The sequence below is a fragment of the Xiphophorus couchianus genome, chromosome 5 (assembly GCF_001444195.1).
Source record: "Xiphophorus couchianus chromosome 5, X_couchianus-1.0, whole genome shotgun sequence".
NCBI lineage: Eukaryota > Metazoa > Chordata > Actinopteri > Cyprinodontiformes > Poeciliidae > Xiphophorus > Xiphophorus couchianus.
In genome coordinates, this window is record NC_040232.1 from 27,543,106 (window position 1) to 27,687,284 (window position 144,179).

The 144,179-nt window shown below is 40.2% G+C and overlaps 6 protein-coding genes across 11 annotated transcripts; 3 read left to right on the forward strand and 3 right to left on the reverse strand.

Annotated features, from left to right (window-relative positions):
• Nucleotides 1-58,256: 58,256 nt before the first annotated feature.
• On the forward strand, nt 58,257-87,026 carry zhx2a (zinc fingers and homeoboxes 2a). Of its 3 annotated transcripts, none has more exons than XM_028016638.1 (13): nt 58,260-59,112; nt 75,496-75,908; nt 76,091-76,810; nt 78,118-78,330; nt 79,068-79,319; nt 79,459-79,674; nt 79,834-79,918; nt 80,039-80,224; nt 81,168-81,574; nt 82,546-82,798; nt 82,891-83,047; nt 83,249-83,365; nt 84,806-87,026. In XM_028016638.1, the coding sequence occupies exons 2-12, from the start codon at nt 75,810-75,812 to the stop codon at nt 83,361-83,363; spliced, it is 2,703 nt and encodes a 900-aa protein (XP_027872439.1). In that variant the 5' UTR covers nt 58,260-59,112; nt 75,496-75,809; the 3' UTR covers nt 83,364-83,365; nt 84,806-87,026. The 3 variants fall into 3 exon arrangements, with proteins under 3 accessions (XP_027872441.1, XP_027872439.1, XP_027872440.1); XM_028016639.1 differs by having other exon boundaries at nt 58,260-58,887; XM_028016640.1 differs by lacking the exon at nt 84,806-87,026 and having other exon boundaries at nt 58,257-59,112; nt 83,249-83,366.
• Nucleotides 87,027-87,651: 625 nt separating this feature from the next.
• derl1 (derlin 1) lies at nt 87,652-95,245 on the reverse strand. The gene is made up of 8 exons (XM_028016642.1): nt 95,093-95,245; nt 93,068-93,179; nt 92,923-92,987; nt 92,319-92,345; nt 90,850-90,945; nt 90,675-90,727; nt 90,453-90,563; nt 87,652-89,563 (listed from the first exon to the last, which is right to left on the reverse strand). Exons 1-8 carry the CDS (start codon nt 95,243-95,245, stop codon nt 89,413-89,415), a joined length of 768 nt encoding a protein of 255 aa, XP_027872443.1. The 3' UTR covers nt 87,652-89,412.
• Nucleotides 95,246-96,845: 1,600 nt separating this feature from the next.
• Nucleotides 96,846-108,734, forward strand: tbc1d31 (TBC1 domain family, member 31). 3 transcript variants are annotated; one of them, XM_028019002.1, is made up of 23 exons: nt 96,846-97,256; nt 97,446-97,586; nt 98,055-98,170; nt 98,317-98,495; nt 99,143-99,294; nt 99,400-99,559; nt 100,558-100,758; nt 100,848-101,018; nt 101,961-102,040; nt 102,116-102,262; nt 102,362-102,495; nt 102,584-102,717; nt 103,128-103,307; nt 103,409-103,641; nt 104,524-104,596; nt 104,716-104,795; nt 104,881-105,016; nt 105,139-105,231; nt 105,991-106,119; nt 106,262-106,456; nt 106,637-106,706; nt 107,498-107,653; nt 107,775-108,734. In XM_028019002.1, exons 1-23 carry the CDS (start codon nt 97,186-97,188, stop codon nt 107,915-107,917), a joined length of 3,174 nt encoding a protein of 1,057 aa, XP_027874803.1. In that variant the 5' UTR covers nt 96,846-97,185; the 3' UTR covers nt 107,918-108,734. The 3 variants fall into 3 exon arrangements, with proteins under 3 accessions (XP_027874803.1, XP_027874804.1, XP_027874805.1); XM_028019003.1 differs by having other exon boundaries at nt 107,501-107,653; XM_028019004.1 differs by having other exon boundaries at nt 107,540-107,653.
• A 169-nt stretch (nt 108,735-108,903) lies between these two features.
• Nucleotides 108,904-114,292, forward strand: LOC114145439 (protein FAM83A). The gene is made up of 6 exons (XM_028019005.1): nt 108,904-110,903; nt 110,981-111,097; nt 111,679-111,773; nt 111,892-112,059; nt 112,180-112,304; nt 112,929-114,292. Exons 1-6 carry the CDS (start codon nt 110,528-110,530, stop codon nt 114,118-114,120), a joined length of 2,073 nt encoding a protein of 690 aa, XP_027874806.1. The 5' UTR covers nt 108,904-110,527; the 3' UTR covers nt 114,121-114,292.
• A 710-nt stretch (nt 114,293-115,002) lies between these two features.
• Nucleotides 115,003-118,571, reverse strand: c5h8orf76 (chromosome 5 C8orf76 homolog). Its single transcript, XM_028019303.1, has 8 exons — nt 118,326-118,571; nt 118,059-118,160; nt 117,479-117,622; nt 116,864-116,914; nt 116,643-116,787; nt 116,445-116,556; nt 115,723-115,855; nt 115,003-115,629 (listed from the first exon to the last, which is right to left on the reverse strand). Exons 1-8 carry the CDS (start codon nt 118,428-118,430, stop codon nt 115,471-115,473), a joined length of 951 nt encoding a protein of 316 aa, XP_027875104.1. The 5' UTR covers nt 118,431-118,571; the 3' UTR covers nt 115,003-115,470.
• Nucleotides 118,572-127,352: 8,781 nt separating this feature from the next.
• LOC114145622 (fucolectin-4-like) lies at nt 127,353-129,314 on the reverse strand. 2 transcript variants are annotated; one of them, XM_028019274.1, is made up of 6 exons: nt 129,215-129,314; nt 129,039-129,116; nt 128,814-128,843; nt 128,441-128,723; nt 127,875-128,020; nt 127,353-127,703 (listed from the first exon to the last, which is right to left on the reverse strand). In XM_028019274.1, exons 2-6 carry the CDS (start codon nt 129,070-129,072, stop codon nt 127,681-127,683), a joined length of 516 nt encoding a protein of 171 aa, XP_027875075.1. In that variant the 5' UTR covers nt 129,073-129,116; nt 129,215-129,314; the 3' UTR covers nt 127,353-127,680. The 2 variants fall into 2 exon arrangements, with proteins under 2 accessions (XP_027875075.1, XP_027875076.1); XM_028019275.1 differs by having other exon boundaries at nt 128,814-128,963.
• Between the last annotated feature and the right edge of the window lie 14,865 nt (nt 129,315-144,179).

The following is a 144,179-nucleotide window of genomic DNA, read 5'->3' on the forward strand; positions in this document are numbered from 1 at the left end:
ACGAGATGATAAACACCCAACGTGGCTTACCCACACAGGAGGACCCATCCCTGTCCTCATGGAAGATGAGCAGCACAGGAACACGAGGGGACAGGAGGAGGAGAAAGTACACCACTCCCCCCCTCAGGATCACGATGATCGATGAAAATGGAAAACGCAGATTCACAAATCCTAAGTGCCTAGCAACAGCCAGACATAAAAGTAAATAAAGCAAGAACAAAACACTTCAAAATCCCTAAACCACAAACATAAAACAATGACAGATGGAAGGAGCAGTTGACATAAAAAAAAAAATAAAGTCAAACCTGACACCGTCAGAGATAAAGCAAAGTCAAGGCTCTTGTTGAGGATAATATTTACGTTCACATTTCATTAGTTATGTTTTCTGATGTCCTCTACTACATATTGGGAGCCCCAACTACAGAACCCACTTCCCGAAGCCAAGATCCTCATCTCCCACATGGCTGGTGTGTGTTTCGGTGAAACTGTGTGAGGCGCAGAAACATATAGTGAGATGTGATGTGAGGCTGGGAACTTACTTGGAGAGCAGTGGAGAACTGTACAGAATAGTGAGCTGATTATTCTCCAGTTTTAAGGCTAGTTGGCGTGTGTGTGTGTTTTCTGCTCAAAATGTTTTCCAATCATACAAAATTCAGATGCCAACATCCTAAATGTCTCCCAGCTCAACAACTGACAAAATGCACAAGTAGTTCTGTAGACACAAAAGTTTGTTTTCACTTACCGCTGCGGGACAACTTACTTTGAGACAATTAGACACGGACACCAGTTTAAGGCTAAACGAATCAGATGATTTGTTTAACAATAAGGACCAAGAAACTGAAGGCAGGTTTTGCCAAACTATAACTGTCTCCAGAAGAGAACAGGAAAGGAAGAGAGAACACAAACAGCTTTTTGGGACTAGCGTGACTTCATTGTGAGTTGTAAACCCGCTTTTAGCTCAACAGCCAAAACGAGGCTCATGTCCCTTTCGCTGAGATTCCACTGACGGTCACTGCCCAGTCATAAATGAGTGGACATTACTATGGGACGTCGCTGACAGATGGATTGATGTTGTCGAAGCAACTGTGATCACATCGAGCTAAGCCTCAGCGACAGTCGGCTGCTCTGGGCCACACAAACGTGTTTGCGTTATAAAATTCACCCAACGAGGATTAAATGTCAGTCTGACCGGAAAGCCACGCGTCGAGGACTTAGTTGAGCAACGAACACATCGTAAACCACGTTTGTGACATCATCTTAAATCATGTTTTGCAATCTCTTTCAACTGTCATGACACCAGTGTGAGTGTGTGTGGGTGAGTCGTCCTTCAGAGAAGATCTCTGCTGGAGGGTGTGCCTGACACCTGGCTGGCTACACACCTGCCACTGATTCCCTCATCAGGCAGCTGCAGCAGGACAACTTACCCAGCACATAGATTCTACCTAGATTAATTTTGTTGCAAGTTCTTCTTCTTCTTCTTCTTCTTGGTTTTTATTGGCGGTTGGCAACAAACTTACAGTAGCATTACCGCCACTTACCGGTATGGAGTGTGGTTCGAGATGGTCTCTAAACTTGCACTTTCTACCTTTTCCCTCCATTAACTCCTGATTAAACATACCCCCACACATACACACCTGCTTATATTATCCAACTTGCTTATAGCTTTATATACCCCTCTTTGATATTCTTTACACATTCACACCCAACTTGCTCTACTCATATCCTATGAAATAGCTTTGTTTTTTTAAGATACCGAATAATTATTTGAATATGTCTACTCCCGAGATCTCTCCTCAAAAATTCTATTAAATTAAACCTTTCTTTAATACCTACACACTCTCTCAGCATGCATCTTCTCTCTTCTTCATACTTACAACACTCTAAAATAACATGTTCTATTGTTTCAGACTTCTCACAATAATCACACTTTCCAGTTTTATGCTTTTGTATTTTAAAAAGTGAATAATTAAGCCCTGTATGACCGAACCTTAACCTTGTTATTATTCTTTCCTCCTTCCTATTCCTTCTTCCTATTCTTTTCTTTCCTACAGCCACCTGAATTTTATAAAACCACCTTCCTGTTAACCCTTTATCCCACCTTCTCTGCCATATTTTCAACATCTCTTCTTTGACTTTACTTTTCCCTTCCGATTTACTCATCTTAACTGTAAAACTAATAGGATTATTTATTGCCTTCTTTGCCGTTATATCAGCCTTCTCGTTTCCTACTATCCCTATATGTGCTGGAACCCACACAAATGCAACTACTAATCCCAAATGTTGTATTCTAAATAGATTATGATATATTTCTAATAAAATGTCCATCCTACTGTCCGTATTATTATATTTTATGCTTAGCAAAGCTGAGCTCGAATCTGAACAAATTATTGCTTGTAAAGGCTTTACTTCCTCAATCCATTGTAAAGCCAAAAGTATTGCTAACATTTCTCCTGTATAAATTGATAGCCCGTCTGTGATTCTCTTCCCTATATACACTTTGAAATCTGGAATTGTACATGCTATTCCTATTTTTCTGTCGATTTTTGATGCATCTGTATAAATTTGGACATGTCTATAGTAATTATTTAAATGTGATTGCACTGCATACCTTTCTGCAACATTTGACTTATCATGTTTTTTTACCAATATTGTTAAATCAACTATAGCTTCTGGTAAAATCCACGGTGGTATAACTGATATTGGATCTGTTTGACTAATTTCCAGAGTGTCCACTTTAAGTTCCTTCACTTCCTTTTCAATTTTCCATCCATAACTCTTCATCTCTTTCTTTTCCTTTTCCCAACATGATTTTAAAATTTCCCGAGTTGGATGTCCACATTTATTGCCCATCAAATTTAGCCAATAATTTATTCCTAATGAAGTTCTCCTTAGATCTAGTGGCATTTCTCCCATTTCTACTTCTAATGTTGCTGTTGGTGTTGTTTTGAATGCTCCGGTACATACTCTCAGGGCTTGATGTTGAATCCTGTCTAATCTATCTAAGTGAGTTTTAGCTGCTGAACCGTACACTAAGCACCCATAATCAAGATCAGCTCTAATTATCCCCGTATAAATCTGCTTTAAGGTTTTTCTCCCTGCTCCCCAATCACTACCCGCCAAACATCTTAATATATTCAATTTTCTCTTACATTTATCAACAATCTTTTGGATGTGAATATTCCACTTTAATTTCTCATCAAACCACAAACCTAAAAATTTTATACTCTTTACCTGTTCAATTTTCTGATTATATAATTTTAATTCTATAACCTTATTTGTTTTTTTGGGTTTTTTTGAAAATATAATTACCTTCGTTTTGTCCACTGAGAATTTAAACCCCCATTTCAATGCCCACAACTCTATATCTATAATAACCTTTTGTAGTTTTTTAACTATAAACTCTATATTCTTCCCTCTTTTCCAAATAGCTCCATCATCTGCAAAGAGTGAACAGCCCATGTCTTTTCCAATATTTTCAAATATGTCATTTATCATAACAGAAAACAATAATGGACTAATAATACTTCCCTGTGGCGTACCATTTTCCACTACATATTTATCTGAAACAACCTCACCTATTCTTACCTGTAATTTTCTGTTTGTTAAAAAGTCTTTAATCCATTCATATATCTTTCCTTTGATCCCCAATTTGTATAATTTAATCAATAAACCCTCTACCCACATCATATCATATGCTTTTTCAATATCGAAAAACACAGCCACTACACTTTCCTTGTTTACTTGAGCTCTTCTGATTTCATGCTCAAGACATAATGTTGCATCATTAGTGCTCCTCCCTTTCCGAAAACCACTTTGATAATTAGAAATAAAACCCTTTTTATTCAAATAATACACTAACCTATTATTAATCATTTTTTCCATTATTTTGCATAAGTTTGAAGTTAATGCTATTGGCCTGTAACTATCTGTTTTTGAATGATCTTTTCCTGGTTTAGCTATTGGTACAATTATAGATTCCTTCCATAACTCTGGTAATTTCCCCTCCTCCCAGATTTTATTAAATAATTTCAATATTATCATTTTTGACGTATCACTTAGTTGATTTATCATTCTATACCAAATTTTATCTTTACCTGGCGCTGTATTTTTGGTCTTTTTAAGAACTCCGTTTAATTCCACTTTGGTAAACTCCACATTCAAAAAATTATTTGTATCTTCCTCATTCTCCATTAAAGTTTTATACTTAATAACAGTATTTTCTCTTCCCTTTCTTCCCTCTTCGCTAATGTTATTAGTACTATGTATCTTACTAAATACTCTTGCCAACACCTCAGCTTTATCCTCATCCCTAATTATATCTACATCCTCAATTTTTAATACAGGATAATCAAACTCTTTTTTAATTCCATTCATTTTTTTAATTACTTTCCAAATCTTCTCAATTTTTGTATCTCTTCCTATTGTACTACAAAAATTTCTCCAATAATCTCTCTTAGCTTTTTTAATAATCTTCCTTACTACTGCTTGCTTCCTTTTATAATCAATTAAGTTCAAATATATTGGGTTACATTTTAATACCTTTAAGGCTTTATTTCTTAATTTAATTGCGTCCTTACACTCACTTGTCCACCATGGCACCTTTTTCTTATCATTAATACTCCCTGACTTTTTAATAGAATTCTCTGCAGCTTCCATTATTATCTCTGTAATATTTGCATTTACTTCATTTATATGCTTATTAAAGTCTACCTTATCTAAATACATTTCACTCACATATCTAAACTTACTCCAATCAGCCTTATTAAAGTTAAATCTTTCCCCTCTGTTTTTAAAATTATTTCCAATTATTCCTACCCTTATAGTTATAGGATAATGATCACTACCTATTGTAGTTTCCTTGTCAACTGACCACTCACAGATACCCGCTATATCATTCGATACAATTGTTAGATCTATATCTGATTCCTTCCCCGTTTTAACATTGATTCTTGTACCCCTTCTCTCATTAATACATACCAAATTTTTCATTTCTATTACTTCTTCTATAATTTGCCCATTTTTATCATTACTATTACCCCACAGTGTACTTTTTGCATTGAAATCCCCACACCAGATTACTCTCCCCTCTAAATACTCTAATAATTCCACCATTATTTCAGCCATTAACGAGTTACATGGATTATAGAAATTTATTATTTTAAATTTACCTCCCTGCTCCCATGTTTCAATTATTATGAATTCTAGTTCTTTCCCTTTTCCTAAGACCCGATATTGTATCCCTCGTTTTATAAATATTCCGCAGCCACCTCCACCTCCCTCTTCTCGATCTCTTCTTATACTAACATAGCCCCTAATCACAAAATCTAATGTTGGCTTTAACCAAGTTTCCTGCACACATATTATATCTGGTTGGACTTCAAGTTCGTCTATATAACCTTTAAATTCCTGTCCATTAGCTATCAGGCTCCTAGCGTTCCATTGAAGTATTAGCATAAACTACTTTCACCTGCTGCTCCCGACTTCTTCTCCACCTCTAACTTTTTATTTATTTCTTCCCATGTTCCTTCCTTAAACCCCAAGAATTTTTCGGCTCCTTTCACTATTATTTTAATCTTCTCGGTTTTGTTCTTAGCTTGATCAGTACAGTTGATAACATATGCTATGAATAAAACTAGATTTTCCACTGAGTAAGTGATCTTAACTTCAGGTATTATTTTAGTTTGCTGTTTTGTTTGGCTTCTCATTTGCTCAATCCCTTTTTTTTCCTGTTCCCTCACACTTTTTACAGCTTCTGCATAGCTAATATTTTTAGTTGTTTTTATCTGCACAACTTCTTTAGCCCTCTTCCTAACCTCGCATCCTCCGTACGTGACCCTATGATTTCCCCCACAATTACAACATTTCTCTTCTACATCTTCCTTACATTCTTCAAATTTATGGTCTTCCCCACATTTTGGACATCTCTGCTTTCCTTTACATACTGCCGCAATGTGCCCGTACCTTTGGCATTTATAGCACCGAAGTGGTGGAGGTGTATAAGGTCTGACTTGGAAGCTTATATATCCTATTTTTATGTTCATTGGCAGCTCTTTTTCCTCAAACTCCACCAGAACTGACATACTCCCCACTCTCTCACCATCCACAGTTCTTGACAGCCTTTTCATATTGAACACCTTTGCTCCAACTACATTTTTCTTAAGTCTTTCTAGATCCTCATCTAGTGGGATGCCATATATCACTCCTCTAGTTTTTTTATTTTCTCCCAACATTTTTTTCTCCAGCACCGCTCTTTTACATATGTTTTCCACATTGAACGCCTTACTCTTTTGTTCTATATCTTTACATTCTATCAAAAGACTTCCGTCTCTCAAGATCTTCACCATTTCAACGTCTCCTATTTTCTTTTTAATTTCCCTTGACACCCCAATTGGGCTGAATTTTTCCTGACCTTCCTCACTCTTAAATTTCAGTATTACTTTAAATTTCTCATCCACAACTTTTCTCCTAACTACCCTCTCTTCCTCCGAACTGCTTTCTTCAAAATCCCGTTTACTTCCTTGACCATCTCTAATTCCCTTACCTTCACCTACTTTGAATCCTCCTCGTCCTCGTCCTCTCCCTCTTCCCACTGGCGTCCACCCTTCGCATTCCCCTTCTTCTTCATTACCTATCTCCAGTTCCATCCGAACCATTCACACACCAGTTTATGCCAATTACCGCCTTTTCCACACTCCAAGTTTGGTTTGACTCTTCTCTTCCTGCAGACAGCAGCCGGCCTCCGCCGCAGGTAGCCTGCCTGTCACGATTTGCTTCCGATCCCAAGGTCTGACCAATATCTTTTTCAACTTCGTATTTCCAACAAATACCAACAATTCTCTCCGTCTACCGGGTAGCTAGCACCATCGTCCGTTCAGCTTGTCGACACCGTCTCTGAATCCCTCCTAGCCCAAACCAAGCGCAATCTTTGTTGCAAGTTCAAAAACAAGTGATATTTTCTAATTGCTCTGTGCTAACTGCTATTAGCAAAAAGTGTGGTAAAAATGTATAATTTTATGCATTTATACACTCAACGAACATGCTTATAAAGTACCTTGAAGAGCAGCTAACGCTAGCTGTGGAAGTCATATTGGATTTTAAGGTTGGTGAGCAATTTTCAACTTTCAATTCATGTCATTTTAGTACATTGCCATTCATAATGAAATGCTAAAAGTTAAATCGTTGGATCACATGTAATATTAACTCAAAAAATGGAAACAATCTTGCGTGGCTGCTTAAAAGCATAATGAGTTAAAATGGGTTTGTGTTCCTTCACTCTAAGGAGGATGTATTGAAAGCTGAATCCTGGATCTGATTCCCAAGCCAACTAAGCCAATCAGGAAATTTAAAAGAAAAAATCTTACAAATGTATTAAGTGTTCACATTCAAAAACACTCAATAATGAGTAACATTTGATCCTTTAATCCTACATCAACGATACTCTCAATCAAAACACTTCAACCTCAGATGAAGCTGAGTTGCCTTCTTTTGTACACCAACTTTTGTATTCAGTCACTAATTCAAAACTGATTTGTGCCCAAAGAAACAAAATAAACCCAAGCAATAATACTCCGTCGTCCATTCTTCCAACTGTGAAAAATAAATGTCTTTGCAAAAATCCATGTTTCTTTAACTTTTAGCTAAAAGATTTCTATAATCTGATCACTTTATTCGTCGTTTCCTCATCTTTGCTTGTATATATACGTATATATATTTGTTTATTTCAGTATATTTGTACATATATCATTTATTTTCATTTGAATAAATGTTTTTTTTTTCTGGCAAAATATTCTAGGGGGACTCCAAAATCAAATAGCAGATCTTTGACATGCGTTTCTGTCTTCTCCCTATTTACACAATTAAGCAGATTAAAGAAAATCTTCCATCATTCTTGCCAAACAATGTGTTAATAAGAAGAATTTTAGCATGCTTTCCTGCAAGTTACCTGTAAATCTTTAACTTGTGAGTTATTCTGATATCCATACATACTCTGGATTTGAAAGGGTGAGTCAAAAAAATAATTTAAAAAAAATTAGCAAAAGATACTGAAGCCTCTGGTTGAAGCAAGAGTTACAGTGGCCTATAAAACTAGTGAACATACTCCCAGCAAGCCACAAAGCAAAGCCGTTCAGTGGACGATCTCACAGTTGAAACTGGATATTTACATGTATGTTGCAAAGAGGCCTTTTTTTCTCCCCTTTACTGTCCAAAATTCAATCTGACTAAACCTTTTCTGTTTTCAGTTAGTTAGAATTGGCAAAATATTTCTTAAAACCTTTCAGAGATTTTTATACATATTTTAAATGTTCCTGAACATTTATGTAAATCTTCATGACTTTGGTCAAACATTTTAAGGAGCCTATTGTTCCACAATCTTTTTGCAATAGTTTGCCCCATTCCTCTGAGTGGGGTTTGTAGACTGCCTATCGCACACACACGCACGCACGCACACACACACCCACACACTTCGTCAGCTCTTCCCAACAAACCTTCCATAGGACTGAGAATCAGGGCTTTGTAACGACCACTATAAAAAAATATTGTTGTCCTTAACCTGACTAATTTGACTGTGTGCTTCAGCTCACTGTCCATCTAAACCAGGGGTGGGCAACTCCAGGCCTCGAGGGCCGGTCTCCTGCAACTTTTAGATGTATCTCTAATTCAACACACCTGAGTCAAATAATGAGGTCATTAGCAGGACTCTGGAGAACCTGACTGCAGTTAGGTGATTCAGCTGTTGGATTCAAGTGCGTTTGATCAGGGAGACATCTAAGAGTTGCAGGACACCGGCCCTCGAGGACCAGGATTGCCCACCCCTGATCTAAACGGTCCCTTTGTGTCCAAGTTTTAACTTCGTAGCTGACGTCTTCAGATGTTGCTTCAGTATTTCCACATAATGTTTATTCACCATGATGCAATATGTTTTATGAAAAGCACCAAAGCTCCCTTACAACATGATGCTACCACTCCCTTACTCTGCCGCTGGGATGGTGTTCTCAGATCTTCTCTGTTTTTCCTCTAAATCTAAAAATGGTCAATATGTGCAAAAACTGAGTCCTGAGTGTAACCGCGGTAATCCTGCTTTTTATATTGCTTTCGGAAAAATTGCTTTGTTTTTTGTCTGAGTAGCTTCCCAGACAAAGTTGGTAATGAATTTGTTTTACTGTAGATGAAGTCTTCTGTACAGCAACACACTTTCATTTCTGGGTCACTGAATGAATGATATGATGGTTGAAGACTCTCGTAATGAATATACTTGCATATAATTATATTTATTGAACAACTATCACAGATATAGGTGAATATAGAGTCCCATTAATTCAACCTAAAGTTAATTTTTCATGTTACGTAGCACAATGACTGACCCCTGTAATGCCAGACAGAACTTTGAAATGCAAGGAAGAGTATTATTTTTATGCTACAAGGGGAAACAGCAATACTTCCTCTTTACTTTGCCATTATTGCTAACACATTGTCACAGCATCATGTCCAGGAACAAAACATTTGGCAATGAATCTTGTAATATCACCCTAATCCATCAGTGCCATGGGCACCACTTAATAGAATAAACATGACGGACTCATTTTGTTCTTGTTTTTATGGAAGGTTATTTTTTTTTCCTAGGAGGAACGATTGGTTTTTGTTAACTTTAATATATAGCACAATGCAAAAGATCTTTCACAAATCATGACCTCATGCCGCTTGATTATGCAGTGGAGGCAGAAAATGTGTAAAAATTTCATGCTGGCACAATGGATAGAAGCAATTTTTTATTTATTTTTTTTCCTCTGCATGAACTTGGTTATCAGTGTGACAAGTCTTGCCCCCGGTGGTGATGACAGCGCCGGGCCTTCTGTCGTAGTTGCATTTAATTATTTCAAGGCCTGAGGCAAAACACCGTAATGGGGCTCTTCACCTTTCCCTTCATCTTTTTATGCTATTTTGTTGCACTGAAATGTTATATGCGTTGAACCTTTTACACTTTTACACTAGAGCCACACTTACACATGCACGCATTCATGCAGATATGCACAGATTACTCTGTAACTTGTAGTAGTTAAGTGTCAGGATTCTGAGCGAAGCAAAGGATTCAATGTTCTATGTTCAAAGTTATGTCACATAGTCTGTGAAAAATGTAACAATCTAAAAATGTAAACCATTGGCTGTAATGACTTAGTTTGCCTTCACTAATTCTAAAAATGGTAGTTATTTACAATTCTCTGCTGTTTAGTACAAGCCATTTAATTGTTTGTTTGGTTTGGCATTTACCATGGATACAAGACATTAAACATTTGGAAGAAGGTGTTGCACTCAGCTGACATCTAAACTCTGCATTCTGACCATAACTCGAAATGCTAAATGTGGAGAAAATGCACCACACATCATCCTGATTGTAGCCTTTCCATTGTGGTGAACGTGCTGTGAGGATGCTTGTCATCGGCACAGATGGGGATGGAGATGGATGGAGCAAAAATACAGGGCAGTCCAGGAAGGAAAGCTGTTTGAGGCTGTGCTGGAGGTTCGTCTTACAGCAGAACCAGCAAAGCGCACATCCATCAAACATGATTGAGTTTCCGCTCTTCTGCAAAGAAGAATGGGCAAAGAAGAGGAAGCTGGTGGAAACGTACTGCATGAACAGAGGGTGGTTCTATGAAGTATTGATACAAGGGGGCATAGAAATACACATGAAATCAACAAAATCTATGAAATTCCTTCATTTCACAATTGAAATGTGTTGGCTTGTTGTATAAAATCACCAAAAAAATAAATAAAAATACAATGTCCATGGTTGTAATTTGATCAAATGTGAAGTAGTTGAAGGAGTGTGAATGCTGTGCAGGAAAACAGCGACCAAAGTAAATACGTTTTGCAAGGCTGCCACTAAATTTGAACTTTATCACAGAGCCACAAGGACTAGTTCGTCAAGATGTACAGGATTAGCATTGGTCCAGTTGACAAATCAAATTCTTATTGTCTTTTATATGAAAATATTTGACCCAGTTTGGTTACATTTAAAAGGTTGAGGCCTCTTCTGGGGGGTTTTGTGTTGCAAATCTGATTCCAAGAACCAACCATGTGTAACATGTTGGAATGATATCTATGTATTTCCAGCTGCAGTCATATTAACTGAATTTACGATGCGCTGCGTGAAAGAGAAGTCGTTCTTCAACTTGGGATGATCCCCATGCCAACATGTAACACAGGACACCATGACCATCGTCTGTGAGATAATCCACTGTACTATCCCACAACTCCTGCTTGGTTTAGAGTCCTAGCAAGGCTCTGAAATGGACTCAGAGCATGAAAATCAATGCATCAGAAACATGTGGAAGTCTGCAACTAACAGTGGGCTGTACAGAGATTACTGTTGAAGGACCTTCTTAAAGGTAATCAGATTCATTTGTTAGAAAAAAGGATCAACATCCTGCCTGTCAGATAAGAACAATCCAATTCAGTAGTGTATGGTAATTCTTAGCAGGAATCTAGGTTAGGGCCCAGAACAATTCCCCATATACTGTAGAACAATAATGGACTCATGTTTCTGTAGTTCTGTGCCAAAATAGGTACATGAAAGAAGCTCAACGACAGCTTCCTAATAGTTTCTGATTTATGCTGCACAACATGTAATTTCCCCTGTGTGGATTCGATTGTATACTTTTTCTGAACTGCAAAGTTTCCATAGACTAGCAGGAGAAGGTTTCAGCATCACCCTTATGATCTTGTGGTAAATCACCAGGAAGCCATAGACAGTGTGAGGGAAACTGAGCTTTTGTTTGAATGGAGATGAGTTCCTGTTTTCTATCAAATTCTTTTTTTTCTTACATGAAACATTTACAATTTACATGATTTACAAGCACACTTGCATCAATTGACTGTACCTGCTTGTCCTTGCAGGGTCGTGCCTATCTCTGGCAGTCATTGGGGCAGAATGCACTCGAGACAGGTCACCTGTCCATCACAGGGCAACAGACATGAACAAGCTGAATGAGAGCAGGACAAACAACACATACACACACCTAAGGGCAATTTAGAGAGGCCAATTCAATAAATCAATCAATCCAGTTTATTTGTGTGGCACATTTCAGCAGTAAGGCAGTTCAAATGGCTTTACATCAAAACACAAAAATGCAAAAGAATACAAAGTCATGAAAGACACCATGAGGACAAGAATTGGGAAAACCAGAAGCACACATCACATTTTGATGAGTGCCATCATCAAAATCATCAACACACATCAAATATGTTGGTCAGTGTTTCATTTATCATGCTCCAACTCTAAACAGGTGAAACTCCATAAACACTATAGATCAAATTCAGAATCTGTGGAAAGAACAGAAGATTGCTGTTCACTGGTGTCTGCCAGTCAGTCTTACTGAGCTCAAGGAAATGTTCAAAATGTTCACTTTGGCAGAAACATACCATGAAATTCATGTGACTTTGAAAATACTTGAAAACATTTTCCCTGAACTTCCCATCTCTACAAACTTTTGTCTTGGTCCATCACTTAAAAGAGTATTCAAACTCTTTCCTGAGAAAGGAAAGAGTTTGAATACCTCAGCAGTGATTTACAGAAATTACAAAAGTTGTGTTTTTTGTTTTTCTTTGTGCCCTGAATTCTGTTGATTAGATTCCTTTTGTTTTTCCTTTCATTTGTTCAAGCTTCTCTGATTTACGGTGGGTGTTCCCCGCAAGCAAATCCTCACATCTGGATCTTTGTAGCATTTTTGTGTGCACACGGTCATGCTATGTGTGCTCTAACCTGCACACATAACTCAGAGCACATACAGCAACTGAGGTGGGTCAAATGAGAATACCTTGATGGGCATGTCTTAGTTTACTGCCATGGCAACAATCTATAATTTTTCTAATGATTCTTTCATTTATTCAGGGAAAAGGCTATCCAAAACCAATCTGGACCTATGTGGGAAAACCAATCGAAACACATTTAGAAAGTCACGTTAGTTTCTCCTGGCTTTCACGTTTCATAACAACACCCAGAGTATTATTGTAACATGAGAATCCGCCGAGATCAACAATCTATCAAGAGAAAAGAGGAACCATGAGAGAGGCAGCTGCGTTGGGCTGCAATAGGAAAGTTGTACATGATAGTTCACCCCTGGACTAGACAGAAGCCAGTGTCTATGGGTAGATTTCTAAATAATCTCAAGCTCCAAGACAACAACATGGATCCTGAAGTTCTTCTATTGATTGTAAAGTATGGGATACTAATGACATGCTAATTTTGTAGGCCCTGTGTTTTTGGATGGACACAGTCCAAAATGTTCTGTTCAACAAATTTTGGTTCAACTGGCAGATAAGATCCCCTGATAATTGTTGTGTGGTAAAATTCACAAACCTTCTGAAACTTCCAGGTATACTTGAGGGAGGAGGCAAGCGAAACCTAAAGAGGGAAATAAAGGCATTTTCTCATAGCAGAATGCCCCCCAAGTCCTCCTGGGTCGATAGTTTTAAAGCTTATTGAAATTGCAGTGAAAATGAACGTCCAGTTCACACATCTGCTGCGTGTTACGTCATTTACACCCTCACTTTCTGTTACTCATTCTGAAAATTGTTGCAAAAACAAATTAAAACGCAGTATGAGTGTGGTGAGGGCAAAACCTCCATCTGGAGGCAAACAGCAACGTGTCGTAGGTGTCTGAAGCTCAGCTGACTCCGACTCGCTGAACGCTATCTCTCTGCCTGTCGTTTTCATCTTCCTCTTATTTTTATTTTTCCTCCACCCTCTCTTTTTTTTCAATATATATTTTTTTTCTGACGGGTTTAGGCTTGACACAACAAATAGAAAATGTTTCCATGGTTGCATTTCCACCGTCCAAGAAAAAGGCAACAGTGCATCACTTCTGAGAAAGTGTTTTTTTTAAAATCCCTAAGCCATATGTCTTGCTTAATCACAAGTGATTCTTTTGTTGTTAAAAAGTCGTCTCAAGTTTCTTATTTTAAATTGAGTGATTTTGGCTTCCTACATTTTTCATAACCCCCAAATAGATTGTTTTCCAACTTTATGTTTGGGTTGTTCCCACCTGTTTCTTTCTTGATGACAACACCTGGATAAAAAATAAATTAATTAATTTAAAAAAGATGACTTTTCAGATTTCTCTGTGTGAAGGTGTGGTTTGTTAGTGTGTGACTGTGTCTCTGTGTGCCAGAGTGTAAAAGACGAGCATGCTTCGAGGCAAGCCAGCACAATTTTCAGTTTATGCCGCATGTGTTTGGGTTTATCATTTATCACTCGATTAACACTTAATTTTTAAGGTAATCTCATTGTGTGATGGCTCTGAAGGGAGCCAGCGATGCTGAGGGACTAAGGTGTGGTGGGGTTAAATGGTTAAATGTGGTCTCAAATTCTGGAGCCCCAAGCTTTGCCATGGAAATGGGGAGAAAACAAAGTTCAGGCCAACAAGATTACTGCAGCTATGGAGGATGCAATAAAAGGTAATAGCCTGATAAGTCCAAACTGTTACTAGTTTTCGCTCGTCAAATGGGATTAAATGGAATCTACATGAAATATGTTTTACTCTGGTCTTTCTCAGAAAGTCAAGCAACATTAAAATCACAATAAATAATCCAGTGATGCAATAGAAAACGTCTCTAAAGTCGAGGCATAACAAAAAAGGCCATCAAACAATTCACAACAACTTCATGACATTTCGACGTATTCGAACACGGATTACTTTGGAATCGCAGTCGACACAAAGTCGCAGACGCAGAGGTCTTCTGTTGCCTCAAAACATTTTCATCTGTGATTGTGCTGTATATGGCTCCAAATACAGCACTGATTCTGGCCGGCTCCACTACGTCTGCTGCAGAAAAGAAAACATACATCATGATGCCACCAACACTGCGGGGATGATGTGCTGGACAGATTTTTATAGCCAATTAAAATGTTTTCAATAAGTCAAAATGTTTACTCTTGGTGTCGTCTATCCAGAGCACTTTCTTTCAGATGTTTGCTGTGTGGTAAACTGAAAGTGCGCCACCTTGTGGGTTCTTTAAACAGTCGTTTGCTCCATTTATAAAAGGTCAGATTCGTGAAGTGAATGAATAGGATGTCCCTCAATGGGAAGAGTGTATTGCAATCTGAAAATCTTGGATCTGCTCCTTCATGGACAAACTGCTGCATCCTACGTGCACAAAGGAACGTTACTGCAGATCCTTCCTCTCAGCCTGCTGAAAGAGTTTACAACCATCACTGCTCCCAACAATCTCCTTGCTGTTATTTGTAGTTTTCTCATTTCAGATGACTTTCCTGCATTTATATGCACAAAGATGCATGCTTATCTTATTTTTCTTTTTCTTTAAATTATGCAGTTGCTAATTTTGTAATTCAACAGCACAGTACTATTTTTCTTATGTCTGCCTTTCCGGTACAGTCTCTTACTCTTATTTTTACATATTTTTTACCTTTTGTATGAATATGCATGCTGCTGGTACTCCTGAATTTCCCCACTGTGGGACAATAAGGGTTATTTCTATCCTGTTCAATTTCATTGATGTAAAAATGTGTCCGACCAGATTATTTAATTGGGATGTTTGAAGATTGTTTTATAGCCTACTCGTGCTGTGTTTCTAGGTCTTCAAATGCATTAGCAAATAGACTAAACTACCTCCATTTCATAATAATTAGACTTCTTAAGGAAAGTGGTTGCCCTTCATTTTATTTTGTGGTATCAGAGTGAAGGGGGTGCGTACATAGTAATAGTCATTTCACCAAAAAAAATATTAAAAAGAATGATTCGCTTTTTTTTATATATATATATATTGTCAAATATGCACAACTTTCTATTAGTCTGTCATTAAAACTCAAAATTTGTTTTTGTAACATGACAAAATGTGAAAAAAAAGTTCAATATATCTGAATAGTTTTCCACGGCACTCTGCTTCCTATGTTGCACGACTCTTTTGAAACTCTGCTGTCGGTCTAAAGCCTGCTTCGTCTTGTTACTGGGGTAAAATAAATAGAAGCACTATTTCCCAGTCCTTCTCAGTAATTTGTGGTCTGATACTGCGACGCTGCCAAAAAGTATATGTGTCCAGTGAGGATGGCTTCCATTGTGGACTGGTAGATGTCTGCGATGGGTTTCATGAGCCTGCTTTGACTCTTAGATACCTCAGAAGAGAAAGTCACTGTTGTGCCTTTTTTCATCACGTGCTTACTGTTGAGGGATCGCGAGAGGAAGTCAGAACAGCAGCTGCCAAAATCTTTGGCCATTTGGCAGATTATTTTGTCCGGTGGAACAAAGAGTTGGACGGCCAGAGCAGAAAACCGAGATGATTTAACAGTCTTCAAGGAGGTTTGAGTGGAGCTGCCTTTAAAAAGGTTTATGGGTTGGGACGCACATTGTTAGGGCTAATGTGAAACAGCGAGGTTTTCTCCAGGTACTGCAGTTCATCCCTATAGTCTATTTAAACATCCACGTTATGTTAATTAGTGCTGCAAATGGATCTCACACACAAAAAGGTGAGATTTTGTGTGTGTGTTGAGTTGTCTGGAGTTAACTCTATGATGGTCTGTTTACCTGTCCAGAGTTTGTCCCACCTTTCGGCTTATGACTGTGTAGACGTACTCCATCCATACACAACACTGGTACAGCTAGAAAACTTTTACTGAGGGTTTGGTTGGGAAAGACAGAAACTTTCTGAATGACATGCAATACAAAGACTAACATATTTCTGCCCCATAGATAGAATATAGATATAAAAAATGGTTAAATCATTAATATACATGTATAAATATAGTGGAAAAATTTTAATTTGTGTTCTGGCGCGGCAATACTTTCTTAATAACAGGTATTGCAAACAAAATCCTGACATCCAAGTGTGTGTAATAGAAGGTTAGATTAGCTATCCATTATTATTATTAACCTGTGCCTTAAGGACCAGAGTTGCACACTGCATGTTCCATCTGTTTCCCTGCTTTACTACGCCTGATTCACATAACTGCAGTTCAGCAAAAGCTTGTTAATCAGAAATCAGTTGTAAGTCTCCCTGCTCTGTGGATTAACATGGACGATCTGTCACCCAGGACAGCGCTCCAGCATCTCACAGTAATAATTGTCTGGTCTGTAATGAGAGTTTGTCATTACTCTCCTACTGAAAGTAATGACAAAATTACTTGGAACAGACCAGTAAAAGTGTTGATGCAATGTCCCGTTTGTCTTTTATTTGGCTCTTAAAGTGAACATGTTGAATTGTCAAAATTTGCCTTATGACCACACAATTAGTGATTGCCAACAAAAGGCAAAGGAGATGATGGTGCTTTTAACGGAGATGGACCAAGAAGACGAGGCAAAACCCGAATGCCTTGGCACAGGGCATGTCGGGACAATCTAGGGAAGCAAACGAGAGCGTTAGGAACAATTCACTGTGGTCACCGCAGTTTGTAAGGACATAAAACAGATGCAACATCAGCCTTTGTGCAGGCGAGAGCTGATTGCTAGGCTGCCAAATCCTGCCTCTAAATGGCAGCGTCATTATCTCATCACCAGCTCAAGTTCTTTCTACAGACAGCAGACATCTGGACGGCCACAGGAGGGATCGGAGCCGCTCTCATTGTCTCCATTGAAACGATAACTGGAGTGAAACATTTACTTTTGTGTCCCTTGGCTTCGGGTCTACACAATATATTTTACCAGAAGATGTTTTTGTCTTTGTAAGAAGAAGAAGAAAGTGGTTGTGGCCTTGCAACCAGTCACTTTCTTATAATTTAATCATGAACACTGACTTTAAGTGAGACAAGGGAGGTCTATGGTTTAGATGTCGTTTTGGATTCTTTGTTGAACTCCTGAATGAGTCAACAATTGAGTAATTTTAGTAGAATGGCCATCCATGGGAAGGTTCACTGCTGTTTCATTTATTATGTTTTTCTATTTGCAGATAATGATTCTTTGAAGTCCCAAAACCCAAACGGAACGATGCCAGTGACTTTGTTTCTCAAATGTTTTTGAATTTCTTTATATCGGGCCATTTTGTCTTGCTTTGTGAGATGTTTTAGCCAAATTCATGTTGTCACTCAGGTTATGAGTTGATTCTTTATTCCACAGGTCAATCAATATTCATGTACCGGTACTGAACACATCTCCAATGTGGTTGAGACAATCTTTTCATACACTTGGAGTACACGTACACAATCTAAGACATTAATGGAAATAATGCAAGGTATTCAAAAACTGGATAGAGGTGAAATGTCCGTTAACAGATTCCTGTCATCCAAGGGCGTAAATCCCATCTCATTATTGGGTGGGACCATAAACAGGAACATTTCTTAAGACCAACTTTGGGGGGTGTCGGCAAAGTTACAGTGAAATGTAACGTAAAATGTGGTTTTTAAAAGCTTTTAAAGCTTCAAGCTGCAGGACCAAAAATGACTAGTAATGCACATTAAACACTTGTTTTTCTCAGTAAGTAAGCAACCTGCTAAGAAGTAAAGCTAAAATTCAGATGTTGCTTCTATGTGAGTTTTGTTCAGTCTCACTGATTTAATCTCTGCTACACCTTTACAAAAATTTAAGGTTCTAATTAAAAAAAGCTTTAATGAGTAACTGCTCTTGATAAAATTTCTCATAAACATTGATTTATTGAAATGGCTCCCAATACAAGTTATGGGCTATTTAAATTATAACTTGTTCAGTTGCTTTATTTTTAAGCCTATTTTAGTTTTCTCATGTCCTGGATGGCTGACAACCAGCAGGTAGATAGAAATGAATATCTGGGGAGTATCAGAACTTAAACGTAACACTTAAAGCACCAGGGTTTATAAAATATTCTGATTTTATTTTGTGGTTTTAAAGGCTCTACATTGAAGACAGTGAGAAATAAAACCATAACGTTTAGTTTTTTCTATCTGTTCTCGACTCCCACACTCTAAGCTGGGTCCACTTGCTCAGCCCCTCCCTCCCGATTCATCCATCCACCCTTGCAGGTGACAAGGGTGTTTCTATGGGGGGACAATTCTAGACTTTTCCAAGATTGGAAAAGTTCCCGCCCCCCCCCCAGGGATTTAAGCCTATGCTGTCATCAAGGAGAGACATTTAAAAGTTATATTTGATGAAGATTTTACTTCTGCAGTTGTAAAACATCCTGAAATAATGAAGCACTGTCTGGATTGTTGTTGTTGAGTTCTGAAAAAAGTCACACTTTGAGTCTTTAATGGAACTCTAAGCACAAATGAACTTACAGACATGACCGCCTGATCACACTGGTCGTTCATAGATCACAGCACTTGGACAGCAACAAAAAGAAAAAGAACACTCAGAGTGAAGTGTCAGCATTGAACAAGGTTCACAGAAGACTTTCATCGTCCGCAGGCTGGTGAACTCATGGAAAAACCTCGTACAAAGCTTCTACAGATCCCAGCTGCTTTCCTGGCCTCCCCCTTAATGGTTGAATCAGAAGATGACAACCAACCACCGGATCGCATTTGGCGGCGGCAGTAGCCAAATGATTTGCAGAAGAGACAGTTGCATGGAATGCATCTCCTTTAAGTTCCCAGAAAGCCTGACAGGTTGGGCGTGGGGAACGTGACTGAGAACAAGATTTTAATTTTTTTTTCTCTATCTTGAGGAGAAGTCCCCAGGGACAACGCAGAACAATTGCTCACATTCGTTTTTGTTTTTTCATGTTTAAGTACGCCCTGCCAACAACTGTGCAGCTCAGAGAGAGGCGTCATGTTTTGACAGCATTGTGCAGCTGGGTATTTATTGTTTTCCACATATTATCGTAAATGGCAGCTAGAGTCTTGAAAGGAAAGGCCGAAAGAAACGGTCTGCATTCCCAGCCACCGTTTAAGATCGGTAAAAGCACGCTTTTTCCTTTATCGTACCTTGCATGTAAGTCCTGTAACATCATATTGAAAATAAAATGCTGCAGTTCTACTTTGCTGCCTAACACTTCACTCACTAATCGATGCCATGATATGGGACTGGCCAGGGCTATACACTGTAAAACATTGGAGCCACATTTAGTTGTGTCTACCGTCTGCTGTTCTTTAAGTCAAATAAATTTAGCCAGTTTTAGGTTTTGAACCTAAATGTGTGAGTTTGTTATGTTTTTTTTATAAAATTTGTCAAACTTCAACAAAGAGTCGAATAAACTGGAGTTTTTAGGTTAGCACTTAAAAAAGCAGAAGAAACGGACAGGAGTGGGAACTATTTCCCAGAGTGCGTAGCGGCATCATTGGTTGCATCAAAATGCTAAACTAAATGTTTTTGAGCAGAGTTCATTGTGGTGTTTAGTGAAATTCAAGATCAGATCAGAAATTTTGTTCATGAAACTTGAAACAAGAATTTAAATTATTATAAAGTTAAATAAGTACATATCATAACTTGATATTGTGAATAAAAATAATAAAGAAATATGTGCTCTTGAACCAGGCGAGGGCAGTTTTTTTCTCGCATATTGTGAAATAATTATTTGGTTTAAATTGCACCATTAAGTCAAAACTCATAATTCAAGAATAAAGAACTTTAAAAAAACAATGTTTAGACAAATTGTCTCCTGTTATTAAACCAACTTTGTGAACTTTCATTTCTGTGTTAAAACCAATGCAAGTTTCTTGTTGACTTAAATTGCATTTTCAAGGAAACAGGTGGACTTTTATTTTCAAGTTAAACCTTAAACCACCTTCAAATGTTTTACAGTGAGCAGGAATGGCGGCGCAAATAGAGGAAGAATTGTCTGTTGTGTTATTAAGTACTCTGCCTTAGTCAGAGTACTTAACTTTCTGCTGATTGGCGACACTCAAGGGTTATTTTCTTCATCATCCTAGCTTTGAAGTATATTTTTGGTGTTTTTGAAGAAAAATTGAAGCTGACATTCACTGCTCAACACAATTACGAGGCACATCCTGCTGACTGACGGAAAATGTGAGAAGAACGGAAGAGAGACAACGATGAACATATCAAATGTAAAGATGTGGCTCAGGAGCAAAGAATGCAGTTATTTAAAGAAGCTGAACAAAATGAACTGACTGCAGCCACTCAAAGCAATCTTTTTGGTCAAAGTGCAGGACGGGTTTTCCAGACAGACAGTGGGGATATCCATCACAACACTGCGCTGTGTGCTTCTCAGGCACCACCAATAATTAAGTGTTCCACTTGAGTTCACGTTCATGAGCCGCTGACCCGTTTCACCTTGAGAAAGATCAGTACCAGGGTATGTTGTCTGTCTGGCAGTCTGGATTGATAATTGCACAGCGTGCTGGTTGGCTGACTGTCCACCCACCTGTGACCCTCTATGGTCCTTCCTGTCTCTTTCTTTTGAACTTACTTATTGTCTCGTGGCACATTAATGAGAGATGCCCGAAGGCACTTGTGTCCTCTTAAGAGGTAGATCAAGCCCAGGGATACACAGCAGTAATTACAAGCTCAACAAACCGTTAACATTTCTGATTAAAAACAGACGAAAGCTTCAATTCAGCATAACGCCATGAACACAGCTATGTATGCTAATGTAGACACTAAATGATGTTCCCCTGTTTTCTATAGCATGTACTTGTGGCTGCTACATCAACCTCACCTAGTCAGACTGCCCAGGGCAGCTGTGGCTACAGTGTAGTAGCCTGTCACCATCAATGTGTGTGTGTGTGTGTGTGTGTGTGAATGACTGAATGTAGAGTAAAGAGCTTTTTAGTCCTCTGGACTAGATAAGGCACGATACGAGTCATTTGCCATTTACATTATCTAACAGAGAATCTTCATCGGTGCAGACAAAGGATTTGCATAGGGTAACATGGAATAGAGTCATGCTATTATTATTTTGTGAATATAAAATCAGGATTTTTTATCTGAAATATTTTCCTCAAACAGAAAAGCTGTTTAAAAGGTGGTTTACCCTCCAGCTGTCTTAAGCTTTTTGCCCTGCCTCCCTGCCTCTAGATTAAGCAGAACATGATGGATGGATAGATTTTCATGTGAAGCACAAGCACATATTAACGTAATGGTGGTGAGAAGTTCAATTTGCAGAGTCCCTACTAAAGTAACCAACTTTATTTTACTTTAACAGAGGAGTGTTATCACATTTTTTGTCTATCATGTTTTATTGCTATTTCTCTGATTTTTTTCAGTGGACCTCAAATAGTCTGGCCTGGAGAATCAAAGGATTGACCCACTCACCCTGAAGATGGGTCAATTATCCCTCTGTCTCCTCAGTCCCACCTGCTTTTGCTGCCGGTTTACCAAACAACTGATTAATATTAAAGGGTTAGAGAGCCAACACCATGTTCTCGTTAGCCTGCACCGGTTGAAAAATCAAAAGGATAAGCCATGAGGGACTTGGTAAATGTATTAGCAGATGAAACAAGACGGATGCCTGCTCAGATCACTCACCAGTAAAAGGCCATGCTGCAGTTTTGATGGTGGATGAATAATGCCTTCATTTCCACACTGATATACATCATGTACTTAGATGAAAAATATTATATTTCAATGTAGCATAATTTAGAGCCTTCTATTTTAACCTTAGCTAAAAAAATAAATGGCTTGTGAATTTGTAAGTAATTTTTTTCTCCATTGCTTTCATAAAAACATTTGGTTATCCATTATTTATTTATAACAAAATACAGGATTTTAACAAGAAACTGAGCATACATGCATAGATATTTCAGTTTGATAATCCTACCATCATTTTCTTGTTTCCAGATGCCACTTCTTTGTCTTTTTGTCTTCCAAATTAGTTTTTCCAAACACCATCCTGACTGAACTTAGTTTGCTGTCAGAGTGGCAACCAAAGAGCCCCAAATAACCTCCAACGAAGTCAAAGGTCAACTCCAAGGTCAAGGTATATCGGGAAATACCAAGACAACATCGCAGCTCATACATGGCGGAGGCTCGGCCACGTTCTAGGGCTGCTTTGCTACATCTGTCACAAGCTGTCTCGAATCGGTGTAGGGTATGTGTGCAAGACTATCCAGGTATTCTGGAGAGAGAGGTGTCAGCCTAGTGTCCGTTGCAGGACAATGACCCAAAACACATAAATAAAGCCCCCCAAGAAAGGCCAAGAGTCAGAGATGCAAAATTAAGAAATGTAGTAGGTGTGGAAATTTCTTGCACAAACCTTTTGGTGCCGTCTGCTGGGGTACAGTTTGCAACAACCGTGCATCACTTAGGAAGGACGTTTCCTACTCTTACTCCTTATTAATTGAAGTGATTTTTATACGGTGTTTTTGGTTTATTGTAAGTAAATGAGATTATGTGACTCCAATAAATAATATCTCTTAGCGGAAGGGTGTTCCGCTACTGCCAGCTCATAGAACTGGCCTCCTCTGAGCTCTGATCTAAATCCTACAGTCAGTATGACACATCAACTTCACGCTATGCATCGGTAATGGTTGAAGTTAGTAGTAATGTAAACGCATTCCAGCCTGCCTCCTGCTCTTGGCTCCGACAGTGAGTTCCTCTTGGTCATTTCTGAATCACACGGCATGCGGGTAAAGTGGACTCTTTACTGTGGCTATGCTTCTGGTAACCCTGTGTTGGCTACATTCCTGTTCGACTCAATTGGCTGATGGCTAAGACAATTGTAAGATCACAAAAATCTCCAATCCTAATGGAGACTGTGGTTTGAGACTCAACTCTAACACATCCAGTTACCTTTTTCTCTGCAAAAAGAAGGTTTTTCCAAGTTGACGTGATTAAATAAACTGTGCGTTTTCTTGTTTTAGCCAACGTAGACCTCAGCACAGGGTCTTTGGTAAAACATATACACAGCGATCACAGTATATATTACACACCTGTGAATGTCTTTGTGGAAAAGCTATTTAGTCAACTGTTTTTGCACTAAAGGGGCCATGCCATGACGCAATGTTTATGGGGTGCCACAGCTTATTTTACTCAAACAACCAGGCATAAAACTGTTTCATCGTGAAACACTCACAATCACTAAGGAAGAATAGCTGATCAAATAAATGTTTCCCTTATCTTTCTTTCTATCTTTCTATCTTTCTTTCTTTCTTTCTTTGTGCTTTGTAATACTAGTTGTGTCCTTCTGATGTCAGGGAAGAATGTTTAGAAGGGTTTGGGAGACGGTTTTTTTGGACAGATGTCTCCCAAATTACGTTTTTAAAGAGAAAACATTCTGTTTGAAGCTGCTACAACAAATACTTACAATCAGATAACATGAAAACAGACATTTATGTACTCATGCCCTTATCAATACGTGTACAATCTTTTCAGAACCTTGGCTAAAAATGTAGTGTATATCTCACTTTGGGTTCCTTCCAAGCTTCCTGCCTTTTCTTTCTTTGGGACAGTAATGGGAAAAGGTCTGATTGGGGTATTTGAGCAGCAGGAAGAACATTTGATTAGAGACACATGAGTTAAGATTTCCTATTTTGCCATATATTCTGAGTATGAAATTCAGTGTTGTGCTACGTGAAGCTTAAGTATGTCACTTTTGACTGTATTTTTTTCCACTTTTTCATTTTTATTTTGAAGATCCACTCATTAAGGCCCTCATGCTATGCTATTAACTTTCAGTTTCAAACACCTAGCATTCCAAGGATTTAATTGTCTGCTTACTTTAACTTGAGCTAAATGTTATTTTTGGATCATCACTACAATATATGAGTCGTAATTGTTGCACTTTGTGTTATATACATGGTACAGATTATATAAATCTGTGGCAGCCTGGTAATAAAACTGTTACTACAGTTCATACAAAGCCGGTACGTCCCAACATTTCTTCCTACGCCTCTGAAGTAAAAGGCAGGTACAAAATAATTTGACAGAGGTATAAAAGAAAAGATTAAAGACAATACACTGATACGCAAACAAAGTGTGGGGGCATTTTTATTCCTATTCTCTAATATTTTTTGCACCACTGTGATTACCTTTCTGAAAACTAATTCTAAGAAAGACACTATTTGGCACACTATCAAACTAATGTGTCAATAAGAAAATCACTTGTAGTTTACGTTTGTGCTTACTGCAGTGACTTCAGCCTGCTTTCTTAAACTGGCTTTGATTAGATTAACATCATGCGAAAGCATTTAATCTTCTTTTTTTTCCATTCCCATGACTTGACATAGGAGAAAACATAGGATGGGGGAAAAAACCCACTTAAGATCTTTTGACAAGTTTTATCAATAATTTTATGTCCAACTAAGAGATGTCAAAGGCCAAAAGGAGATAAATCAACTTACAAATAATCCAGAGTGATAATGAGAACCAAATAATTGGAGCCACACTGAAAATAGATAAAATGTATTTTATCATGAACTAACTGTAATGAAAAGGTCTTTATTACTGGTGTCGTTTTTTTTAGTGGTAAGCTGCACAACACTTCAAGAGTAACCTTTCACTTAATTAAAAACACTTTAACTAGCCATTTATGTAGCACTGCTCTTCAAGTAGCAGTTCATTAATATTTATGAATATTTATGAAAGGTTTTAAGTATTTATTGAATATGTGAGTATTTTAACTTTTAGCATGTAGCCTCTTGCTACAGACCATTTACATCTGCTCCTCATTAAAGTGATGGTTGCCTGTAATTTTGTGAGAAATTTCTATATATGTCTTTTTTGTCAGTGTATTTACATGAGGTTGCTGAGGTGTAAGGTTAAAATATTAAATGCTTAAAAAAAGTTAATGGTAAAATGTATATATTTGTATTTATTAAAGTGTATGCAATGTATACAGATGGGTGATGTACTTTGGTAAACTCCCCTGGGAGCAAGGAATGGTTTGGTCCTTAAACAGCTGAAGTTATTTAAGGCGGCCATTTTGTCATTAGAAAAGAGATTTTTGTTTCTGTGCGCAGGCTGGACCGGTCTTGTATTGTCCGTCAAGTTCTGTCAAACTTTTCGAATCTTTTGTACGCAAAACCTTTTCTGTACAAAAAAAAAAAGTCTTGTTGCTTCTGCCATACTCTGGCTCAATCTCTTTTCGTAAACCAAATCTTTAGATGCTTGTGGTTGAAATGTGAGATGTGAAAAAAGTTTAACAGCTTTTAATAGGCAAAGCAGTACAGTATGGATAATTTAATGGCGCAATCTCCAGGTTTAAAATCAAAACTTCTCAAAACTAAATCTGTTGCTTCTGTTTAGATTTCTAACCAACTCTGAGAATATACTGTAGAAACTGTAACATTTAATCACATTTCCAGTGTTTTAATGTTGCACTCTTGGAGCTTGGGACAGCAAGAAGTTCTGAAGATGAGACAACCTTAAAAAAAGCAACTGATAGAAAACCTGCTGGTTCACCTGAACCGGAGATCTCACCAGCTTAAAGATTTTTGAGTGTTCTTTGGGACAAAATGCAATAAAAGCTACAACACACTGAGTGAGATGGATTGTGGTTCCTTGAAGTAGTAAAGCAGTTTTTTTACTTATTTCACCATGATCTCTCATACCAAAGATGGTGGATTTTTTTCACTGACTAACCATACTCTCTCTTTTTCCACCTTAAAAACCTGAATGACCTCATCTTTCTAAAGAGAATTTTTTTTGCATGATACATATGAAACACAGATCAAGACCAAATATGGTGCTGCAGGTTGAGACAAGAGAAAGAAATCGCAACAGAGCAATATTGACTGTGGACTACCCTTGTAGACGGAAGTCCTTTTTAATCCCTTGGACTGAGAGGACTTTACTACATCGACTACAATAGGAGAATAAATACTAACCAGTAAGCAGGGTGGAAACGGCTTTTAAGAACCGAATCACAACTTTTGATTTTGCTCTGTTTTCCCTCGGAGAAACTGGGTCAGCACAGAACAAACAACTTGCCTTAGTCGGTTCAGATCTGATGTTGAGATGTTTTAGTTTCCTCAGAAAAGTTGGCCAAACCTTACGAGCTGCCAAACCCTTATTGTTTTCAAACCTGCGTCACTGTGTCATGATGTAATGTGTCCCAAAAAGACAGAACGTTAGTCCAAAAGAGTGTGAATGAAAGACCCACCTTTACAACATGTGCTCTTCTACTGGAATAATGCAAATGAACCGAAGCTGCACCTCACAATAGTTACCATCAAAATTATAAGTTGAAAGTAAATAGTTAGTGAATAGTTATTAGCACCACCAATTATGCCCCCCATAATACCTCCAGTGACCCTAAAATCTAATTTGCTTTTTCTATTTGTCTTCCTGAAAGAAAATTAACTTTGAACATCTTTGAAATATTTCAGTCAAAGTCAAAATTTTTAAGCACACAATATTACAAGGAGCTTACAGTATCAATTAAATGATTTGTGCAAACAAGAGTCCCTGTGAAGAAAATATGTCACTATTCTATCCTCAAAGCACTTTGTCAAAGGGTGTTTCCAGCAGCTAATCTGAAGACAACTAATTCTGGGTTGATTGAGGTCCAGATGTTGGGTGGAAAAACTTTGTCGCTGTCGTCAGCCGTGTCTGATCTGATCTGTTCTTGCTCTGTCTGCTGTTACTATGTTCATGAGAGACACGTAGAATAACCTACAACAAAATCACGGGCTGCAAATCAGAATGTCCCTGTCACTTAGTTCTAATTAATGACACATGGAAGCAATAGGCAGAGTAAATATACTCCCAGAAAACAATATTAGATTTTTTTATGCTTGAAAAAATATATAGATCAACTTTGTTTCATAGCATTGTATCTTAGGGTGCATTTACACCAGTACTGTTTAGTCCACTTTAATGAAATTCTGGGTATTTTTTCCCTAAAATGTCACAAAATGCATAATCAAGTTCTGATGTGAACCAAAAAAACTAATTCTTTTTCTTCTTACAAACCTATGACTCGGTTCGGTGAACTCTGGTGTGGTTCGAATTCATATGAGGACACAAAGCGGATCGGAGACCTCTCCAAAAGCAGGAAGCGGACTACATTACAGGGCATTCTGGGTAAATGCAACCAAAACAAACATTAGTGCTAACGAGCAAAATGACTTTCTCTTTTGCAGAAGACAAAAGAGAAATCCTACAACCGCTAAAATCTGATGCCATTTCATAAAGAAGGAAGTTGCATTCAATGTCTTGTTCATAGGTTTTTATGTCATTTCCTTCAGTGGTTCTTGGTGCAGCGCCACCACAGGCGAGGGGGGGGATAGGTGGCTATCAGGTGTGAAGACACCCGTAAAAAATCCTAACCTTAAATGTACATATGTTTATTTCAGTGTCCACTCTCACCTCTTCCTTGGCACATTTGGTATAGAAATGATAACTCTGATATCCAAAAACACCTTACCGCAATGTCAGTCCAAATCCAACCACACTGTAAGCCTTCTGAATATTGCTAAACTGAACGTGAGCAGTTTTCGTTTTACCGCTGTGATGCATGAGGTGGTGAAGCTTCAAAAAAGTATGATTTGAAATCAAAGTGACCTTGTTTAAGTTTGAAAGGTACCGCAACAACCCACATTCTGATCATTTAAAAAAATGTTTAAACATTCTGATGTGTAACGATGGCACTTGATGAAATGTGAAATGTAATGCTTCAATTGTTGACTGTGCTTTCTATGACTTTGTGTTTTTGTGTTTTCATGACGTAAAGCACCTCGTTGCTGAAATGTGCTATGCAAATAAACTTGAACTTGAACGTCTAAAGAAGTTGAGCTCCTCGAGGCTCTGTGATTAATTTGTTTGCAGCACTTCTTTCCCTCATGGCTCTTACATTATAACCCACCCAGAGGTCTGATCTCACTCATGATCACAAATCACTTGTGTGAGCTGAGTGTTTTAAGATCTTATTGTTATTTATGTGACTTTTGGACATAGCATAAGAAAACCCTCAAGAATAGAGGGGGGAAATATCATAGGCAGACAGCAGTTAGCTTAGTGTGAGTATATCTATGTGTCTGGAAAGCTGGAAAACGTTGGGTTGACATAAATACAGATGGCACGCAGCAGCTCACTTCCTTTAAATAGCACTGGTCCATTTGTCCATATTTGACTGACATTCTTGTCTCTAAGGGAAAAATGTATAATTCAAATTCATATTTTGACAAATAAAAGACTCTGCTTCAAATTGTTGCACACATGCACATGAAAGATTGGGAATAAAATGTCAGAGTTGAAAGATTTTTGGTTGCGTGTCTCTAAGACTTTTATGTTTCTGTGTAAGAAAGGGTTTTACATGGACCTAAATGTGGGCATGTTTGGTGCATTTTCTACAACATGGTCCTGTCGAATCCTCAAGATATGTCTTAAGGACATATGATGCACTCAGGTGTAAAACATACACTTTGCTACTGCTTCAACTTCATTTTGCCTGATCATTTTGGGCTGAAAGTTCATTGCTTCATGCACAGTCTGTGAGTCCTCCAAAAGGGCAACATGATTCTTAGCTAAATTAATCAAAAAGCAGGCTAGACTGCTATCAGCTTAAAGGTCTCAACATCCAAAAATGAGTGAATATTTGTCAGTGTAGACAGAGAGTGAGCATAGTGTAGAATGAGACTGTGCTGAAACCGATAAACCTAAGTTTTTCAGATCATCACATTAACCTTGATATCAGACAAGTAAATTCAAAAATGTTTTCCACTAGTGATTTTATCTTCTAATGGCAAAAGTTAATCAAACCAACCAGCATGAAAAAGTAACTATCCGAGTCATAAAATCGCGAATTAAGTATGATTAACCACATTTTCTGTTTCATTCTCATGCTCTGATTGAACGTCAGCAAGTGACGTTCTCTACGTCTTCATGCCTACATGCATTGGAGTGCTGCCATGTGACTAATTGATTTTCTGTTTGTGTTTGCAAACAACTAATATTTTAGACGTGAGGCTACGGAAGATGACAAGCTAACTAATATGTGAAACTTAAACTAAGCTAATCCCGTGTGATTAAAACTTACCTGAACCTCCTCAAGAAATGGCAAAGATTATTAAAAAAACAAAAAACAAAAAAAAACTCTGGGATAATATAACATTTCCTGTTTATGTAATTATGGGCCTTTCCTAGACCGCAACCTTTATAGTATCTCAAACTGATTTATGAGCAGCATGCTTAGAGTCCTTTCTTCCAGCCCATGAGTGGTTCTGAACGGCTGCATGAAAAAGGTTGCGTGAAATGAACTCTCACCCTGGATGTCTGTTAGCACTCTGTATCTGTCTGAGTCACAGAGCTTAACCAAAGGCCGAGCTAAAGGACCTAGAGAGTCCCAGCGCTGCCAGGGACCATGTGTTCGTTGTGAAGCAAAAGAAGAAAAAAAAAAAGAAAAAAAAGTGCAAGTAAACAGAACAAGCCTGGAAAATATCTTGTTCCTCCTCCCTCCCTCTGTTTCTTTCTTTCTCTTTCTAGAAACAGCTTGAGCAACACTTCAGCACTATAAAGCAACAGCGCTCTGAGCCAAATGTACGTCAGGCTGCGGACCTGACGGGATGTAAAATGACAGGTGATTTGTCATTATGTTGTTTTGTCCACATCAAACTGAGAATTCAGGAAAGAAAAGCAAAGCACAGAAGATCGCACTGCAGCACAAATGAGTTTTTGCTTACTGATAGTAATGCGTTATAAATTCCTTACTTTCTCACTTGCGGTTTTCTGACTCTTATAGAAACAAATCTGTTATGATATTCAAACACACCGACTGCTGACCAAATATGTTATTTTTACATATTTGTTCAAACTACCACCGTGTCCTGACAGTGTGATATGAGACAGATAATAAGTGAAAAGATCGGTCTCCTCCACCTCCACCCTAAGCTGCTAATGGTGTCTGAAGAAATGCACCGCTCTCGACCAAAACCAACCAATCGGAGTCAGTAGGCGGGCCTTAGCGCTGCCAATCAGCATCATATACTAACTCACTGTGGCAATGGTGGAAAAACAACCTAGCATTAGAGGAAAATTGTCTATCCTTCGTCATTGGTGGTCATGCTAACTAGCGTAGCATTCATGACAGAGTCAGGATGAAGCTGCACCACTGCAGAGAACAAGACAGGAAGAGGGATGAGCAGCACCACACAAGATTGTGATTGACAGTGCCAAGACCCTCCTCCTGGCTGTGATTGGTTGTTTCTACTTAGCACTGGGACAAGGCAGAGGAGCTTGTTTTTTTGGGTGGGAGGGTTAACAGATTATCTGTCGTGACATAGTGACAGCTTTAACAAATATGTAAAAAATATATATATTTTTAAAGTTACATTCTGCAGCTTTAAGGCACAGGTGTTTCCCATCATCTTATAAGTAAGAAACACTTGGCGGGTGACATCATCCACCGTTGAGTCCAGTGGATAAGCTTTGTGCAGTACGTCAATCTTCATTACGTTGCTGTCTGGCATGTGCTCAAATGAGAGGTTGGGCAAAAAACCGTCTTCCTCTACAGTCCTCAAGGTGAAATAACGCCGCGAGCGTCGATGATCTGGATTCAAGCTGACCACAAACACTTGTACTATTAGAATTTCTTGACCTCAGTGAGCACTTGGAACGAATCAATACAGTACATGTTCCTAATTTTCAGGAGAGTGAGCTCAGTCTCGAAGCAAAAGATACTCGTGCTTTTTCAGGACACCCCTTGGATTGGGTTGTGCTTCAGGGTGTTTGATTTGCTGATACTTTACAGCATTTAGGGTTAGTATTGTGAAAGAGAGCTTCGGGCCAAACCACCATCAGATATTTCACAAATACCAACTCTCAGGTTTATCGTCCGAACCAACCCAAACTTCAGCAACATTCTGCGGGAGTGAAAAGAACACAAACCCCAGGCATCAACGAAAAATTTAAAATAAATAAGAACTACTAGGTTTTCTTTTCCAGTGCTTTTCAGTGAGACATCGTTAAATATTTCTATTATTATCAATATAAACCAAAAAGAATGTAGCATTTCCGTCATTTGCATTTTTCTTTACATTTTACAGTTTGTTTTGTTTACTTTAGTAAATTAGTCATCACTTGTAAATGGCATTTAGGACTTATTTGTTTTCTTTGTCCAATGTAAGAATTGGCTTCATGGAAAGCAAAAACAAGGAAATCTGTCAGCCTTTTCTCAAACATCTACCGACCCTGACCCAGCACCTGGAACCAGAGGTGGACATCACATTTTCTTTAAACTAGGAGTAGAACCTAAACCTTCGTTACATACTTGCACATGTTTTATAATATAAACATTTTAAAGTTTCCACAAGAGGTCTCTTCAGTGCTCTCTAAAGGCCAGCATGTACTTTCCAGCATGAACACATTATCGGTTTCTTTTGCATCCTGGCTGAGCTTCAAAATGCGCATAAACATTTGAGTCACAGGAAGCTGTCCGATTATCTTGATCTAATGTTGAACACAGAAAAACAGTGCGCTGGATCTATGGAAACGCAGGCCGAGCTGTCATCTGATAAGGTGAAATTTACTGCAACGGGAATACGTCACTAAATTCTCAGACACATCCCATGGATCTTATTCATCCTAGTCAAACTAATAACACAGCGTTGTTAGTGACCCTTAAGGCTGGCTCACAGGAAGCTTTGGGATAAGGAGACTGGTCATGGACGCACAGTTCATATAGATAGGAGTCAGATTAGTCAGCGTAAATAATGATTTATCTTGGGAAAATACACGTAGGTTAAAATTAGATTGGATCTCTCTTGTTCTAAAAACTGGTGAAATTAGTTCAAAAACCAGGGAAAAAAACAAACAAAAAAAACAAAGAAGAAAACATTGACTGTGCATCGTGCCACCCAACTAGACCAGAGTAATTTTATTTGGAACATTTGGGGGAGGGGGGACAATTTCATGCAATGTTTTGCAATTGATCATAAGATTATGTGAACAATGTCTTTTTTAAAATAACTTTTCAGCATACACAAGAAGGCAATGTTTTAGTTGCCTTAGTTTAGTTTTATGTTCAGAAGAAAAAAACGCTTCGTACAATGCTTACAAATGAAAACTGAAGAGAGAACCAAAACATCGTGCACAGATTGTTAAACCACAAACCAAACTCGACAAAGGCACAGACAGCAGTAATTTTATTAGCCTCCTCCGTCGCTCGGTTCCCATCTGCGACAAGTCCGAAGCTGCAGAAGGCACATATGGAACTGCTGCGTGCTCTTTAGGTGTTTATGTTGCACAGCATCAGGAGAAAGTAGCAAGCCTGGCCACAAATTGTTGTGCCAAGACATTGGTTTACTGTTAGCATATGGGAGTTTTCAGAAGTGCACTCTGAGTAAAACTTAAGTCACAAATTAAAAGCATTAAAATAATTACACGGCCTGAGGCATTCGATTTTAAACTCTTCACTTAATATATCTGCATACACAGATCTCTCTTTGTTCTCGCTTATTCCAGGTTTTTATTTTCCTGCAGGCTTCATGTTGCTTTTGTGTGCTACTTTCCGTGACAAGGATTAGCCAAATGGGAAAACAAAAAAACAAATTATTTGAAAAGACTTCTCCCACTGGTCCTTACATGTGTTGGTGTGTGGGCTAATTCGCAGGAGGCTCAAATGCACATCATTCCCGCGTAGCGTCTTGGCAACCGCAAATTCACTCACGTTACTTCAGGTCCTGCTCTTGTGGTAAAACTCATCAAGCGTCAGAAACGATTCCCATAACTGCCTCAGCACAGTCATGTCTCACCGATGCGGATGGTGGTGAGGAACACAGACTGTTGGAGACAAATTAGTCTGGCCTGTTGCTTTCTGCTGAATATTTCTGCTTCTTAAATTCCTGAGGAGCAAATCAAAGCTGGCACGGCGCCAATTCATGGGTCCCTCAGTGTTTCCACATTTTTCCTATATGTCGCGTTGTGTTTGCACGATAAAGATTGGAGATGAAATCAAACTTTCAAAGCATCATGATGCGGACATGGATGATTCTGAATTGATTAATAATCTAAGTTCGATATTGAATCGAACTTAGTTATGGGGTTATAAGTTAAACAAGTTGAGATCACATTTTAGTTTTTTTGAAATACAATGAAGTCAAATCGGCAAGTCTTTTATGAGGTATAAAGGCGGCTAGGTGTCCAACTTTAGATGGTAGCAGTTTTTGTCTGCTGCCTCACTAATTAAAGTGACGTCATGTGTTGGGGAGGTATCACTTCAATCCATCCTCCCAATATTTATACCCGTTTAATTCAGTTCAGAATCATGATGTAGACTGCGTTGGATTCCAGTATTATGCACGGTCGACTTTTTTTAGCTTTACATCATGTTATGATGATATTCCCTCATCAAAAAACATCATGTAGTGTTGCTTTGAGAAATCGGTGGCAACCAGTCAGCTGTGCAAAAAACCCTGGGTGGACCTAGTGCTGCCTACGAGATGAAGCTCCTCCTCGGGACTGCAGTGTCCAAACTCCCGAGCTTCTGCCTCACAGAGCACCCACCTCCCCTGTGACTCTGCCACTCAGCTCCTTCCGACTAGCCAGCAGCAATTAGCAAAACCTTGGTGGAACTGCACATTTGCTGAGCTCTTTATACAAGCTTCTACTCAGTGCAAAGCTGGTAAAATCGTTGCTAAAGGGTTGATAGAAGAGCGACGTTGTGATGACGTCCTGAAGGTGGAGTTTCAGAAAGAGCAGGAGTTTTTAAAGAGACAGAGGCCTAATTTCAATGCATTGAATTTTGAAGTCAAGTTTCTTTTAAGCCATAAGTGATATATGCAGCGTTTTTATAACAACTGACGGTAACGTGACTGCTCTACACAATGATACTATGTGGCTGGAAAACATAATGCTGCCCCTTTAACACTCCCTTAAGGGAGTGTTTACGACTTGATCAGTGTTGATGCAGACACTGAAATACAGCAGACTCCTGGAGGGAGTAAAGAAGAATTACTTTATTCATCCCAGCAGGGAAATTATTTCGCAGTTACAGCAAGAATTTTTTATACACAGATTAACACACACGTACGACAGGAGCTGCGTCTGCAGGCAGCCAGCTGAGCCGGCGCCATTTTTTGGAGGAGGACATGCGGCAAAGGTCGTCGGGACCGGGAGTCGAACCCGCAACGTCCGCGGGTCTAAGGCCTCCAAATGTGGGGCGTGCTAACCACACCACGCCCACAACCACTTGCAAACTTGCAATACTTTAGAGACCTTAAAGTTTCTTCTAACTGCATTTTTTAATAGTTCAAACTCCAAATATACCTTAATATGCAATAATATTGGAAACTGTCTTAGCGGTACCACATAAGCTAATCTTTACCGTCTTCCTTATCTCTGCTCTTGGGGGGTACAGCCAATCAGTCCCAAGGAAAATTAATGGCACTTCTGGATTGAAGCACATTTCTTTAATCTTGAAACATTTCAAGTCTCAAAGTCCTGCAGCAGTTCATGAGAACTTTGATTTGTTAATGTCAGTGTCAACTTCATTTACATAGCACCTAATAACAAACACTTGGCGCCGAAGTGTTACCCAGCAGGAACAATACAAGTAGTCCCAGTAGGACAGTAAAAATAAAAACTTCTGTGAAGTAAATAATCTAAAAACCCTCTAACCTTACCAGCATAAGGGACATAGCAACTAAAGTATTGAAATTTGTTATAAAATCATTGTATCTGTTTTTGCTCTCATTGTTTTTGCCTGTTGCTCTCACTCTCTCCTTTACCTCACACTTCTGCACTGCGCCGGCTCTCTGAGTGGGTTGTATACACAATGTAATTACAGTCTTCTCAGCCCACAAGCAATGAAACAGTATAGAAACACTTTGGGTCTGTACATTTGTCGTCATGAGTGCCAGGCGGCTGTGGGGCCTTGTTGTGTGTGATTGCACAGATTCATCACCCTCGGGCAATCGCAGCCAAACAATTCATCATGGTTTAAATTCACACTCAGAAGATCTGCCAGCAGAAAGGGTATACTTCCTAAACTGTTTATGTCAGTCAGTTCTACCCTATCTGTGCGCGGTGATTGTTAGCTGTTGTGTTAATATTGTGGGACTTGCCATGGCATGAAAAATCCTCTGAAGTAGAAGGTGAAGTAAAGTGATCAAAGCACATGCGCGCTATGTGCTCAAACCACACCATGAAGAACAAAATTGCAATTTTCTGCTGGGAACTCACATAGGTCCTGTATAGTAAATGCAGTAATACTTACTTACTTAGGTGCAGATAAAATTACAAAGCAGGTTTTGCTATTGCCAACCAAAAACAGACTCCCTAGGATGGCAACCATTAATGCAAATTTGATTAAACTACCAGTTAACAGAGTGTGATTTCAATAAAATAATAAAATGAGAAATATTTTGTCTCTGTTCCATGAAGTGACAAAATACTTGGCTGATGGAAGCAGTTACAGTTAAGCAGAGAACCAGGACATTTTATGTTCTAAAACAAAATATAATTAATATAAAAATGAAAAACTAATATGTATTTTTCAAAGAATTACCATCTCTAAATAAACCACAGAGGTCCTAAAGCTAGTGAACCTAGCTCTCTAGGTTTACTAGTATCCTAGCTTACTAGTAATATAGGGTTACTAGCATTAGTAATCTAGTACTAGTTAGCTAGGACTAGCTTACTAGTACTTGTTAGCTAGTAGGACAGTAAACGTAGGACAACTAGGCTTACTAGCTTTAGGACAAACCTACTTGCGTAAGAAATTGCTGACACACACTAACATTTTCAGTCATAATATAAAAATTGTAATTGCAAAAAAAAAAATAACAAATGTGTGTTTTTAGGGTGGAATGATGAATTATTGAAAAATGTGTAGGTGTGCTTTCATTGTTGCGTTGTCAGTGCAACAAAGGTACATAAGGATTATGTTTTATATACAAACAGCAGTCATTTTTCAATAATCCTGTTCTTGGCCTGAAATCACCTTCCTGTCATAACTTGCTAAGGCCGTTTGGGTTTGGCTCTCTGAGAAATGGACCTCATTTTTCAAAAGGCAAACAAGAAACTGGAATCATTGGTTTTACAGAAGAAAGAATTTAAAATGTTTGTTTATCCATTTTTTTGGCTGACACATATTATATATCCTCAATGGGTTTGCAGATCTGACCAAAAAAAAGAAAGAAAAAAGCTAACAACAATGCAATCACACAGCAAAAATGCATTTCCATTGTCAAATGAAAAATCTGCAACTGACTCAGCACGCATGTTTTTGTGCTGTGGGAAAGAACTATTAAAAGAAAACTTTTTTTCATGTTTGAGGAGAACACAGAGAACTCAACACAGCAAGGTCTGAGAATTGAACTGGAGATCTCCTCAAACATAGAGCAAAGTATAAAAATAGAGCGAAACTAGAGCAAAGCCTAATTCATTAGCAGATACGTTGGATGTGACATCTGATATTTTGATATCCATTTTAGACTTTGAAGTAGTGCTGAATGTGATTGACATATGCAAATCTACAGCAACACATAACTTGTTCTTGCACATGAAAAACCTTACAAAACATAAAACTATTCCTTTGAGCGTACAGTAGAGATGTTTACGCCTCAGCTTTAGGCTATTTGAAACCGAGTCACAAATTGTGAAGGGAAAGCAGTGGCTCTTTAAATTACACATAATATTGCACAATCATCTTGGTCACATTTTCTCGCAGAACAGCAGTGCCCTGATTATAGCAAAGTAATAGAGCTGTTAACCCAAACGTTGCTAGGAAGCCAAATGTTTCCTTACTGTCCCAATACTTTGTCTGTAATCCCTTATAAAACCCCTCCCATTATTTGACCTTTTCTCTCTCTCTGTCTCTCACACACACAGCTGCAGACTAGGCTTCCATCCAGATCTTCTTATTGGGGAGCACTGCACACACACACGTTTGCAGATAAACATAAACAGAGAGCAACAAAGCTTGGATACTGCCAAGAAGCTTGTTCATATTTTGCACATGTATTCATTTACATCTGCTTTACAAAGCGTTCTCTATCAAGTCTATTAATCACTGAGTTTTGTTTGAACTCCAGCCTCAGTTATTTTATATGATGCTGTGAATAATGTTAGCAGCTTATATTTATTTTTCTGTTTTACATTAGATACTTAAGAAGACATGTTTTAATAGAAGAAAATCTGTTTAATTTTATGATATTTGCCTTTTTTTGTTCCTAAATAGTAATACCTTTAACAGTATATAAATCTAACCTAAAATTAGTACTTAAAAATAAAAAAAGAAAAGAAAAATATTTACACCGTCATTCACGGAGCCATCACTGTAAATAACCAGCCTATAGATCATTTGTCTTAGTCTGACCGCTGATGACCTCTGCATCCTGGAAGTGCCACAGTGAGACGGAGAGACAGGACCACACACACTCCCACACACAAATAAACACAAAAGAAACGTGTGAGCGGAGACTTCCCCCGCCTGAGAAGATGAGCAAACCTTAGCATTGGAGATTAGGAATATTTCACACAGAGTTTACCTATGTGGGAACAACACAGCACTGACAGAGCACTAAGCTGGTTACTGCAGGCCAGTCGGGCAATAAATTCACTTCCAGAGCAAAGCAGTGAATAAACACTGAGCTGTTTTAGTAATGTTTGTGTTGTAAAGTGACAACTGCTTGTAAGAATTGTTTTAAGTGATTAATTTAATGGGCTCTGGTTGCTGCTTTGTTGATGCAGGAGCAACTTTTGGAAGAAAAAATGTTTTACTGCTTCCCTTAATGCTTCTTTTGAAGCATCAGTTGCAGTAGTTTAATTGTAGATAATTTACTGTGAAATTTCAGACAGAAATAGTCATCAAAGATACATACAGGCACCGTCTGACGCTTTGTCGTAAATTTATCAAATGTTGTATTTTTGTTACACTAGAAATATCAGTCCATACTTTCTGCGCATTTGACACTAGCATACAGCATTTGATCAACATAGAGAATGTATAGAGCATTAAACATTTAGCCTTAACATGGTCAAGGAGTCATTAGATTTAAAAAAAAAAAAAAAAGACGAAGCAGTAATGTCACAGTCATCCTGATACAAGCAAGATGCATAAAAAGAAATGCATCATACTTCATAGATGTCTAACAAAAATGTGATTCATGTCTCTGTGCTTAGACACATGTCAAATATTTTCTGAGACATGCCAACACAAATGGCAACACAAGAAGCAGCGTGACAGCCGCTTCCGTTTGCTGGATGTCAGCGGTTTGCACTGCAGTCCATTGTGGCATCTGCTGGAACAACAAAGACTTAAATGTTTGCTAACAACCTCGAGCACCATTTTCTTTGCTCCGAATTTTGACACTTTTCATTGAGACTCAGTGTGTTTCGTTTGATTTTGGTGGCTGGCCTCTGTGGTTTAACCCGACTACTAAGTCAAGCGTTAACCGGTGGATTATGTGTGTTTCTCAGAAATCACACAGCAGGTGAATGTGGTGTCTGCGCTCTCGCTGAGGCGAGTGTGTCTGTGTTGTAGGCAAAGGAAGCACTTCTCATGCTTGTGTGGCTGCTCTGCTCTCCATGTTTCCTCATCAAACAGAAACTGATGGATTTAAATGCTAACAGGCTAATTATTGTTTGGCCTTTGCTTTTTCACTAATGATCCCGTGGCGCTCTACGTCCTGATTGGCTCTGACACTGCAAGCCGGGCCCTAATTGGATCAACACAATTAGTCACATTCTTATTAAAGTCAAGGGTTTGTTCCTATGAATTCATTTGCAGTAGTATTTATTACAAATCTATGTTAGCAGACATATAGACATTTAAAATTGCATGTGCCTATAGCGTTTATGTGATGCACTAACCAGCATGTTTAAACCAGTAAACATGCTAGTTACATAGAAACTTTTATAGAAAAGTTTCTTGTTCTCCAGCTACAATTTAATTCCAGTATTGCTGACCAAACTGATCTGTGTCCTATTTTCTAAATTCATCTTTAATATACAGTACAGACCAAAAGTTTGGACACAACTGTGTGTCCAAACTTTTGGTCTGTACTGTATATCATTTTCTGTGTAACGTATAAAGGACTTAGAACTCGAAAAAAATTACGTGCATTGCAGGAAATTATTTTTACCCTTATTTACATGTTTCCTTAAGATTTTTGACAGTTGATTGCAAAAAGAGGAGCCACAGAAGAAGAAACAAAAATATTATGTCAGGTAACAAGGGGTTCTCTGATGAAGTATTTTTCAAATGACAGGAATCCCTGATGAAACTTATCATAATTCCAATAGTTAAATATAGCTGTCTGTGATTTTATCACCCATTTTTTCACAGCTTCTTAAAGATAATTGCTTATTTTGATGTGCTGAACTTCCAAAGCTTTATTGTGGGTTGTGTACATTATTTTGCTGAGCAAATAAATCCAGGATTCCCTATTGGCCTAAGTATTTTTCACCCAGTACAACCTTATAACTCTTAAACTGAAAGAGAGAAAGGACTGGTTGCTGTGACTCCATGTCTACCATGTGGTCTGTTCTGCAAGCTGTGCAAGATTTACCAAAATACGTAGCACTCATCTCAATCACACAAGGGAAACGAGGGAAAAGCTTTCTGTCCAAGTTTTAACTTGGAGGGTGAATCCCCCCTTTTGCTCAGTAACTGTTCGATCTAGTTATTGATTGAAGGATGGATAGGTGCACTGAAATATGCTATGCAATCAAAGAGTCATATCAAAACAGAGAAGATACATGCTAGCATTAGCCTAGCAACTTCAGGCAAATACTCCACAAGTATGGCCAGGAGTCAGACATGATTTTTTTAAAGACTGTATCTGTAAGGAGTTTTCTTAATCTAGTTGATATTGTTGTTGTTAAGAAAACTGTATCTCTAAGTCTCTGATTAAATGTAGTGTTTGACTTCATTTCATTTCAGAGCTACCAGGCTGCCATCCATATTCAAGGCCTCAATGCACCTTAACTATATCAGATTGGTATTGACAAAAACATCCTGATAGGGAAATCACAAATTATTCCTAAATATTTCACTTAATTTCACCTATATTCTGAATATTTCTTAAAAAGCTTATATAAATTTATTTTAGATCCTGGTTGCATGGTTCTAATGCAATCCTAGGAGCATAGCAACCAAGCGGTTGCTATGCTCCTAGGAGACATTATTGTTTAAACTGTTTCCTGCAGCTTAGGAGGCTTGCTGGTTCAAATGTCTCCTGGGGTTTGGCATGTGAACCAGGTACTCCCATATTCTTCCATTCTGCAAGACTACCATTGTTTAGAAGCAGATAGGACAACCAGTAATTTGATTTTTGACTAAATTAAATATCAAATGCAGCATCCAGAGGAAAAAATCCGATATGCATGCCTCTTAGTAACTCGTGTACCATACATTATTAATTTTAGACAGACATTATGGTGGTGATAATCTCTCCCAAACATACTGACGGCTTAAAACAACCACAGACCTTTAAAATGTTCTTGCTCCATAAAGTCACGCAAGAATGAAAAGAAGGAAACAATACAATAAAACAGAATCATCAACAAATAAAAGGAGCAGATTATGGAAATTAAAATGAACTGTGAGCAAAACAAAGTCAGCTCAGGTTACTTTCACACTTTGCAAATCTACACACATTATTACTCATAAAACAACATAATCATTTGGTTGCTATGCTCCTAGGGGGCACAAAATACAAATAAGAACGAGACTAGTCTTAAATTCATGGGCTCATTAAATTATTTTCTACCCGGCAGGTGTTCTTCTTATTTGATTGGCAGCAATGGGAAGTAAAAGCGACAGTAAGTTGTGGCTAAAATCCCTATACAGAATTCTTCCACACATATTAGTAATAGATTCATTTCCCCCTGTATAAATTGCACCAACATTATAGGGTCGCACAATGTTGCACAGTGTCTGTGTGAAGCACGGCCTACATTGTGGAGGCTTCCTACCCAGAGCCATTAGACTGCATTACCAACACTTGACTGGGTTTGATGGAGGTTGCATTTTAGGTATGCATGAGCATAGGTGGTGATATTGAGCATTAACCCTGCAAGTGAGGCGAACAAACCTAACAGTTCCCCAGTAAACATAATTTCCATCTTAACTAAAACAAAAACAACAGCTACATGCAAAACAGTCGCTCATTGTGCAGCTATAGAATTATTGAACCACTGGGAAACAAAAATGGGTTTCAAACCATGCTAGGCCACTTCCACTTATCACCTGGCCACAAACCCACTGAGTTTTTACTTGTTCTTCATTTGAATGAGTTTGTCCGTTTGAATGCAGCCTGCGATTACACATCGCAGGCTGCAATGTGTAATTTTCGCCAAGGCTGGTAATGAAAAGAGCAAATTAATTTTGCAGAAAGACATTTCAAAGGACAGAGTAATAATGGGGGAGATCGAGAGTGTGTCGAGTCGACACTGCCTACCACTTTGGTTCATCTGTTGCCCATATGGCTCCAATTAGCATGCAACCCCCTCTGGCTCTGGCTTCCTCTTTATCTACCTCCCTCCTTCCCCGCCTCCTCTGTTCTCCCTTCACTGCTCCCCTCTTCACCCAGCTTCCTAACACCAAACACTGCTGACACAATTACCTCCTGTAACCTTTCTGTTTGGACTCTATGGGTGTGTGTGTGTGCATCTGTGTGTGTGGGGGGGGGGGGTGCGCGTGTGTGTGTGTGTGTGTGTGTGTACCTAGCCTCCCACTGCCTCTGTCTATAATATGCCACCTCCAAGGTAGTTCCCCATGTGTTTTCAGACGTATACACTGAACAAAGCACCTATAGTTACTCAGAAAGTCCACCGGAGCACATGGGATTTGGGGTTTTGTAAACTACTGAATGGGTGTAATGAGCACAAACCAGAATGAATGCTAGATCTATAGTTTTGTCCCATTGATGATTCATTTTAAAGGGATAGTTCATCATTTTCATGGGGATGATCAATTTAAATGTCATAAGCAGTTAATATCTCACCTGAAGTGAATAACTATTTTGTGCGTCTTCATTTACATCTAAATTAGCTGGTAATGGAGGCTAAAGCTAACTGCTAGTCCAGTGGAGGCTAACACAAGATTGCGCTTATAGCATTTTAAAACAAAAACTCCAGTTTCACTATCATATAGGTTTATGATTCTTTTTTTTTTTTTACCCATTTATGAACCTTAAACCCATTGTATTGCACATTGGTATTGGGTGCTTGTTTACCAGGAAGGATTGTAAAATTTAAGGTGGAAGTGGTGCTGCTACAACAACCTACCTGTGGGAAACACATACTTAGAACATATGAAACTCTTCTTACAGTAACTACTCTAATCAGCATAAAAATCAATTATGCTGATTAGCCTCTTCAAAGATCCTTACCAATCATTTTAACGTGAGTAAAGAATTTTTCGTGACGCTAAACAACTGAAGAACCTCGTGTTACAAATTATATTACATCCCATATGGTTTTGAAAGGTCTGGATCTTTAAAGACGTAATTGTCTCAGTTGACATTTCTTTCGCCAGCAGCAGATGAGCATGTGTTTTTGTCACCCCACCTGACTTTGTGATGTCCATTAATTGGTTGTTTTTACTGCTGTGCCGTGACCGCTCGCAACGCGGTGACATCACAGGGAACCTACACATACACATTTATGAATCATTAATTAAACTCAGGTTCTCTTCCTGGTCACTGGTGTTTCCCCTCACTGATTGGCCAAGGTTCGCCTGGGGATGACTAATTATTGAGTCATTTAAGGTTTCCACACCACCAGATCATCCCAGTGTTCATTATAAGCTTCAACACCATACATTTGGGATGAGCATCCCACCCTTCCTATCTCCTGTCTCACTTTGTCATGCAGTCGTTTGTTTAAACAAAGGCTGTCACAGACATAACATCAAAGAGGACTGCACGCGAAAAGATAAGAGCTTATGAAAAATTTGTCGTCAAGGGAAAATGTCTCCTTTTGTTATTAGAACCATAGAGAGTTTAGAGAAGTTATGCAGATGGAGTGTTGCTTAATAAACCTCAGCACTTCAGATCTTCAGACTGCAGTTAAATCCCTGCTGGTGTGCCAGCACATCAAGGCGACACAGAGCTGACCAGAGCGACAAACAAATGTGACTCAGTTTCAGATTTACTGCAAACCTCTTGCGGCATCTTTGGTCAAAACAAAGTCACCCCTTGGGTCCAACGCATTGCATTCATTTCAAACCTCTCCACTCGCATCTGCTACACCCGATGATCCAGACTGCATGCTCTCTAACACAATATGAGAAATGAAAACTCTGCAGAACTGAACATCTGTAGCTCATTCAAAAAATGTAAATTTAGGTCAAAGTAGTGTGCAAGAGACAGAAAAATAGATTAGAACAATTATTACTGACTATGTTCTGTACTATTGTTTAATGCAGTAAATTAGTTATTCTACTTTTGGATTAAAAACAATAATTGCGTTGCTAAGGGGACGCATTTCTTCTTTTTGTTGGCCATAGATGCCAAAATAAATAACATCAGAATTCTGTTAAAAAAACAAACTGACATATTTTTGAGCTCTGAAATAGTTGTCACATGTTACTTTGGTTTACTGATTAACTTTAGGATGGATTCACGTAGCTTTCTATCAACTATTTGACCATCTTTTTATTTTCTTTTTTTGTTCCGTATCAGTCGAGCCCTCAGTCAAAAATGCCAGGAATCTTCATGGAATCAGTGTTTCTGTCTGAAATGATTAAATGTGGGATTTTTTGGAAATGAATAAGTGCTGCTCGTTTGTGAAAACCAGAACTATGCGCAAATAAATTCCGAACTTCTGAGCCAAGGCACATTAAAAGAAGAGGGGTAAAACAAAAGTTCTTCATGGTGACCGAGGACACATTTTCATTGAAACTTGTGTAATAAATGTCACAATTCCTCCTCTAAATGTACTTTGGCTTTCTGAATCTGAATATTTCCACAATGTGTGCCTTCCTGTCTGATCATGTAGATCATGTCAACTTACTTGATCAGGCAGGATGTGTTTAAGCGCCAGGTCTGAATTTTAAAAGCTTTAAAAACATTTGTTACAAAAGTGTCAGTAAATTATATTCTTTATGTGATTTAAGGGCTGAGATCTGTTCAGAATATATTCACAGCAATTATTTGAGCTACAAATGATCTAGAGTTTGTCATCAAAATATTGCTTATGAACATATTTCCTAATGTTTATTGCTCTCCTCACCATACATCCCACACTGGCTTTTGTTTTTTGGTTCAGAAAAAGTAACACTGAACAGACACCATCCCTGTGATGAAATATGATGGTGGCAGCATCATGCTGTGTGAACATTTGTCTTTAATCAGGACAGAGAAGCTGAACAGGAAGGTAGATAGAGTTAAATACGAGGAATTTATAAAAGAAAACCTGTTTAAGGATGGTAAAGCCTTGAAAGTGTAAGTAGGTTTACCTTCTAGCAAGATAATGAAATGTACAACCAGAGCAACAATAGCTCAAAGCATCAATGGGTCGGTCAAAATCCAGTTTGAACCCAGTAAAGACTGATGTTCCAAGACATTGAAAATAATCACTAGACACATATCCAAAAGACTTTGTTGTGACTTACGTGAAGGGTGGTTGTACAAAGTAAAGAATCAAGTAGGAGAAATGCAAATGCAATTTAAAACAAAAATTTGAACTTTATTTAAACAGAAACTTTCAAGATGTTTAAATTACAATGTGCTTCACAGCGGAATGATTCAGCAGTCCAAGGGACACCAATGTACAGACGCATGAATAGTATTAAAAAGTTTATTTATATTAGTAATCAGATTCACATTTTATTAATTAATCACACAAACAAAAACAACTGACAAGAAATTTGACATTACATCACAGCCAAATCTGATGCCTTGAAATCTTTAGAAACCTTCCCTTTCCAACACTCCCCTTCAGCACGTCGTCACAACAATGATTCTTCATTCAAAGTCATTCTGAGGAGCATTTATGGTTTGCATGGTAAGGCTCAGCAAAGACGCAATTCCACCAGGTGTTTGATCATTGCTGCTGCCGCTAGTCTGCAGGAGCTTTGGGTACATAGACAGTAAATAGACAGAGCAGGCATTAAGGCACCCTCTAATGACTGCCACAGAAAATTCTGGGATTTATCAAACATGCATGAATAAGTAGAAACAACAGTCTGGGTATGTTTCTGGTAAAAAATAAAATACACTAAAACATGACATGAAGCTCAAAAAAAGTAAATTTTGCATAATACCTAACTTTAAATCAAATGAAAAGACAACATTTTGTTAATACAGAATGTTGCATCAGACCAACAAGACATTTTTGATGCAGAAATGTGGGCTAACCCTAACCCAATGAGGCTCAGACAACCGAGCCTCATTGGAACAAATATTCCAATTTCCTGAGGTGTATCATCAATACCTCTTCAAGCACAGTAAGTTTTCAAAGAGTCAGCACAGGGAAAGCAAAACCTGCAGTATACAAGCCTCTCACAGCCATAATAAACTATAAACCACTTGCCTAAAGGCACTACTACTGCATACTTGGGTCATTTAGCTGTCTAGAGACATTTTTGGCTTTCTCTGAAATATGTTTTCTTGGTAATCTGAATGCTTGGACACCAGGCACATCCAAAAAATGTATTTTAAATACCAAACAAGGACATGACTCACGCTTCACTGCAATGCTCTGCCTCTGGTTTAGCAATGCAATTTCTGAAAGAGGAGTGGAACATTTACTCTTTGCTAAGGAAGCACTTAGGATCAAAGAAATCACCTTGTGGGCTGAAATGCTCCAGGCTCCAGATGGTGAGGGTACATCGGGGTAGTTCACTTCCTCAAAAGCTGGTGTAGATTTCAATGGTTTTTATATTGGGGTTAGAGTGGGAATGGAGGCTAACCGACTGACAGTTAACAAATGGTCTCGCAACTTTTATAGAGCAGGGGAAAGGAAACCAGAATCTCTCTGAAGTACATTTTTTTCTAACCCACACGCAGACACAGCGTACATTCCCCAGTCCATTACACTTACCTTTATCACCCATGTCTGAATCACTGACTCCTACCTCGAGTCTAGCTATAATGACTCACCTTAAAATCAAGCCTTAAACCTGACAAAAATTTTAATCTCAAAAAGTCCCTGGTTTGTCCTCCGAGATGACATGAAGTCGACAAAAGTTAACATCTGGCTTCGGCTTCCTGTCAAAAAACAAATGCAAGCTCATATGAGTGACAGTAAAACATAATGGAGCAACCGCAGTTACATAAAGATTCATGATTTCCACACAGTAGATGATAAAATTTGGTTTTGGCAAACTATTCTCCTTCTCAGGAAGTCAGTTAGGGCCTCTTTAACAAAGCTCCAGCCTGCATGAGTTTATTTATGAATAGGCAGCAAACTCCTCCAGGGAAGAGTGGAAAAGTCACAAGAGAGCTGAGATTGACATGTATTCTAGAAAGCTAACTTTTAATGAGTTTAATTCAGTAGTATTTGCTTTTAGTTTTATTTAGTTAAACGGTTAGCCTTAGGATTCCCAAGTAGTTTTTGGAAGAACGCATTGTTTTAAAACATCCTGTAGGTAAATTTTTAAATTATAAATGTTTATAATATTTATTTATAATTATAAATATAAATACAAAAAAATCCTTACTTTTTTTATTGGTAGAGATTATTTAAATCTGATTTAGTTCATACAAACATTGCTTCACTTTCTGTAATGGAGCCTTGGCGAAAATTCAAACTGGGAGACTCGACCAGCTTCACCACATCATCTAATCACTACGCCTGACCACAGCCAATCCGGACCGGAGCTTCACGCCGCTCCAGCCAATCGTCGTCCAAAGACGCCTTCAAAAGTCCAAGCTACCCTGGGGTCTTCCTGCTCGTCAGCCGTGCTTCGACCCACCTCCTCCCCTTCACCACCTTCACCATGAGGGTCGTCCTCCAGGATCCCTTGTGCTCTTCCTCTCCAAGCTCCGCTCCACCACCAGTTTCGGTCCCGGGGGGAAGACTATCCCGAGCTCGCCGAGCAGACCGCCTGCTCACGGCGATCCTCGGCTCACGGTCTTCTGCCGGGTCCGAGCGCCAAAGAAATTGTACCATTAAATCTTTTAACTGCTATTTTCTTCTCTGTGTGAGTCTCTCCAGATTGAAATTCTCTACATAACACTAATATCTTGCATTTCAGTAATAAACATCACTGCATACTGTATTGGTAACATTTAGAACATGATGCAACTCAATTAATAATGAAAACACCTATAAATGCTTATTCCAAAAATTCAAACACCAAGTATATTCTAATATACATTAACAGCTAAACTCTACTGCAGCTTGAGGCACAACCAATGACTATCAAGGAAAATAAATGACGGCTTTGCGAAAGCTAATAGCAGGTTGAGTAGCATTGTACCTTGATATTTCATCTCCCCAAGCTGAATGGGACATTACCCTGCAAAGGAAAATCTGAATGGCAAATAAGCAGGGGCCAATGTTTTAGATCAAAAGCTGATGTTACAATATTACACACAGTAGCAAATATTTTTACAACAAATGTGGACTCTACCTCTGAATGCCAAAGACTTCAATCCAAAGCTTGAGGGACCTTGAGGTCTTCTTTGGAAGTCTACACATTACGTCTTGAGAAATATGAACAGAAAGCCCACCAGAAGGACCTTTCTTCTTTTTCCTGCCAGCTTGAGGAAACAACCTAATTTCTTCATAATAACTGAGAATGTACAAGTCTTAGGTCCACGATGGGCACATCTAGTGTAAGTTGAGAAAAGGAAACTGAGGCTAAAATTTACTGACATGCACCAACAGTTTGGAAAAAAAAACAAAATTCTTGATTTTAGCTTACACTTTCAGCTGGTAAGGTCAGAATTTAGAGTGGACAACATTTTTATGAATGAATCCACCTTGATTCAGTGGTTCAGGCTACTGGTGGTGGTGGTGGTGGTGACAGTGTGGAGGAAATCAACTTGCCTGACACATCAACAAAATAATGTACTACCAACCTTCCTAAAAGCATGTGTGCATATAGTTTTTGTACAGGACTTTGATGACCATTCAAGTTACGTGAAGTCAGAGCAAGACATCGGTTATTATGGACACCGGTCTGTGTGTCTTTAATGTGCTCTGAAACAATTAGCATTGCACTTGCAAAACATACAGTGCTGCGTGTGCATCCTTCCAAACTTTGTTGCCACCTTTTTAACAACCAGCCAGAAGCTGAACTTTCCACAAAACACCAAAAGGAAACAGCATGAGACCAGGTAACACGCCAGATCCCATACTGGACATCAAACAGTGTTCACAGGGTTCAAGCAATTTTCCCCCTCGGTGACCACAGATCTGCTCAGTCCCTTTCCTGTCCACGCTTCAAACGAGCTGTTTAACCTACCTTCCTCGACCATTGGTCACACATTCAATTAAATCATCAAATCTAAGCCAGTGTGGCTGGAATCCATCCCGTTTCCGCACTGAGCCCAATTCAAGTTGACCAGCTCAGGCTGTGGTCGCAGCAGTGCCTCCGTTCACCCGTTTGCTGGGTTTGGTTCTCTCGGCCGTAAATGGACACCATTAGCCCACAGGCTCATTAAGCCACTTTAGCCCCATTAGTTTTCCTTGACACGTAAGACGCTCAGCTGGAAGGCTCATGTTTGGGTTCTGACAAAGAGTCAAAGAGAAGGAGAAGGGGATGAGGGGAACAAGATGTGGAAAGATTTCAAAAACATTTGACCATTTACGTCTTTTCATCTCGCAAGGTCTATTATTGTGTGGTGTTTGCTTACTAATTAAAGACTGAAATGTCATTTCTTTGTTGCAGAAGTTACCACAATTGATGCTGTGGGATAGATGAAAAAGAAATGTGATGACAAAGGAAGGACAATGCTGAGAGAGTGAACGGGAGTAATACATCTCATATTTTGATTGAGATGTTTGGGTTTTGGTTTTTTTTTTTTGCCATAGTGGAGGATTTCTAAAAAATAAAAAAACAAGGCTTATTCAGTGAATTGAAAAGATTGTTTTTAGTATTTTTTGTGATGTTTTATTACAGAATATCATCACTGCTCTCTGCTGAAACTGTGAGAAAGAATCAAAGTATCTGTTATTGTGGCATAAGATTATAGCAAAAAAATAAATAAAAAATACACAGAATTACTGAAAAATCTGGAGGTATGATAATAACAAAGGAGAATTGCGAAAGCAGGAAACGGTTAAATGACTCAATGAGAACTGTGTATAAAAACAGTCAGAAACTACCAAGATAAATCCTGTGATGATGTACTGCTCTTCGGGAGATTATACCCTGATTCTTAAGGCCTGCAATAAAACTTCAAAGAACTTTTGAGGTCCATATTTACTAAATACTAGCATGGCTCTGTTTATAGCTGTCGAACTTTTACTGCAGGATGTATGTTGGGTTCTGGCCAGATCACCGAGGGACTCTCTCTGAAATCCTATACACAACAAAATCAAAGGGGGAAACATCCCCCATAAACCGCGAGTACATTGCAGCGGAGAACATAAAGTTGTCCTTGTATACTCTGATTACAGACCAACAACCCAATTGCATCATGCATGTGTAAACCCAGAGTATACACACTAAAACCGAAGTAAGTGAAAGCATCAGTGGCACGCTGAAAAGTAAAACTGCTGCAATATAATTTATCTTAATACAGATTCTTGCTAGTCATAGACAGTTTTTTTGTTTTTTGCTGCAGTACATTCACCACAATTTGGAACATTTATCTTAAGCACAATACGTTTTTGGCAACCATCAGTGTAATTTATTTACGATACCGTGAAGACCAGAATTACTTTGTCAGACATTTCCTGTCTGACTACTGCGAATGAAGGCCACCAAAGCAACAAAATATAAAAACCAGAATATAATCTTGATTATACCTTCAAAGGAATAACAGTTAGAACTCCTTTAGTTCTCACAACATGACTCTCTGTGTTTTTTGTGACTGATAATAATATCAAACAGCCAAATTTGCCTTTCTACTAAGTGAAGAAAGGCAAATTTCTTGACTTCTTAGACCAAGCAGTTAAACCAGGATTTTATGGTAAATTTTTTTTGTTTGATTTTGTGGTGCTACTTTAAATATTCTAACTAAATTTGGCTATATTTGCACTTATACATAACAGTAAATGTGATTTTTTTTGCCATATCGATCACTGACTGTAACTTGGCATCTAGGAAGGATGAGGCAACGGTGCAGTAGTAGTCAGATATACCCCCACCTGCAGGTGGGAGTTAGCAACATCTTTAACTATTCTTGCGGAAAATTTGCAATAAACCCATAATCATGTAATTGCTCGCAAAAGTGTCAGGATCTGTTGATTTGGCATAAATTTCCTTCATCTCAGAATTGCAAACAACTGGAGGGACTGGCCAGCAGTGCTGGCCTTCTATGCTTCGTACAGTCAAAGAAAACTGAATAACAAAAATAAACCGTGAACTCTGTTTAAAATGTAAAAAAATGAGAAAAGGACATTGCATAAACAATTATGCCTTATAGAAAGTGACAAAAAAAACCGGTCTTGCTCCGCTATCAAACACAATGAGATTATTTAGTCCAATTACTGTTGACTTATTTTTAACTTGCAGTTTACGATGGCGTTTTTTACTATTATTGCCAAGTGACAGTAATGGGCTTGTGAACTGTGTAGGGTGATGGGTTTAGAAAAGATCCAGACTGTTTCACAACTTCACAATTGTTTAAAAAAAAATGAAGAAAAAACAAAAAAATTAAACAAAGAGGCGTTCTGCCAGAAAGCCTTGTGGACAAACTTCTTCCATGTGCAGTCTTTTCCCAAAAGTTGCAAAGTTATGGTTTATGCAGAAGATGGATTTGCGTCATTGACCCCTGTCTTACAACTGCATTCAAACCCCTGGAACAGATTATGTCCCCATGGAAGAGATTAAGTCGAAGTGAATGGTGCAACAAAGCTCACAAGAGCGTGGTTCATCTGTTTAGGCGGTCTAGCTCTCGACCCCCTCTGAGGTCAACACAACCAAGCCGACTTAAATCAGCAAATTCTCCACGTTTTAATTAGCCTCTTCTCAAAAGTAAATATGAATGAAAATTTGGCTGCAACCACCCATTTCTCATTGCAACTTCCCCTTGCCTTCCCCGCCCTTCTACTCTTTTGCTTTTTGTTATCGTCTCTCCAACTCCAGCCTCTTCATCTCTACTTCTTAATCTCCTTCCCATCCCTTTGTTCTCCTCTTTCTCACTCTCTCTTGGATGCATTACTGTAATTTCACTTATTTTGCCTCTCCTATCTCTGCTTTCCATTTTTTCGACCCCCACCCCTCCCTTAGACGTTGGAAGCCATCTGGGCTAATTGCAACCATGTGTTTGTTTGATCATTACAGTGGCAGCTCTGTCAGACTCTGAGAACCTTTACTGTAGCGCAGGGAGGTGGCACCCACCGACGTGCACATGCGCACACGCCAACACACATAAACACACACACACACGTGCAGCCGGTCTGGGCCCACTACAGACTAAAGACGCACAATCTGAAACACGGAGTGGAAGCAGTTTCATATCTCCTCCCGGTTAATATCGCTGCAGTGAATATTTTCATATCATGGTTTTCGCGAAGTGACAGTACTCTGAACCGCAAAGGATAAGTATTTCACAGAAATGGAAATGAGCAAAGGATTTGCTCGTAAAAAAAAAACACTTGCTCTTCCACTCTTTTTGTGTGCCTTGGGAAATCATGACGATGCCAAGCTTTGTGTATTGTGTTGTTGCCTTGCTCAGTTCAAAAGAATGCTCGTTTTGTCCTGCAAAACAAAGGAATTACGTACGTTTGTAATCAAAGAAAGATGAGAGGCGCATAAGAAGGAACACTGAAATGTTTTTTGGGGGTTTTTTTATAATCATGACTTGCAGAATTTCAGGAATTGATCAAATTAAATGGATGCTTGTGTATATTGGGACCTATAGGTTTTTAGTACAATACTTTCTAGAGTATTGTACAAAGGAGTTTGATGGGGTCAGGGTTGGGGGAGCTCCTTTACTTTCGAAGCAACGTATGAAAAACATAATCTGACAGTGGAATATGCTGGCAAAGGCTTAAAGAAATAATCAAGATAATACGCAGTTAGTATTTCACCTACAGTAGATATCGATGTTAGCGTCTTCATTTTTTATAACTTCAAATTATGTAGTTGAGCCCTGAGACAGAGGCTAAAGCTAATCCGAGATGGACCAAGACCAAAACGGAAGTTGTAATTTGTAAAAGTGGAGGGTTATTTATCTGGAAGGAAAATATTATTTACACAAAAAAAAATGGACGTAGGAAGAGGTGAGGTACCAATAATCTTCCCTTGTGAAACACATAATGAGAGGAACATGTGAATAATTATTCTCTTCTGTGTAAATAATCACAAAAACATAAAGATTTACAGTAGTAGATCAATCTAGTCCTGGCCTCTCTTGAATTTATCTGTTAGCTTCAGCCTGTGAGACCGACTAATCTGGATTATAATCTGGGTCTCATTTCAAATAATTTGACCTATCCCTTTAAGGATTTCTGTCCTAATTACAAAATCTTCAGTTCCAGTGATGTAAAGTGAGGCATAAGAGCCTCCAAGTGAATTCTGTCTGAAAACTGATGTCTTAAGAGGACGTTTTTCTACAACAACATGAATAACAATTAAACTCTTTGTGCTGTTTTCTTAACTGTCATTTTAGACACTTGTATAGTGTCTAAAACTACTATACTACTATACACTACCATATATATAGTAGAAAACTACTATACAAGAACAAACGGAAGAATAGTGACATGATAATCTATTTATCTAAAACGTCATCTTGTTCTTTTACTCCTGTGAAGCTTGTTTCCACTCCGCTCTGTTTGCACTATCACGGCCCCAGCCGACAGCTGTGTCATGGCTGAACCTGAACCTGAACCTGAACGTGGGAAGAGAAGTCAGGCTGAGGCTACAGCGATAACAGGACTGATAGCTCCCAGTGCTCTCTCAAGGAAATGTTACCAAAACAGTCTGTTGATGGTGTTCCAACTGTCTGCTGTCTGACAGGTCCAGCACTGCTCACCAGGGATCCAAATGCAGAAGAAGAAGAAGAAGAAGAAGAAGAAGACACAATCACACACATTTCATAATGCGCAATTGCTTTCATCAGAGCTACAAGAGCTGGTGCAACAGAGCACATCTAGGAGGAAGTGTCTGAACTGGTCAAAGATTTATAATAGGAATATTAAGCTATATTACCAGCCATGCTGCACTGCAAAGGCAACCACATCCACTGACTTTTTTAACATGTTCCTGCACATATTAGAAAAGCAGATAATTGTGATGCTAAAATAAAAATGGAACATGTTTGTTTTTTGGGGGGGGGTTTTAACGAATAAGCCAAAAGTGCGTTATTATAGCATTATAGCATTCGGGTCTTCTTTTAACGACTAAAATATTTTTCTTTTTTTTCTTTGCAAAATAGTTCAAGCACACACATCCTGGGTGGAAAGTGTTTGGGAAAAGCAATTTTTCAATTGAAATCGCAATTCTTAATTGGATTTTGATCTGGACTTTGACTGGGCAATTCAAACAAATAAACGTGCTTTACTCTACATGAACATTTAGTAGCTCTGTCTGTATGTTTAACATCACAGCATGGTGCGACTGCCATGTTTTACTATAGGATGGTGTGTTCAGGAAGCTTGTCAGCTTTCTGGCGCACATAGCATTTTGCAGGTATGCAAGTAAGGTATTCAATTTTGGTTTCATCTGACCTGAGTAGCTCTTGCACATGTTTGCTGTCTCTTATTTAGCTTGTGGGAAATTGCAAACGAGACATCTCATAGCTTTTTTTTTTGACAATGACCTTTGTTTTTTTTTCGTTTTGCAAGGCCAGGTTTGTGACACACAACTTCTTCAGAGTTAAAAAGGCTGCTCTTCTGATTTATTCTCTGCCTGCCTCTTCTTTGAATAAACAGCAATGATTTTTGCAGGGCTGCAGTTGTCAGTCAATAAAAATGGGTTTAATTAAAATCTTCAAAAAAAACCCAACTAGTATAATGTCAAACAGAGATCTGACCAGTTTGATGAGTCTTTTTTTTTCAGAGCAATAGACTGATTCACAATGGTTATCGTTTTTGAAATGGAGTGTTTTCAGATTTCAAAGAAAGTAAAAAGGAACCAAAGAGCAATGCATTTATACTAAATAGGGTAACAAATTAGCAAAGGACCTAACTGACCCCAAGCCATTCATCAGAACCAATATGGGTGATTTGGTGAACTCTCTTGAGTTGTTGTTTCCAAGCAACCAAAATTAAAATCCTCAGATACTCATTATTCAGGTTTTCAAGTACAGCATGGCTTTCACATTTATCACAGGGCAACACTATAGCAAGTGAATCTGAATGTAGTGTTAAACCCAAAAGTTTGTTTCTCATAGGTTATATATATATATATATATATATATAAATTCAAACAGTTAAAATGTTTTACCATATATCTGCTTTTATTTACAATTTTAGCTGTTAAAATTGGCACTTTGAAAATTATTTACACCCTTATCAAAGTGGGAAAGTGTTTCACTGTCATTATGGCAATAAATACTGCTTATAACTGTTGACAATATTTCCACATGTTTCTAATACTCTTATAAAAATGTATCATTGGTAATGACATAAAAGTTTTGAGGTTGATACATATGTAGGTCCCTGTACAGATGATCAATCAGAAAGCGACTGGGACTCCCACACTTTAAAACTTGCTGGTTAAAATAAAATGTTACTGTTTATCTATATCTGCCAATGGTATGATTAAATCTGGCCTTAGCTGTAGTTGCTTTCTGTAAAGGCAGTTTTTATACTGAGAACTGAAAACTGTGTGTTTGAATAAACACAAGAGGAAGTCCCATGCCTTATTATTTACAGTTTTAGAACAAATACTTGATGAAATTCAGCTGGTGGCATGTTTTATGTGTAAATTAAACAAAAAGGCTCACAAATGCTTACATTCACCCACAGAGTCCAGTTGAATGTTTCCTGGAAATCCAAAGCCTTTAAAAATGTCAACAGCCAAGTGACATCTGAAATTGCAAACAAACTTTAATGGGTCACTTAACAGGAGAAAAGTGGAGAGGAAAATGTCCTGCCTGCAGGCCTGCCTCCCTACCATGGACTGTTCTCCCTGCTGCCCTCTGGAAAGAGGTTCTGCAGCATCCGGTGCAGGTCCACCTGGTTCCGAAACAGCTTTTTCCCACTTGCCACCAGACTGCTGAACTCCTAACTGGACTGCACTCAAAAACTGGTCTCCACTTTATACCTTGCACATGTACAGAGCTAAATAACTTCTATTTTACTGTCAGTCCTGCACTTTATATTTTATATTTATATTTATATTCATATTTTATACTGTATTTTATTTTATTCTGGAGTAACCTCACAACATTGGAAGCTCAAAACATTGTCCTGAGCCGTATGCAACGAAATTTCGTTCTGTATACACCCTGTGCATGCAAAATGATAATAAAGTCAGTCTAAGTCTAAGTCTAAGTCTATCTGACCACATGCTGACACTGTCACTTCAGCTCGGAGCAAACTACGGCAGCAAAACATTTTGTAATTAAAACAACATTTGATGCTGTCTCTGTTATTGTTTTATGAAAGACGTTGACCCCATTCAGTCTTTTAATTTTTCACCTCTTATTGTCTATGTGACACGTAATCAGTTGTATTTAGAAGTCAGCTTGTGGTAAAAGTGATAAACAAGATATCTGCATTGGTTAATTTAAAAGTCTAAGCTACCTTAGACTTGTCATTCATACTTATGTTTGTTGATCCAAATCCATTGAGAAAACATAGGTGGAGTTCAGTGCAGTGTGTATCAATGCAGCCACTTGGCACCATCTAGTGACCTTTTATTTAACTCACAGATCAGAGTATATGTTGAGTCTCGACACGTGTAAATGCAACAAGTAAATAAAAAATAAAAAAACAGTCGTCTTTTTAACATTTAGTTTCCATTGAAAATCTGGGTGAAGAACACACAAATCATGTTTGATAGAGAACGTTTTCTGAAACTAATAATTGAAACTAGGCCTTATTTATGTTCAATTCACAAAAAGGATATGGCACAATTACTTTTTGGGTCAGAGGTACTCCACCTCGAAATAAGATTTTTCTGTCATCGATGCATGTAACCATAATTAACCTCATTTGGATTGTTGACACAAAATATGATCCTTTAAATAAAAGCCATCCTCCATCTTTTATTGCATTTGTAAATATTTATCCAAGGCTTTCCTGATCTTCATTTAAAAGCATCGGCATTAAGGCATTTTTAAACTGAATGATTGTTGCTTTTCAGAACAATGGTTATTTAAAAATAATACTTTTGTCTTCCTTGAGTGTAAACATGCTTCTGTCTGATGTGGGTCAGTTCAACAATTCACTTGTTTCTTCATAGTCATTAGCGACCCAGGGAACAATGTATGCAAGTGTTTTATCCTACGGTTATTTTTCTCAATAAATTATGAAGAAGTTTGGAGAAAAAAAATCACAAAAATGCAGAACTGACTGAACTAAGTGACACTGTACTATCAATAACACAGGACTCTACTCATCCAGTACAGGAACAGTTCACCTTACTGCCCTTGGGGCAAACATAGAGGACTTTGCGGTGAAGGACGGCTTGTTTTGATGAAAGCCAACCTAAACAATAGCACACGCTAAGGATATAATTTTATGTTGAATCTTGTTCGCTATGTTTTGACTCATGCTGCATGTTATTGTCTACCTAGCTCTTAGTTGTTATTGTCTTTGTGGTGATGGGAGTGCGGGGGCTGGTTTGTGGAAAAGAATTTCCCCTTTGGGGACAATAAAGTCTAGTCTATGTAGACAAAATTAGGCCAGGAAAAAAAAAATGCTTTTTCCATGTGCCGTTCAACTGGAAAATAAGCAAATCTGTTAGAATTAAATAAAACAACAAGGGTGCAATAAACTGGGTACATAGCAGCTTTTGATAAAGCACCATTTGAGTCACTTCATGAAAGTGTTCTTGAGTTAACAAGCTCCAACAGTAATATTAAACCTGATTCACCTGACAGAAAAATGTGGCTTTCCTATTTAGGTTTTCCAGAACTTTCCTTAGCACTCTACACACTTTTGAGAGCCACTGTGATACAAGTATACACAATAAATAGACACAACACAGATTGGTGAAGAGGAAGATAACCCTCACCCAACTGGGCTAGCTCAGGGTCATTTTACTCCTTTTACAATCCATCCTTCTGTTTCATAGCTATTTTATTAGCCCTAAATTTTTTACCTATAATGGTCTTGAGTGAATTTCCACCCTTGATTAAAAAAAATACCTTATTTGACATTTCAACATTTTTAACTTGAAAACCTGTAGAAAAACGTTTTGGTTTTTTTTGTTTTATTACATTTCTTAAAGACTACTTTCGGACACAAAGTGACTGCAGACCTGTCTGGAGAAAAGGTAACACTCTGGTCATTACTCTGCAACGAAAATAACAGGTTTCAAACTTTACTGTAATATTACACCTCACTGTTTTGGTTCTGTGTTTTTCTTACACAACCACATCCTTAGTACATCCTTGAATGTATCATCAAATAGACTATGCCTGAGCACAGGTCAGCAGTTTTTGCATGAATCCAGAGGAGGTCAGTGTTGCGTGTCTGCTTGTGACCTCAAGTCACTTCCCCTGACTTATCATCTGACCTCACACTAACCTCTATAGATTCAGCAGGGAGTGCGTTTTTAACTTTGAATGAAGGAGAGGCAGAGCTGAATGCGGGTTTCCCCTGCTGCATGCTGGAAGAGACCGCCTCCAGCTGAGAAAGCACTGCAGCAGCTCTGCTTCTGAGGGATGGGGCTGGTGGGCGTGGCCGTGGATGGAGGGTGGGACTTTGGGTGGTAACAAACGCCCCATCGCTGGATGTAATATTCAATGAGCTCCGAGCAGAGGACATCATCAAGGGGCAACTTGACGGCAACAACACGCAGTTCATTCATTTTCAGCGCTGCGGACATGCCTGGTCGACACTTCACCTCCTGAAATCGGGATGCAGAGTTGTCCCACTTTTCTCCTCCGGCGGCCAAACTTTTCGCGGCCATATCGCTATGGAGCCGCTGTGGACGGACACCGGCGCTCGGGTACGACATGCAAATACGTACTCTGACGTCGGCGATCATGTGGCTTTTGGCGTAGATCCTCCTTGTGATCGCCAATTTTTTTCCCTTCCCTGTCGCCTGTTGTCTCGTCGGCTATTGGGCCGCCGCGAGACTCTTTCCGACCCACTCCGCGAGCTCGCTGCTCCAGCGGTCGCTTCGGGATTGTACCGCGGTACCTGAACGTCGCGTCAGGAACGGGGTGGGCAGGTAAGAAACGGATAAACTCTTCCTCTGGTTTTCTGTCGACTCGCCGCGGCTCTGTTTTACCAAAAAAGTCCCCCCCGCCAAGTTGAAGCTGCGTGTTGTTGTTTGTTTGCGTCCCTCTCGGTGCTTCGTGACGTCCACACGCCACGGTGTAAACATTTTAAGTTGTCTCGCCGCGTGAACTTTGCGTGGCTCTGCCGTTTACACCTGCGTACGTGGGGGGGGGACACAACGTGTCCCCTCCTGAAGTTAGGTGGACATTTTCGAGCCCCGTGTGAGAGTTTCATTCTGATATGCGGCGACTGTGGCGTCGGCAGGCAGAGAGGAGAAACATCGTGTCTACTTTTCCTCCTCCCCCGTGTCGACATAACCAGCAAAACATGGCCGTCTCTGCCGACATGTTGTTACGTCGGTGGCGAGAGGGGGAACATTTGAGAGGGGGCAGAGAACGTGTTTCTCTGCGCCCCACTCTCACGTCTCGCCTGGGCCCGGCGGAAAGGAGCCGGCGAAGTCCGCAAAGCGGCGGGTGCAGCGGCTTCTCTGCTGGAGGTGCTGAGGTTTCACCGTAACTTTTAGACTCCGAGGTTGTTTCTCGACTTTGATTTGGGAGGCTCTGTGATGTAGGCGGAACGTTACCCCTGGTGATGCCTCCTCCCCACCGACACACAGTGTGGGTCCGCTCACTGCAGTGATCTAGGAACAGCCCGAAAACTCCCTGATTCTGTATTTTCCTGTCATTGTATCAACTTTGGTGGTGAACTCGGTGTCACACAGCCTCCTGGAGAGGGAAGGTGTACCCAATGTACCCAATGACACATTTTGGAGTCATGGTGGCACCGCTGCGTCCATTAGGATTATTTAGGTAAGGTCACAGAGGTGACATAAACAGCCACAATACCTGCCGCCCATCACCTCCTGCAAGTGTTTTCCATAACAACTGGAACCGCTTTAGGTCTCAGGTTTGTCATCATTCATCCTCCAATAAGGAGGATGCGACAGCTTTCTATATGAAGCCACTGAGCAGACTTTACTGTGAAATCCATCAAACTTCCTGTGGTGTGTAGTGTTAATACACACACTACGTCATCAGTGCACTTTTTAAAACATTTTTCTTTTACTAAACACATGTTGTGACATCCTGTTATTGAAAGCTATATTTCATCTAGCACTTGGAATTTGTCTATTTATGTAAAGAATATATAAAGCCTTTTCAAAATGAAAACAAAACGGTAATCGAGATGTTCAAGGACGTCAGCTATGGCCTTTAATGCTACTTCAATCAGCCTGTGGGAGTAAAATTAAAGAAGCGTTTTTAAACGTGATGGTTAAGATGATTCATTGCACTTTGACAGAGGGGGGGAAAAATAGTAGTTCTGATTCTCTAAGCTCTCATCCAGTGCGTCATGCGAAATCTGTTGTTCATCCAATGTCTTTTTTTCCCTCCCATCTCTTGGATGACCTGATGTTATTCTGCATTTTGCCTTTTTTTTTTTTTTTTACGTTTTCTGATCAACAACCCTCCTCTCCCCTCCCTCTAGAAGATGTAAAGTGATTTTGATCACAGCGCAGTTAACCCTCCCGTCAGGCCCGTTACCAGCTGTTCCCTTGAGGATAAACTTGGCTGCGCTCGCTTAGGTTTGAACTCCCGGTTTTTTGTGTGTGTGTGTTGTTTTTTTTCAATTGTGAGGAGAAATTTGGGTCGTGTTTGTTCTTCACATGGTTCCTGCTTGATCTTCTACATCAGAGATGATGTTATGTAATGTGAAACGATAGGTGAAGTATTTTTGGGGGGGGAGCAAAACGATGAAAGCGTGTACCTGCTTCGGTTGATCAGATGGCTCCATTTGAAATTGCACAAAAAAAAAAAAATCCCAGGTTTTTGGGGTTTTTTTGCAGAATTTAGAGAACCATCTGTTCAGTGTCAAGTTCTGTACATGAGAAAGCAATGCTAAGTATTTTGTAAGTATGATTTTTTTTTTTCACTTTTATCTTTTTTTTCTGGGCTGTTTGGAGCTTTTTAGTCAATATTCATTACATGCCGGGAGTAAAAAATGCCTTATGCATCCTAAAATTGCCGGCTTTATTTACATCACGTTGTTTCCTTTTGAAGCAGCGTAAAAATAAATCTTCCTCTTGTTTTATTGTAATGTTTTGGGGGGGTTTTCCCAGTTGTACCCAACCATGTGGTCTTTCTCAACACGTTGTGCTCTTTCAGAATGTCACAGTCAAAACATCCAGCTGTGAAGCTATCTACTCTATTTGTTCCTAGAGGCGTTTATCCGTTTACCATAGTCAGATGGTGGAAAATGAACAAGACTCGCTCTGTCACATTTGTTTAGATCAAACGGCTTCAAAAACTCATGTCAGACTTGAGCAGCAGAAGGAAGGTGAAAAACACAGAGATTGTTCTGTTTAGGCATATTTATTCAGGCAGTCCAAAGGCAAGCTGTTAAATCAAAGTTGGAATTGGGTTTGACAGCAGTAGATTAGAGGGCTCGTGTTTCGTGAAACTCCTGCAGTGATCAGAACTACTTTATTTTTTATTGTTTAAGACTTTTTTGCGTCTCCTGCTAGAAGATTAGGTCCAATCCAGTTCAGTGCGATTTGCAGGAGGAGATGATTGATGGTTGCCGTGCAGCCGGATGTTTCGCGTGTCAATCATTTGAGGCGGTTTACCTGCTGAAACGTATGCGGAGATCGATAAGGCATCAGGCCTTGTTTTCGAGGGAGATTTAAAATAAGTTTATGAAGTAGAGGACAAATGAAAAAGTTAACAGGATTTGAATGTGTGCCTTCTGATTGAGCACAGCTTTTTAAAATGTATGGCTTCCCAAAACTCTTTTCTTATTTTGAAAACTGTGTCATAAAAATTCCTTTTATTGCTCTGCTTTTATTTTACAATTGTGAAATGTATTCTAAATGCAGAGCATGCAAACTGTTTAATTTTTCTGTAGTTGTGATGCATACAACTAGGTCCAGATTCCTTGAAGGACTTTGATCATATGATGACCTATATGGCAAGTGTAAATTACATAACTGTATAATGCAACACATTGACCATGTTTGATAAAAGATCAGAGTTTTATTGCCGATTTCCTACAGTACCACTAGTTGTAGCAGTGCTTTGTTCTGAGTTATTGCTTTAAAACTTTCGGATGATGTGTGAAGGTGCATTTTCTTCTAGTCTTCAATCCACTGAGAAGTCACAAAATATTTATATCGGGAGCAGAAGTGATGCCACAACAATTTTACACTCACTTTAGGATCTTGTACTTGTAAGCACTGAATGCAATTAGTTTGAATAATGAGGCACATTCATACAGAATATATGTGGCTAACTTGTTAGCTTCCACTAGTCTGGGTTTTTATTTACTTCATCAAAATTACATTTCCTGTTTACGTACAGATTTAGAGACGTTCAGCACAAAATGTTCCTTCGTCATTTTTTATTATATCTCAAAAAAACCCATTGAGGAAAAAACGTCTTGATGTTTCAGATTCTTTTTAAAATTCTGATGTTCTGAAATTTGTTAGCTTCAGGAGGTTCAGTAAAGGAAATTAGTTGAACTTTTAAGCTGCCATTAGCAGCCCTGCAATGAGCTGTTTATTTTACGGACAGACACTGTAGCAGATTTGTTCGTTTTCATAGCATTGTTGTCTTAAAGAGTGAGCAGTTCCCATCTGGCGGTCGAGCTGTTTCTTTCACTACTAGACATATTTTTAAACAGAGAATTTGAGAATGAGAGGGGAAATCCCTCTCGAGAAGCAACACAGCAATGTGTGTATTTGTGTGAATGCCAAAGGGCAGCAAAGAATAGTGTAGCATTCATGCAATCAGTGTGACTTAAGTCATTTAAATGAAAAACTGTTTTCTTTTAACTTCAGAAATTAATGAGTCAAAACGATTAGTTTTATAATGGATTTTTTTATTTATCCGGGTATCGACTAAAACCTGAAACAGAACCATGTTTATGTACAGTAAACAGTTCCTGTCTGTTTGCTCAGTTTTGAATATTGTGTGAAATATGCAGTGAAAAAGTGTTTACCTCCTGTCAGATTTTTTGTTTTTTTAATCGTACTTGGATGTTTCAAATTATTAAATACATTTTAATATCAAAGATAATGAGTAAATGTGAGAAGCACTTTTTAGAGCCATGATTCAGTAAAAGGCCATCACTCGTCTTTGCTGAATTGTTTTATAATATTCACACTAAATGATTTTCAAGCATAACCTGCGTGTTTAAAGTCAACCGACAGGATCTGTACCAGATTTAGGGCTTGACTTTGACTAGGCCTCTCCAAAATCAACGTTTTGTACTTTTGAATCATTCAGAGGTGGAATGCTGGCATGTTTTGTACTAGTTTTCTGCTGCAAAACCCAAGCGTGACCTTGCTGACTGAACATTTCCTTTAGGATTTTTCAGGTAGAGAACAGAATTGATGACTCCATTGCTTAGCAGGTCATCCAGGTCCTGAAGCAGTAAAGGAGGCCCAGAGCATTACACTACCACCGTTGTACTGTAAATCCTACGTCTGTCTTGTCAGTCCACAGAATATTTTCCTTAAAGTCTTGGGGAGCTTGTTGTTGAGTCCTGCATTAACTGTGAACACACGCAGTCAGGGTGTCCATGCATCCTTAAAAAGTCCTAAATTCACTAAGCCTTAAAATGTCTGAAATTCATAAAAAAAAAGTTTAAATTGACCTTAAATACGCTGATCACAGGTCTTACATTTGTCCATTTCAGGACTATTTGCTTATATATTCTGTGTGTAGTTTATTTTTCTTGTGAGACTTTTCCGTCAGGCAAACACTTCAGTCTCATGCAGACTCAAACTCTTCATTACGTTCTGTGACTTGGTGCAGTTGAGATTCCTGCTAACTAGCTGCTAATAAACCCTTGCTAGCCTCTTAGCTTTTTTGCAACTATCATTGGTAAGTGTGAATTATTGCCAGGTGGTTGGACGACGTTTGTCTTTGCCACTGTCTCACTTCTGTTACCAACCGATATGACGCTACGGGCATTCTGTGCAAAAAAGCTTGGCACTACTTTATAAAATATGCAGAGCTTATAGTTATGACCTTTTTAAGACCATTATGAATTAAATTTGAGCTGGTGAAGCCTGCAGAAACCCTGGCAGTGCGTTAGATGTCTTTCTTGGTTATTTTGTGATCTTCTGTCATTGGGAGTGTTTTTACTACGGCATAATAATCTATATGTTTTTCTGGCAACTCAAAGCCTTAGAATTGGTTTTGTAGCTCTTTCACAACTGATAAATGTCAGTGACTTTGTTTATCATCTGTTCTTGCACATCCTTACGCTGGAGCGTGGTGTGTTCACTTTTGAACTCTGTTTGGCATAAACAGCATATATACATAGTTTGAAAGGCCAGCTTCTATTTTTGTAGATTGGGTTAAAAAGTTGAGCGTCTCCAACATCAAACCGTTTATCCAGAACTCTGATCCTACACAGCTATGGAGCGCGTCCAGAGATTGTTATAACGGAGCTCTTTTAATATTGTGTGCTTGTATAATCTGCTGTCTAACTAATGGGGGGGGGTGTTGAACATGTTTTCTTGTTTTGCATACTGATTAGAACCATCCATTGTTTCATAACCACACATTAGATTTCCACATCTCATCCCGAGCTGTATAATGGCTGCCCCTTCTCTCTGTGGAGCGCCAGAGTGAGTCATCACGGGTTCGGAGGATGGAGGCTGTTGTCATCATGGCCTGCCGTGCTCACCCGGGCCTCGTGATGACATCACTGGCGTCTAACACGGGGCTTTGTTCCTGCGCTTTTTGGTTCAGGTCTTCCTCTGCCAGCTTCTCAGGCGTGTTGTTAGGTGACTAAGGCAACCGCAGAGATGAGCTCATCACCTGTAGGTGGAGCTGGAAGGGATTGGGGGGGGGGGTCAAACAGTGGAGGCTGCAACTGGGAGTAGGTGTGATGTTTGTGAGAGAAATGAGGATGAGACAATTACCCCGCTGTTTGTAAAAGTGATCACGCGTGGTGGTAAACGGGGAAACATTAAAAGTAGATTAATGTCCTTTAACCTTTAAACACAGTTTTTCATGTCGGTGTCAATTTTCGGTGTAAATGGCTTAGATATGCTGGCTCCAGACTTCCTGGAAGTGCTCCATCACATCAACATTTCCAGGTAAAATGCACAAAAGGCCACAACAGTTTATGTCCATGAACGCAGTGCAGATCTCACTAAGGTTGGGATTGCCATCTCTGCTACAGAAGCAGATCTTCGTCTCTGCTTCTCGATGCGTTCAAAACCCTAAACCGAGCTAAAGTGAGTGAACCATGGAGGGACAAAGAAAGTCACCGGAGTCAGAATGTCTGAGCAGCATGAAGGAGAAACGAGAGTCGACTGAGACTGTTGTTGTGAGAGAACGGTCGCCCACTCGGGTTCAGTGTTTGGAGCCGGGTTCTTCATCAGCTATGGAGCATCTTAATTCATTAAAAATCCTTCCAGCTTCACTGTGGGGTTGGGTTGTATTTGAGCATAAGAGTGCAGAGGAGTTTGCACAGCAAAATGCGTGTGTAGTCATGTATTAAAGTCGTGTTCCCCTCTGTACATGACCCAGCAGCTTTTTTTCCTACCATATTCACTGCAGTGTTGTGGACGTTCTTGCTGTGCTGTCTGCACTGAACCAGCAGGTCATTCATTAACATCACAGCAATCCATGTTTCATAACCTTTCTGAAGCATACGGTATGAACTGTCCACATTCTGATACGTTTCAACCACAAAGTGCAATCTATGTTCTTTGGAATGTAATTAAACACATTAAACAATCGCATTGTTTATTGTTTATATGGAAAACTTCTTGTAATAAAAATCTTGATTTATTGTCGTCACAATAAATTCAACTTAAATGTTAAATCAACTGCTAATTGTCTGAACTGTTATTTTTACTATTTTCTCCATTGAGAATATCAACAAATATCAATACATTTGAAGATATGATCAAATTACTGTGTGCAGTCTTTATGTGACTGGCGTCCTAAAGCAGCATATCACAGATGGATATGTTTTTCAAGAGCACTATTTTTGTTTTTTTGGGGGGAGCTATAATTGCTTTGCCATTCATTCACAGTCATTCAGTTACTTAAAGAAGAAGTAACAAATACTTCTTATTGTCAATTTTTATTGATATCACAATCGTATCACAAAGCAATAGGCCAAGTCTTTAAGTCCAAATTTATTTAACTGATAAACAAAATAGCCTTTTACATGCTTTTACTCATACCCTAAATAATAAAAAACATGGCATCAAATTGTCTTTAGAAGTTACCAAATAAGTGGAAAGTGGACTATGTGGAAAAAGAAAAAAACTAATCAATATTCCCTCAACTCTCTCTCTCTAAATATATATATATATATATATATATATATATATATATATATATATATATATATATATATATACACACTACCTTTTGTTTGTTTTATTACATAAAGTTTCAGTAAAGTATGTTGACGTTTGTAGTTGTAGCATGAGAAAATGTGAAAACATTCCTGGGTTGTGAATAATTTTTGCGGCACTGCATGTCACAAAGAGGTTTATGCATAAACATGTGTGGTATAGTCTGTGTCCTCTGTATCTCATGTTTGTGGGGGTAAAAGGGAAAATGGAGGGTCCAAGCCGTAGAGCTTTTCACTCTGTTTGCCACTGGAAGAGCGTAGGTGCCCCTTTTGTCCGTTTGAGGCCAATAAGAAGCTGCTAGGAACCTTCGCTCACATGCCCCACCTACTGCAGCGAAGGCATAGACTGACAGGTGGGAAATTCGGCCCCCCAGGGACGCTGGCTGTTGGAGGTTCATGGAAAACACAAAGGGCTTACCTGGAATCCAAAAACACTGGATCGTATTGCAGTGATGAAGGACTGAATGTCAGGGATTAAACTATTGGAAACGTGCAAGTGAAGTTCTATGAAACTCTTTATTTTATAGAAATGAGCTAGATAATGTTTCTACAAACTTGAACAGTCAGATTCTCTTTGGAAAAAGACACTGCGGAGAATTCTCGGATGGGTTATGCAGTTAAAAAAAAAATTACTGCTTTGAGACCATCAAGCGAGAATAACGCAGTGTTGCTGTCGCTGACTGGTCTTGAACAAGGCCGTGGGAGAGAGAGAAAAAGAAGAATGGAGGAGTGGCTCGACTAAACAACAGGAGGTGGAAATAAGATTGCAGAGCCTTGTCAAGGGGGGGGGGGACTCTTTATATTAAAGGCCCCATTTTGTTCTAGAAAAAAAAATCAAGAATGCTTTAATCCAGTATTTCTGGATTTGTTGTAGCAGAACTATGTCAAAGGATCAAAGTCTTTACAGTCTTGCTTTCTTATGCTGACCTTGTTCATCAGGGTCATTTTCTGTAAGGGAAGCAAAGGTTAATTCTAGCAGTAAGGAAATACCGGATTCTTTGTTAAAACTTTATTTTATTTTTGTGATGAAACCAACATGAAGCGACATAAGGTGAAGTTATGACGGATTGAAATGCAAAACAATATGTGTGGTTGAAAACGAACTAACAAACACACCGTCTTCAATGTGACATGGTGGTGGAAGTATAATGCTGTGGGGAAACTTTACAGCTAAGGTGGGTCAGTCGACAGGAATATGGAGGTTAAGCCCAATATTCTTCACATACTTTTGTTGAAAGTATTTTTTTTTTTACATTTTATCAACATTTCTTCTGATCGGAAGTAATATTGTTTTTGAGAAGCCCAGCCAGAGTTCTGATTTGAATCCCATGGGGAATCCTGGAATTTTGCAGGGAACTCAAGATTAGGGTTATGGCAAGGAGGAACTTAAAATTCAAAGACTTGGAAGCCGTAGCAAAAGATGAGTTGTAATAAAAAAATAATTGAAAAGCAAAAATATGATGAGGAATTTTATAAAGGGTGTAAATAGTTTTGGTCTTGACTCTAAATTTGGGGCGGTACTGCTAAAGATTTGAAACCGGGATGGAGGTTTTTCTTCCAGCTTCAAATGGGAGCTAAAGTGCGATATTATTATCCTGTGTTAAAGTTTTGACTCAATGAGACAGAATACAAATGCATGCCACACTTTTCAGATTTGTATGAGAAAAAAAAAATCAGAACCATTATGAAGTGGAACCATTTCCTTCCACTTTGTAATTATGCTACCTTTAATCCCACTGTAAAACACTGATGTTTGTGGCTGTAAAACAGCAAAATTCAAAACATATCAAAGGGATGTGAATACTTTTTCAAGACGCTGCAGAAAAACACCAAAACCCTGGCCTCAGGTGGCGTTACTGTAAACAGGGAAACAGAGAAAACTACGTCTCCCTCATAGCTGTGGCCTTGATTTGTTGAACATGATGTTCCTCACCTGCGATCAAGTTATTTAGGCAGATTCGTATGAAGTTGTCAGTGTTCAGAGCAAGCTGCGGGTTTCTCGCGCTGAAAGGTGTAGCTGAACTGGATTTCAAACATCGCAGCTGTCGTGACGGTTTCTGACCTCTGCGGGGTTTCTGCTCCAGGATGGAAGCACACACTCGCACACCACGCTCTCTGTTGGTTACAGCGTTGCCATAGTAACCCATCCATCCGCACTTGGATATTTTTATAGCCTGCCCTGCATATGCGTCCCAGTGTAGCTGTGCGTTCTGTGAGGAGACAGGTAGTGAAGGGAAAAGAGGAAGAAGTAGTCTGTTTATAGTGTCTTTTCTTTAATTATTTTTATTTTTTTCTAAGCCAGATTAAGCAGAGACGAACGTTTCGGATCCAATTCAGAGCAGCTTTTTGGAAAATGCTTCCTCTACACTGAATATAGGTTGGTTTAGTAAAGGTGAAGCAGTAATCAGGGTGGTTTTTTTTTCCTAAAGTTTTGAGTCAAATTTAAACAGCTTTTTAAATAAGGGGAAAACGGAACAATATTTTTAAAAAATCCTTATGTATTCCACATGAACTGTCTTTTGGACTGAGGCAAAAGGATTCTTCTTCATGTTTAATAAGCCTTTCAAAAGACTGGGATGTTTGACGTCAGAACAAACAGTTTTTGTTTTGGCAGTATTTAGAACTTTGCCGCTGGCGAGAACCATTGATGTGTGTTTGATCTGCATCAGTAATTGTTAGATGTTATGTATCTAAGAATAATCCATATGAACACCAGACAAGCTTATCTTGCTGAAGATTATTTTGTGTATTGACATCTCATCTTATGAGACCACTGTACTGTAAAACCATGCCCCTTGGTACAGCATGTTCTTCTTATTTTTCATATTTTCTGATTTGTCATTTCAGATATTAATGGAGTAAATACTGGCTCCAGACCAGACTCTGCTAGGAAAATATAATTTTTTTGCTACTGAGTCACATTTACAGTAGTCTTCATAGCAGGCCTGTAAAAAGTAGCACTGCTCTGTTGCTATGCAGAACATAGCGAGCACTCAGACACAGTGCAGCACTTCACTTTGCTCCAGAGGAGCCGCGTGATGAGATTTAAATTAATTCTGCGACAGTCCGAAATTCAGCCTCCATTTCCCTCCTTCTGGGACACGTTGCGTTTGTGCCGGAGCTTCTCCTCACCCACACAAGTCTTGCTGTCACACACTCATTGTACTTCCGCGCTGCAGTGGCTCACTTGTGGATCATGAGGGGGAAAGCGCTCCAAAAAAAGGACAAGAGATGGGGTGGGCTCGCCCCACCGAGCCCAGCTACCAGAGCAGGGAGGGCACGCCCTCTGTTTGTAGTAAAAAGAAAAATGGCTTCTGATATGTCAAAGCTTATCAGGTTTTTGAGATTTTTTTGTTTGTTAAAGAAACAGAGGAGTCATTTCAGGATTTTGACAGCTTTCTCACTCTGCTCTGCGCTCTAGTGTGACCTGCTGGTTTGTTCTTCATGCCCAGGAGTCGGAGAGGCTTCACTTAAATGCCTTTGTGTTTGTCTTTCTTGACCCGCTAATCTTTGCATTACTGTTAATTCTCCACCTTGATTTCACCATTGAGATTTTTGCAACCCAACCAAATTTTCAGCTGGATGGTTGTTCACAAGGAGTGTAGGAATGTATTCATGTTCATGAGGATGAAATTGGTAATATTTCGTGGGAATACCAAGAATGCCGTTTGGTTTCCATATATTATTGTGCTTGTCTAATTCTAAGGTGACCCTACTGTCAAACATACACAAAATGCTTCTTTCTGTGTTTTAGAGTTCGAATTAGAAATGATTAAAAAAGTTATGACTGCCCCTTTATTTTTGCGCCAGTAGATAATGTCCAAAGAAAACGGCAACTTAAACATTGTTGCCACGGTTCCCCAGTCAGAGTGTTCCCAGTGCTCACAAATTGTCTGTGGAGTACCTGTTGCCAAACAACTGGTTCTTAACTGGGAAATGGTGGATTGCTTCCTTTGGGTCACAGATCTGCCCTTGCCTGTAGCCCAGGAGTTGAAGTGTCTGGTACATGGGTGATGATGGGATGGATAAGGAGAATTGGGGCTCATCTGCAGTAGTTCAGACTTTCCTCCAGTTTGTCGTGGTGAACAATAAGCTGACCCAAAAAGTGCAATCCTTCATTTGCTGGTCTGTCTATGTTCCAACGTTTACTTATTGGTTATAAGATGGGGATCGTGACTCAAGAAACCAGATATTGGGTGCAAGTGGCAGAAAAAAAAATTCCTCTGCTGGGTGGCTGGGTCCAGTCTTAGAGATGTGGTAAGGAGTGCTGCCATCCAGGAAATGATTGTAAAAAGTTTGAGATGGTTCAGGCATCTGATCAGGATGCTTTCTGGGCGCCTCCCTTAAGAGGTGCTTTCAACAGACCTAGAACATGCTGGAGGCACTATATATCTCTTTTGGCCTAGAAACCCTTTGCGATCCTCCAGATTGCATTGGAGAATGTCAGGAGGATGTCTGGGTTTCTCTTCTGCACCTTTTACCCCCGTGGTGCCATGTTCGATGGACAGATGGATTGATCATTTCCACATGCAGGAGACTTCTTCGATTCTAATTCAACTGAGTGTTTTTAGACGAACTAACTAGTAGTCTTCACTCGTAACCTCTTTCAACACAACTAGGCCTTTCAAGAAGTATGTCCTTTTTACTTCAACAAATACAAGCCTAGAGCTCACACTGCCAGATCACTTGAGTTTGACTGCAAATGTGGGTGTTTATAACATTTTGAGACCTTGTAGCATAAGTTGACAAGATAATAATGTCTAGCAACTTTTTCCTAGAACATCTTAGTCACATTGGCAGCAGTTACCATAGTGATCCCTAAGTAAAATGTCTTAAGACATAAAGAACAACATAAAGATCTTTCATTACAAGTCTAGCTGTATATTTTTATTCGCAGAGAAGCTGTGATGGGTATTTTTATGACGACAGGTTCGGCTAAATCGCCTCTTTGAAGCTGCAGATCTTGTATGCGGCAAGTGAGAAGCATCTGTCCATCCTCAGTGTGAGATTACCTTAATGGCACACAGAAATAGGGACTGAGTTGAGTGTACTGCTGTGACTCATCTGTTCTGTGTCATTTGCCTCTCCGTGCTGTTTGATAGCACATCCTTCCTATAGCCCTATTGTGTTTCTGACGTATCGGATCGTCTGTCCTGTCTTCATATGTCAGCGTAGCGGCTCCGGATGGCATTGTCTTGATTCCTGTTGTCTTACTGTCTGTAGAGTAACCTTGTCACTGTCTGTCCTTCTTCATCGCATTACTTAACATTTTCAGGTAGATGGCTCCATTATTATGATGCCAACCAGGCAGCCTAACAACAGGACAGCACAAACTGACAGACGGCCAGACTAGAGGCAGCCAGGCTCAGTATTCATACAAGTTTAATGAGCATCCAGACAGTAGGGAGTTTGTGGCTCTGGCACGGAGCTCACTCTGCACACATTGGCTGACTGGGTTAGACACACTAATGGAACAGGTGGGAGGCTGACAGTCTGACCTAACTTATGAACGCAACTCAAGTTTTAGAGCAAAGATCACAGTTAATAAACATTTTCTAGCTTGAAGAACAGACTTTTTCTGGTGTTTAAAACTCAGGCAACAGATTGCAGAGTCCAAAAAAATATATATCTTTTTTCAAGGACATCAGACAAGAAACCCTTAGTATTATTTTACCTTGAGACTGAAAGTCTGTTTGTTAGTGTATTACAAAGATGATTAAATTAGATAAAGGCTGCAGATATGATATGATTAACAACATGGATTCTTCGTAATGGCATTTGGTGAAGCAGCAGGAGAGCCGCCCCTCCTCAAGTGAAAATGTTGAGAAGGGAAGAGAAGAGTGTTGGTCTATCTCCAGCGTTCATCTGTTTGCTCAGGCTTTTCTCCCTGTTTGAGATGGTGGGCACACATGTTTGACTGCCACAATTCAAACTGGCTGAGTATATTGTATATTGAGTTGTATTTACATTGTGTAAGATAATGTCTGCCTTTCTGACTTCTGCTCAAAATCGGACATGTTTTGAATACTTTCTTTTTACTCAAGTGGCACGGTAGCAACTTCTTTATTACATAAAGCAGTGTCTGATGTTCTCCTCCGTGCATCCTGTTGACGACAACAGCACTAAGTGCTTGTCATATAAGTTCCTGTGACTAAAAGGTGTTGCATAAGGGGATGGCTCATCTTCCCTCTCAGCTTGCATAGATCCACTGTAGGAGATAAACATTCATCTGCAGCACAATGACGTTTCTCTTCGCTTGCTCTGTCTCTCCCATCATCACTTTTGAGAAGGGTTCGTGCTGTGTCACCAGTGTGGCAGCTGAAGTTCAGGAGGTCATGTGAAGTGGCACTTCAGTCGCAGCTGACAGATGCATTCCTCCATTCCTCCTTATCAGATGTTTACTGGATTTAAGGAGATACGAATCAAACTTTTCAAGGAGCAAATGGTGTATGGTGCACTAGTATGCAGTTCTATGCTGGAGTTACTGTAACCAGTGGCAATGGGAAATTACGTCCCGTCGCTACTTAACACAGAATTGGGTTAACTGTTTCTTCAGATGTGTTGCTTTTTAAGATCTTTTTGCCTACTTCATGTTTTCATGCAGGTTCTGATTAAATTATTTGGCAATAACCAGACCTGGATGTGGCTAATAAAAGTGAAGCAAAAATATCTTGTGACACAAGATCTCATTACCGCCCCATTTTGTACAGCGACTGCTCCGAGAACGTTTCGTAATATTTCGCAACTGGCATTTCACTCGTATTGGCATTTTTTATAAAAAATAAATAAATAAAACTAAACTTATCAGCATATTGCCCACAGCAGGTGTAAGCTTTTGAATCTGCATGCTGCAAACTTTCCAGCTGTAATCAGCCAATTACAAATCTGGCTTTTAGTCTGTAAAATATTGGCACCAGAACCACATGTCGGCATTGGTGCGAGCAACTTGTCGGTGGCTACAATTGCCACACCTCTTTTCTTAAACGGTAGGTGTCGCTGCGTAGAAAATCTACCTGCTACACAGTAGGAACATCAACAGAAGTAGAGTTGTACAGGAAGGAGATTGTAGGTACACAAACATGAATCAAGACTTCCAACCTTTCTGCCTCCAGAAATGAAAAGTTGACTTCCTTTCAAAAATATACAGTTACTTGGTTTGGGTTGAAAGCACAGCATAAAGTTGCCACTTTGTGTACTGTTTAATTTGTTAATGATCATTTATGGGAGTTTTTTGGGGGGGGGGGTTTGTGCTAAATTTACCATCCAGACTTCACAAACCACCCACCTCATAACCGGTGTATTAGTTTATTCTAACTCCTCCTCTGCTTCCAAGATACGACAAACAGACCTGAATGCAGTTGGACGATGTATGTACAGCTTGTGGTACTTTACGTTCACTGCTGTCATAGCGACACCACGGCAATGCAGCTGCATCCTGCCGATGCTTCAGTGGGACATAGGAAGATTTGAGACCCGTTGGGACAGTGACTGGGATGGCAGCATTTAGGCCTCAAAGGCTATAACGCTCTTCTAAATGGAGGAGATGTTGGAGAGGTTCGCGTCGAGATTGTGACTCTCGGAGTTGATTACAAAGTAAATCCAGAGCTGATGAAACTGCATCGGGTCGTCTCTGCTAGACTTCCTCTGTTTATTTTTACTTTATTACTGGAGCAATAAAGGGCTGTTGTGTAAGTGAGATTTTAATTTGAAATGAGGACTCGTTCTTCTGTGCCATGTTTTATGGAGCCTCATTAAGTCCCGATAGAAGAGCACCACAGCTGCATGAACTCATTTGATTTTTACTCATGTGAATATGAGAGTAAAGCTTGTGTGAGAGGCCTCCAGAATATCAATGGGTCTTTTCAGTCAGATAAGCTTCTCTCTCATTAGCCTGCAAGAAAACTTTCCTCAGCTCACACTTCCTCTGATGGTTCTGAATGTTCCTTCTTGATGGGGTGTCATTTTCCACAATAAAGCTGTTCTTGGCTCTTCAAGATGCGAATGTGAATCTAATTTATTTCTGATTTGTCATTCTATCCACACTTTGTGGTCCAATCAGCTGAATAAGTATTCAGCATTACCTTGGACAGTACTCTTGTTCCTGACGGCAGCAGATCTGAATATATTTACATCCCAGCTACTGTATCGCCACCGTGATGCAACAGAGTTATTATGTGGATCTGCAGGTTTGCAGACCAAAACCTAACATAAGACCATCTTTATCATCTGACTTACAAACAATAATATTTATAATGTTCAAGTAGTTGATACCCTCAATTTGAATTTTCCTTTCCCAGCCTTGTACTTAATCATTTTTCATTCAATTAGCACATTACGTTTTCTGTCAGTTGTTCCTCACACTTTACAGCCAGTATTATCTCTGGCTCGTGCTTTGCCTGAAGTTGTGGAGTTTTGACTCACAATATTGTCAAAAGGTTTCTATTTTTGTTCGTTTTTTGTTTTTTTTGTCATATTCTTTTCCACCAGTCTCCCAGCATGAAACAACAAATGCTCATTAAGCAGCACACTACCTTTTGTTTAATCTTCCAGTGGTTCACCACAGGTACTCCTTAAGATTGTTGCCTGCACAGTAGTTTGTGCAAAAATAAAGCATTGTTGCAGTTTTGTTCTGTTGTTCAAAGACTTTTCTGAAGCAGACCACCTGTAGACCGCCTGTTTGCTGTGCTGTTCATTTGCCAGCTACTGTTTTGTACCCGTCGACATTCAGCTTGAAACTTGAAAATTGTGGTAATTTGTTACACCAGACAACATTCAGACACCTAATCTTGGCTTTTGCTTTCAAATGATTGCATTGTCATTGCTTATGCTATGCAGAAGATTTCATTTTATTTGCACAGAGGTTGAAGAACTGTAGACGAGCGTGAAAACATTTTTCTACTGTTGGGAATGATCAGTTCTCATTTGCTGACTTTTTTTGTCTCCCATCCAGGCAGCATCCTGTCATGAAAACCCAGAAGAGCCGCCATTGTTGGAGCTGACACTGTCAACGAGTCCAGCCCACGCTGCTCTACAAGCAGTCCTTCATCTCCCATCATCGTATTTGGTCTCTCTACAAATATCAAAACATTTCTTTGGCGTCTCTTTCTGACAGTCCCAGAAAGTCCCGTTCTGGTCTGCGTTTGATCTGTCTGGCTCTGCTTTAGACAGTCATTCTGTATTTAATCAGTGGTTCTTCATCTTGGAATCCTGAGCCAAGACAAAAGCAACTCTAAGCACATTCCTGACCCGCAACCTAAAAACATCATGTCAAGTCGACGCAAAGCTTCCACGCCCTGCATGATCCGACCAGAGCAGACACAGCTGGAGGAGGATGATGATGAGGAGGAATCACACAATATGGAGGCAGGAGCATTGTTTTTTTGTTTTTTTATTGTAATTTGAACTACACATTTGGAGGCCCTGGTGGGATTTAATATGTGAAGAAGATCCTAATTACAATCATTTATATAGCAAAAGGTTAAACTAAATATTTATATACAAGTTAAAAAGCTAATCTAATGACTTTTGCCTTCTCTTTCTGCTAGGTAACAGAAAACCATGTTCAGGAGGAGGTGCCTATGAATACAGACCATCCGATACAAGCAGAGCCAACGACAGACTCAGATGGGACAGGCAAAGCCTCAGACGCTCCCACAGGTCCTGACAAACCACAAAAGGAGCCGCCAGACCCCTCCAAACCTCAGCGCAGACAGCAGGGGGGCTACGAGTGCAAATACTGCCCCTTTTCCACACAGAATCTTAACACTTTCAAGGAACATGTGGACTCCAACCATCCAAATGTCATCCTCAACCCACTGTACCTGTGCGCTGTCTGCAACTTCAACACTAAGAAGTTCGATACCCTAACGGAGCACAACGAGAGATGTCACCCCGGGGAGAGCAACTTCAAATTCAAGCGCATCAAAATGAACAACCAGACAATCCTGGAACAGACAATAGAGGGCTGCAGCAACAATGCAGTCATTTACAACACGTTGGGTTCGCTTCCTGGCAAAGGGGACAGACTGGGGAGCTCCTCGCTTAGCAAAACCAACACAGTAAAAACTGCTAAACCAAAAACTTTGTCTACAGACATCAAACGGACAGAATTGCAGATGGGTAAACTGACCCCAGAGCTCGCCAAGAAACCAATAACGGCGCTCAATGTGAACGGGACCGTTATCATCCCAGAGTCGACTCTGCTCAAAGCAGACAGCCTTTCTCACATCATGCCTTCTTTACAGCAGCCTATAAATTATACCCAGGTAGGACAAAGGGAAAACTTCTGCTGTCATGTTGCATGTACAAACCTCAATATATTTTATTGGGATTTTATTATCGTCCCAACAGAAAATATATTCGTTAGGTAGGTTTTTCTGCCTTTATCAAACTTCCTTAAGTCAGTACTTTGTAGGACTAACCTATACAACCTTTACAGTTGCAAGTGTTTTTGGATATAAATCTCTACCATCTTTGTACACCTAGAGTTTGTACTTCTTTTTTCTTCTTCTTTACAAAGTAGCTCAGTTTCAGCCAGAATGAACAGAGAGCATCAAATTGCCACAAATTCACAATTTCCAGTGAGTTTTTAGTTGTAAAGTGTAGTTGCTGTGGTAGAATCATTGGTTATGGCTTCATTGCTGAAAATCATTGTTGCTCATGGCGTCACTGGTTCTATTTGGGACCCCAACATAGTTGGCTAGAGTAAGTGAAAGCTTCAGGGAGGGTTATAGTATAAAATAATAGTCAAAATATGCCAAGAAATGCTTCAATGTGGTCTCATTTGACCACAGCAGCTTATGTGAAATATTAACTGTGTCCCATAAATTGGTACATTAAAAAGGACTTTTGTATCTGGTACAGTGTTGTTTTTTTTGCTGTGCTTCTGCTAAGGCCAGATTTGTGCAGTGCCCAGCCAATAGTTGTCCTGTGAACAGCTTCTACCTGCTGCTGATCTAGAGTTGATGCGCTCCTTGCCCTGCATTTCCGTTCAGGTGGATGGCCCTGTCTTGCAGAATTTGCAATTGTCTCAATTAGTATATTAGACCGTAGTTACCAAATAGGTGACTTTTTAATTTTGGGGTATCGGAGTAAAGGAGGGTGAATGCATATGCACATTTCACTTCTCAGATTCTTGTGCTTCCCTTCCATTTCCTCTCATACTCTAGTTTGTGTATCACTTTGAATCCAAGCAAAGTGCTATTAAGTTTGAGGTTGTGACCTGATCAGATATTAAAACGTTTATAGTGTGTGAATGATCTTACTTGGCAGTGCATTGGTTTGGAATTGCCTGTGAAGTTATTTTGTGAAAATATTGCCTAACAATGTTGGCAATTATTAAGGGAAATTTCAGAACGGTGTAAACTTTGCACTCCACCATCCAACTCAGAAAGTCATTCAATCAAATTAAACTATATTTTATATGATAGGGGTATTTTCATAGCCGATCCAGAATCAGGTAATAGTATTTCATTAGTCATTATTCCTTTAACTGGTAATAGTGAGAATTTACCAAAAAAAAAAAAAAAAAGAAATATCCTCCGGTTGCCCTCTTCACTCGTTTTTGTTTCAGGTGCCGAAGATCGCAGTGCCCCTGAACACAACCAAATACAACCCGTCCCTGGACGACAACCTGACGCTCATCTCCTCCTTCAACAAGTTCCCCTACCCGACGCAGGCCGAGCTCTCCTGGCTTACCGCAGCCTCCAAACACCCGGAGGAGCAAATCAAAGTCTGGTTCACCACTCAGCGGCTCAAGCAGGGCATCAGCTGGTCACCTGAAGAGGTGCAATGATAATTTTTTTTATCTTAATTTGCTGTTTGTATTGCTACTGTTTTTACTACAGCTGTGAACTGTTGGTAGATAAGCAATAGTAAATACACCTGAATTTTACCTAATTTGAAAACCTAACAACCTGGTCCAGACTATAGAAAAGGCTTACTTGGGCCGAAGCCCAGGGCCCAATTTTTGGGGGGCATCTCGAGACTTTAAAAAATGTTTTTTTTTTTTATGAATGCATGTTTTGCATTGTACATTATATAAAACTCATAGTCCCATATCAGATTAGTTCTATTAATATTTTGGGGGTTTTACGAACATAACAAAATGTCAAGTATTTAAAAATTAAGAAGTTACAGTAATTTCTTTTGGGAACAACATGGAGCTACTTATCAGGAGATGCATTAAACCAACCATGCATCAATTTATGTAAAAGATCACTTATTCTAGTATTATTATTATTATTATTATTATAAAGCTTATTTTTTATACATTATTTTTAACACTTCAGGAACCTTTTGTTTGAACCTTTATATCTGTTGCTGCTGTTATACCATAATTTTCCTCATAATTCTGTTCTATTAATGTTTTGTAATTTGCATTAGTAGAATAATTTTTTTGTAGTGGATAGGGCACCAAATCTGGCTCCGGCCCAGGGGCCCTGGTTCTTGTAAATCAGGCCCTGCTAACCTTGCTCAGTTTGATCCAAAACGTTCCAAATGATCTCATTCTTTATGTCTCAGGTAGAAGAAGCGAGAAAGAAAATGTTCAACGGCACCATCTCCTCAGTGCCTCAGACTCTGACTGTTGTGGCTTCACAGCTGGGCTCCAGCTCATCCACCAACAGCACCGCCTCCAAACCTCTGCCGTCAGCTGCCTCTGTCCTGCAGTCCCTCCCCTGTCAGATCCCGGGCCAGAACAGCCTGGTGCTGACTCCTGTAGCCAACGGCTCCAGTGTCACATGCACACCACTGGCGCTCACAGTGGCGAGCCAGGTAGATGACCAACAGTGGAAATGACATTTAAACGTCAAAACTTGAATGTGAATGTTGTTAACAGCAGATTCTGATTGGACCCGTTAGGAGTACCTTGTCGCAACTTGATCAGTGAGAGAAGCCGTTTTGACTCTTGCAGGTGGCACAGTCGCTCAAGCGGACGCTGGCCACTCCGGTGATCGCAACTGAGAGTAAGCGGCCGTCCATCATTCAGACCATCCATGCGTCGACGGCCACGTCGAAGCTGGCGCCGCCCAAAATGCTGACTTTCACAGCAGACCCGAACAAAACGGCCGAGCAGCTGTCAGTGCTGCGCTCCAGCTACACACAGTGTCCTTTCCCTGAGGAAGATGAGGTAAGAAGTGAGTGGAATGACATCTTTTTGTGCAGTAATAAACATAATTGTTTCTCCAATGGTTGGATTCCCAGTTCAGTGTTTTTCCTCTTAAATCCACACCTATCAGTAGGGGTAAACCACAGTTACTGTTTACTTTAACGCTGTTTACTGTGGCAGATCTACAGGCTGATAGAGACCACGGGACTGTCCAGGGGAGAGATAAAGAAGTGGTTCAGTGAACAGAGGCTGCTCAATCTCAAAAGTATGTAAGCATAGAAAATTCACTCTAAACAATATCTTATCTGTGTTTTCTTGTTCTACATGATGGAAAAGTTCTTTTTGCAAATGTAGTTTATGTTTATTTGTGTGCGTCTTCTTGGAGGCGTGGCTTCTCCACCTGTGCTGGTGAAAGCAGAGGCGGCCCCGGCCGTTCTGGACGGCCCCGTTAAGAAAGCCGTCCCGAGTCAGTTCCCCCTGCTGGAGAGAGTGAAGGGGAAGTCATCGGAGCAGCTCAAGGCGCTGGAGGAGAGTTTCCAGAGAAGCAGCTCTCCGACGGAAAAGGAGCTCGGTAAGGAGCCCAAACAGGCGCATAAACATTTATCTTCTTACTTCCACTTCCTGGTAGTCATACTTCTTCAACTTTTCCACGTTTAGTTACGTCACAAACTCAAACATAATGTGTTAAGATTTCATACAAAAGACCCACAAAAGTAGTGAATAATTGTGAGATGAAAAAGAAGATGGCATTTTTTTAGAGTAATAATAATTAGAAGGTGTTATAGGAGGCTAGAGACGCTCTGGAGGAGCAGCAGAGATTTTTAACTCAGGTAGGAGAATCCCTACCAGCAGGACAATAACCCTAAATATGCAGCCAGAGCTGCAGGGGAAAGGTGTAGTTGATATTATATTCAACTGGTAGACTGGCCTCGTCAAAGTCCAGATCTAAATCTATTTGGGAACCTTTGCAAAATTAAAAACTTTAATCCATCCATCCATTTTCTATACCCTCTTATACATGGAGGGTACATCTTGAACAGGTCGCCAGTCCATCACTGGGCGACAGAGACACACAGAACATACAGCCAAAACTCCTGATTTTGTTGTTACGACATTACAATATATGAAATAATTTAAAAGGTGTGAACACTTTTGTGCTAAATAAATAAATCACAGTTTTGCTATCTATTCTCTTGCATGCCGGTCGGCCTAATTGGCAACTTGTAATGCTCCTGCCGTCTCTGGCATTTCTGCCTATGAATTAGACTTTCACATCACTAAAAGAAATCAGGTTGTTTTCTTTCATTTACAAAAGTCCACAGCATGTGACTCGGTTTTTCTTTCACCCCGGAGGAGCTGCGCGCTCCTCCCTCGTGGCTGCAGCCATGTCGGGAATAGTGGCAATGTTTTTAATGAGGCCCCGTTTTCCAAGTCCCCCCGAAGCGTGACAGAATCCTGCGGTTTGTCAAAAGGGGAACGACCATCTTTTCCTCATCGTCTTGTTTCTGCCACAGACCAGCTGGCTCAGGAGACGAGGCTGTCCAAGACAGAGGTGGACTGCTGGTTTTTGGAGCGCCGCGCCCTGAGAGACAACATGGAGAAGGTTCTGCTCACCATGGCCTGCAGGAACATGGAGGACAGGCTGGAGCGGGCGGGAGGGGCGCTGCTGAATGGGGCTTCTCACCGAGAGCAGGACAGGAAGACTCTTCTTTCCTCTCCTCACCCGCCTCCTTCCTACTCCTCCTCTTCTTCGTCTTCTACCTCCCCCCCTGTGCTTGCAGCATCTTCCCCTCAACCTCCCACCCATTCCTCTTCAAGATCTCCTCCCATACTCAACTCATCCTCTCCTCATCCTCCCCTCCTGCCAGTCTCCTCAAGCCCAACGCCCATCTCCAGTCGCACGCTCGCCCTTCTCAGGGAGGTGAGAAGCAATGAAAGCATGTCTTTAATGAATTGTATTTATTTTTCAGCCAAAACATTACAAATGTATGCAGTATTTTGTTGATGATCCGCTAATATCAAAAAAGATACAATTTTGTAATTGCAATGTTTCCCTTAAATAAGGCATTTAAAATCACATAAGTTTGTTCTTGCTATAAGTCGTTAAAAAACATGCTACACCATCATCCTCCTAGCACTTCCTGTCGTCTTTTCCGCCAGTAGAAACATGATCACATGACTTGTGAGATGTTTCATTGTTTTTTTAGACAAAACAATGAAACATTAACTGCATTTCACTTACAAATGTGCGCAAAACTTTGTCAATGTTCTGCTAATGTCAAAACCTCTCCCCACAATTTCACAATAAATTGATGCGTTAAATCGTTATAAAACATGCCACGTCATCATTCCTCCTACCACTTCCTGTTGTCGTCTTTGTCTTTTCCACCAGTAGTAACATGATGTGATGTTGTTGTTTTTTAGTCAGAACAATGAAACATTAGCCGCATTTCCATGAAAAAGGCAAAACTAATGTCAAAACTGCCCCCTGCCCCACAATTGCAATTAAATTATTGCGATAAGTTGTTAAAAATATGCCACGTCATCACCCTCCTACCACTTCCTGTTGTCTTCTTTGTCGTTTCCGCTAGTGGTAGCATTCGGTTGTTGAACGCATTTCAATACGACTGAACAACAACCTCGTCCTAGCGCAAAATCTTCCTATTGAACGTTTTTTTAAATATCCGTGTTATCGTTAAATAAAAACTAAAATTTTACATGAATAAGCTTGCTGACGCAGTAAATCGTTAAAAATCATGCCGCGTAATTCCCATGTGTGCAATTATGCAGTCGATGAAAACGCAGCTACTGACGCCCATGGATCCATTTGTTGGCGACGTTTAAAGACGTGTCCCTTATTTAGTGATGCACATGCTGTGCTTTTACCCACAGATGTTCTGTCGGACCCAGTGGCCCTCCCCCGAGGAGTACAGCCAGCTGGAGCTCCAGACGAAACTGGGCCGCACCGACATCGTCCGCTGGTTCAAGGACCACCGCTCGGCCCTGAAGAACGGCGAGACCCTGGACTGGATGGACGCTGTCCAGAAGCAAAGCCCTGCCGAGGAACAGAACGCGGGCCAGCACCAGAACGGCCAGATCTCCAACGACAACCAGGCCCTTTCCTTGGAAGTCAAGGCTCTGAATGGTGAGTCCCGCCGGAGGACATTCTGTTCTCTGTTTGACTCATTATTATTCCACCGGTCTGAGGCTCTAAAAATTTAATCTTGTTGATCCTAGTGGAGGAGTCTGGTGGGAATGTAGCAGCTGGGGAAGACTCCAAACTGTCCGGCCAAGACAAAGGGCGCCGGCTGGCCAAGCAACTAGCGCAGGGTGTGAGCAATCTGAGCCGAACCGGGCAGGACCAGAACAGCTGCGGCGCTTCCGACAAAGGAAGGTAAGAAAAACATTGGTTTCATCCTGGAGAAAAACATTTTGACCCACATTTGGTTGCATAAAAAACAGGCAGATCAGGTAATTCTTCATAGACATTGTGAACCATCATTTCTTTGATCTGAATTTATTCTCCGTGTCAATAAAATCTAATAATGCACAGCTTAAATTAAGGGTTTTTCTTTTTCATGTGTTTTCTTGCCAGGTGGGTCAAGGTCACTGTTGCTGCTGGAGATGAGACAGAAGGAGCGGAGAGACAGAGACTGGCCACCGACACTGGTGTTATGACTATGGAGCAACCAGGAAGAGTGACAGGGTGATGGTAGGTTTAGCGGTACAGCTGTGTGTTTTTAAATCGTTTTCTAAAAGTATTCACTTTTAGAAAACTTTCGGCTTTTGTCACATAACGATCTCAAGCTTTAATTAATTTTATTAGACTCTTATGTGGTTGAGCAAAAACAAAAAAAAGGTACATAATTATGGACTGGAAGCGAAAGGATACACGGTTTTACAAATACAAATCTGAAAAGTGTGGCGTGCATTTGTATTCCATCCTAAGCCCTGCACAGAATAACTGGATTAACAGTGAGATTAAGTTACATCCAAATCTGTTTTGTTAACTTGTATGCAACTGGTTGTACATAGTTTTATGTATTCAATTCAATTCAGAAATACTTTATTGATGCCAAAGGCAAACTAAATATTTGTTTTAAATCAAATAAGGTTTTTCAAAGAGTTATTGTGGATGGTGATGGCTGTGGGCAGGAAGGATGCCCTGTAGCAGTTTGCATTACAGAGCAGGCCTCCCCCGTGACTTCCCCACTCAGCTCCTTCAGACTAGCCAGCACCAATTAGCAAACACCTGGCGGTGCTGCACATCTGCTGGGCTCGTTATAGGAGCTACTTCTCAGTGCAACGCTGCTAGAAACATTGTAAAAGGGTTAATAGAGGAGCCATGTTGTAATGACTTTCTGAACGTGGCGTGACAGAGCAGGAGTTTTTAAAGGGACAGAAGCCCAATTTCAAGTTGTTAAATTACAAAGTCATATTTGATATATATAGACTTTTTCTAACAACTGGGGGTAACATAGTTACTAGAAAGTGCTAGAAAATGGGACTACATAGAAAGCACATACTACCGCCCCTTAAATGTCTAGAAATTTGAACATAATAGATGTGATCGACAAGTAAAATCCATCGTCTATATACCTGCAGATATATAGACAAAGTGATGTGGTTAATTTAAGTTTGATTCACTTTTTAAACCAAACTTTTACTTTTCTGCTTTAGTCTGCAGCCCTCAGAATCAGTTATTGCTGATGCCGCCGGCGCTGCTGCTGCGTTGCCAAGCTTTTTCCTCTGTGGATGCTGGGAGACGTTCCAGCTCTCCATGACTCCTGACAGGGCGAACTGTAGAGAATAAATGGGTGGCAGGAACAGATTGTGACTTGGCTGAAATTAAATGGTGAACTGTTCCTTTAACAGGGCTCAGCTGCGCTTCTGCAGCCATCCAGGAAGTTACTGGTGTGTAATTACGTCTGATTGGTCCTTCAAAAAGATGGCATGCACCATTTAGCATCAAATGTGCAGACAAAAGCAGATAATTATGGTCACGAAAGGGCAAAGAGAAGGTTTGTTTATGTAAATAAGAGCGTACTGGATAAAAGAAAAAAACAGATCTCCAAAAAGAGAGTGAAACTTCTTAACGGTTATCAGAAAAATATCGGCCAATATCATAAATATGACTCTCTTCCTCTCCTAGGAAAGGCAAATCTTTAAATGCTGATTCTCCAGCCATCATGGGGCAAGTCAAGACGACCAATCAGAGACGCAGTGTGTCTGTGATGTCATCACGAAGCGCCAGGGTCGACTGCAGCACTGAGGTGAAGAGCGGACGCCGATGTGAAGAGGAGTGCCAAAGCTGGACTTGATGCAGAACTCCCACTACTACTTTTAGTTTTCTTTTTCATTTCTGTAAATATTCTTGTCATACAGAGTAAGCGGTCTGTTCAGGTGCAGAGCGACAAGCTTTTCTTTGAATTTTTATTTTCATGATGAATGAATGTTGCCCCAAAGCCTGGAATGTTTTTGGTTGCTGTAATAAGAACAAAAATGTATTATAGTCTATTTGCTGGAAATCTCCTTTTTTTAAGAAAAAAAAAAAAACTAGCTGCATTTTGCTCATTATGAGTAGATTTTGATGGCACTTGCATATTTTTCTTGTCGTAGTGGTAGATGTTCCCGTATCAGGCCGCTTTTCAAATGCCTTTACGGTGATACAATGCTGACTCAGATGTGCAAAACAGGCGAGTAGGAGGAGTGTGGAGCTGAGGAAACAAACTGCAGCGAGCACACACACACACACACACACACACACACACCCACACCCCGATTAGCAGCAGTGGTGCAAATACTTTAACAAAAAAAAATATCCGCAGCTTGTTTAAGCATTTTTTTTTTTTCAGGCGTGTTTCTTGAAGCTGATGCGAAGCATGATGTGCACATTTCTACAGAGAACTGATAAATCCCGGAGGATGCAGGGTCTGTTGGACACCATGCTGCCTTTCCAGCTCATACCTGTTGTTTCCTGTCTACTTTGTAAAAAAAAAAAAAGAAAGAGAAGGGAGCAGAGTGGAGCAGCTTCACAGTTCTGTGTTGTAAATCTTCTTGGCCGAACCTGCCAAAAGCCTTTTTTTTTTTTTTTATTTTGTGAAAATGCTACATGCACTCTAAATAACCTGAGCACCTTTATCTGAGCCTTCTCATATATATATCCATTTGTTTAGCTGTAAATACGTCTTGTCCTCTATCTAGGCTTCCTCGCTTTAGAGTCGAGGTGGGATTAATTCCCCTCTTTATTTCCGCACACGCTCAAAACGGACGTCGACGAACGTCGGAGATACAAAAGCGGAGCTGTAAAAAGGCGGTTGGAATGTGGCGGCAGTCAAAAGCTGTCACAAAGTTTCAAGCGTTTTTCTCTTTTTAAACTCATCCTGGAAAGTGCCGTTTAAATTGACCTCTTTATTTCTACAAGAATGAAATCTGTTTTTTCTTTCAGTCACAGAAGGAGGGAAGGGTGCTATAATTCGGCATCAGCAGGTGTATGGCTGTATGCGTGGCTGCATGTTGGTTCCTGCTGCTTTGGGTCCACCGTCTCAAATAACTCACCATCTTGTTTTTGACGTGTACAGGATTACTGCTTGCATTTTCATTTTCTACCTTTTAAGTCTGATGCAATTCAATAAAAACACAGTTGACTGCAAAATGCGGTGGTAGTCTGAATAAAATGAAGAATATGATCTTTTTTTTTAAAAGTAAGATCAATAGGATTTAACTTGCTAGATATGTGAAATCATTGCGATTTGTTTTCTGCCAACACAGCAACACAGTGCTTTGGATAAGTATTTGAACACTTTTTAAAAAGTTTTCTAACCTAATTAGATTGATTAAAAATGCTTGCCACACTTTTCAAATATGAATTGGGAACTCTGAGTCAGATTTGGCGTCAGAGCCGAGGTAACGGCTTCTAGTTGAAAAGCCTGAATCTTAGCGTGGCGATGAATGTAGGCATTGTTCGTGGCAACTGTTAGAAAGCTTCACTTTTAATAAGCAGACACCACTTTAAATATGTTCAGTTTAATCTTGCATGTAGCGACCCAATCAGTAGTGGAGATTGGGCCGCTACATATAAGATTGATTTCTTGACGCACTTTCACATGCGTGTCTTGTAAAATATGTTTCCGCCTAATCTTCATCTGCGGAGCGGCCATATTGAAACGTGAAGTCGGCCTTACAAGTCGTATCTGGGGGTAAACCATGCAGGAGATTGGGCCCAGAGAACCAGTCCCAATCCATAAAACAAGAAATGTAATGCGAATGTATACATAATTATCTAGACTGAACATGCACACCAAAGGAAAACATTAGATTAGGCAAAAAGGAAAATGAAACTATATGGACTGTATCAAATAAATGCAAATTTACTTATAAATGGGTTGAATTCCATCTAATTTCTTGCCTTCCTTGATGTGAAATTCGGATGTGAATCAAATAAATCTGCTCACCTGACGCCTGACTGATGCCTCACAATGTTGAGACGGAACTTAAATGTGTGCAGATTCCTTTCGCTTTTCTACAATCCCTTGTGCCACCCCCAAAAACATGCCGCCCTAGACAGAGAGCCATGTTGAGCATAATGGAAAAACTGCTGTTAACTCTTTAAGCTTGAGGGTTCTTTGAGAATATTTAGGTTTGCTTCCAGCACCACTTACCAACATGACCCAGTAGACGGACATCTCTTCTACTCGATGTATTGATACAAATCTGATAATCAGCCCACATCAATGCAACAATGTAAGATGACTCAGAGGGCAATAAATGTCGGCGTTTTCTCTTTTAGAGGACAAAACGAGCACTTATGTCCCAGAGCAGAGAAACATAAATAGTAATGATAAAACAATTCTCAGCTGTTCCTTCTGTACATATTCTAATAGTTTATTTTAACAAAGTATTGCATTAAGGCAACAATAAAAAATAATCAACACACCCAGACTGATCTTTTCAATAATGTGCTGTATTTACAAAAAAAAAGAGCAACAGCTCTTTTTCTTTTTACCTCATTTAAATCTCATGTCAGAAAAACTTCCAGCTCTTTGCACCAAAGGCTCGAAAATATGTTACAAGCTCAGACCTGGGAGCTACACAAGTTCAATACAGTTTCTATATATAAAATAAAGTATTCACCCCCTTTGATGTTTTACAAATTTGACCTTTTTGACAAAAAAAAAAAAAAAAAAAGCCAAATGTTTTAGTTTTAAAAAATTGACTGTGGGAAAACTGCTTTTAACAACAAAAAAAAACTGATTGCACATATTCACCACTTGAAGTCATTATTTAGTAGACGTGATTTTTGCTGGACTCTGCGAGTTTTACTCCATTCTTCTTGTCAAAACTCTTCAATCTTCCGTCAGTATACTCGGGGGGGTCAGCTGGGGATCGTGTGTCAAGTCCTGACAAAATTCTCTTATCAGAGAGTCTGGGCTTTGACTAGGCCACTCTGTTCATCTTCAAACCATTTCTGTGTCGCTCTAGCTCCTTAGTTCTCTTGCAGATGAAAACAAATTGTTCTCTGGCATTTCTCTCTATTCTGCTGCATTCGTTTTCCCTTCTGCCTTTACTAGCCTTCCTGCCAAGAAGCATGATGCTGCCGCCACCATGCACCACCTGTTTGATGGCTGAAAAGCTCCACTTTTACTCATCACTCTAAAGAACTCTCTTCCACTGGACCATGGAGTCGCTCTTGTACCATTTGGCAAACTCTATTTAAGCCTAGATATGAATTTTCTTCAACAGTGGCTTTCTCATTGTCACTTGCCGGTGCTTTTTAAGTGATGAAAACAGGCAGTCTCTACCATTTCAGCAGCTGAAGCTTTTTTATATCCATCCCCTGACTTATACTCTAAGCAACATTTACTCTGATTTGCTTGGCGTGTTCCTCTTCCTGTTGTCATGACAGGCAGGAATACTGGACCTTCCATCTACGGGCTACTTTATGCTGCTTTAGAGTCCCCGCATTCAGGTGACCTCCATTCTTCTTGTGAGATTGCTGGCACTAATTGACTGGATCTTTGTTAAATTAGGTCAGCCGATATAATGGGGGTGAATATTTATGTTAAGTGTTTGTCGTTTTGTAGAAGACGGATCGATTTTTCTTCTTTGTGAAGCCAACTTTTGTTGATCATGATTGATTTGTAAAAGCAATAAAGAGGGCAACACATCCAAGGAAGTGAATACTTTTTTCTTTTTTTTTTATATGCGCTGTAGCGTCCCTTCTCTTCTGCTGGAGGAAGGCCGATGGCGCACTCGGCAGTGATAATTACAATGTAATCCGATATGGCATCACAGGGAGGGAGGAGTCCGAATCAACAGCGTGCAGCTGCAACATCTCTCGTGTCGACAGTCGAGTCGTGGAGGAAAACAGCGGAAGAGGACAGGAAAGACGGAAATGAGCGGGAGGCGTTCGGGGTCGCCACGGGAAAAAAAGACATTTATTTTCATAAGTTCCGTCTGCCGGAGACGTGCAGCAGTAGAAACGGCATGAACCGAGCCTACGGTCAGAGTCCGAGTCCGGTAGTGCAGAGCGGAGCAGTTCCGGTTAAAGCACATACACACACTTTCACGGGTTTCATCCTGCAGCATCTTTTAAAACCTAACGCACACACACATGTGAATAAAACTTGAGGTAAAGTTTCTCTCTCTCTCTCTCTCAAAACAGAAAATTGTGAGGAAGCAAAAATCTCAGGCAGAAAAAAAAAAAAAAAAAGTCAACTGCTCAGTTGTTTGTTAGAGGGAGCGGAGGGAGAGTGGATCTCATTCTCCTCCGAGGCGAAAGCCTTGTCCCCAGTTGTGACGGCCTCCTCCTCCCCCGCCTGCCGCTGGCGGCTCCTGGGGAACCGGCCTCCTGGTCGGAGGAACTCCAAACCCCGACACTCCTCCTCTGGTGTTAGGGAAGAACCGATACCTGGAGGAGGAAAACAAAGAGGCGATTTATTGAACATCGAAGGCTACAAACAAACGCAACCAGCTGGAGGTCAGAATAGATTCCCGACTTTATTTGGTTCGTTGTTGCTTTAAGACGAAGACAAACAGCTTTCATTCGTTTTTATTCAGAGAAGCACCAGAAAATTAATGATACATCATCAAAAGGCGAAACGTTAATGAGTGATTCAAGAATCTGACACGTTATAAATTACAGCTTTAGCTAAAGATGTTTATTTTTGAGAGGATGTATATATGACTCATGTTACTATACACTGCAAAAACACAACATTTTACCAGGTCTAATTCTAGTAGAAATGTCTTACTTCTCTTGAAATAAGACAAAACTAACTTAGAAGTAACTTTTCAGCAGGAAATAGAAGGAATATTGATGGAAAAAGTACAAGATAAAAGTGACAAAAATCTGCCATGTTATTCCACTTGTCCTACCTGCAGACTTCACTTGTAACTAGTACTTTACCCATCAATATTAAGGAATTCTTGACTTAAAACAAACTCCTACATATTGCTGAAAAGTTTTTTGTAAGTTATTTTTGTCTTATTTTAACTGCACTAAGATAATTTCCCTAGAAACTAGACTTGGTAAGATTTTGTGTTTTTGCAGTGTAGGATGCATATTTTGAGGTAGCTGCTACAAAAACGCTATAATCCTTTAAAGTTGAGTTCACTCGTCCAGACACAGCTGACCTACAACCTGGAGGATTTTACTGTATTAGCAGATTTTCAACCGTGACATTTTTATTTAATGCAGAAATTAGACAAGGAATTTACCTTTTTAACAAAAACTAGAAATGAACCGCAAAGTTACGGATCAGTGCGTTTCTGCTCTCATCTTTTGTTTGAACACTCACAAGAACTCTGGCGTGGAGAGGAAGGAGCGTCCGCCCAGGTCCATGGGGTATTTGAACATGAGGAAAAAGTAGAGGTGGCCGACCAGATTGCCTGTCAGCTCATTCACAAATCTGCACAGAAGCAAAGAGAGGAAGATTAAAGAGACCTCACACCACCGATCCACTGCAACACATCCGGCTCGTCCCTTTGGGATCCAACAAAACGGGTAAGTTGGTACTTACGATCCTCCGATGACAAAGTTGAAGACCAGGATGACCCAAGGTAGATAATGTGCCTACAAACAGAGCGGCAGACATCTTTAACTGGACGTTTACATGCAAGCAGCAGCAAAACCACCAGGAGTCCCTCCAACAATCGGCTTCGTGTCTGAGCTGAACGAGGTTTCGAGGCGCGTACCTTGAAGCGAGTTCCAAACCAGAAAGACACGATCATCTCGCTGTTGAACTGAGCCCAGACGTACAGCACCGACATGATCAGTGGGATCATCAGCAGCTGAAAATGTCAACAAAAGGCGACGCCAAGTCAGACTTTCACAACTAAAGCTCGGCGTTTGTTCGCTGATCTAGAAAACGCTGCAGCGTTTCCTGACTGGGACCAGAACAAAGGAGTCTGAGTGACCAGTGAGCACATCCGACTGCAAGATGTCTTCATGCTCCAGTCAACCATTTTACACGTTGTCAGGTTACAACCTTGAGATTAGAGGAGTTACGTGATAAACCAACACAAAATGGAATAGAACTGCAAAGCAGACGGTAAACGAAGGAGTACGAATCTGAAAAGTGTGGCGTGCTTTTGTGTTCTTCCCCCAGCTTAGATACCTTGAAATAAACTAGACACAAAAATACGTCACGTTTGCCACAAACCTTGTAGGGGACACAGCAAATGTGGGACAAAGGCAGTACGTACGAAACGCCATGTGTCCAGAAGACCAAAACCGGATTGGAGTTGACATTGTTAATCTGATTAATTGATTATTGAAATAACTGTCAACTAATTTAGGAAGTGATTAATCGTTAACTAAAGTATGCAGATTTTTTAAAAATAGGCTATTTGCTGAGAGAACAACACACTCAGAGCAGTAATTAAGTCAAAGCTGTATAAAAATGTATACGTTTTGTATTTAAGATAAAAAAATAAAGCCGTCTGTAAATGTATTCAACCCTGAAACATTGTGGCATTGTTCAAATTCTGAAGAAAAAAAATCCTATTTGACCCGACAGATTAGCACTCCGCCATGTTGATGTTAAGTCGAGCAGAAATGCCTGAGCTTTAGAGCTTGTTGATGTCGAATGTACAGTGAAGGAACTCGATCGGTGAATTTTAGGCAATAAAATGGTGATTTTCTTATTTAAAAAAGGAATCAAATTATTTGTTTATTTGCATCCTTTAACGCATTTCAAAGATTGCATGAAAAGCCTTCAGAGGTTAAATGGAAAACATGCAGAATGAGCACATTCTTTTATCTGATTAATCGTCAAAATAATCAATTACTAAAATAACTGTTGGTTGCAGGACAATAAACATACAAAATGTATCCATGTCTGATATGCGGCTGTAAAAAGAGCCAAATTGGGTTCTTCTAAGCATTCAATCAAAGGAGATCAAATAAACATTCATGCCACACTTTTCAGATTTTTATCACATAAAATCCAATTAAACAAACAAACCCACTGAAGATTGTGACTGTATTGTTACAAAAACATTTCTAAAAATTCATGAAGTGTGAATACTTTTGCAAGGTTCTGTGCAGCTTATCGTAGCAGTATCCTGGGTTTTCAGTGTTACCTGGAAACAAGCACTGCATGCTTCAACAACTCGGCACAGTCAAACCTGTACTGTGGCGTAAACACAGCGAGAATTCTTACCCGCATGTCCATCAGCAGCCCGGTTATCTAGAGACGCCAAGTCAAGGACAACAAGCTGTAGGCGGTTTCATTTGCAGCCTCGGGATTAGGGAGAGGGTACTCATGGAGGGGGGAAAAAAAAAAATCCCCCACTTAAATCCCCATTTCAGCTCTAAAAGCACCTGGCACTCACGCTGGAGCAAAGGAGCCGACCTTGACGGATCACGCCTTCCTGCTGTTTTTACCTGAGGTTGTCAAAACTGGAAAATTCATACTCCTGATTTTTGTGTGACTCAGTCTGAGGTGTCAATTAATTAGCACTGAACTCCTGACAAAACAAACCGAGCCGGACTGCGGAGCCGCTTGGTGCGGCATGTGACCTAGATTAAGTTTCTCTGCTCTGCAGAGGGTAGACTGACACTGGGCCACTGGCGCAGAGCCACCCTGACATGGGCATGCTTCTGCTGCAGAGAGAGGGAGAGAGAAAGAGAGAGACAGAGAGATGGGGTAGAGAGGAGGAACAAAAGCATCAGTGGATCTGTGGAAAACAGGCCGACAAAGGGCTGCAACTTTCAGCGTTTCAGTCCTGTAAGGTTTTAATTTGGCGACGGCGGTGAAAGGATACGACAATGCAGATCCAGTTGAAAAGGAGCATGAAAACATAGTCTGCAGGCCGGCCATCAAACGCTCCTAAGGATTGGGAAGAAAGAAGACATTAAAAAAAGAAAAAAAAAGGGTGACAGAAAGTGTAAGCGGACCGACAGCCTCACCTGTTTCTAGCCGAGTGGAGTAATGGTAGAGGAAATAAAGGTTGACCAGGTAGAGGAAGCCAGTATTTGGGGTGATGGGGAAATAAAGGGTGGCTGTCACCGGCCTCCAGAGCTGAAAAAAAAACAACAACAAAAACAAAAGGGATGCAGACTCGAGACGGATCACAAATCATACATTTTCAGCCATCTCTATCCGTGTTAATAGATCTTTCGCGGCAACGATCGAAACAACACGGCGTTTAAAATGTGCCGAAGGGACAGAGCTCTGTAAACAATCCAGGAACAATTGTCGCTAATCGGTTTAGCTATTAACCTGTAAAAATTATTTCTCTTTGTTGCACCAACAATTCCATTAATCTGGGATGAGACAGCAGCAGCCCTTTGGTCATTTTAGGATTTACTGATTTCCAACTTGGTCTCAAAGGATGGAAACCAAATTATGAGATAGAAATATGTTTGGTTTTTTTTGGTCAGCACAAAATTTTGTTTGGTACTAACACAACTGATAAAAATCATATGACTTACATGGAATCAAATTGTATCTTAATGGGCAAGATTTAATGCATTTTCCCCCAAGCTAGTTTCAAACTATTCTTTAGCTGAGCCATGGCTGACAGTATTGGAGTGAGTTGTGACACATGTTATACACATGTTACAACCATCTCCTTACATAAAACTAGGGAGTATTTTTTTTATTATTATTATTTTATTGACAGTTGAATACAAACAGGTGTGTAAGCTGATATAAAAATAATCTGGTGAGATCTTAAAGAGATATATGTTAGTCTCATTTTTGTGTTGTGTGTATGGGTCTTTTTTTGGCAACTCCAATCCATAATACACACCAAACTGCACCTCCTGTGTCTGTCAAGATTGAGATTCAAATAAAAAAATATATCCACAAATCCACACAAACATAGGCACACTGGCTATATTTTTGATGTCGTGATATGTGTTTTTATCTGTGTTTATTTTGAGTTTTCTGTGTCGTCCTGTCTCCCCATGATCATTCCCAGGTGTTTCTCGTTTCTGTGATTACCCTCTGTGTATTTAATGCCACCTGTGTGTCTGTGTCTGGTCCTTGTCAATGTGTCTTGTCCATGCGTGTAGCCTGTTGCTGCCAGTGCTGAGCCCTAGCCTTCCGCTCTACTGTGCTGCCAGGTTTATTGGACTTTTGGGATTTATTTGAGCCTATTTTCATCATTAAACTTTCATCATTCATCTCATCTGGGTCTGCTGCGTTTCCCTCACCGCTTCCACCACCACAGCTCATGACATTTGATGGATAAATGAATGTGGCTTGTATTATTCTTTAAGTATTCGTGCCCTTGTGAAATGTTTTATTATACTCATTCACACACACACACACTCGTGAGGTAAACAGAGTGTCTGAGTTATGATTATAGTTTATTCTTTACTTGCAAAATACTTCATTTTGAAGCACATATTATGATATAGTCTCTTGTAGTATATAATATGTAAATTACATGTCAGTTTACTGTTAAACTATCATTTAAAAGAACATGTCAATACAATTATTATTACTAGATATTTTTTATATAAATAATTATGAAGAACGATATTAATTGGTTTTTTAATGCTGCATTTAAAAATCATTTTCTGTTTGAATTACACTGCCCTCGGGCACAAATTCAAGCGGAACGTCTTTCGTGATTACTGTCGTACAGTCGCCGCCTTGTGGACTACACCAGAACAACACCCTAAAAATAAACATATTTACAAGCCTTCTAAACCAAAAATTTTTATCACATTCGTGGAAAAATTAAAACATTAAATTCATCACTGATAACACTTTAGAATGACACGGTTCACTGAGTACTTTCGTGTGAGCACGTTAGGGGACACTTTCAAAGCTTCCGGAAGTTCCAACCTACGTCTAGACCTCTGATTGGCTGCAGCAGAAGGCCTATTGGGTTTAGCCAGCTGCTAACAATCCGAACACATAAATAGAACCTCAACAACAACCAACGCTTTGGCTCAGAGAGACGATCATAATATACTCACCTGAAATCTGCTAAAGACCAGCTCTGGGACCAGCATAAGGTTCCTAAAATCAATCAATCCTAGTTTACCGATAAAGGGAACAGCAATCGAAGCAGCAAACCAATACCGGGTGATCAAAGGGATGCTTCGGAACCAGTCCCCGATGTCTGACATCTTTCCATAGGACTCCTGCCAACTAATAAAGCCGAAACAAAGTCTGTTCTTTAAAAATAACTCAAACTCGCTTTAAAGTACGAGCCTTCTTGGGTTTGTTTGACAGCTGCTCCACGGCTAAGTTAACATGACGTGGCTAATCACTATGAGCTAGTTTTGCATTTGTTGACGTCACAAAACTCCGAGCGGTAACTTCCGGTTCAGATTTTCATCGTAAAAGGCAACAACTATACCTATAATATCCGCCTACAAAATTATAACAAATTATGTTCAGTCTACGCGAAAATAATAAATTGTGAAATTTTCAAACCTTTATTGTCAGAAGGATAATTTAGTAATATGTGGAAGCATGGAAGTACAAGCTGATTTTACAGAAACTACGGATATATATTGTTGTTTTTATATTATTCTTGAGACATTGTCAGAAGATACATTGCTATATTTAAATTTTTTTAAAGTGACATAATTACAGGCTTCTAAAGGGTTCTAAATGTGTGCTTTACTTCAGTTAGTTGTATACATGATCATGCATAATATAATATAATATAATAAATGCTTTCTATAAAAATCAATACTTTGGATCTGCACAATAGACATAATACCACTCTTAATTTGAATGTAAAGAGGCTAGTATGTATTTTGAAGATATAATGCCAGATTTTTGTTTATGTTCTATTTCCTGTCAAATTTGCACAGCGCCCCCTTGACCATTCAGAGGAAGCCAGCAAAAGAAAGAGGCGTGTTTTGCCAGTTGACTCAGCAACTGAGAAGTACAGTATTTTAAACTGAAAGAAGATGATAAATATGGACAAGATCTAGATCGCAAAGAAAATATCCGTAGAAATGTGTTATAACACGAGACTTGCTTTCAATTATGTAAAATGCAACCTTGGTTAAGTTTCATGTGTTCTTTTATTTTTTTTAATCTGTTTTATTTATCCAGTGTCAAATTACATCAGTGTGAATTTTTTTTTTTTAAACATTTCTCAATTTCAAGAGGTACTCATCCAATACAATATTCATGAATGCAATAATTTGTGTAACTTATCGTCACTTCTCAACTTGCCCTAACCGGACTGATGTGGCCCTACATGAAAAGGAATTTAACATCCTCGCCTTAACATGTAAAAAAAAAAAAAAAAAAAAAAAAAAGCATTGTGATATTACTGACAAGAACGCTTCCTGGTCATGATTTTGGCCAGCACTTTTAATTTCACATCACCTCAGGACGAGAGCTTCAAAACGAACTCAAATCCTTCACACATTTATAAAATCCCACTCTTGTTTAGACCCCCTTAACACGTCTTCAAATACGCTACAACGCATGTGATGACACAGGAAACAGCTTGAAAGAAGTATTTTTTGCAACATATACAACTATAATTAATACAATTAATTTAAACTCAACATTTTATGTCAGTATAGTTCAACTAATGAAAGTGTCCAGATATTTATTAAACCTCAATAATAATACAGATATTTTTGAAACCATTTCGTTCCAGGTTTCATTCTAGAAAGTGATGGTAATAAGTCAATGCCAATCGCCACAAAGAACCACACATTAAACTTCAACTCCCATGATTCAACGCCAATGACGTCATTTTTAAGCGACGAGTAACCGTCTTCAAAACAAACATGTAGGCTGTCTAACCAGCAGCTGTTCAGCTGTACTTCTGCTCATTTGTTAGAGCTCAGTCGAGTTTTTGTTAGATTTAGATTTTTATGCTGATATTTAGAAAGTTTTTTTTTGTCGATATTTTTACAGAATAAAGTTCGACAGTAGATTTTGGTTTTAAATTTCGCGCTGTTTACTCCGCCTCTGTTCAGCTCGCCTCTGCGTTATGGAGGTTTGGTTCCCTCTGTCAGGTCGGGAACATAAAGAAGCGAGAGTGGATTTTATTCCAGTGATTGTTTAATCGGCAGAGACATTTTTTTTTTTAATGGAGGTGACGGACATTGGAAACAAAGAGGAAGGGAAAGTATGGCATCGTAAACCAACACCCGGCAAAAGGTAGGTTTGAATATACCCAGGATGCCTCTTTAAAACACCAGTTTCATTAGCAGTGATCAAGTGCTACTGAGCTTACAGGGAGTTATTAAAGCAGACATGATAACGGTTTAACGTGGCAAAGTTTCGATTTCCACTAATATGTCATTTTTCCACTCGTTGCATCCTGTCCGTGGGTTTCCCCCTCCTCAGCGTGTTGGCGACGGTGGTCCGCACTGCTCAGCAGTCCAAGACGGTGCGTTTCCTCCACGTGTCCTTCGACACCACAGGGGACTCTTTTCTGGCCGGAGATCACCATGGCAACATTTACTTCTTTGACATCAGTAGAAACAGGTGACTATCTGCGGGTCCCGCTGGGTGTGAGGGGATGCTGCGGAGTAAAACGCAAACAAATGAGCATTTAAAGCGTCCCACAAAATCAGTCCTTCCAGTCGAACCGCTTTGCATTTTGTCACATCGCAACCGCAGCATTAGGAGTCATTTAATTGGGATTTATGTGTGCAAGGAACGCGCTAGATTTGTCAGTGCCATTTGCAGGTGGCCACAAGCAGCAAGAAGGTGTTTTGGTCAGAGGAGATCAAATTGAAATCTTTTGGTCTACATGCAAATAAACATTACCCTGAATGCATCGTTCCCACTGAAAGACAGTGCTGGACGTCTTTCAGCACAACTGGAGGGATGGTTTGTGCTGGAGGGAGCTATGAAAGTTTTTTTTTAAAATTTATGCATAGAACAATAATGCTAAGTTCTTAGAGCCTAGATACTTGATGTCTAAACATCCCCTTCCTTGTTTCTGGGCAGGTTCCGCTTGGTGCAAAGAACAGGACAAGCTTGTACTGCTCTGGCATTCAGCCTCCGCAGGACAACAGAGTTTCTTGTTGCTCTGGTTGACCACACCATCAAATGCTTCGACAAAGGTGAGACAGACTCTTCCGACTCTTACCTTTCAGCTGCAAAACTATCCGGAAGCAAAGACAGGCGGACCGAAACATGTTGTAAGCATCCCCTCACCACGGCGATGTTTTTTTCTCTGTCGTGCCATGCCGTGTGTTTACTTACACAGACACGAAGCAGCTGGTCAGCTGGATGAGAGGTCACGAGGGAGCCGTCACTTCCATATCCGTCCACAGCTCAGGCCGATACGCCATCACGACATCATCAGACACAGCTCAGCTCTGGGACCTGGACACCTTCCAGAGGAAGAGGAAGCTGAACATCAGACAGTCTGTCGGCATACAGAAGGTAAACAAACAGTTGCGGCGCCACATAGACCCAAGTTCACTCATACCTCTGGCAGATTTAGATTTAAATCTAAAGTCTTTTTTTTTCTTTCAAGAAAAAAAAATCATGATCAACAATTTTGGTGGTTTACTCCAAAACAAGGTTTCAGTAATGGTCTTAAACTTGTCCTTACGTGTTTTGAAACTCCATTAAAAGTCCATTAAAAGTGTCATTATTTACAGAATCACGCTTCACGACAACAGTCATAAACGTTCATGAAGACTCCTTCATGTTTATGACTGTGTCATGTTAGTCTTATGGAAACCCCTTCAAATAAAGTCTTACCAAAGAAGCTTATTTGTGTGGCTCCATTCATACACTTTGTAATACAAAGTGCTTCGCAGGAGAAAACAACATCTGATACAAAATCACATGAAAGCATAAAGACATGAGACATAATTGGATATTTTTTGGAAATACTAAGTTGAGACCGAAAATAAATGATAAAGCAATTCATTTGTAGCGCTGATTTAAAGGAGTCAGCAGTTTAAGACAGTGGTCTGTTGTCTCTGACTAACTAAGTTGTAATTTCTTGCATTACCGTGCAACTCGGAGTCACTCTGTGAGGCTGACAGCTCTGCAGCGACGCTCTGTTTCCTGCGTTTCAGGTTTTCTTCCTCCCCCTCAGCAACACCATCCTCAGCTGTTTCAGCGACGACTCCATCTTTGCGTGGGAGAGCGACACCCTGTTCTGCAGGTACCAGCTCCCCGTTCCCGACTCCGGACCCAGGATCTTCTACAAGGCCTTTGCCGTCACACGGTGGGTCTCCAGCCCGTTCCACGAGCTCCTCTCCAGTGTTGCTTGTGGCTGTCAGTAAAACTCTGCAGGGGTCAGAAGGGTTTAACTTGGGTGTTGTGTCGACAGGGACGGTAAAAGCCTTGCTGCCGGGGGCCGCTCCAACCTGCTGCACCTGTGGTGCCTGGAGAGCCAGCAGCTGGTCAGGGTGATCCAGATGCCGTCTCAGGTCCGAACTGTCAGGCAGCTGGAATTCCTGCCTGAAAGCTTTGATGGAGGAGCCAGCCAGGTAGACCAGCAGCGGGACTTTAAAAAAAAAAAAGATCTTCCTTTTTTTTTCTTTTGACTTTGCTGAGTTTGACATGAAAATCATCCTCCATCACAACCGATGTTCTTCACTTTGCCTCCACATTTAGAAACCAGGTTAGATTCTGGGTGTGCTTGTCACATTGTGTCCTGATTAAAACTGAAGAGATTAAAAAAAAAAAAACATCCCAGAAAATGAACAACTTAAGCATTTGACATAAATATCCACTAATGTTGTAGATTTTAGATTTATTTTGAAGCTGTTCAGCAGTGAATAAATGTGAATTCAAGCTGACTGATATATTTCAATATGTGTTTTATTGAAATGCATTTATTAAAAAGATGTTCAAATTGTTCAGAGTCATAAACATCAGTCCATCCTACCTCAGAATATCTAAAGACAAAAATGAAAAGCGGGATAGAAACTCACAGCATAATGAAATTATTCCATGGCAAACTTCCACATTTTTGACCAGTTACTCATTACAAACACACACACATATAGAAAAGCACAAATTTAATTTTATTGTTCATATTGCTTCACCTCCTGTGGGATGTCTTTTGTTTTCCTTTTCCCGTTGACCTCTCTGAGGTAAAACAGCTTTGTTTCTTTTCCAGTTTCTATTTTTCTAGGCAGGAAAACAAAATGTTCACTTCAAGAAATATTTTAATTGGTGACAAAAAGAAAGTTTAGCCATATTTTCTGGCTGGTGCCAGACGCTGATGAGCTGGATGTCCAGATACGATCGTGTGCTGAAGGCGAGCAGATTGACAAAAAGCAGAAATGTACTAGAATGGAGGGAATAATCCAAATAGAGAAGAACTAAATCATTCTGGCTTGATGTTTGGAACGGCCATCTGATGTTTCCAGAATCAATTAGAGAGAACGGCTTCCTTCTTTTGTACTTCTATTAACCGTCTGCTGTTTCTTTTCTGCAGTTCTGCAGTTTTCATGTTTTTTTTTTTGTTTTGTCTCCACAGACTTTAGGGGTGTTGAGCCAGGACGGTGTGATGCGGTTCATCAACATTCACACATGCAAGCTTCTCTTCCACATGGGCTCCGTGGACGAAGCCATCACCGCCGTCGCCGTCGGCCCCAACGGCCGACACATCGCGGCCATCATGGACAACGGACGCATCAACATCTACAGCGTCCAGAGCCTGACACAGGAATTGAGCAAGGTGACGGTAAAACACGTTGCCACAGAACACGTGTTCTCACTGGGTCACTGAAGGCTGTTTTGTTTTGCATCTGTGCGTCCTCGCCACAGCCTCTTCTGTCTCGGGTAGCCGTAGTCTCTGGCGGTGGAGCTGGTCACGACTTTTCCAACATAAAGATGAAGGTTAGGTCAGAGGCGGTCCGACCAGCCAGGCGATCAGGCAGAGGAACACAGGTGAAGATACTGAGACCCCCTGCAGGGTCTTCAGCTGAGGATAAAGAGGTAGGAGAAACACAGAAGGAATCATTTTTATTAATGCTTGTTGCACGTTTGGTTTATTATTTTTATTATAATACAGCAAACTCTACCATTGTTTTTATCAGAAGCGTACCGATCCGATATTAATCTCTGTATCGGTCTCGATATTTTAAAAAAAATTCTAGATGGGGTATCAGTGTCTGATCCACCAGGGCACATCTAGTCAGTCTAATTCTATGCTTTGTGCTCTGAGCGACATCTTGCTTTATGATTTATTTTACATTATATTTATAATTTCTAATTACACTTTCAGAACAATTTCGAAGGTTTGGTGCAGTTTATTTTTACACGTTTGACCAAAATAGTCAACCTATTGTTTTTGTCAGTTTCAGTTTCTTCTTTATTTATTTACTGTGTCTGTTCTACTCCTAAATACTCTGACTGAACAAATTAAAGTTGTGCTGTTTTTACATATTTGACCAAGCTTGTGAAGTGTGAATTTAAATGTGCTGGACTGATGCGGAGCTATCAAATAAAACTGTAACTCGGTACAGTTATGTCTGTGTTTAAAAGAAGAAATGTTTTCCATCAATTTAGCACGGTTGTTATCGGTACCAGCCGATACCAAAACCTCAGACATTGGTGCGTCCAATTAGGATCGGTGCGTCCCTAATTTTTAATCTCATTTAATCATTATTTTATGTGGTAGACCAACAAAAGTTTCAATTGTTGGGGGAAAAAAACCCAGAAGAAATCTGGTTCCCTTTGAGATTAATGAAATATTTATGCATCTAATTGTATTATTCTTTATTTTCACAGTTATAAAATAGTTTCCGATGGTCTAACTCATGATAAACATACCACAGTTTGATTTTAACATGACTAAATGTTTATCATCCAATATATTTCCTCAATCAAACAAGAAGATTCACTGATCATTTGGTTTTCTCTCATTTTGTGATTTAGAACGAACTACCTGCTGGCCTGAACAAGAAGAGACTTGTAGCTCTGCTGAAAGCTTTTGGGGAATTCCCAGCTAAATACAGGTGCAAACCTCTTTCTGTTGCCGTATTTGACAGCATCTTGATACTTTACAATCATTTTCTGCGTGGTTTCTGCAGGATGTTTGTGTGGAAGTCTCTGCTGTGTCTCCCAGAGAACCACGCAGCGTACAGCAGCCTGACCGACAAAGGCCTGCATTCAGCCTTCCTCACTCTGCATGACAAGTACCCAATCAAGAGCCACAAACTGCAGAGAGGATTGCAAAGGTCTGTTTCTCCTGCAAATGTTACTCAAATTTGCAAATGTTACTCAAATTTGCAGGAGTGATTTTTGTGTAAATCTTTTTTTTTTTGTCTCGTCTGCAGGCTTCTATCTGCCTTAGCTCACTGGGCAGCCATTTTTGCAGAGGTGGAATATATTCCTCTGCTATCGTTTCCTTTTGTCAAGCTTTTCCAGAACAACCCCATGCTCTGCTTTGAGGTTCTGGCCACCGTTATCGGTACGTCTTTACTGCGGTGGTGTTTAAAAGATTCGATTAATGCAGGTTTCCTCTGTCATTTCTGCTGACTCACTGTGTGCTGGTTTAGTGAACTGGTGCCAGCACTGGTTCGAGTATTTCCCCAACCCTCCTCTGAACATCCTGAGCATGGCGGAGAACATTCTGGCTCATCACGACAAGGAGCTGCTGCAGCACCTGATGGACTGCGGCATCTCCTCGCAGGTAACGGCAGCAGCAGCAACAACAGGCCAACACAGAGAGACAGTCTGGAAACTGACTTTTGCTGTTTCAGGTCTGGATAGGATGGAACGGAAAATAGTTTCCACTGTTTCTAGACTTTAGTTAATGTCACAATATCCATCCGTCCATCCATCTTTTATGATCATGTATTCATCTGATGGTCCATAAGCCACCATTTGTTAATCTGTTCATCTTCTCAATTCATTCTGTCAAAATGTGCCACAAGCAACTCAGAATTTTCCGTCTGGTAAAGTTGATAATCTTCACATACTGAATGTTAGGAGACTTGTCAGACACTAGACGCTCAGAGAGTTGCACATTACAGTAACGGATCAGGCGGGTTTATTCTCATTTCTACCTACCCTGACCTCCGTCTCTCTGTCTGGTCCCAGCTGTACGTGTGGCCGCTGTTGGAGACCATGTTCTCCGAGGTTCTGACTCGCGACGAGTGGCTCCGGCTGTTTGACAACGTCTTCTCCAACCATCCGTCCTTCCTGCTGATGGCCTGTGTGGCCTACGTCATCTCCTGCCGGGAACCTCTGCTGCTGTGCTCCCAGAAGAAGGACTTTGAGGTACACTTTCTGCCCCTCCATCTTAATCACCACTGCGATCTGTTGTTTCCGCTTCACAAATGTCCCTTCCTCCTCCTCCTCCTCGCCTTTCTCCTCCTCAGTACTTTTTTCACCATCGTAACAACCTGGACGTTGGGGCGATGATAAAGGAGGCTTACAGGATTACTGGCAGCACGCCGGCTGCTATCCACCCCCGAACCTTGCTCTCCGACTTTACGCCCCTCACCAGCGGCCAGTACCCCATCTTCAACCAGTACCCAGAATTCATAGTGGAATACCAAAGCAGGGAGAGGGAGCGAATACGGCTGCAGGAGATGGAGTATCTAAAAGAAAGGCGAGCTAATCTCAATAGCACAAATGTAACCGCGTCATCACAGCTGCATGATGATGTAACAACATCTGTGAGCAGAGCAAGTTAAACATATTTTTATGTTTTCCAACTGCAACCTTTGAATGACCTTTTTTTTTTTTTCTTTCTTCTGTCCTGGAGATTTTTTTATTCATCCGTTTTACATTCAATATATTTACATTTTTAGGACAATTTATCCTGTCTGAGCTAAGGATGCATTAACGAGTTAATCTAAAGTTGATTGATATTGACTGACTAATGGTTAATAAGCGGGAGATTTTTTAAAAGCCGGAGTTTTCTCTTGACCGTCTTTCCATAACAGGAAGGGCTTAAATGTTCAAAGTTAGCCCTCTGACTCATGGAGCCGGTGCAGATGGATACTCATTGTTTCCAAGTTTATATCTTAAATGAAAAATGTAAAAAAAAAAATATGTCTACTTTTGTTTTGCTTTTATTTTTATTTCATAGTCATGCCACAAAGCATAAAAAAATATTTTATAGAAATTAATTGACCCAAAAAGTTAAATAACTGTAAACACTAAGACAAATGTCACCCTAATACTGTTGTTTTTTTGATTTTTTTATTTTAACTCGTTTAACTTATTGTTGTGCAGATAAAGGGGGGAAAAAAATCTTTTATATTGTTTTTGCATTATTGATTGGAGGAGAAAACTAATTTTGGACCCTGAGGACTTTCAAGTTGGTTATTTTGGCCCTCGATGCAAAACATTTGGACATGGACAAAGAGACCGTTATTGGAACTAATTAACCATTAGTTGACAATTAATCATAAGTCGATAAATTGTTTGCATCTCTAGTCTGATCCTAAGTAATTTAGACTTAAAGCGACTTTTGTGTCGTCTTCAGGGAGGAGTTGTCGGCACTGCGAGCTGACTTTGTGTGCCGCCAAGCTGAAGAGAAAGCCTACTACATCCAGCAGGTGAATTTATTTACTAGACTTCCTCACGAGCGAAGACTGTATTGTGTCAGAGTGTTCAGATTTGAATACAAATCGCCTGAAATAATCAGATTGATAAAAATGAAACCATTTCAATATAGGAGTTGCTTCAGAAAGCCGAGGAGCAGCGTAGAAACATCCTGGCACAAGAGGAGGAGAAGCTCGCACAGCAGAGGACCAAGTATCCAATAACGCTCTCCTGTGTTCATTGTTTCTACCAAAAGAGGAAACGCAACATTAGTTATTAAAGTTTTGACGGTGTTTAGGCTGACGGCTATGAAGAGAGAGCTGAAGGTGAAGGAGCTACACCTGCTGGACGCAACTAGAAGGCGCTTCCTGAAGCACCAACAGGATCTCCGAGCCTCGCAGATACAGAGGCTGGACCAGGAGATCAACAGGAAGGTAAACGTCTCTGGGTCTGAGCGCACTCACTCCAGCCGCCGTACCTGTAATGTCGTCCACGACGTCGAGCTTTTTTGTTTTTATGATGAACCTCAATGCTCAGCCCCCACGCTCTGCTGCAGATAGATCAGCGGGAGCAAGAGACGGCCGCAGCGGTTCAGGATCTAGAAGTCAGGCAGATGGAGCTGGAGGTGCAGAGGAAACGGCTTGAGCAGGTGACGAGAGCCTCTTGGGTCTGATGGGGAACATATGGGCCGTTTACATCACAAAACACTTAGATTAGTGGTTCTCTATGTGGTTTGGACAGGGGCCTGAAATCCTTAAAAACGCTTGAGTTTCAATTAGGTATTTTTGCAATTTGGAAAGTGCTTGATTTCTCTGTGAAATCCTTCAAGGAGTGCTTGAGTTCCAAACTGCGCAATTTTGTAATAAACTGCAATCTAACGTTTGATTAGAGGCCTAAATTTGGAAAATGTTATTTATAGTTGAGACCAGATCTTTTCCTACAACTAAAGAAAGACAGACATATTTTTTTCTCAAGGTCTGGAGTTAGATCAGACTGAACTTTTTTTAAATTTTAGATTAATTTAGAATGACCAAAATTATTTCAATTAGCTAAATACCAGAAAATATAGCAAGAATATATATTTTTTTATTTTAGTTTTGAGTATTTATTATTCCTAATGACTCAATTACTTACTGATCTGTGTAACTGAAATACAGGTTGGCTTATATTTTATAAATGTTTTTTGTTGTTAAATTGGTGTGTTGTTGACGGACCAGTCAGGTGTAACAGGGTGAATGTCACAGAGACATTTCAAAACATAAAATGTTGTTATATTTTAGCTTACCTCCTCCCTGCTCCAGTGTGGTGCTGGAAACGTTTGAAAACTTACCTTGAAAATGCTTGAAAAGTGCTTAATGTTTAACTGTGGGAATAGTGAACAAACCCTGAAAAAATTGCTGCTGCTTAGGACCTGATGAAGAAGCAGGAGCGCGTCGGACGAGAGGTTGAAGAGGAGGTGCAGCTGAAAATGAGAGCTGCAGAGAGAGCAGATGAGACTGGCCCAGAGCTGCTGCATGGCGCAGAGAGCAACCTGCAGGTCAGCCACACACCCCGTTGGAAATTTAGCACCTGACAACAGTTTTCCAAGGAAAGCCCTAAGCAGTCTTCATAATTTGGGTTTTGGTCCAAGTTTCTGCAATATTTACCTTCTGTTCAATGCGACATAAACTCTCACACAGGCCCTGGAGGAGTCCCTGGCAGAGGCGTACCAGCTGGGCCTGGAGTCGGACTGGCAGAGAGAGGTGCTGGGGCGCCTGCAGCAGGTCGAAGCTGAGCAGGAGAGGAAGAGGGATCTGCTGGCAGAGCTTCGAAGAAAAACTCTGGCAGAGGAAGAGAAACTGGCTCACACCGTGAGAGAAGTGGCAGGAAGAAAAGTGAGAATAAGATTTTATTTATTTTTTGTCGGTGTTTACAGTGTGGAAGAGAAACAAATAATACAGGTGAAATTTGATCTCAGACTTCAAAATAGTCTTCATCTCTGAGAACTGTGGGATTTGTTCAGGTTTTTTTACTGTTTTTATTCATGGAGAGTGACTGCTGTGTTTATTTTGCAGTGGGATGAAGTGATGAATAGCAGAACAGAGTTACAGGAGCAGCGATTGGCCTGGTCCACAGCAGACACAGGTAACACACCACAGACACGTCACAGTAGAGGTGGACATTAATAAATGGTCAAACAGCCTTTAAATTTACCCTAGAAAGTTGCCCGGAAACTGCCTGCATTTTCGGATGTTGACGGGGGAAAAACTCCTCCACCTTCAAGACACCTCGAGTCAGCTGTAGTTGTAATGTCAGGCCACTAGATGGCGATGTGATTTTCAGATTGTCATCGAACGCGCACCATTAGCTTCCGCCTCATTGTAAACAATAACCTGCCTCCGTCTCCCAGGAGCGAAGAGCTCATGTAACACATATATTCTTTATCAGAAACGTGTTAAACTGAACCAGTTATTAGTACAACGTAGCATAACGCTATCCGCCATTGTTTTCGTTATCATCAGCCCGTGCACGCGTGACATAAACCCTACAGCCGTGCGTTCTGCGCATGCGCTCCGTCACCTCCGTGGGGGGAGGCGTCACTCTTTCATTTTACTCTGACTTGTTTCTGCTCAGACTGCTCCCTACCACAAGGTGGCAGTGTCGTATCAAGTTGTTTGCCAGTCACTACCACAGAAATGCGCTGTATTGCACAAAATCGATTAAAAATCATTTCCTTTTACCATTACAGGATTTTAAATTAGAACATTTCCAAATAATTAATTCAAATAATATTTAGGATGTGTTTAATCAATTATAATCAATTCCAGTCTTTTTTACCATGATAAAAAAAACTCTCACCACTGAATTTTAACATAAATGATGTGCAGAAAACCTGTACTACACAGATCTAATTTGGTCATTTTATATTGTCTCAGAAGGAGAGAGACTTCTTCACAGACCAGCTGCTTCTGTTGCAGCTAAAGGTGTAAATACAGTCACAACGAGGAGCTCTGCCGCCACCCAGAGGCAGGAAGGCGCCAGCATGGTGTGTCTCAACAGCACTTCACCTTCAGGGAGCTCCACCACCAACTGTGAGTCGGTTCAAGCAGTAAAAACTCATTACATTAAATACATTTTAGTTCACTTCTTCAGTGTTTTTGTGTGGTAATGATTATTTAATAGTAATTAAGGGTTCTGTTTGTGTCCTGTTAGTCTCCCTGGACCGCGGCCGGGCCCTCTTGGACAGCAGCGAGAGGGAGCTGCTGAAGGAAATCAGGGAGCTGAGACAGAAGCTGGCAGCGCGAGCCAGAGAGTCCTCCTCACCGTCTGTGCCCACGCCGTCCTCTGTGTCCTAGTGACCACCGGCTGCCTTCTGTCGTCTACCAGTTTAAGGAAACATATTCTGAACCTTAGCTCACTGCAGCAAAACACAAAGAGTGACTCAGACCGTGGAGCGTGCTGACTGGCTGCTGCGTGTTTGTGAACCATCCGCCCTTCCATCTCTGCCAGGTTGTGGGTTTACTTCACGCAGACGAACTCATGCATGAGAAGATTCTTTAACAACATCATTGAGCGCAGTTAGAAGTTTAATTTATTTCAGTTCTGGGGAGCATTTTGTGAACAAAAGATAAAATTCTTCTCCTGCCTGACGTTGTTCCTGCATCTTTTACGGTCTTTGTTGAAGAACACTTATTAGTTTTTTGCTGATGAAGGACTTTTCAAAGAGCAAGCAGTCCAGATGGATCAAGTTGAGCCGTGTCAGATTGGTGCTGTGTTTGAATTTCTGATTTCCACTACCTACTCACTCTGAACTTCTCCGTTATTTTCTGTACTTGTGACCTCAGCGTGCGTAATATACAGACTGAAACCCTCTGACAAGGAAGGAGCAACAACTTTAAACACAGGAGCATAATTTAGGGGCACAATGAGCAGTCTGACTTCAGATTTCTGCTGTAGTAAACGGTACAGTATGAACTCTTGCAGCCCTTGTAACCCTAATAAGTGGCCGTAACTACTATAGTTTACTTATTTTATATTTTCTTTTGTAAGAGCACCAGTGCTTTAATTTGATCTTTTATTATCTTTATTATATCGAAGGTGTTTTTTTTTATATTTGTCTCGTTTAAAGTCATTTTTGATAAAGTCACCAGTATTGGGTCTGTTTTATGGTAACTTTTGATTCCCATTTTTCTCATCTTGACACATTTTATATTGATTTCCTCACATTTTACCTAAAATACGCCACCTGAGCATTTTTCAAAAGCGACCGCTGCGTGACCAAAGCATCCTCCTTTTGGCAGGGCAGCAAAAAGCTACAATTATCTACTGAAGTTGTTGCAAAGACTCGTGTTGAACTTTTAAATCTGACAGGTGGCATCAATGCAAAGCAAAACCAAACCAGAAAAACCTCCAAAAAGGAAAAAAAAAAAAACTGCATTCAAGACAGAGCCGAGAACAGATGCCCGTCAGCTGGAGATCTGCTTAAATGTATCATCATCAGTGTAAGAAAAAGCCTACCCTGTGCTTTTGTGTCTCTGCTCCTAATCCATGTCTAGGTGTGTCTACCATTGAACCAAAAGCCAATCAGCCGTTCTTTGACAGGAGCCGAAGTGACAGCCATCTTCATTCCAGTCACTCATTCGTGTCCATCCAGCTTGAATCTGCGCTCATCAAGCTGTTTCAGTGCCTGGGAACAAAACTCTAAGTCTGCTGTGCTGAACTATTAACCACGTTAGGAGGCACTCATGAATGTTTACTTCTGCCTGTAAGAAAACAGGCAGTAGTGTGTTTCTTTCATTTAATTACACATAGATATACATTCCTCTCAATTGTTTTTATTAACTTCACATACATAATAGGATGCTGAACTGTTTTGGAACCTTGAAAGAGCACGCATACTTCCTGAACCCCACGATTTGTCAGGATTCGGCCACAAGCTTTAATATATTTCATTATTAATGTGATTGAGCAACACAAAGCAGCACATAACTGAGAGCTGTTTTATGAAGATTACAGATGTTTGTTTTTTTTTAGAAAACGAATCGCATCGCGAAAACCAAGGAACACAGCAGACAGGCCAGAAGAAAGTCCTGGGCTGATTTAAAACAGAGTTAATTTATGGAATAATTTCCCAAGCTTTAACCATCTCATGTAAAAAAAAAAAAAAAAATTCCAATATATTGCCCAAAATTGGAAAGAGTCTGGGCACAGCTGCAAATCTGCAGATTAGGGAGGCAAAAACTAAAAACCCCAGAAAACTTTTAGTCCAGTTTAAGGTTTGCCACAGGCTGTACTGAACACAAATACTCTGGCCAGTTTAGACCAATATCTAGTTTTTAGACCTACATCCAAAATACCACGTGTGCTTTCTGTCTCCACTGTGAAACATGGTGTTGGAAATATCATGCTGTGGGGAGTTTTTGTTTTCTTTTCTCCTGTTTCAGTGACAGGAAAGCTGATCAGAGTTGATGGGAGTTTCACTTTCATATCAACCTTAAACATACTAAGAAAAAAAGAACAACAGACTCGTTTCTTTCATTATTGCCTCAAATAGTTAAAGTCCATATCTAAATCCAACTGAGAAACTTTCAGCCTGAGCTGTTTTGTGAAGAAAAAGTAGCAAAAAGTCCCTCGATGTGGTGACATATGCTAAAAAACTGAATATTAGATTTACTAATATATATCACTATTACAACAGTATAATCATTACTATGTTTACTATCAAATAGCAATGATGGTAATGATTACTTGTAACCTAGCACTTAAAATACCAAAAGAGATGAAAGTTGAGTATGGTGGATAGTTCTGCAAAGTGCTGTGTAATAAACTCACCTGTCACATCTCATCACGTTGAGGAAATCACCTGGCTCTCAGCAGAGGCGGGCCTACCATCTCCTGTCTTTCCACATCAGTAGTTCTCCCACACAAGCTGCAGCAGAACCCCAGAAGCAAGTTCTTCTCTTATTATGCTGATCCAGACTGAAGCTTTTAGAATCAGAGCCGTTCCTCCAGCCAGAAAAAACCTCCGTCAAAGTTCCTCCACCATGGACCGATGCAACAACATCTCAGTTTTGTCATACAGAAGGTCCAAGCCCGTGGGGAAGGTGAGGCGGCGGGTTCAGGACCTTCGGATCCCCTCGTCCTCTTATCATTGTGCCCACACGGCCAGCGGAACCAAGCCGGACCTGAGTCACAACGAGAGCGCTCGGTTAGCGGCCGACTGTCTGCTCTCCCAGGGCCTGGACGGATACCGCCAGGTGCTGCAGGCGGAGGGGGAGGTGGACTTCCTGTCAGAGCTGGAGAAGCTGTACATCCTACAAAACGGGAGAGATGCAAACTCAGGTTGGATGTTCTTCTCGGGGTTTTTTTGTTTTGTTTTTTTGTAATTTCAGTTTTTTACTGTCTTGTGTTGTTAACAGATTATGCAGGTGAAATAGATGCCATGGACAAGGAGTTTGTCAACCTATTTGCCCATTGTGAGTCCCAAACGAGCAGCGACTCCGCAGTGGAGTGTTTGGACCAGAAGATGGATAAAGGTACTAAACAATTTGCTTTACTGCAGCCATGTCTGTCTGGAAGTCTTCAGTCTCCAATTTCTGTCTCCCCAGACGTGAAATTCTTTGCTTCTGTGTCGGACAATCCCAGTAGGGCTGCAAAGTTAGTGATTGATCTATCGATTATTCTGACGATTAATCGTATACAAAAAATTGGCACATTGTACAGATTTTTCATTTAAGCACCTTAGCCTTTCTTTTTTATACAATATTAGAAATACATTAAAATATGAAAATATAAGAAAATATTTAAATTCCTTTTTTAAATAGAAAAGTAAATATTAATTCAACAACAAAGTGAATTTAAACCGGGTGAAGCTAAAACTGTGCCACGTGAGAAGTTTTGGATAAAACATATTTACAAACAAAAGTGTTTGTCATTTTAAATGTAAAATATAAATGTATGCTATACAATTTTGTTTTAATTACCGCTCTGAATATGTAGGGGTTTTCTCAGAATATTGCATTTTCTGAGTCTGTATTCTCCAGTTAGCGATTAATCGATAACTAAATCAGCTGACGATTATTTCAGTAATCGATTCATTACCGATTAATCGTTTCAGCCCTGGATCCCAGCCCTGAGGTGTTTCTCCAGTCTGACAGGACAGCAGCTGCCATGAAAGATCTGGTCAGACAGTTCCTCAGAAAGACTAAAATGGTATGATAGGAGGTGTGTGTGTGTGTGTGTGTGACATGAATCCCTATTGCTGTAGTACCACACGGTTGGAAAGCATGCGGGTGACGGTGGGGGTGTGTACTTGTGTGTGTGTGTTCAGGCCCTGGCTATGGTGATGGACACCTTCAGTGACCCGGAGCTGCTGTGTGATCTTCTTGAGGCGAGCAGGAAGAGAAACGTGTCTGTTCACCTCCTGCTGGACCACCTTAACCTGGAGGGGTTTGTCAGCATGTGGCAGGAACTCAAACTCGTCAGCAGAAACTTCCCGGTAAATATTTTCAAAACAGGAAAAAAAAGAAAAAAGCTGGAGTTATTTAGCTTCAGACTGTGAGAAGAAAATTTGCTGCCGCATGTTTGTGATAATTAGCGTGTGTGTTGGTGTGTACAGAAGGTGTCGGTGCGAAGCGTCCCAGGTCAGACCTACAGCGCAAAGACGGGCAGGAAGCTGACAGGTCAGATAGCGGAGAGTTTTATCATCGCTGACTGGGATGAGGTGCTGACTGGTACATACAGGTACGTCTACACACACACACACATACATACACTGCAAAAACACACCCAGTTTCACCAAGTATTTGTGGTCTGGTTTCTAGTACAAATATCTTACGACACTTTAAGCAAGACAAAAACTAACTTAACAAGTAACTTTTTAGCAGGAACTAGGAGCTAAAAGCACTAGTTCAACTGGCAGATTTCCCCCCTGCAACATGGGGAAAATGTCTTCTTATAAGTGAGCTTTAAATCATGTTATAATGTCATTCCTCATCACAAACATACCTGGAGTGTTGCCTTGACTCTTTTATGCATGTTTGAGGAGTCCTTGAGTCTCTTGTGGGAACCATCCGGCTGCACTGAGCTCCTCCTCAGAGCTGCTCTTTCCAAGTTTCCAAGCGTCCTCTTCACAGAGCAGCCCTTGATTTACTTGACTGTGCTATAAAATAGCATTATATGTCTGGAAAAGACAAAATACTGCCCCTTTAAGATATTTACACTAGAAACTAGGCAAAAATACATGGTAATATTTGGCGTCTTTGCAGTATACTGCTTCCAGAAAACGTTTTCTATTTCTCTATTAATGCTTCCATTATTGTAAAACTCTTTCCTATGATCTATTCCTGTTTCTGGTGTCTCCCTCAGTTTCACATGGCTGTCCAGTATGGTCCATCAGAGTCTTCTGGTTCTCATTAAAGGTGCCTCGGTCTCACATTTCCATCAGGAGTTCCTCAGACTTCACTCCAGCTCCCAGCCGGTCCCTGGCTTTGTCACTTTCATCTCTCTGCCACAGTGTCTTTGCCTTTACTCCCGATCTCATGAGCATCCAGACAGCTGTAACTGGAAACCCCACAAGACTGTGACAGCAGCATGTTCACATGGAGAGATTAGTCTACAGCCTCCTCAAAGCGGTAAGCAGCCCAGAGAGAAAATACCTCCACATCTGCCTCTGAAGCCTTCGGCTCAAACAGCAGCAGAGAGTGGAACAGGAGCCAAGGTCGAGCTGCAGAATCAGAGCCAGATTCGCGGTCACCCACATCTCCCCGATCAGACCTTCTCAGAAGTTCGGCTTCACAGCACCACTGTGAAGAAGAACGGCGAGGTCGAAGAGCCACGCAATCTGAACGATCTGTCCCTAACACACGGGCGGCAAAATGTTCACCGTCAGTCAGGCTTAAAGAAGCAAAACAGCCTCGCTCTCCCAGATAGGAGCAGTGAAAGAGTTTTCTCTCAGCAAAGGAACAGAAACTCGTCTGCAGGTTTCATCCAAACACAAAGAGACCAACTGGATTCCTCACGAATCGCTCACGCAACGGTGGAACTTCAATGTGATCAACCTCAACTCCTCTCACCTCCGTCGTCACAGAAAACACGACCAAATCTCAGCCGTCAGGTCTCTTTCAGGAGCTCCGGGGAGTACATACCCAGTCTCCAACCCAACGCCTTCAGAGGAACCAGCAAGCAGGAAGGGCTCATGGAGCGACACCATGGCCGTCTGAACTCATCCTCTCACACAGTGACCTCCTGCTTTAGACCAGCACCGGCAGGAACAGGAACCGCTCTCGGTCCTCAGCAGCAGACGGAGTCCAAGAGGTTCCTGTCAGGCGTACGAGCCACAATGCAACTGCATCCCGTCAGACTGCACCGGAGCCCACAGAAGGCAGCGGGACCCGGAGCGGTGGCTCGCTACAACTCCTTCAGCGGTGCACATGGCATGGGGCAGGCAGGCTGGAGAACCCTGCAGAGCAGCAGCAGCAGCACGTCGCTGCGAAGGAGCCTGAGCCTGACGGAGAGAAGCCCAGCAGGATACAGAGGAGCAGGACGTCACCCTGTATGAATGCATCCACAGTTTTAATGAAAAGCCTATGGAGCAACAGAGCTCCACTGGACTGAGAGATTCAGTCAGCGAACAAGAAGCAGACCAAAAACAAAGCAATGCAGAGATTTGAAATCAAAGAAAAATTGAACGTAATTTCCAAAACGTAATAAAATAAAAAACGTAAAAAAATGCTGCATTTCTTCTTTGCCCCTTTACTTTGATACCACAAGATAAAAATCTATTGCAACCACTGGTCTTTGGACATCACATAACGCATAGCGTTAGTTTTCCACCTCGTTATTCTTCATTCTCATGGTGAAACATGGTAGTGGTAGAATCATGCTTTCTGTGACAGCAACAAGGAAGCTGGTTAGAGTTGATGGGAGATTATTTTTAGACAGAACAATTGGCAAAAAAGAAAAAATGTCCATCTCCGGACATTCAATGTACTGATTGAAGGGAAGCAATACAAATGTCTACCAGACTAAACAGATTTTTAATTAGGAAAAAAAAATCATTATTTAGGTTCCATTTCATTTTACTTTGTGTCAGACTGTCACATAAAATCCTAAAGAGAATAAGCTCACAGCAAGAAAAACTGGGAAAACTTCACTGGAAATGAATCGATTTGCAAAGCACTGCTTTTCTGGTTCAGCTATTGCCTTTGCAAATCGACAGATTATCTGATTCTGTCTTTCAAAAGTGCCTCAACACAACACTGTGTGTCAGTTCCAATGACTTTGAATGGCCTTTCTGGTCTGTTATAAACATGATTTGGTTTTCCTACTTCCTACTAAAAACATTCTGCCGTGTTGAGTTTTCCTCTTCAACATTAAATATTGAATAACCTGCCAGGCTGGAGTTTCTCATCTCATTTGGTGTTTGTGAGGACAAACTTGATTAAATCCAATCCAGTTCAGTTTATTTACAAATGTCATCTGAAGGCACCTCTCAGAGAAATGTCAAAGTTGATCAAAAACATCTGAATCCTGTTTTTTTGGACCATTTTTGATGACATTTTCTATAAGCATACAGAATTTCAATGTAGTATTTAAGACTAAATATGTTGCAAAAAAAAAAACATTTATTAATTTATAGAACATATAACAATTTTGAAGAAAAGAAGAAATAAAAAGACACGGATAATAAAATATAAACAAAACTGTTTACACAGAGCACAATATGTTCTACATGTAATACTTATAGGTACTCTTACTGGCAACACAATACTTGGTCATCCAAAAAAAAAAAAAAAAACCTAAATATACTGCAACAATGCTATATTTGCAACAAATATTTGTTTGAAGCATCTTCAGCATGATCTGAAATCCTCTGCCAGTTTGGCTGCAAACATCGATTCCAGCAGCATTAAGGTTTAGTCTGTGGTCCATTAATCTGTGACGCTCCGGCCAGTAAAACGTTGCTCCACCAGCGCTCTCTGAAGCTCTGCAAGCTCACCGAGGTCAGGCTCTCCCCGTCCTGGTAGTCCTCCCTCATCTTCTCTGGGATCAAGTCCTCTGACATCACCTGGATCGTCAAAGCAACAACAGAAGGTTCTAGTGGAAGCAGACTCTAGAGTCTAGACTGTCTGGGAATAAAGTGAAAACTCATCCCGCTCACCTCGGTGAGAGCCTGCAGCGTTGCTTCTTTAGGATTTAGTCGCTGCAGAGCCTCTTCTGTGATCTGGAGAGTCTTTACACTGCGCTGCAACACAAAGGAGGACTGCTGCTGGCACAGGATTCTCAACAAGAGCCTTTAAGAAAAAAAACCATAAAATAGGTGTATAATTTACACATAAACACTAAAACCAAGGAAATCTGTCATTTCATGTCGCCTGCTGCTGCTACATGACAAATGACTGTTTTCAGATTGTTTTTATGTTTAATGTAGGGCTGAACAATAAATCAATAACGATATATATCGCGATAGACATGTGATCAATATCAATAGATAATACTGATAGAATGTTCAATCATTTTGCTGAATTCCAATCCAGAACCGCACAGCATTCTGGGGGATGTAGGCAGAGCAAAGGCTTTGCCAGCTAAGCAAGATTGGTATCATCAGCTAACTAACTCACTCCGGTTACCAAGCAACAACCTGTTGAGCAACTTGCGCAGCAGCATTTTAAGGTTTCCCCACCGTGCCTCACAACTGCGTAAAAATAAACGGCGTGGAATGAAAACGCACAAACCTAATCAATGATTATCAATATCGACTGATATGAAATGCTTATATTGTAATATGTTTTTCAGCCATATCGTCCAGCCCTAAGTTAATGTCTCATTAGCTGGGTGTGATTTAGCCTATGTTAAAGCAGCAGCTTCATCAGAAAGCGTTACCGTGTTCGGATGAAACACATGCAAGCTCTCAGCCAGACCCGGTCCTCAGTGAGCTCTGCTGCCCCCTCCTGGTCCTCCTCAGACTCCCCATTCACAGCCTCTGATGAACGTTCTGGTACACAGAAGCACATAGTCTGTATAAATATTGAACTAAATACATGTAGATACAAATATTTTATCTACAGAAGGTAATTGTACCCATGTCTGAGTCGCAGCCCAGCAGCTGTAAACACGTCTGACCCAGGTTGAACCAGTGCCAGGGGTTAAAGGGCAGCAGGCTGCACAGCTGCTGCAGACAGGACCTTTGAGGCCCCACACAGCCAAAGTGCTGGTAGATGCTGACCTTCAGGACGTGAAGTTTAAAGTTAGCACTCACACCAATCTGAATTATGAACAAAAAGGTTTTATTTGATACAGACTTTGAGCAGCAGGAGGCTGGTCAGGTGGCAGGTGTTGGAGGCTTCTTTGTTCTGCAGAAAGCCGAACGCAGTGTGAGGGATGCAGTTTACTACATGAGATACCTGCTTACAACTATGTGTCATATTTTACACCAGATGGACCTGAATGCAGGGGTTCATAAAGTATTGAGATTCCTGTAAAAATGTTTGATGCCTTGATGCCTGATGTGTTTAGGAATTGTAGGTGTGTGACGAAGCACATGAAATAATCTGGTTAAAATGTCTTTCAACCAATGAAGATAAGTAGATATTTAATTTTCTCTATGGCCTGGAAGACATAACTACCTTAATTTAAAAGATAAAAAAACTCTACCAGATATTTACCTTACTGGCACATATATGTCATGATCACTTATGGTTTTCACCCAGTGGATTTATTTAATATTCAAACTTCTCCACATACAAAGTTCAAACTAGTTGATTTTTTTCATGCTCTATCAAAAATATATTGTATTTTATAACTGTTCTTGACTTAAATCATCGAAACCAACCCCATGATCATTCAGGGATGTTCTTTTTTTTGTGAACAACTACACCAGGTAATTTTAGGAAAAACCTGCAGGAAAAGAACTTCACCAGCAATTCAGCTAACTCCAGCGCCTGCTCCCTTTGTCCCAGCTTGGTGCAGCATCGAGCCATTCCCTCCAGGACGTCGCGCCTGATGGTCAAGTTGTTGTCCGCGATCCACTGCAGGCAGCTGCTGTACGCATCCAGGGCTCTCTGAACGAGGCGGCATGAGACACAATGAAGGTCAAGCAATGATTCGGCTTTAAACAGCTGCTGGATTTGATAGCATTACTGCAGTAAAAGCATAAAACATCTAAGGCATCACTTCACATATTTAAATTAGAAGAGTTAAAGGTGTGTGATTAGGGATTACAAACCAGTTTGGCCTGATTAAAAAAAAAATCTTTGAGTGATGCAGAATAAATCCTGTATTTTTGTACATAAGCACCTATTTAAATATTATAGAAATATTTCTCCTCTTTCCACCTGTCTGTTATTCTATTCAAATTAGGAGCCAAAAAAAGAGTTTTGGAAAATTCCTCATCAGTCACATTACACGCAGATTTCAGTTCCAGCTGCAGTTGAGTTCTGCAAACTCTGCAGAGAAATTGCACACTTGAGTGAAAGAAAACTGAAGAACTCCAGTTACCTGATAGTTCCCTTGTCTCAAAGCCAGGTCACCTCTGAACTTGAACACTTTCTGCTTCTCCAAGGAATCGTCCGTATCCAGAGCGGCGTTCTCACAAAACCACTGCGAGGAGAAACAGGAGGACGTTATGAAATTATGAAAGCATGTAGCGCCACAATCTATTTTTTCCCCGTATTTCTCCAAGCGTACCAGTCGTTTTAATAACAAGTTTTGTGATGCAAAATACCAGCATAAAGTTAACAATCATCCTCTGGCAGATAGTCTCACCTGTGGTTCGCACAGTTTGGCGTTGTAAGACGACAGAGACTCGCACACCCGCTCCCTGGCCTCTGAAAACACGGAGTCATCAAAGGTGCTGCCGAATATCTCCATCCAGAAGCAAAAGGTCTCATCAAATATGCTATTCCAAAGGGAAAAAAAATTGATCCAAATATTTCAACAACGCTTCACGAGTTTGTTTTTGACGACAGTCACTCGGTCCGTCATGAGCTGCTCCGACGGAAAACTTGATAACTCTATAGTTCCGGGACGAAAGATTCCCGGGAGTAAGGGGGCAGGGACGAATAAATAAAGGACAGTACGGACTAAGTTAACAGCTCTGTTAAAACACTATTTATTTATTTATTTATAGTAAATTTTGAACCCTTTGGTGTGTTAATGTTTGGATTGCTTCTTTTTTTCCGCCATAAAACAACACATGGAAGATTTTATTTTACATTACTATGATTTTTTTTTCTCTTTTCATATTAGACATCAAAATTATGGAACAATCTACCAGCAGATATCAGACAAGCATGTCCACTCAGTGTTTTAAGTCAAATTTGTGTTTTATTGATTTATTTGTTTTTCTTGGTTTTATCTTTAATTTGAACGTTTTAGATTCTTAAAAACAAAAACCGGGTCACAAAGGAATACCACAATTGAAATAAAGTAGAAGTCCTAAATCTCACTGGTACTGACAGATAAAATTAAACTCTTCATAGTCAGACTTGCTGAACCAGCGATGGTCTCCTTCTTTCTCCTTGCACTCCACTCATGTCACAGTCTTCTTTATAACCATCCCAATCCCAGCAATTAAACTTTACAATGTTGTCATCAACCCAGAACCAGAAGTCCAGAGTGCAGGTGTAGCGAAGTCCGATCCAAATGAAGGGACTGTTGGCTTTCTCAGCTTCCAGCTCAGGTCTGCATCTGTTCATCCAAGATGGAGGTGTTGCACACTCGAACAAAAATGGTATCGAGACATGCGGTTGTGGTAAATTTTCTTTACTCCTTTTTTTTCTCGAACACGAACAACATCAATAGTCCAACGTGCGTCACACTCAGGCTGCTCTCTACTACTCGGCTTCTTCTACACAACAAACACTTAGGACCCCAGGCTGCCCTACGCGCCTGTTCAAAAGTCCTGCTTTTCTAAACTCCTCACTCTCAGCCAGAATAGTTATCCACATATGTATGAATGTACAGCTTCACATGGACAATCAATCACAGTGCTTTTTAAATAACAAAACAAAGCAAAATATTCATAGGAACAAGAATAAAATCATTTTAATGGGAGGGGGGGTCCTTGATCTAAAGTCCCCAGCAACTGGTCCCCCACACTCTCCCCCTCAAAAATAAATGTCGTCCCGACATAGTGACATCTCTGGAGTAACTGAGGCTTCAGCCGGTATGGAGACAAGTTTGGAAGACAGTCTCTTGGCACACTGTTCTGTATGACACAGTTCTTAACATGGCATCTATCCCCCTCTTTATGTCATGTCGAAACAATAGATAGTACTGGCCAGGTAATATCTGTATGGTCACTCTGCCATCTCTGCAGGTTGTGTATCGCAGACTGTAAAGTTTGACTTTAAGGTCCTGCCCCATAACCTTTTATTCAGACCCACTTATGTTACTATATGCTCAACATATATCAGTCTAAATCAACCCAATAGTGGTCTCAACTCCAGATGTGCACTAATCAGCTATTATTATACTTAAAGCTTCCGATTCTAATCCCCCTTGTCCTGCCTAGCTACCTAACTTGTGTACCATAACCTGAACATATAACGGAACAATGTAACCTAACCCCGATATCCACTGAACATTACTTGTGCCTAACCATAAGTGTTGGTTGGCCTAGCCTGCTGTATGTGAGTGTCCTGGGTGGATTTCGTTGTCTAGAAGGATACTGTCTTGGAACGGGTTCCCGCCCTCTCTCGTCTGCTTCATCAGATGACACCGCCTCGCCAGAATCTTGTTCTTCTGCTTCCTCAGACGACACCGCCTCGCCAGAATCTTGTTCGTCTGCTTCATTAGATGGTGCTGCTTCCGCAGGATCTTGTCCATCTGCTGTATCAGATGATGAGTGCTCCTCTGTCGCCATTTCTTCCTCTCCGTCCACTTCTCCTTCCTGCTCCACCTCAGATCCTGCAGTCACTTGAGCATCCTCTGCATCCCTCCTCAGCTGACCTTCAACTTGTTCAGGTTGTACTCTTGGATGGGTGATGGACCTCCAGTTGTCTTCATCATCAGAACTGCTGTCACCATTCTTGTCAACACCATCTCCTTGCTTCCTTCTGTTTCTACTCTGCTGTTGCCTTTTCCTGTCCATCATGTTCTTCGCATCTTTCTCTGTTTCAGCAGTCAGAAAATCACAAGGCAATAGTAAGTTTCTATGCAAAACTCTGATCTTCCCTGTGCCTTTTTCAGGATGTACCGCATAAACAGGGCTGTCCTTGTGTTTCCTTTCAGTGACTATGTAGACCTTGTCCTCCCAGTACGACCTGAGTTTTCCTGGTCCTCCTCTTTCCTTGAAATTCCGCACTAAGACCCTAGATCCTGGCTGCAGTTCCACTCCATGAATTCTCCGATCATACTCCGTCTTTGCCCTATTCCGCTCCTTATGTGCTGTCTCAGATGCCAACTTGTAAGCTTCTTGCATCCTTTTTCTCCACTTACTGGCATAATCACTGTGGGAGGTGCTCTGATCAATTGGAGTTAATCCAAACATCATGTCCACTGGCAGCCGGGGACTCCTGCCATAAAGAAGGTAGTAAGGTGCATATCCAGTTGCCTCGCTGCGTGTACAATTATATGCATGCACTACTTTGGGCAGGGAGCTCTTCCAATCTGACTTTTCTTTTTCTGTCAGGTTTCTGAGCATTGAAAGAAGTGTTCGATTAAATCTTTCTGCTTGACCATTTCCAGCTGCATGGTAAGGAGTTGTACGGGAACCTTGGATGCCACAATACTTTTCCAGTTTAGAAAACAGCTTGTTTTCGAATTCTTTACCCTGATCGTGATGAAGTTTAGCTGGAAATCCAAACTTTAGGGCAAAGTCTCCGAAGATCTTTTCTGCAGCGGTTTTTGCTGATTTGTTCGTGCATGCATATGCTTGAGCAAAGCGTGTAAAATGGTCTATGACAACAAGGATGTATTCATATCCTCCTTTACAACGCTCCAAATGAAGGAAGTCAATGGAGACCATTTCGAATGGGTGAGTGGTAACAATATTGACCAGTGGTGCTCTTGTTATCCTGTTTGGATGCTTCCGCTTCAGGCAACTACAAACCTTTGTCACATGATGTTCCACATCCCTTTTCATATATGGCCAGTAAAATCGGTCACGGATTAAGTTCAATGTTCTTTCCACACCAAGGTGTCCCATTTCCTCATGCAGTTCTTTATATATTAGCTGGTGGAACACCTTGGGCAGCACAAGTTGAACTCGATTGGAGGACTTCCTAAAAAGAATGCCATCTTCATTGACACACAGTTTGTTTCTTTCTCTAGCGAATACAGAGATGCCGTCACGCCAATTTCTTTTGGCATGCTGGGGCCACTGTTTTCTCATCACAAACTCACGCACCTTTCCAATCATCGAATCCTCTTCCTGTGCTTTTCTGAGGTCCTCTGCTGATATTTTAGCCACTGATGGTGCTATGTGTTCCTGTTCTTCATCATTGCAGGCTGCCATTATGACTGCAGGACACAACCACGGCCCTTGATCATGGGATGTTAGCTGGACTGATTGTGTGACAGATGAAATTACCTTTGGCTCCATCTCCTGGACGCATGTCCGCATGTACTCCTCCATGTCCAGGGGCATCCTAGACAGCCCGTCTGCATCCCCATTAACTTTCCCCGGTCGATACTTGATGGAGAAGTTAAAGTCTGCTAATTCGGCTATCCAGCGGTGTGTGGTGGCATTTAGCTTGGCTGATGTTAAAACATAGGTTAAAGGGTTATTATCTGTATAGACGACAAAAGAGGGTGCATAATAAAGGTACTCTCTGAATCGTTCACAGATTGCCCACTTCATTGCTAAGAACTCTAACTTCCCAGAATGGAGGTGGTAATTCTTTTCTGGGGAAGTTAATGTTCTTGACCCATAACCTATGACCACAAGTTTGCCTTGTTGTCTCTGGTACAATACTGCACCGAGGCCTTCTTGCGAAGCATCACAGTGCAATACAAATGGTTTCTCAAAGTCAGGGTAACCTAACAGAGGAGGAGACACCAAATACTCCAACAGCTGGCAGAGAACATCCTTATGATGTTCTGTCCATACGATTGGATGGCTTGAGGGAAGCTGGTCTGAGCTTTTGTGTTTCCCCTTGTTTGTTTTTAACCCTCCTCCTTTCACTACCTTTCCAGGTTTCTTTTCTGTGGACAGCAGCCTGTACAGGGGTTGAGCAGTGCGTGAGAAGTTGGGAATATATGGACGATAGTATGTTAGAAAGCCCAACATTTTCCTCAAATCACCCACTGTTTTTGGTACGCGGTCTTTGAGTGCTTGTACTGGTGCGATCTCAGCAGGATCCATGCAGTAGCCATCCTTGGATACAATCTTTCCCAGAAACTTCACCTTGTCTTTGAAGATTTCACATTTTCTTGGCGTTAGTTTCACTCCATGAGTCTGATAACGACGCAGCACCTCTCTCATGTCGCGTAGGTGATTCTCAAATGACTGGCTGTGGACTAGGTTGTCATCCAAATATGGCTGCGAGGTTTCATCCCTAATGCCTGCGAGGCACTCCTCCATACTGCGCTGAAACTCTGCTGGAGCCGAGGACAGGCCAAAGGGAATCCTGATCCACTCATATAAACCCCAAGGTGTTATGAATGCGGTCAGTGGTCTGCTACTCTCCTCCAGGAAACCCTGATGGTATGCCTTGCCCTGGTCCAAGACAGAGAACCATGCACTTCCACTCAGGTTATTAAGCATATCCTGTACTCGAGGGATGGGATGACGGTCCGGAATGGATTTCCGGTTCAGCTCACGATAATCCACACACAAGCGGAGGCTCCCATCCTTCTTGCGCACACAAACTATGGGTGATGAATATGGAGATCGGGACTTTTGAATCCAACCTCTGTTCAGCAGGTCTTCCAGATATTCCTTCACCTCCTTAAGAAGCGGTTTGGGGACAGATGTGTAAGTCCGCCTTACTGGGGTTGTGTCACTCAGCCTGATTTTAAGCTGCAGGGATGGGATGCACCCCACATCATGCTCATCCTTAGAAAATGCATTGCACTCCTCATGAAGCATCCTTCTTACATCATCTTGCTGCTCAGGAGTTAGGTGGTCAATGGGCACTGGGGGGTCCCACAGATCAAATTTGGATGCCTCAGACTCATCATATCCTCTATGTGGTTCGTCAGAAGCTGGACGGTTGCGGTCACTGGCAAGTGAGTTGATCTCTGTTTTCTTTTCACTTACACCCACAGGTCTGGCTTCTACTGGATAAACTGCTTTAATCTGCTGTAAGTATCCCAGTACAGTGCGGGGTATCAAAGTAATGTCTGAATGGCTGTCGTTTGTGACTGGGATTGATACTGCTGACCGGTTTCCCTTTTTCAGGCAGACCACTGTTTTTAAGATGTTCAAGCCCTCAGGCCATTTTGGGACCACCTCGGGCTCAAACAGTACTTCCTGTCTTTCTGAGAGAGGACCAATCCGCACACTACACTTCACCTCTCTGGTCTGACCCGCCGGAATCACTGTTTTTAGACGTCCTATTTTCACCATGGTTTCTTCATTACTTTGGTGAGCTGTTTTTACTAAGTGAATTAACACATCTGCCTTTTTGCAGTCGAATGAGAAAGCCTCTTTTACTGCTATGGATGTGACACCAGGGTGGTGCTCCATGCCATTCTTTACTAAATGTTCAATGACATTGTAGCCAATTATAGGTGGCTCAGCCACTCCAGGCTCATTAGAGACGAGCACTGGCACAATCAGTTCTGGATTCAGGCCTCCCTTTGATCCCAGTTTGAATTTTACCTCAACCCAACCTGCAAAGGGAATGAGAGTCTGGTTTGCTGCTTTCCCAACCAAGGTCTCTCCCTCCTCTAGGAGCTCACCTGTGCTGCGTAACTTGATGTGGGGTAGCTGGGATCTCCTCAAGCTTTCATTTATGATGGTGACCTGTGAGCCGGTGTCCCACAACGCCTTGGTTGGCACATCCTCAAAGAAGCAGTCCACCATGCACTTATTTCCTATCAGAGTCCGCAGCTTGGTGTGCTGATGTATGGAGAGGTGACTGGCATAAGTGGAACCTACGATTTTTTTTGCTTTCTCACCCATTTCCACTTGTGCCTCCAGCTGCCTAATCCGTTCACAGAGCCGCTCATACACCTTTTCCTCAGCTTCTCCTTGGAGTACAGTGTGTTGTTGTGCATGTGTGGAGGTTTGTATGTTCACATTCATGTCATCAGGTTTCACAGTCAACCTTTTTGGTCCCCTGCAGCCCCTGGAGAAGTGTCCCAACTGTCCACACTTAAAACAATGCTCACATTGATCACTTATGTTGTGCTCTTCACATCCTTTGCATCCCCTTTTAACATTCCTTCTTGTTTGGTGAGTAGACTGAGAGCTGGTCATGCTTTTCTTAATTTCAGCAATCTCTTCTCTGAGCAGTCTTACTGTTTCACACAGCTCTGACTCCCTTGAACTGATGGGCGCAGAGGTTTTACGGGTTTTCTGCTTCACCACTTCAGCTGACTGTTCTTGGATTGCCAAACTGGTGTTAGGTGCAGCCTGGTTTTGTTGCCTGATCTGCATTTCTGTTTGTAGCTCGTTAATTTTTGGAATTTTGGTGTTGTAGCTTTTCTTCTGTTTGGACTGTCGTTCTGAATCCACACTTGCAGCCTCATTCATCTTTTCAATAAGAGTCTCATCGGTCACAGTTTGATCATCAAGGGAAGACTTTAGCTGAAACTTTATGTTGTCACTCAACAGTCCAGTACTGACTGACCTCAGGAATTTCCTCTGAATGAAGTCGGCGCTGTACTGTTCATCTGCATCGACTTCTCTTGAAGCAAGCAACAGCCTCTCTTTCAGTTCGATTGCCCTGAAGAGGAAGTTTTGGGGGGATTCACGACTGTCCTGTGTGATATTTATCAGTCTTTGATAGATATCAGTGGAGCTATCCTCTTTAAAATGTCCCTTTAAAATCGCTTTGAGCTGGGGCAGGGTCAGATCACGCTTAATTTCAAGCATGTCCCGAATGCTTAAACCAGGGCTGATTGATTTTATTACAGCTTCTATTACTTCAGCATCACTGTGTCCTTTACTCAGGCCTCTCTCAATCTGATGCATTAAGTTGGTGTATGAGAGCCTGTCTTTCTGACCCTTCTCCCCTATCTGACCACATATTTTAAATTCCCTCCGTATGGTCACTTCTGGAAGCCTATTTGCTGTGGCTGGCATCACATTTTCAGTCACTGTTCTCTGAGGCTTACCATTTATACGTTCATTTAGCCTCAGTACTTCCTCTTGCAAAGCTTGGTTGTTGAGGTGGAGCTGCGAGTATTTTTCTGCCAAGTCCATTTGTTCAGTTACAGCCTGGGTGCTTTGTGACTTGTTACACGTTGCCTCCTCTTCAGCAGTAACTTCAGAATGTTGTGATATCAGTTCAATTGATTTTAACAATCTCCGAAGATAGCACCTCGCCACCTCCTCTTCTTCATCATTTATCACAGCATCAACGGACTCTGTTATTAATCGTATTAACGCTCGCCTCGTTACAGAATGTCCGCTTTGGATTTTAGCTTCTGCACACACCTCTTTGAGCTGATCCAACTGCAGGAGCCATAGCTGCTGAGAGACGGTCTCTGCCAACTCCTCCATGTCGGTCGCGCACAATGTAGGCGCGCTCCCGCCGCTGCTCGCTCCGGTTAGCATCGCTCAAGAAAGTCCCTCGACGAAGCGTTAATAATCTCGGTGGAACCTCCAATATTTTGTTGCACACTCGAACAAAAATGGTATCGAGACATGCGGTTGTGGTAAATTTTCTTTACTCCTTTTTTTTCTCGAACACGAACAACATCAATAGTCCAACGTGCGTCACACTCAGGCTGCTCTCTACTACTCGGCTTCTTCTACACAACAAACACTTAGGACCCCAGGCTGCCCTACGCGCCTGTTCAAAAGTCCTGCTTTTCTAAACTCCTCACTCTCAGCCAGAATAGTTATCCACATATGTATGAATGTACAGCTTCACATGGACAATCAATCACAGTGCTTTTTAAATAACAAAACAAAGCAAAATATTCATAGGAACAAGAATAAAATCATTTTAATGGGAGGGGGGGTCCTTGATCTAAAGTCCCCAGCAACTGGTCCCCCACAGAGGCCAGATCTCTGTGGTTATACCTGCAGTAAGACAGAGCTTCATCTTCATCGTTTGAGTTTGCGTCAACTGAAGAGATTTCTTCCTCTGATGAATCCTCAAAGATTTCATCACATGTTCCAAGTGCAGCTCCGTTTTGATTTCAGGAGCACAGTCGCTTTCCAAAGCAACAGTGTCTTCAGATGTCTTGACTGACAAATCCATATTGATGGTAACTTTAGAGGAAGCTTCCATGTCCTGTTGATCTTCAGGGACAATGTCGTCCAAACCAAAGTATTTCCATCTCCAGTCCTCTTTGCTTTCTACTGGCATGCCATCGTCTTTCACGTTGTCTTTGGCGACAATGTCAAAGCCAAAGTATTTAAATCTTTCATCGTCAGCAGGTGAGCTCTCTGCTGAAACGTCATCTCTAATCCGATATCCCAGCAACTTTTCTACTCCCTTCATGACAAGAAATCCAAGGCCCCAACCGACAGCAAAAATAATTTTGACTGCAGTTGAAGTAATTTCTAAAATCACTGTTTGAAATCGTCTCTTTACCATTAAAAAAGCACTCAAAGCTGCTAAATCAGTTCTCTAAATGAGTGACGTACAGAATTTCAAAACTTGGACATTTATTTCAGTGTAAAATACTTTGTGATGTTTGATACTTTAATGAAAAACAAACATTTACTGTACTTCTCCATTTATTCTGATAAAACAGTAAAACAACCTAATAAGCAATGGTCATCAGCGGTCATTTACCACAAGCTTTATAGCATTAAACATCACAAATACTTCATAAACAAACCCAGAACCTTCCGATACAAATTCAAATAAATATTACAATGACATAATAAGTTTTGCTCAAAGAAGGAAAATCAAACCAACCACCCAAAAAAAAGGACAGAAATAAAAATGAACATTTCAAACAGAGGGCCGTTCTGTCTGCCTCTGTCCATCCAGGATTCAGAACCGATCTCTGATTTTCTCCTCAGTTTTTCAGGGATTCTTCACAACAATCAGTCATCACAGAATGGAGGTTCTTGAAAAAGAAAAAAAAGTTTCCTCATGTAAATCCAGTCAACATGAAATACATAATCCGCTTGGAGAAGGGATGGGAAATACATACAAGTAAACTAAATTTTTAAAAATCTATTCATTAGCAGCGTTGCTATCAAGTAATGTGTGACTCCATATTTCAGCGTTAACGTACCTAACGCTGTGCCAGTGATGTTCACGTCACAAAGAACCGTGGCTTTTTGTCCTGGTCTGACCACCATCACGTAGCGTCCAAACACCGATTTGGGGAACTTGAAGACGTTTATCTGCCCTGCGTTGAACTCTGTGATGTTGCAGGCTCTGAGTAAAAGACAAAATGTATCAGCTGACCAACATCAAAACAATTTGAGCAACAATGAAACACCCAAACAGTGATGCAGAAAAACCTAGAAAACCTGTTTTCAAGTGTTGGGAGTGGAAAAAACCCCCACCTTTTCCCAACTGATTTTTTCATTCACTCTACTGTCTATAAATATGCTATAAAAAATTTGTTGACAATATTTACATTTTCTGAGACACATATTTTTACTATCTATAAGCCATGATCATAAATTACAAGACATAACCTCTTTAGATTTCACTGGTGTAATGAATCTATATTTTTTCCATTAGTTTCACTTTCTGAAATGACGATTGTTTTGAACTGTACCTGCATTTTACATTGTGTTAAAGCCTGAACATGTGAAATGCAAACACATCGAGGAAACACGACGCTCTCACAGTTTGCCGTTGTCCTTTGGAGAGTTTCCTACGTAGATCTCGGCAGCCTTTAAGTTCAGACTCGAGCAGTTCCTGTTGTATATACTGACACAGGAGATGTTGTGAACGCCCTGCAGGTCAATTCTCCACCAGGAGTTAGAGTGAATCAGGGTGAGAGAACATGTGGAGCGATTCCCATCAGAGGCCCTGTCAGCGTTGGTCAGTCGGCTGTACTCCTTAGTGGAGCTCAAAGACTGAGATGCGTTTTTGTCAGTCAGATCAATCATTGGCTGGCTGCAGCAATCTATAAAGAAAAAAGAGACGATCAGACCCGTTCTTTCAAAATTTCATAACATAATTTAAAAAAAACTTAAGGTGACTTATTTGGTCTCACCTGTTGTCTGCTGAGTTACATACAGCCTTCCTGTGAAGTGTGGTAAAAGTCTCATTTTTAATTGCTTAACTACTTTTAGTTTATAACGACAAAATCCTGACTTCTCTGGTTTTCACTGCTTAGCTGTGTCATTTATATATTTCCTCTGTCCTGTTGTACAAATGCTTTTTTAAACACATTATCTCCAAAAATATAGAAATGCTATGGATGAAATGAGCAACTCACCAATCAGTAAGATGGGTAACAGTCTCCACATCATCTTAGGTGGTTTCTGAATTTGTTCTTCATAAATGAATCACAGGACTGAATAAGATATGAGGGAAAAAGTTATTTGTACAAATGCCTTTTCCATTATGAAACCAAGAACAGCTGTCTCATCTAGTCATGTTGAATTCACTCACCTTTGGGACGACGTCAATCACTCTCTGCTGTTTTATGGTTCTCTCTCACTCTCACCTCGGCTTATATTTGCAAATGTTTCTAAGCTGGAACAGAATGTTGTCCAACCTGATCCAAATATAGATATTTTACTTCAGAAGTACATATATATATATATATATATATATATATAAAAAATGTTTGCATCTGATTTCCATAAGTGGAAAAAGAAACAAATGACAGTGCCGCTGTTCATGACTCGTCTGCATTTTCCTGTCATGAAGAGATGTAAATTTGTCCTGGCTGGTTGACAAAGAGACTCTTTAAACAGAGAGCTCTTCATTCATTTTTTTTTTTGTCTGCGATTATGTTTTGGATAGATGAGCCTTTGGTAGACTATATCTTTCCATCTGCAACAGAGGTTCTCATATTTTTACAACATGTACCACCAAAGAAACTTTAACTTATGACCGTAACTTCAAACATTTTTAAAACAGGGCTTGTACCGAGGGTTGACTTTCCTGTAGAAATCACAGTTAAATGTTAAATTGAAGTAACCTGCAGCCTAAATTGCAATGTCCCATGTTTTCAAAGTTGCAGATTTTAAAATAATTCTCCTAAAGTTGTTGGGAATCTGAATTCTGCAAACCACAATTGTCATACCAACCTCCAACAGTGGCCTCAAAAATGCTGTGCACCTGAATTTGCATAAATGTTTGACTTGTGTAATTAACAATTTATTACAGTGGTGACTTAAATTGGTCCCTCTGAAGGCCCATGAACCAATTGCACGGCCCACCGCTGCCAGACTGGATAGAAATGTAGTACAAAGTAGAAATGAACAAACATGACTTATATTTATTGAGCAATAATTTATTGTGTTTTTGCATGACGTAAAGCTCTTTGAACTGCTGAAATGTGCTATACAAATAAACTTGACTGATTGATTCAATTAGGTTATTTTATCCTTAAGTAGTTCATTGAAACTGAAATCTTATTTTCTACATTAAAATAAGATGAAACTTTAACCAAACCTTCATCTGACTGCATTTGTAATTGTGGTTACTTGAAACATTCTCAATTAGAAATTTCCCAGTAGTTTCTTTTCTGGTTTTAAACAATTTTTTAATGATCAGAAACTAACATTAACACCTAACAACCGGCAAATGTTGAAGGTTGGAGATGTCTTGGACAAAACCCCTCAAATTATTTTGGGTAATTCCACAACTATAAAGTAATTAAGGTCTTTATATGATGAGGAACCTCACCCAGCTCCAAAAGACTAGCCAACAGCAATTAGCAAACCACTGGTGGAACTGCACACATGGTCAGCACATCCAATCCTCCTCAGAACTGTTGAAAGGCTTAGTGGAGAAACGCTGTAGTCATCACTTCCTGAAGTCAGTGTCACCTGGTCTGAAAACACTGATATAACGCCCGGACACTGATTTAGGGATTTTGAAGACATTTATTTAGCCTTTTTGGAACTTTGTGACGTTGTAAGCTCTGAATAAAGGAAAAAGTGAAACAAACAACTGATTGTCATCAAATAGTCCTGAACAGTATTGTTACACCCAAACACTGATGCAGATAACCAGCTCAGTAAAGTTTTTAAGTCTGAATAAAAGGGGAACAAAATATATATCAGATGTAACAGAGAAAGGATGGGGGCTGAATGAAAAAGTTGAAAATGATCAGCCAGTGAGAAAACAATAAGTTTGGAGAAAAAAACGTTAAAACGTAGCAACATTTGGAGCAGATTCAGGATTCACACAAACATCCATTTAAGATCTGACATATTATCATTAATAAACACACACTGTTCAGTGAAATAACGTGGCTTTGAGACATCTTGTGTTAGGAAATGACAGTAATTCAATAATTATTTAAATGCAATTCAATGAAAATGGAAGATCTGATCTGCACTTTTACAGCGTTATAACAGGACTTGTAGAAGATCAAGTTCAATAGTTCAGCACTTTCAAATTGAGCCTCATCTTTTGTCTGCTGAGTTTCAAATGAACGTCCTGTGAAGTGCCAGAGAAATGTGTTGAATGATCCACTTTTATCTAGTTTAACAACTTTAAGTTAATTTCATAATTATCTTTAACTTTTTGCTATAATTTTACTGTACATGTTTAATAACACAACAGGGAAAAAACCCAAAACTCATTTACTCAACAATGACCAGGAGAGGGCGACAAATCGCAGCTAACCTGGAAGAACCACATTAACTGGTCTTGCAATGCAATCTGTAAATGACCTTACTAGTATTTTGTGTTTCCTCATGTAAATAAGGAGTATTTGTTGACATGACAGTCTATGCTCTTATTGTGAAAGGGCTTGGAACGGAAAGGAGGCAAACTGACAACTGCTCGGTCATCGCGGAGAGAGAGCGCGCGCACGAGTCGGAGCGAAAAGGGAGATCATTACGGATTAATTCAAATTTAGGTGTAGAGAATCAGTTAATAGGCGCTTAGTTGATGAGGGAACAAGATGAGTGTTTTGTTGTGTAAATATATGTTCAGTTTTCCTGCGGAACTTGTAGTTCGCTATTGAGTGTGACGGTTTTGTTTTGCCACTAGATGGTGCTAATATTCTTTGGTCAACGGTCAACAGTTGAAATGCGTTGTATTTTATTTCATGACACAGGGATGTTAAGAGTTTAATAAATACGTGTATTGTAACACATAATTATAGCATGAGAAATTACATAAGGTAAAAGATTCAATGTTAAGGTAAAAGGTTAGAACAACACTGTTTGAGTTACTAATGGTATTTTATTTGTATATTTTGTAGCTCTTACGGTGTGTTCACACACAAAGGCTGTAGAATAAAGGACTGTGAACCATCAGTTTGAGAGACCATCCTTTCAACCGGGACGCTACACAACCAAAGAACTAAACTCAAGAATAAAATCTCCATTGCAAATGTTTTGGGTAGGGTGTCACTTTATGCTGCAGTGGTAAGAGTAAACAGAAGATCTCTGAAAGGGGCGATTCATAAAAACACAGTGAAGAGGCTGAGATGGGGGTGTTAGAAAATGAGAAAAAATTTGAAAATAAATAAATAAGGTGAGATTAGACATAAAATTCGTTGGCTGATGATCTGTTTGGTGAATCATCCTTTTCACTGAGTTCAAATGTAAAAAAAATAATGTAATTATTAGATGTTGTTAAATGTTTTCCTTATGAACAGAGCAAGTAATTAAGGCAAGACATGATAAGTTGAAGAGGATCCTCCACACTCCCAGTTCAAAATAGATCAAGCAGATGGTTTAGAGCCAGTTTCTAAATGTGACTGATGTGTGTCTAACTTCTAGAAAAATACTTACTCTCTATAAAACCTATCAAAAATACTTGTATCAATTTATTTGTTTACGAGTATTCTCATAGGTAAAATTACACGTACGTATGAGTTGAAAAACAGGACAAATGCAAAACTTACATTTATGCATTTATTGACTTAAATTCACAAATTTAGATGTCTACACATGCATTTTTAATCGACAGTAGTCTTATCTCATACATAACTCCTGGTGTTTCCATAGCAACTGAAACAAACAAGAACCTGACAGGTCATTTGACATCATCATGTCATCGATGTTCTCATCGATGATGTCATAAAGGTTCAAATGATTATTATTATCATTTGGAATACAAGAATTCTCAGTTTGCTTTTCAACGTCGTTGGAGGTACAACACTTTGATAGAGAGACGATTTCGGACAGTGATTTTAGAAACCATTTCAACTGCAGTCAAAATGATTTTAACTATCGGTTGGGGCCTTGGGTTTCTTGTCACGAAGGGAGTAGAGAAGTTGCTGGGATATCGGATTAAAGATGAAGACATTTCAGCAGAGAGCTCAACTGACGAAAGTACAAAACACCTTGATTTAGACATTGTCGCCAAAGACAATGTAAGACAAAGTGATGTTTCAGCAGAGAGATCAGCTGAAGATGAACGACACAAATACTTTGGATTCGAAGATTTCTTTGAAGACTGTGTAAAACACCGTGTTGTTTCAGCAGAGAGCTCATCGGAAGATGAAGGATTTGAGTACTCTGGATTTGACATTGTTGCCAAAGACAATGTGAAACACAGTGATGCCTCAGCAGAGAGCACATCTGAAGATGAAGGATTTAAATACTCTGGTTTTGACATTGTCGCCGTAGACAATGTGAAACACAGTGATGCCTCAGCAGAGAGCTCATCTGAAGAGTACTCTTATTTTGACATTGTCGCAGAAGACAATGTAAAAGTCGATGGAATTTCAGGAGAATTCAAAGAGGATAAGACAGGAAAGTACTTGGGTTTTGACATTTTTCCTGAAGATCAGAAGGACATTGATGCTTCCTCTAAAGTTGAGGAAGTTGCCATCAATACGCATTTGACAGTCAACACATCTGGAGACATTGCTGCTTTGGAAAACGTCTGTCTTCCAGATAACAAAATGGATGAAGTGTCTGAGTATTCTTCATCAGAAGAATGGTCCTCAGATGAAGAAAGCTCTATAGATGACAATGAAAATGACCCTGACCATTACGACAACATTTCCGTTAAGGACGTTGATGCTTCCAATAAGGATGAGGAAGTTTGTTCTGGAAGCCCAAATGCAGAGGATATGTGGACAGAGTTTGGAGAAGTGTATAAGTTTTCTTCTTCAGAGGAATCGTCTTCTGAAGAAGAAAACTCAGAAGATGGAAATCAGAACGACACCGATGACCCCATGAATGTAAACATTTACCCAGGAATGTACTTTTGCAAATTCTCCAACTCCTTTTTTAACAGCTGGATGAATGCCACAACACAAAGCACCATGAACTTGACTATTGTCAGAAGGTTTGTGGCTCAGTATCCTGAGGAGATTTCGGAACTTTTTGCAGAGACACCATTGTTTGCGAGGTGTTTCTTTACTGCAATGTACCATCCAGGAAGAGACTTTCCTCCACATGAGATCTTTGCTGTTCAGAATGAACTCGTTGAAACTCTGAAGATTAAGGATGTAAAACATCAGGACAAGCCAGGAGTCCTTTTGTTTTATATGTTGCACTATCTGGCCCAGTGTGACATCTACACAAACTCTAAGCTGTATACAACTGACTACTGTGAACAATGTCAGAAGTGTTCAAGAATTATTCGCAACCTTGGCCCTGTGGTTCCTCTGCCAAAGGAACAACAAAATGACACCACATCAACTCTTCTGGAGAATTATTGGAGTGGAATGTCAGAAGGTTGCGACATCTGCAAGTCCAACAAAAAGAGGGATTGCTTTTTTAATGAAACTGATGTGATGACCCTGATTCTGCCATGGCCAGACAGTCCAGACGATATCAGACACCCTGTGATACCTGACCCAGTCCTTGAGGTTCCTGTAAAAAATGGAACACAGTTATATCATCTGTCCTCCGTCATTTGCCGAAGACAGGAAACTACTTCTGACACCAGCAGCTTTTATACATATCTGGTGTGTGGAGAACTGGTGTTTAAGGCGGAGGATGAGCGGGTATCACTGGAGAATATCGACTGTGGAGCTGACGTTTGCAGCAATGGGTATATCTACATCTACGAAAAAGCCACAGAAGGACGGGACGAATACAGTGTAGGGCTCAAAGTGACAACTGACCAGCAACAAAGATAGTGCTTTAGATAAATTTTGGAGGAAGTGGGTGGAACATGGCCCACACAGAGTGGGACACGTCCCTGCCTCCATTATCAAGGAGTCTGGGACATGTACAAGGATTATTATGGGCAACGCTAGATCAGCTCGACATTTAGGAGGAATTATAATGGGACATTTGGGAGGAATTAATACGGGACATTTTTGAGGAATTATAATGGGACATTTTGAGGAATTATAATGGGACATTTGGAAGGATTTAATACGGGACATTTTTGAGGAATTATAATGGGACATTTAGGAGAAATTAATATGGGACATATAGGAGGGATTATAATGGGACATTTGGAAGGATTTTTCCAAAACTTCCCATTATAATTCCTCCCATATGTCCCATATTAATTCCTTTGGGAGGATTTAATTTGGGACATTTGGGAGGAATTATAATGGGACATTTGGGAGGAATTATAATGGGACATTTGGGAGGATTTAATTTTGGACATTTGGGAAGAAATAATATGCGACATTTGGGAGGAATTTCCCCAAATTTCCCCATTATAATTCCTCCCAAATGTCCCATATTAATTCCTTTTCGGAGGATTTAATATGGGACATTTGGGAGGAATTATATGGGGACATTTGGGAAGAAATAATATGCAACATTTGGGAGGAATTATAATGGGACATTTAGGAGAAATTAATATGGGACATATGGGAGGATTTTTCCTAAATTTCCCATTATAATTCCTCCCCAATGTCCCATATTAAATCCTCCCAAAAGGATTTAATATGGGACATTGGGGAGGAATTAATACGAGACATTTCAGAGGAATTATAATGGGACAATTGGGAGGATTTATAATGGGACATTTTTGAGGAATTATAATGGGACATTTGGGAAGAAATAATATGCACCATTTGGGAGGAATTATAATGGGGCATTTAGGAGAAATTAATATGGGACATATAGGAGGGATTATAATGGGACATTTGGAAGGATTTTTCCAAAATTTCCCATAATAATTCCTCCCATATATCCCATATTAATTCCTTTGGGAGGATTTAATTTGGGACATTTGGGAGGAATAATAATGGGACATTTGGGAGGAATTATAATGGGACATTTGGGAGGATTTAATTTTGGACATTTGGGAAGAAATAATATGCGACATTTGGGAGGAATTTCCCCAAATTTCCCCATTATAATTCCTCCCATATGTCCCATATTAATTCCTTTGGGAGGATTTTATTTGGGACATTTGGGAGGAATTATAATGGGACATTTGGGAGGAATTAATTTTGGACATTTGGGAAGAAATAATATGCGACATTTGGGAGGAATTTCCCCAAATTTCCCCATTATAATTCCTCCCAAATGTCCCATATTAATTCCTTTTCGGAGGATTTAATATGGGACATTTGGGAGGAATTATAATGGGACATTTGGGAGGAATTATAATGGGACATTTAGGAGAAATTAATATGGGACATATGGGAGGATTTTTCCTAAATTTCCCATTATAATTCCTCCCCAATGTCCCATATCAAATCCTTTGGGAGGATTTAATATGGGACATTTTTGAGGAATTAATACGGGACATTTCAGAGGAATTATAATGGGACAATTGGGAGGATTTATAATGGGACATTTGGGAAGAATTATAATGGGATAATTGGAAGGAGTCAATATGGGACATTTTTGAGGAATTATAATGGGATAATTGGGAGGAATTATAATGGGACATTTTGGAGGAATTTCCCAAATGTCCCATATTAATTCTTTTGGGAGGATTTAATATGGGAGGAATTATATTTTGACATTTGTGAGGAATTATCATGGGACATTTGGGAGGAATTATAATGGGACAAATGTGGTGGAACGCGAATTTTGCATCATGGATGTGCAGCCAACCGGTGTACCTAATAAAGTGGCCGGTGGTTGTACATACTAGTTTTTTGTTGTTGTTGTTGTTGTTGTTTTTGACAGGAAGCAGAGAAGAAATGGGCAAAGATAGAGGGAGAGGACATGCAGCAGCAATCTTAACATCAGAAATCAGAGCCCAGACGGTTGCATCAAGGATCCCAATCTGTTTGTCTCACTTACAGGTTTCAGCTCATGAAAATATCGTAAGATCAAACTATTAGGTTTCAAAAATCTTTCCTCCAGATTGGCTCGCCTCTTAAGGAGAGGCGGGTCTGCTACTTCCTCTGCATCAATACAGGTGGTACATTTCAAGCAAGAACCCGATTAACCCAAAGTGAGGCTGGAATAAGCTCACAGTGAAACTAAAGATGCTGGGTTGTTTTACTGGAATATTTAAATATTGTATATGAACAGTGCCAGCTTAGATGTGAATGACGTGAGCCGCTTACCAAATAAAAGACTTCACACTGTTTTTGGTTAGGAAAAATTTTAAGGGTTAGAATATTTGCTCTTAACACAGGTGACTGTTGCTGGATCCTGCATCCTCCTTCATCAAAACAAAAAATAACTCAGTTTATGTAATACCCACTCTAAACTCAGCAGATGGTCCTTGCTGCAAGCTGATGCTTATGATATGTTCCCTGATAGAAATACTTTTGGATGCATCAGTCAAATACAAACCTTTGCATCTTATTTCCATCAGCTCCCAGAAAAGAATAAGACATGTGGCACTGTGTCTTATTCTTTTTGTTTTGTTATTGCGTCAAGAGATGCAAATACTTTGTGTTTTGCAGAAGGGGTTGCATGAATAAAGGCTGTCATTCACTCCTCTGTTCTTCCTGTTTCAGAGTTATTACTTTTTGCTCACATTTTAACATCCATCCTTCGATGATCTTACATGTTTATCCCTGTTAGGGTCATGAGGGGTGCTGGTTCCTATCTCCAGCGGTCAATGGGCGAGAGGTGGGGTTCACCGTGGACAGGTCACCAGTCTGTCTCAGGGCAACACAGAGACAGACAGGATAAACAACTATGCACACACACACTCACACCTAGGGAGAACTTAGAGAGACAAGTCAGCCTGACAGGCAACCAAGCAGCTGCTAACTGCTCAACACATTTACATATATTGACTTTATAGACAGACTGAACTTCAACGATTTAGTTATTAAAATAATAAACCGCATCTCTAACTACATCACTGTCAACAGTGTTCATAATTTAATGTGAAAAGAAACAATTAATTTCAACACATAAAACAGTGGCTGAATAAAAACAGTTTTACCAGTCATTGGAAGTGGAAATATTCATTTCATAGGCGTGGAAGTGGCACAGGCTATGATGCAGCGTGTTGCAACACTGAATGATGCACCAGCTTCTGGTCAGCAGCTTTGAATCAATGACAAAATATAATAGCTGCTGAAGAAAAACAGCTTCTGCCTTTGTGTTTTGTTAATGTTTGTGTGATGTGGCCAGCTCATCTTCTCTTGATCCTTAAGAAGGTGTTTTCTCCTCCCTTTAGTCTCTTACACTGAGCTGCTTCCTCTTCCTGATGTTGAGCTGCAGATTGTGCAACACCAAGCATCTTGTCTGTAGAACTTGATACTTTGTGCTTTTCCTCCAGTTGTGTGAAACACTTTATCTGGACATACATACAGGTGGACTACAAATTGAATAAGTCCATGGAAATGAGCATATTTATGAGTAACTTTTTTGGAGAACACAGATTTAATTGAGATTTCCCTAGTGGGGTCATGAGGGGTGCTGGTGCTTATCTCCAGCTAACTTTTAAGGTGAGGCGAGAGAAAACCCTTTCCAGGGGTTCACCATGGAGGTCGTCAGTCTGTCGCAGGGCAACACAGAGACAGACAGGACAAACACCTTGTGAATTTAAGTCAATAAATACAAAACTTAAATTTATGCATTTATTGACTTAAATTCACAAATTTAGATGTCTACACATGCATTTTTAATTGACAGTAGTCTTATCTCATACATAACTCCTGGTGTTTCCATAGTAACTAAAACAAACAAGAACCTGACAGGTCATTTGACATCATCATGTCATCGATGTTCTCATCGATGATGTCATAAAGGTTCAAATGATTATTATTATCATTTGGAATACAAGAATTCTCAGTTTGCTTTTCAACGTCGTTGGAGGTACAACACTTTGATAGAGAGACGATTTCGGACAGTGATTTTAGAAACCATTTCAACTGCAGTCAAAATGATTTTAACTATCGGTTGGGGCCTTGGGTTTCTTGTCACGAAGGGAGTAGAGAAGTTGCTGGGATATCGGATTAAAGATGAAGACATTTCAGCAGAGAGCTCATCTGAAGATGAAGGATTTGAGAACTCTGGATTTGAAGTTTTTGCCGAAGACAATGTGAAACTCAGTGATGCCTCAGCAGAGAGCTCATCTGAAGAGTACTCTGGTTTTGACATTGTCGCCGAACACAATGTAAAACACAGTGATGAAAATCCATCAACAGAAGAAACCACTTCAGTTGATGTAAACTCAATGGGTGAAATTAAAAATTACACAGACCACTTTGAGAACCTGGACACTAAAGATATGGATGATTGCCCCAAGGAAGTTGACTCTGGAAGCAGAAATGCTGCAAATGTTGTGTCACATTTTGATGAAGTGTCTGAGTATTCTTCATCAGAAGAATGGTCTTCAGATGAAGAAAGCTCTATAGATGACATTGAAAATGACCCTGACCATTACGACAACATTTACGCTAAGGACGTTGATGCTTCCACTAAGGATGAGGAAGTTTGTTCTGGAAGCCCAAATGCAGAGGATATGTGGACAGAGTTTGGAGAAGTGTATAAGTTTTCTTCTTCAGAGGAATCGTCTTCTGAAGAAGAAAACTCAGAAGATGGAAATCAGAACGACACCGATGATTTAGACGTCATGGATGTAAATATTTACCCAGGAATGTACTTTTGCAAATTCTCCAACTCCTTTTTTAACAGCTGGATGAATGCCACAACACAAAGCACCATGAACTTGACTATTGTCAGAAGGTTTGTGGCTCAGTATCCTGAGGAGATTTCGGAACTTTTTGCAGAGACACCATTGTTTGCGAGGTGTTTCTTTACAGCAATGTACCATCCAGGAAGAGACTTTCCTCCACATGAGATCTTTGCTGTTCAGAATGAACTCGTTGAAACTCTGAAGATTAAGGATGTAAAACATCAGGACAAGCCAGGAGTCCTTTTGTTTTATATGTTGCACTATCTGGCCCAGTGTGACATCTACACAAACTCTAAGCTGTATACAACTGACTACTGTGAACAATGTCAGAAGTGTTCAAGAATTATTCGCAACCTTGGCCCTGTGGTTCCTCTGCCAAAGGAACAACAAAATGACACCACATCAACTCTTCTGGAGAATTATTGGAGTGGAATGTCAGAAAGTTGCGACACCTGCAAGTCCAACAAAAAGAGGGATTGCTTTTTTAATGAAACTGATGTGATGACCCTGATTCTGCCATGGCCAGACAGTCCAGACGATATCAGACACCCTGTGATACCTGACCCAGTCCTTGACATTCCTGTAAAAAATGGAACACAGTTATATCATCTGTCCTCCGTCATTTGCCGAAGACAGGAAACTACTTCTGACACCAGCAGCTTTTATACATATCTGGTGTGTGGAGAACTGGTGTTTAAGGCGGAGGATGAGCGGGTATCACTGGAGAATATCGACTGTGGAGCTGACGTTTGCAGCAATGGGTATATCTACATCTACGAAAAAGCCACAGAAGGACGGGACGAATACAGTGTAGGGCTCAAAGTGACAACTGACCAGCAACAAAGATAGTGCTTTAGATAAATTTTGAAGGAAGTGGGTGGAACATGGCCCACACAGAGTGGGACACGTCCCTGCCTCCATTATCAAGGAGTCTGGGACATGTCCAAGGATTATTATGGGCAACGCTAGATCAGCTCGACATTTAGGAGGAATTATAATGGGACATTTGGGAGGAATTATAATGGGACATTTAGGAGAAATTAATATGGGACATATAGGAGGGACTATAATGGGACATTTGGAAGGATTTTTCCAAAATGTCCCATTATAATTCCTCCCATATGTCCCATATTAATTCCTTTGGGAGGATTTTATTTGGGACATTTGGGAGGAATTATAATGGGACATTTGGGAGGAATTAATTTTGGACATTTGGGAAGAAATAATATGCGACATTTGGGAGGAATTTCCCCAAATTTCCCCATTATAATTCCTCCCAAATGTCCCATATTAATTCCTTTTCGGAGGATTTAATATGGGACATTTGGGAGGAATTATAATGGGACATTTAGGAGAAATTAATATGGGACATATGGGAGGATTTTTCCTAAATTTCCCATTATAATTCCTCCCCAATGTCCCATATCAAATCCTTTGGGAGGATTTAATATGGGACATTTTTGAGGAATTAATACGGGACATTTCAGAGGAATTATAATGGGACAATTGGGAGGATTTATAATGGGACATTTGGGAAGAATTATAATGGGATAATTGGAAGGAGTCAATATGGGACATTTTTGAGGAATTATAATGGGATAATTGGGAGGAATTATAATGGGACATTTTGGAGGAATTTCCCAAATGTCCCATATTAATTCTTTTGGGAGGATTTAATATGGGAGGAATTATATTTTGACATTTGTGAGGAATTATCATGGGACATTTGGGAGGAATTATAATGGGACAAATGTGGTGGAACGCGAATTTTGCATCATGGATGTGCAGCTAACCGGTGTACCTAATAAAGTGGCCGGTGGTTGTACATACTAGTTTTTTGTTGTTGTTGTTGTTGTTGTTTTTGACAGGAAGCAGAGAAGAAATGGGCAAAGATAGAGGGAGAGGACATGCAGCAGCGATCTTAACATCAGAAATCAGAGCCCAGACGGTTGCATCAAGGATCCCAATCTGTTTGTCTCACTTACAGGTTTCAGCTCATGAAAATATCGTAAGATCAAACTATTAGGTTTCAAAAATCTTTCCTCCAGATTGGCTCGCCTCTTAAGGAGAGGCGGGTCTGCTACTTCCTCTGCATCAATACAGGTGGTACATTTCAAGCAAGAACCCGATTAACCCAAAGTGAGGCTGGAATAAGCTCACAGTGAAACTAAAGATGCTGGGTTGTTTTACTGGAATATTTAAATATTGTATATGAACAGTGCCAGCTTAGATGTGAATGACGTGAGCCGCTTACCAAATAAAAGACTTCACACTGTTTTTGGTTAGGAAAAATTTTAAGGGTTAGAATATTTGCTCTTAACACAGGTGACTGTCGCTGGATCCTGCATCCTCCTTCATCAAAACAAAAAATAACTCAGTTTATGTAATACCCACTCTAAACTCAGCAGATGGTCCTTGCTGCAAGCTGATGCTTATGATATGTTCCCTGATAGAAATACTTTTGGATGCATCAGTCAAATACAAACCTTTGCATCTTATTTCCATCAGCTCCCAGAAAAGAATAAGACATGTGGCACTGTGTCTTATTCTTTTTGTTTTGTTATTGCGTCAAGAGATGCAAATACTTTGTGTTTTGCAGAAGGGGTTGCATGAATAAAGGCTGTCATTCACTCCTCTGTTCTTCCTGTTTCAGAGTTATTACTTTTTGCTCACATTTTAACATCCATCCTTCGATGATCTTACATGTTTATCCCTGTTAGGGTCATGAGGGGTGCTGGTTCCTATCTCCAGCGGTCAATGGGCGAGAGGTGGGGTTCACCGTGGACAGGTCACCAGTCTGTCTCAGGGCAACACAGAGACAGACAGGATAAACAACTATGCACACACACACTCACACCTAGGGAGAACTTAGAGAGACAAGTCAGCCTGACAGGCAACCAAGCAGCTGCTAACTGCTCAACACATTTAAATATATTGACTTTATAGACAGACTGAACTTCAACGATTTAGTTATTAAAATAATAAACCGCATCTCTAACTACATCACTGTCAACAGTGTTCATAATTTAATGTGAAAAGAAACAATTAATTTCAACACATAAAACAGTGGCTGAATAAAAACAGTTTTACCAGTCATTGGAAGTGGAAATATTCATTTCATAGGCGTGGAAGTGGCACAGGCTATGATGCAGCGTGTTGCAACACTGAATGATGCACCAGCTTCTGGTCAGCAGCTTTGAATCAATGACAAAATATAATAGCTGCTGAAGAAAAACAGCTTCTGCCTTTGTGTTTTGTTAATGTTTGTGTGATGTGGCCAGCTCATCTTCTCTTGATCCTTAAGAAGGTGTTTTCTCCTCCCTTTAGTCTCTTACACTGAGCTGCTTCCTCTTCCTGATGCTGAGCTGCAGATTTCCCTAGTGGGGTCATGAGGGGTGCTGGTGCTTATCTCCAGCTAACGTTTAAGGTGAGAGGCGAGAGAAAACCCTTTCCAGGGGTTCACCCTGGAGGTCGCCAGTCTGTCGCAGCACAGAGACAGACAGGACAAACACACACGCCCACACACCCACCCCCACACACACACACCCACACACACACCTAGGGAGCATTTAGAAAGACCAATTAACCTAACAGTCATGTTTCTGGACTGTGGGAGGAATCCACACAAGACTGCAAACTCCATGGAGAAAGACCCTGGGCCGGGAATCAAACCCTGGAAATGTTTTATTTTCTTTTATTAGGTGACAGATTTCCAGGCTTGCGTATTTCTGCCAGATGGTGACATTTTGTACCTGTACTAACACTAGCATCAGTCAATAAATAGTTAACAATACAATTATCTAAAGTTGACTTGTACACAGACTGAAAGTGGCTTCGTTCACATTGCCATTGCTAAAGCTAGGGCTACAATCTAAACCAGTGGAGAAACATGATGTCATTGTTCGCAACTTTTCATTCTGTTCACTGATTGGCCCAGTAAAAATACTACTGGAGGAATTCAAGTGAATGGGAAAAAGCTGGCTACATTACGGTGCGCACGAGAAAGTTGTATTTTTCTTCAACGGCTTCATCAGAGCTGCTGATGAAGAACTCACCTGTTTACAGAGAATCTCACGCCAAACCAAAGCAGACATGTTTACATATCTGCCAATTTTCCATGGAGAACATTGTTGTTACTATCATATATTTCTTGTTTCACTGATGCAAATCAGATGCAGAAAACTGACTTCTGTAGAAGCAACAACAAGTTTGCATCAGGGTGTATCCTAATATTAAATAAATGTTGAGGTGTGGCTGACAGAGAGGATCAGATGTACATCAGCTGAGAGTGAGCAACTTCCTGCCAAGGTGATTGGAGGGAATATGAATATTTCTAAAGAGAAATTTATTCTAGTTTTTTTTTTTATAATCAATCTGTACAAAACTGTATTTTCTAATTTGAATGTAATTCTTTGTAGTAGATTATTAATAAGTGATTTCACAAAACTAATGACAAAAT

Excerpts from the sequence above, each read along its gene's own strand:
- derl1 (XM_028016642.1), bottom strand. The coding sequence starts at position 95,245 with ATGTCAGACATCGGGGACTGGTTCCGAAGCATCCCTTTGATCACCCGG. Across the intron at positions 92,988-93,067 it reads CTCCACTCGGCTAGAAACAG|GAGCGTTTGATGGCCGGCCT; the intron begins GTGAGGCTGTCG and ends CCCAATCCTTAG. Across the intron at positions 89,564-90,452 it reads CTCTCCACGCCAGAGTTCTT|GTATCGGTTCTTCCCTAACA; the intron begins GTGAGTGTTCAA and ends TTCCTCCTCCAG.
- c5h8orf76 (XM_028019303.1), bottom strand. The coding sequence starts at position 118,430 with ATGGAGATATTCGGCAGCACCTTTGATGACTCCGTGTTTTCAGAGGCC. Across the intron at positions 117,623-118,058 it reads TGAGACAAGGGAACTATCAG|AGAGCCCTGGATGCGTACAG; the intron begins GTAACTGGAGTT and ends CGCCTCGTTCAG. Across the intron at positions 115,856-116,444 it reads ATGTGTTTCATCCGAACACG|GCTCTTGTTGAGAATCCTGT; the intron begins GTAACGCTTTCT and ends TTTTTCTTAAAG.
- tbc1d31 (XM_028019002.1), top strand. The coding sequence starts at position 97,186 with ATGGAGGTGACGGACATTGGAAACAAAGAGGAAGGGAAAGTATGGCAT. Across the intron at positions 97,257-97,445 it reads AAACCAACACCCGGCAAAAG|CGTGTTGGCGACGGTGGTCC; the intron begins GTAGGTTTGAAT and ends CCCCCTCCTCAG. Across the intron at positions 98,171-98,316 it reads CATCAAATGCTTCGACAAAG|ACACGAAGCAGCTGGTCAGC; the intron begins GTGAGACAGACT and ends TTACTTACACAG.
- LOC114145439 (XM_028019005.1), top strand. The coding sequence starts at position 110,528 with ATGCTGATCCAGACTGAAGCTTTTAGAATCAGAGCCGTTCCTCCAGCC. Across the intron at positions 111,774-111,891 it reads TCCTCAGAAAGACTAAAATG|GCCCTGGCTATGGTGATGGA; the intron begins GTATGATAGGAG and ends GTGTGTGTTCAG. Across the intron at positions 112,060-112,179 it reads TCGTCAGCAGAAACTTCCCG|AAGGTGTCGGTGCGAAGCGT; the intron begins GTAAATATTTTC and ends TGGTGTGTACAG.
- LOC114145622 (XM_028019274.1), bottom strand. The coding sequence starts at position 129,072 with ATGATGTGGAGACTGTTACCCATCTTACTGATTG. Across the intron at positions 128,844-129,038 it reads GTTACCCATCTTACTGATTG|GAAGGCTGTATGTAACTCAG; the intron begins GTGAGTTGCTCA and ends CACACTTCACAG. Across the intron at positions 128,021-128,440 it reads CCAAAGGACAACGGCAAACT|AGCCTGCAACATCACAGAGT; the intron begins GTGAGAGCGTCG and ends TCTTTTACTCAG.
- zhx2a (XM_028016640.1), top strand. The coding sequence starts at position 75,810 with ATGTCAAGTCGACGCAAAGCTTCCACGCCCTGCATGATCCGACCAGAG. Across the intron at positions 79,320-79,458 it reads CGCTCACAGTGGCGAGCCAG|GTGGCACAGTCGCTCAAGCG; the intron begins GTAGATGACCAA and ends TGACTCTTGCAG. Across the intron at positions 79,919-80,038 it reads GAGGCTGCTCAATCTCAAAA|GCGTGGCTTCTCCACCTGTG; the intron begins GTATGTAAGCAT and ends GTCTTCTTGGAG.